The 110743-nt window shown below is 44.0% G+C and overlaps 2 protein-coding genes and 1 pseudogene across 5 annotated transcripts; all 3 read left to right on the top strand.

The window, feature by feature from the left end:
* Window positions 1-2878: 2878 nt before the first annotated feature.
* Window positions 2879-63513, top strand: MLXIP (MLX interacting protein). 4 transcript variants are annotated; one of them, XM_060785978.2, is made up of 17 exons: window positions 2879-3478; window positions 25126-25232; window positions 25554-25639; window positions 25828-25917; window positions 26732-26773; window positions 27086-27254; window positions 36140-36223; window positions 36857-36951; window positions 44478-45135; window positions 50995-51113; window positions 51215-51395; window positions 52708-52832; window positions 53035-53142; window positions 54104-54234; window positions 55601-55724; window positions 57589-57718; window positions 59389-63513. In XM_060785978.2, the coding sequence occupies exons 1-17, from the start codon at window positions 2973-2975 to the stop codon at window positions 59508-59510; spliced, it is 2877 nt and encodes a 958-aa protein (XP_060641961.2). In that variant the 5' UTR covers window positions 2879-2972; the 3' UTR covers window positions 59511-63513. The 4 variants fall into 4 exon arrangements, with proteins under 4 accessions (XP_060641961.2, XP_060641959.2, XP_060641962.2 ...); XM_060785976.2 differs by having other exon boundaries at window positions 50992-51113; XM_060785980.2 differs by lacking the exon at window positions 2879-3478 and adding an exon at window positions 19746-19839 and having other exon boundaries at window positions 50992-51113.
* LOC137095029 (U2 spliceosomal RNA) lies at window positions 28164-28269 on the top strand (annotated as a pseudogene).
* An 11154-nt stretch (window positions 63514-74667) lies between the features above and the next one.
* LRRC43 (leucine rich repeat containing 43) lies at window positions 74668-107376 on the top strand. Its single transcript, XM_060785981.2, has 11 exons — window positions 74668-74845; window positions 77518-77628; window positions 77935-78074; window positions 80136-80374; window positions 89248-89426; window positions 92589-92721; window positions 95724-95863; window positions 98278-98466; window positions 102503-102694; window positions 102840-102927; window positions 106983-107376. Exons 1-11 carry the CDS (start codon window positions 74744-74746, stop codon window positions 107114-107116), a joined length of 1647 nt encoding a protein of 548 aa, XP_060641964.2. The 5' UTR covers window positions 74668-74743; the 3' UTR covers window positions 107117-107376.
* The last annotated feature ends 3367 nt before the right edge of the window (window positions 107377-110743 follow it).

The raw sequence follows: 110743 nt of genomic DNA, 5'->3' as shown, positions 1-110743 counted from the left end.
CATCCTGGGGGCGGGGCGATAATCTTGGGGGCGGGCTGTCCTTTTGATGGGCGGAGCGAGCGTCCTGAGTAGCGGGATGTGCTTCCTAGGGGGAGAGTGAGGGCCTTGGGGGTGGGGCTTGTGTCCTGAGGAGCAGGGTGTATTTTTTGAGGGGCGGAACGTCCTATTTAGTTATTTATCGTGTCACGAGCAACCAGACAGTTGTATTACATTTTTCACTATTGGCTGCCACTTCCCGGTAGATGTCAGGTGGTGCAATATCGGCTAGACAGTGTAGTTTCTCCAGTGGTGTAGGGCGCAGACACCCCGTGATAATGCGGCATGTCTCATTAAGAGCCACATCCACTGTTTTAGCGTGGTGAGATGTGTTCCACACTGGGCATGCATACTCAGCAGCAGAGTAGCAAAGATCGTTGTGATCCCCAGGTTGTGCCTGTCAGCTTTCGTATGATATTGTTTCTAGCACCCACTTTTTGCTTGATGTTCTTGTAGGTCAGAGCATGGTCCAGAGTGACTCCCAGGTATTTGGGTGTGCTGCAATGCTCCAGTGGGATTCCTTCCCAGGTAATCCTCAGAGCTCGGGATGCTTGTCTGTTCTTAAGTTGAAAGGCACATGTCTGTGTTTTAGATGGATTAGGGATCAGCTGTATTTCCCTGTAGTAGGCAGTAAGGGCACCTAGAGCTTCGGAGAGCTGCTTTTCAACCATCGCAAATCTCCCTGCTTGAGCAGTAATGGCACGATCATCAGCATAGATGAAGCTCTCTGTCCCTTCTAGCAGTGGCTGGTCATTTGTGTAGATGTTGAACATGGATGGGGCAAGCACACTCCCCTGAGGCAGGCCGTTCTTCTGTTTCCGCCATCTGCTTCTCTGGCCCTGGAACTCAACAAAGAAGCTCCTGTTTTGTGGCAGGTTTCCTATGAGGCAGGTGAGGTGGGAGTCCTTTGTGATATTATACATTTTTCTCAGAAGGAGGCAGTGGTTTACGGTATCATAAGCCACTGACAGGTCTATGAAGACAGCTCCTGTGATCTGCTGCCTTTCAAAGCCATCTTCTATGTGCTGAGTCAGGTACAGCTCTTGCGATGTGCAGCTTTTGCCTTTCCTGAAGCCAGCTTGCTGTGGGATCAGACATGGGTCTATTTTTTCCATAATTCTATGCAAAATGAGTCTCTCCAGAACTTTGTAGAGGTGGCACAACAGGAAGATTGGTCTATAGCTTTTTGGATCATTACGGTCTTTGCCTGGCTTCAAAATGGCTATGACTCTTGCTTTCCTCCAGATTTTGGGGATCTGACAGGATGCAGTGCAGTTGTTCATCAGTTCCAGCAGCCAGCACCCTTGCTTTTGGACTAAAGTTCTTGATTTGTTCCATCCATAGATCGTCCAGGCCAGCTGCTTTGCCATTTTTACATTTATTGAGAGCCATTGTCCAATTCAGTAAATGTAAAGGGTTCATGAAGGTTATTGTTCTCAATCTCTGGTTGTCTGGCTATTGGGTTTTTTTTTTCCTACTTTGGTGGCAGGGTTGGGTTTCCCGTTCTTCAGGAGTTGGTGTGCTATCTGACCTGCCTTTATGTTGGCATGGGTATTAGTTTGTGAGGGGTCGTTGCTCAACTGTCTCAGCAGCCTCCACGCCTTCTGGCTGCTCCTGCCCATGTCCGCCTCTATGATCAGCTTGATCCACTGTTCTTTCTTGGCTTCAGAGATGGAGGACACAATGCTCTGCACTGCCTGAAGGGTTTGCTCACTAAATGGGTCTTTGTTGTGGAGCCTGTAATAGTTTTCCAACAAGGCAGGTGTTTCGGGAGTAATGCCCTGAAGGTAGTTGGTTCTGCAGCCTCTCGGTATGGAGGCCCATGAGCAGGTTTTCACGATTTTAATAAAGTGCTCATATTTCTCAGGGATTGGCGCAACCGATGTGATCATGTCATCTAACATGTCTGAGAATTTAGTCCAATCTGACTTTCTGAAGTTGAATTGTTTAAATCGAGCTTCCTGAGGCCTTATGGTTGGGAACAGTTGGCATACTATAGGTCGGTGCTGTGTGTTTGGATTTGGTGTTGTTGTTGTTCATTCGTTCAGTCATCTCCGACTCTTCGTGACCTCATGGACCAGTCCACGCCAGAGCTCCCTGTTGGCCGTCACCACCCCCAGCTCCTTCAAGGTCAGTCCAGTCACTTCAAGGATGCCATCCATCCATCTTGCCCTTGGTTGGCCTCTCTTCCTTTTTCCTTCTACTTTCCCCAGCATAATTGTCTTCTCTAAGCTTTGCTGTCTCCTCATGATGTGGCCAAAGTACTTCAACTTTGTCTCTAGTATCCTTCCCTCCAATGAGCAGTCGGGCTTTATTTCCTGGAGGATGGACTGGTTGGATCTTCTCGCAGTCCAAGGCACTCTCAGAACTTTTCTCCAACACCAGTGGTCCCACTGATTTAGTGCATTGCTGTACGATGCTGTCGCTCACAAATAAGAGGTCTGGGTTATATCCTCGGTGTCATCTCCCGCTGTTGTAGGATGGTGGGAGCTTACTATCACGAATGAGTGAGAGTTTGTGCAGTTCAGGCCAGGAGAGGACAGCCTCTCCATTTTTGTCCTGAGAACGTCCTGAGAAGCGGGGTGTGCTTACTGGGGGCGGAGTCAGTATCTTGGGGGCGGGACGAGCGTCTTGGGGTAGAGCGACCATCTTGGGTCAGGGCGAGGATCTTGGGGGCGGAGCGTGAGTCCTGGGGAGCAAGCGGCTTGGGGGCGGGGCGAGGGACTTGGGGGCGGGGCGTGCGCCCTGAGGAGCAGCGTGTGCTTTTTTGGGGGGCGGAGCGTGCGCTCTGAGGAGCACAGGGAGCTTCCTGGGGGGCGGGGCCAAGGCGCCACGCGAGGCAGGGGCTGGCCTGGCTGTTCAGACAGAGGCGGCGGTGTTGAGGAGCGGAGGCCTGTGCTGCCAGCGCTCGCTGCCTTCCTCCCCGGTGGTTTGGCATGGCGGCCGAGGTGTCCACGCGGGCGGGCCGGTTCCGCCTGCTCTCGGCCCCTTCGTCCCGCCGGGCGCCGCTGGTGGCGGAGGACTCGTCGTCGTCGTCCTCGGAGAGCAGCGGGGAGGAGCCCGGGAGCTGCCCGGCGGGGCGCGGGCGCGGGCGGCGTGGAGGGGCGCGGCGGTGCAGCCCGGGCGGCGAGGGCAGGCCTGGGCGCCCGGCGCAGATCATCCACTCGGGCCACTTCATGCTCTCCTCGCCGCACAGCGAGCACCCGCCCAAGAAGGGCTACGACTTCGACACGGTCAACGAGCAAACCTGCCAGACCTACCGCTTTGGGGCGGCGGCGGCGGCGGCGGGGGGCGAGGAGGGCGGCGGGGGAGACGGGCCTGGAGGCGGAGGAGCCGGCGGAGGAGGCCCGGGAGGCGGCGGAGGAGGCGGCGGCGGCGGAGGGCGGCTCAGCATTGACGCCTCGCTCACCAAGCTCTTCGAGTGCATGACCCTGGCCTACAGGTGAGGCCAAGGCTTCAGAGCAGGCCTGGCCCAACTTGGGCCCTCCAGGAGTTGGGCACTTCAAAAGGAAAAAGGAAGGGGCCTGAAGCAGCTAGGAATTGTGGGAGTTGAAGTCCCCAAATCCTGGAGGGCCCAAGTTGGGCCAGGCCTGCTTGAGAGACCTTTATTTGAGGGAAAATGTGTTAAAAATGTTGAAACATACCTGCCTTTTCTGAGGGGAAACCCCTCGAAGGAAAGATTCTAGACGTGTCAGATAAGTCAGACATCCAGGGTATACAGACACATTTCTGAGGGGAAATGTGCCCCAAAAGAAAGAGGAAAGTACTTTCCCAAAAGAATCCAAAATCATATTAAGGGTATATATGTTTTGTGAAGGGAAATGTGCCAAAAACATTCCAGAATCTTTGGATAAGGAGGGTGAATAATATGCCTTCTGGGGGGAGACACGCCCCAAAGAAATCTTTGAGGACATCTGCCTTCTTTTCCAAGGGGTAACATGTCCAAAGAAAGAGTCCGGAATATTGAGATATGAAAGGTGTTGATTTTTTTTTTGTTTTCCTGAGGGGAAACACATCCAAAGAAATTGTGATTCTATTTATTTATACCCCGCTTGATCCTTCCAAAGGGGATGGCTTGACAGCAAAGCTTGAGGATACAATTGAAAATGTACAAATATGCAAACGTTAAAAGGGAATTAAAACACAGCACAAAAAAAATCATCCAAAACATAATTGTCTCGAAGTGTGGAACACTAAGGGTGGATATGTTTGGGTTTTTTTAGTGGAAATATGGAAACGTAAACATTTCAGAGTTCATAAGGCATAAGGGTATATGCTTTTAGACACAAAAAGGAAATCAAGTATTTAGATATGAAGGGTGTATATGAAGAGAGATTCCAGGATGGTGAGGTGTAAATGTTACTTTGCAAAAATAATATAGATGTGCTATAGCAATGGTTCTCAACCTGTGGGTCCCCAGATGTTTTGGCATTCAACTCCCAGAAATCCTAACAGCTTGTAAACTGGCTGGGATTTCTGGGAGTTGTGGGCCAAAACACCTGGGGGATCTACAGGTTGAGAACCATCATGCTATAGGTTTTTTTTTGGGGGGGGGGGGGAGGCGCTGAGTTTTTACTGAAGATTCCCAAAGGCATTACAGAGCATACATAGGAAAAAAGCAGGAAGGAAAAAAAAAGAAAGGAAGGCTCCAGATCAATGTCTCTTTCCCTCTTCTTCTCAGCAATGAGTGAAACTTACGGCCAGTTTACACCTCTCTTACCTATCCTGCTTTGCAGAAAACCTACCTACTAATAACACAACATAACACAACTTTTGTTCCTGAGATCAAAATATTAATTCCCAAATTGGTTCTATCATAAAAAAAGACAGGAAAAGGTTTATCAAACTGCAAAAACTTTGCACACAGAAAGGTTTAAAATGGCATATTTTCATGAAGGAAAATTACAAAACAAGTGCCTAGACCAGTAGTTCCCAACCTTTTCTTTTTAACCAGGAACCGCTCTCTAGCATTAGTACCAAAAGGGTTACAAATCCATTTTTGATCAACTTTAGTTTTGGATTGGTTATTTGGGGTGCTGATTCAGAAAATTGCATTGGATAGACCACATCAGCTCTAGTTTTTGATAGAGAGCATATGCCATCCATTAGTTGCCATCTGCTCGTCCACAGAAAACCATATTTAATAAGCCTTGTCACTATAAAAGGGTTTTTCGAGACTAGTAACTCTTGTTAAAACGGTGTAGTAATGGTGAGGTCGTGGACCATATTTTAGTTTTTGTGGACCACTGGTAGTCTACGGACCACAGGTTTGTAACCACTGGCCTAGATTGAAAGCAATAATAGTACTCCTGTCAGCCACAAAAACAGCAACGTTTCTGGAGTAGAACAACTACTTTCAAAGTAAAGACTGCACAATTCAACAGGAAATAACATTTTCAAAGTAAGGAACAGAAAATGGTTTCCAATTTTGTTACATAGTGTAATCAGAATCCATTTTTTTCCAAAACGTCTAGTTGTTTTCTAGTGTCAGTAAAGGGTGAGCACTCACAGTAAGATACACTGTGAGTATTATCAGTCTTTATTGCCTAACAAAGATAGACATGTGTCTTTCAAATGAAAGGATTATTATGATTCCCTAGGTCAGTGGTTCTCAACTTTTGGGTCCCCAGGTGTTTTGGCCTACAACTCCCAGAAATCCCAGCCAGTTTACTAGCTGTTAGGATTTCTGGGAGTTGACGGTTCAAACATCTGGGGACCCACAGGTTGAGAACCACTGCCCAAGATAATTCCCTTGTCTTCACAACAACCCTGGAAGGTAAGGCTCCCGAGCCTTGAAGGATATGGGAGCAAAAAACCATAAGAAGTTGTGAAGGAAAGCCAAGCTGTGGTTCAGTTCCAGAGGGCTATCTTTTGGCATTCTGTTTGGCTCCCCCAGCCTGGCCCTTCAGGATATGAACTGAACTAGGAAACAGAACTTGTGCTTGGTTTCCTTCCTGGCAGTCTGTCTTCTGTGGTTTCTAAAATTCTCCTCTTTATTTTCCTGAAGGTATCAGGAAAACAAGAAAGCAAGGGCTGTTCCACAGGGATTCATACAATAGAGACCATGGGGATGTTTGCATCCTTTAAAATAAGGGTTGGCCCATATGCCCTTTGTCCCAAGATGTATATGTGGCCCTCAATGCTTCCCAGGATCCTGAGTCTGGCCTTTTTTTCTGGTAAAAACAAGTTGTGCATCTATCCAGGTGTAACAGTATCCCTGTAAATAGGTAGCATTGTTTACCAATAAAATATGATTTTTTTCCCCAACAGAAGTGGGTTTCCTGGCACTGTTTTTGTTTTAATTCAGTCATCCATGTGGACCATGGAGAGTCCCAAGGCATAAAATTTATTATGTTATGCTTATTTCTCTCTACAAAGAAGACTCAAAGCAGCTCACATTAAAAGTATTTCAATACAATTTAAAATACAAAAACATTAAAACATCCATGGTACTAATGAATAATAAACAGTTAAAATCCTTTAAAATGTCCTTGCATCTGCCTACATTACCCACCTCTGCTCTAAAAGCCTGCGAAATGAGGATTGTTTGGTGTAATTAATGAATAATTCAAAAGAAAATACTAACAAATGTATTGGGTCTCTCTTAGGCCCCTTCCACACAGCTGAATGAAATCCCACATTGTCTGTTTTGAACTGGAAGATATGGCAGTGTGAACTCAGATAACTCAGCTCAAAGCAGATATTGTGGGATTTTCTTCCTTGATATTCTGAGTTATATGGCTGCCTGGAAGGGCCCTTACAAGGGTTATGAGGGTCTGCTTTGTCCTGTAAGTAGCCAGCTCTTGGTTCTATATGCCTCTGGATTTGCCGAAACAATTAAATGCAACTCTTTGTCAAAAGCTCTATACAGTTAGAAATCTTTCACTAGTTCAACCCAGCAATTTGCTTTTGATGTGCTCAATGTGCGAATTGCAAGAAAAACATAGGTTTCAATTTTCCCAGCACCGTATCATTTCCTTTGTTTGTGTAACAGTGAGAACGTATATGTGACAAAGTGTGAAAAGCGGTTTTGAATGAAAGGCTGATCCTGGGCCAAGGTGAGCAGAATGGCTGGGAATTCCAGTTACAGGCTATATAATATCCCCATAGGTAACTCTGTCTCAATGCTTGTTGATCCCAGCTCTGGAACGTGAGCTGTGGAAAAGTCAGCTGAGATGTAATGATAGACATGAACAGTCTCACAGGATCAAAATGGAGACTTGTGTAGTTCCTGCTTCCTGTTGGCTGGTCGGACATCAACAAGCAAGGTCTGCCACCATATTGCCGTGAGCAAAGGAAACCTCCTTTTTCCAAGACCCCTCTCTTTCAGGGAACTGGGCTGGACTCGAGCCAGTAATCTGAAAGACAGGACCCTTTCCTATGAGGAAATGCAACACTTAGACTCCTGCATGGTATGGAAAAAGTAGATAAATCAGAAGTTTTTCTCCCTATTTCATAATGCTAGAAGGGAGGGTGAGCCAGTGGCGCCAAATGGCGAGAAGTTCAGGGCAGTCAAAAGAAGCATTTCTTCTTACATTGTGGCATTGACTGTAAGATGTATGGATGGCAGCTTATTTGGATGGCTTTAAAAAGAAATGCATCTTGTTCATGAAAGATACAAAGTCTCATGACTGTTACTCATGATAGCAATTTATTAGAGGTGGCAGACAGGAACATGGTGTCGCCCTTTAGTCAAAGTTATGAACTTTCCATTTGTTTGAGTGCTGGACCAGATAGGCCTTTAGTCTGATCTTTAAACCCAAGGGTTGTGCTTTTGTTTAAGGCAAGTTTATTTAAATGATTTATGTAGGGAGCGAATTCCAAAACAGCCTGTTTTAATTACATTGTTTCGCATAGGTTGTGAAGCTGTGGTGTTTTTTGTTTGTGAAGGTGGCTCTTTTTTCAAGGCACGCTAGTATTATTCTGGGGATAAATGGATGATTAACAAATCCAGCCCGCACATTGTTTGTCCTATGCTGTGCACCTGCGAAACATCACCTGCTGAAACAATGAGATCTACAGGACTTTATAATCTCTCTCTTTTGAGATTGCCAAAGATTCCAGAAGCATTGTTGTAACTGCCGCCTAAAGACTAAAGTATGACAACAATGAAGCGAAAGATCAGCTTGAGCTGTGGCTGGTTCAGCGGCGATAACACTGGCACGTTTATATTTCCTTTGTCTCAGAATGCTTTGTGGCAACAGTCTCCCTGCTGTGGATGGAAAACTTCCCAGCTGTTTCATAAAAGAGTTTGTCAATGTTAGTTTTACTCAATTTTGAAGGTGTAGCCCTTGTAATAATTTTCTTTTCTCCTGTTGAAGGGACCAAGGATGGGAAGAAGGTTTCTAGAAGCAAAGTAGTGTCAAGATAGTGCATCATAATGCTATTTTCACATTTCATTTTGCTGGTGAGAGTTAACAGAGGTGATTTTTGGCATCTGTTAGTTTGGGCAACCTCAGCAAACAAGATTCAGAGGCTTAGACTAACTAATGCCTATGTTAACCCCCTTACCTTCCCTCTGATGTACCAACCTGGTATGCGTCTATCTTAAGCAAAGTCTCCTTAACAGATAAGAGCATCGTCAACACGGCTTAAAGGGGTAAAGCACGCAACTGGATCAATGTAGGCGTTTCTATGCTAGTTCATTAACCTGCTCTAGAATAGGTGACAGTGTGCTCCGGATTCTGAACTCCCTTCAGAATCACAAACAATATTAACGCATCCTTCTAAAGACAAGGGACAAAAATAATAGCTGAGGAAAGAAAATCATATTTGTCATTGACTTCACCATTATGATTGACTTAGTATCGTCATCCCTATATACAGTATCTCATAGAGTGACAGTCTAAATTTCAGTAATTGTTTCTACTATGGTGGTCTGAGATTTTGGTACGATTTTGATTGGATCAACAGCTTGTTAGTAAAGGAGACATTCAGTGTTTTTAAGTTAATTCAATTTCATGTGTTCCTTTTGTCCCAAGATGTTATTATTGTTCGACTCTGTGTTGCCATATTTTATACTCTCAAACAGAATGCATTAAGAGATACTTTCTCCTCTCTCTCCTCCACAATTTCACTTCAATTATGTGGATAAAGCCCTGATCCTGAGACTTAAATTTGAGCCCCTAAATGTAAGTCTTACAATAGCTCTGTAGGCTTGTAAATAGCCATCCACTTGTATTAAGTTAAGGATTGTTTGCAGAATGATCAGAGAAAGAAGCTGTCATAAACGACGAACATAAGGAGAATTGGGATGGCGTAGCTAGGGACATTTTTCTGTACGGTAATTATGTTTTGTGTGCTTATATGTATGCTTGCTGCAGGTCTCATGAGTGTAACTTAAGACAGAGCTGATCCTAGTGTTTTCTTTAATGGTGTCATAGTTTGGTGGTGGATCATGGTTCTGTACAGATAAGGATGATAGCCACAGATACACTGTTGGTGAGCATGGTTCAGTCTCTCTCTGGCCAGGGTCAACCTGTCAAATGCTTGGTCTTAAGGCACGCAGCAGACTGACCGTTTTCTGAACTGATTAGCTGTCTCGCCTCTTCATGGCTAAATCTGTCACTAATTAACATAGCAATAACAGCTGATGCCTGTATAGCTCTTCACAAAGCAATAAAGGATAGCAAAACATTTTATTTTTAATTATGAAGATTTAAAAAAAGAAATAATAATGCACAAATGTAGCAGATTTGGTGGAACAGAAAGAAACTTTCATGTACTAATCAGAGGACTTTTTGAGTCCCTCTCAGTGTGTGAATACATTTATCATTTAAGCTTCTAATGAGTTGAGTGCATGATTTCAAGTGTTAGTCTGTTCCATGGTTGGGCACATTGTTTCATTTCTTCTTGATGTTCAGAGTCAGGGATAGTGTTCTGGGATAAACCAGGGCAGAGACTGGAAGCAACACCAAAAGAAGCAAGTTAAGTATAACGAATGCATTTGTATGCTTCTGAAAGATCATTTGTTGAAACACGAGAGAAAATTTGCCCTTTATTCTGCCGTAGACCCCATCTTGGGAGAAAGACAGGATATACATTAAATAAAAAATATGGCAATTAAAACCTGTATATTCCTCAATGCCTTGTAGTCGGTCCTATGCCTTGTACTCTGATTTGGGTCCTATTGCAATCAATTGCACCTAGTTCTTGTTATAGGAATGCAGAGTTCAAGTCAGAGAGGAATATCCTTCCTGTGTATGAATTGGCTACTTGAAAAAGAGCAGCTTGCATAACCCAAGAATCTCAACTTTGTTTATGAAAGCTGCTGTATATCAACTGTCTAGGGCAAGTTTGCTTCTAGCATAGCTTGTGATCTAAATATCACTCCAGAAGTCATTTGTTTTCAAGCTGCCACAAGATTCCATTTTGTGGTTTGACTGCGTTTCATAATTGTGAATGTCTGGGAAGTTTTCTAAACTGGGAAAGGGTGGAGGCTCTGGAGCTGCTGTCGTTCTGGCATATCAATCAAGGGGTGAAAATACAAAAATCTTTTGAGTTTAATGGCATTCTGGTTGTAATATAGTATAATACCGTTCTGTTGTATTTCACACATACACTTTTATCAGCCTTATTGAATGCAGTGTGGCTTATTTCTGAGCCTATCCCAACTTTGCAAACTCTTCTAGGGCCCCTTCCACACAGCTGCATAAAATCCCACATTTTCTGCTTTGAATTGGGATATATGGCAGTGTGGAGTCAGATAACCCAGTTCAAAACAGATATTGTGGGTTATTCTGCCTTGATATTCTGGGCTATATGGTTGTGTGGAAGGGCCCTAAGATGGGGAACTGTTGCAACAGTTACTTGCATTGAATGTTATTAGACATTAAATTTAATTATACTCTTTCTTCATGGAGCATAGAACTGCATGTATGACTTCTCCATTCCATTTTGTCATCACTGCAACCCTGTGAAGTAAGTTGATCTAAGAGATATCCTGAGGTCACCCAAGAAGTGTCATGTGATAAGTAGTGATTTGAACCCAGGCTTTCTGTTTCTAGTCTGATGCCATAGAATACCCTGGTTATTGGTCATTCCTCTTTCTCCAGTCATCTCTATGCAGCCCATCCACTTGGTGATCCCTGTGGCACAGCTCCCATTTGGAGAAGTCATAAAAACAAAAACAGACGGCATTCTGTTCCTCCAGCATCCAACCCCGTTGCCTGCAGGAAGTTATATATGCGTTAAAATAGCCTGCCGTATAGTTTTGCATATTAGTATGATGCAATGTGTTTGGACCTCCTGACTTCCATTTCTAGGAGTGTTTTCAGGGCTTTCCTGCTTGTGAAATGTTTTTTTCCCTGAGCTCTTTGCAGGTAAAGTTTTGTTTTTCCTTCCTTAGTCAGCCTTTGTATATTGTGAAATGTCAGGCACGTCCCCTCCTACAGACACTGAGATAATTCCTATTAGAACCAGGTGTATGTACTACACAAAAAAATACATATCTTCCTTTGTGACTGAAAGTGGAGAATGCTTCTGCTAAGACAGTGCTTGTCATCAATAGTTTTTGCATAAATCAAACGATTTCCAAGCAATGGCTTGGCTTGCCAACTAAATGCTGAAGCCCTGTGATTACAGTTGAAGGTATGACTTCTGATAAGCCTCCGTAGAATTGCGCATATGCACCTGGACACCGTTGCACAACTTCCAAGTCTTCAGTGTTAAATTTCAAAGCGAGATTCTACAACCAGTGCATGAACAAATACAGAAATAGCATGTAGTTACTGCTTTAGAAAGTTGCTTCTGTTCTTGCATAGAATTCCTGAAAGTTCCTGATTGTGTGTAGGAAAAACTGTTTTGTTTCTATATGGCAACAATAAAAGAGTTGCCTTGCGATACGGTACTTCTAGGTTGGATAACCACACCAAAGTAAACATGAGGAGAAAAGATCAGAAGCTTCAGGTCCTGCTGAAAGGCCTCCAGCACCTCTTCAGGTGCAACCACATTGTGCCTTCTTTGTTTGAAAGTAAGATAAGCAGTTGTCTCGGATTAAATTACTTGACAAAATCCACCTTGCTTTATTGTATGAAGGAGCTCTGCAGCGCAATTTGGGTGTTGTCCAGCAGATTTGCTCTGATGGTGCTAAATAACTAACAATAAATAACAGCTAAATAACTGTCATTCAGTGTTCTGTAAGAAACCACAAGTGGAAGGAACACGTTGTGGAGGAAATTGGCCATATCAGTTAAGCCAAACCAGGAGGCAGTTGATAATATGAAAGAGTGGAGGGGAATAAGGATAAAGTCATGTTAATAACTTTTATTTGACCCCCATCTACACTGCCATATAATCAGGTCCATAGCCAGAAAAAAAATGAGGGGGGGGGGGAATGAAACTTTTTTAAGCGAATCATGCAGAGTAGTTCCATAAAACAAAATAATTTAAATAGTATGGTTCATTCTACATTTTATCTAGGTGTAATTAAATCATTTTTCTATTTTAATTACAAAGTTTCAAGTCTTTAAATAACTAGAAATGACTAGTTGAAAACTGTGTCAAAACTTTTTGACAGAAATCAGGTTCCATTGATAAACTTCAGTGGACACTCAAGAGTGCAAGTTCAGTCAGCCTTTCCTGCCCCATTGTGCTGCTTATGTATGTTTTCAAATGCTTAAGAGTTGAAAATGACCTGTATATAGTCATAGCAATGGGAACCCTACTATATGGAAAGGGGGAGGGGGGAGCAAGGAAGGAAAGGCCTAATCCCCCATCAGGAACCTGCCTCCTCCATCATGCTGAGGCCAAGAGCACAGCAGGGGGGCAGAGCAGCCTTAAATAGCCTGCAGCTCCACCCCTGTCAACTTCCCCCACCAAGTCTGGTCTCCTTCATAGAGCCTTCAAATCCCCCACCTTCCATGCCTTAGGCTTTGTCTGCCAGTTATGGCTGGGCCAACTTGGTTGCTTCCATTATATCAGCTATTGCTACAAGTAATGACAGTATGAATAAATTGTCAAAATTTGCTTGAGGTAGTGATTGCAATTCTGGAGGGAAGTTTAATTTTTGCTTCTCATAGACTTAGCATGGGGATTTGGTTAACTGGTTAAAATTCATGAGTAAACCAGGCCTTTTTTAACCTGAAAATTTGGGGGAAGGTGAACCCCCCCCCCCCCCCCGCTTGCTATAGCCCTGCATATAATCCAGCTTGAACTGTATAGTAATGGCCAGTGTGGACTCCTGTAATGCAGATTGAATCATATTGTACTGGATTATATGAGTCAATCTGCATCCTTAAACTGGATTATATAGCGGTGTAGATGGGGCCTTTCGCTACAGAAGTGGTAGAGGGAGGCACAGAATCAGATAAATGCAGTAGGTACAGTCCAGATGTTGGGCTTTTTGGAGACCCATTGGAATCAATAGCAATATGCTTCGTCTCGCTTAAAGTTGCCTGCCATGATCAAACTTTCTTTCCCAGGCAGAAATATTCTGTGATAAACAGATCTCTACAGCAGAACTATACCTAGCAATTTTCTGTCTCCTAAATAAATACCATAGTCCATTGCATTTTCAGGGCATACTGTGGGTGTGGCAGGAGACTGTAAACCTTTTCCCTGCTTGGCTTCCATGAGAGACTATGAGTGAACCCCCCCCCCCTTTTTTTTAAATCCTTAGATATAATTTTTATGTAAGGTTTCCCAAAGATCTGAATGTTATTTCAATTGTTCATACAGGGTAAAAAGGTTGAGAAAGACAGGTCCAAACAATCTGTAAATCAGGCGAGTACTAACTCCACATTCCTTTTAAAATACATAGTTGGAGATCTGTTGTATGCATTTGTGCATAGTTTGCCTGTCAGCATTTCTTGTTCCAGATCCGACTCAGTCTCGAAGCTATCCTGTGGTAAGAGGAAAAAAACACAAATGTTTTATTGTACATATTATTGTTTTTCATCCTGATACTTAATTTTTGCTTTTGGTGTACAATGAATACTTTTTTGAAAGGCACACACCTTTTTGCCCCACCAAAAGACAGTCAGAGAGCTGGATGGTTTACACAATGCACTGTGCTGCTCCGCAAAAGGACAAGGGGAAAATTGGGTTCATAATCTGTTTACATGCCTTTCGCTCAGCAGACAAGCAAATGGCTTTGCTCATTCTGTCAAGTTTGTCAGAGGTATGGGGATTTGCCGCTCTGTCCCATGGCTGCTCTGCTGGCTGCCAGCAATTGCTGGCACCACCGCACTGGCTGCACGCCTTCCTTTCACTGGCACTCGCCACATTTATAGGATAATGAAGTGCCACTTGATAAGGTGAATGGCTCTGATGTGCTAAGTGGAGCACCGCTTGACTTCTCATCACTCCCTTCTGTCCCAGTATCTGAAGAGCGGCTTCAGGTTGATGACGTTTGAGATTCTGAGAACAAACTTGTCATTCCACTTGAAGCCGCCACTTACATTGCCAAGGACAAAAGCACATTCACATTTAATTTCTGCACGACCTAGAAATCTCAGTGAGCCTTTGGGCTGTATTTCCTGAAGCCTCTTCTCCCTGCAACCTGCCTTTTGTATTATTTAAAGGATTCATAGGGCACTCTCCCACATCTGACCCAGGTGGCTGATTTTCACAGAACATAAAGGTAAACTGATTTGGAGATGAAAATAAAATAACCTAGACCATCTTAAAACAGCAGAATACAAAGTAAACTAGTGTTTGCCCATGCTTTAATGTTCGTAGAATCACAAGGGATATACCTACATTCTTTAAACAGGCAAAGGGTACACATGAAATGGTTAGAGCCAGTGAAGTGTAGTGGTTTGAGTGACTAATATCCTGGGAGATAAGAGTTTTGAGTCCTTGGGTGAGTCACACGCTCAGCCTCAGACGAAGGTAATGGCAAACCTAGAAAACTGCTGCATGAACAAGAGCTACAATACTTCTATGTAGGATGCAGGCTGTTCGTGTTTTGGAACAGAATATGAGACCTAAAAGCACCACCTCATCTAGTAGCTTTGCCTCCTTTTCAGTGTTAGTTTTCAAATGTAATTTCCTTTGGCGCCAGTGTGAGGATTGAATGTTTAGATTGCATGCCCTTGACCTTGACTATGCACAAATTCAGTATGTCCAACTGTTCCAAGTTGCAAGGGTTGGGCGCTTTGTGTAATGCTTCAGATGTATTGTGTGTTGAGGCCTTGGCCTTTGTAAGCCGCATCGAGTCCTTCGGGAGATGCTAGCGGGGTACAAATAAAGTTTAATAATAATAATAATAATGCCGCCTGGGCCATTGCTGCTCTAGCACCGTGAGAATACCTTTGTGCTTCTCTTTTTCGAGTGTGTCCCTGACCAGAGAGTGCTCTGGAAGATCAGGAATTGACAAGAGCTGGGTACATGGTTTACAGTCAAAAACAAACTGTATGCATAGTACATTTGTTTCGTTTCCTTTTTTAGAGAGCAGTGTATTAGGAACAACAAGTTACTTTTCCCTTTAAAATGGACTACACCTGAAAAATGTAAAAATTTACTTGAAACAAAAGTGGCCCCGGTTGAATTCCCACAAACCAATGTTTTAGGAATAATGAGAAAATGTTGTTCAAGAGGCTTTCAGAAAGTCATTCAATTGTGTCCTTGCCACCCCAAAAGAGTAGTGTTTCACAAGTAGTCTAGTTACTTCTAACATCTAACTTTCAAGGTCTTCTAAAAGAGTTCTGGATGGTAACCATTCATCTGAATGGTTACCATCTCTTGTTTGTAAATCAGCAACAAGTTTATCTCAAAAGTTGACACCGATGGCTGAATTTGATTTTAAAAGCAGCCCTATTGTTGTTTTTTGTCCTGATGGGAGATATGGGGATGGTGGAAATGATTCCTGGTAAAGCTTCCATGTGGAAAATTATATAGCATGACTGAATATCTACATGTCTTGCTCTTAACAGTCTTCCTGGTAAAACCCAGGTGGGTGGTTCAGTTCTGGTTCTCACCCAAGGAAATCCTTCCAGGAGTGAGGGCAGAGATTAGGCATATAGTTCTCAAGATGACATGGTGTTTTCATCTCGGTCCTTGTGGCAAAAATGTGTTTTACCGTGGACAGCTATCAGTAGGACAACTTATTGCGGAAATGTTCTATGTGTCCTGCTTATGGTGCCAATTCCGCTTCCCATAATGACAACAGGAGAGGTTGAATAAGCAATCTAAAAGCCAAGGATGCCAAAGAGAGGGACAACTTCTCCTCTCCTAGCGGCCCTTAAAGGACCAGGGTCTGTCTCGGCCCTTGCAGGTCTTGTTGACCAACATAGAAGCGGCAGGTGATAGGAGAAGTGCTCCAAGTATGTAAAGCATGTCAAAGCATTCATTCCTTCTCCTTTTCATTTAATGAAAGGGCGGCTGTGTGCCCAGCACAGTACTCTTTCAGGTGCAATAGGTCTGAGCTCTACTGCAAGTGAGAAGTGTTTGCTTTTTTTGTTTTTGTTTTATGAGCTCAGTATACAGTTCAGATAAAGCTGTCCAATGTCACACATTCACTAAGTCTCATTGGCTGGCTTGATATTGTTCATTTTCAATAACACACATTGTCATTTTGGAAGGTTTTTTTGGCTACCCCTCTTGTTTTTGTTCCAGACTGACATTTTAGGCTTTCCGTGATCTAATGCCAAATCTGGCTCTTGTTGGGTTGAATGTTTGTGATATTTCTAACTGAATAGGTGCTTCCTAGGTAAGTTCTTGAACCTTTGGCTGCTTTGAGCAGTAATCAAAGTAGGTTTTTTTCCCTTCTGTGCCCAAAAGAATTTGCATTGTGAACAGACTTGGGGTGAGAGAGGTGAGCTGGTTCTTTGATATGTGATTTTCTGGAACCTCAAATAGACTTTTAGAATAAGATCCTTGTAGTCTTTGGTGTATTTATAGGCTTGTCGTGTTGTGTGGAGAATGTTACATTATCCTCAGTGACAGAAGGTCCAGCTTCAGGTTTCTCCACCTGTTGCATGTAGTAAACAGTTCTATGAAGTCAGGAAATCTTTGCACTCCTTTCCACTCAGGGTCAGAAAGAAGTGAATAAATAATTGAAATGAGGTTGTTTTGAGGAAGTCCACTTAAGCTACTTTGGTCGGTGCCTCCCAATTATTGGAAACCTTATCTCTACAGCTGCTTCATAGCCTTGAAGGCTGGTGTGTAGCTGGGGTCTTCAGAATGCTCAAGGGCTGGGTTAGTTGCCAAATAGCAATTAATACTTGATTTAGAGGGGCTCTCTGACTTGTAAAGCAACTCCGCTGTGGCGCGTTTTAGCTCATCGCTTTATGATTTTAATCCCAGAAAAAAAAAAACAGGAGGAAGACCTTAGAATAGTTGAATAGGTAACTGGATGCTGGCAGGTGACACTTTTCCTCATCACAGCATGACGTCAGGAGACAAGATGCATTTTCTTAGTACCTCCGTTGCTAAAACTTGAGTTGGCTGAGCTTGACACTATTGGCATTTCAGACAAAATCCCTTGAAACTCAAATTTAGTCATGCGACCACATCTTTTCATAGTTCATATTTCAGTCTTTACAAATGAGATTGAATGCTAAACTGGGATTTTGAATGTGAAGTGCAGCATGGCCTATGAAGAGCATGGCTGCAACCCTGTGGTCACTGTATTCATTAGCTGCCGCAAATATAGCAACGTCTGGAAGCTTTAATTAGATCAGGAGCTTGCTACCGGTTGTATCAGCGCCAAAACTCTTTGTCTCACCCCAGTATTAACAAAACAGCTGTTTTACCTCCCCTAATCTCGTCTCCTCTTCACCCTGAAGCTCCAACAAGATTAGGCGAATGGAAAGAGAGAGGAAGGAAAAAGTGCTGGGATTACAATGGTTATTTTTAGAGGTAGCCAGCAAGAAGGGAAATGAAAATAACTTGGGTGGTGAGGGAAAAGGAAAGTTTTGTTCTGAGTTGCCCCTCTGTTTTTCTCATCCCAGATTGAGAGTTGGAGAGGAAATCCTGAAGTATCAAGCATGAAGCAGTAGCTCTCCCTGCTGCCCTAGAGATTTGGGAAAAGACAATGTGGCTCCCATTTTTATAAAGGTTGAGGATGGAACCTCCTCAAATTGTTTAAATTCAAGCATTGCCTAAAATGTCCTATAACTGGGTGTTTTGCACAGCTACATTTTCTTCTGTGAGTGTAGGCTGCAAGCTGGAAAGACATTGGAGAATATGAAGCTATCTGATGCCTGGTCAGACTATTTGTTCCTAAGTCCCAGCATTGTCTGCTCAGGCTGGCAGCGTGTCTCAAGGATGTCAGGGACACAGAGTTTCATGCAATTATGTGCCATCATCCAATCTTTGTTTAAATTGGAGAAGCCAAGGAATGAACCTGAGAGCTTCTGTATGCTCGGCCATTGCGGTACAGCCTTCCTGGTTCAATTCTCACTTCAGCCATATGTTTTAGCCTGCAGCCGGAGGGACAACAGGGAGGGAGGCCATTCTGGCTATTTTTCACTATTTGGGACATGTTGTTCTGCAGCTCAATGGTTCAGCTAATGATCGTTTTTGAAGCAGTTTTCATAGAAGAAACTGCATGTAACTGGCTCAAAGTGAAGTGAAAACCTCTGGCTTCTGAGCTTTTTAAATAGCTGGCTTCTTATGATCTTATATGAAAAACTCTGATTGTTAGGTCTTAAACGTATTAATTTTATTTCACGGTTGGCCTTAATTTTTTCTGAGCTCCCTACTCAGTCACAATCTGAAGAAGGTGAGCGGCAGAGACAGCGAAAGGTATTTCACATTCTGCTTTAATGCCAAAATGAGTAATGTTTGTTATTTACCGCAAGGATTTACGTTGGCTTGCCCTCTGGTGAACTGTATTCTGTCTCTCCCAATGATATGTCAACATCCATTTCCTTGGTTTATATACTCCTTGTTTTTGCCATTTTTCTGTGACAGTCAGGTGTGGCACTTTGTGTGAAGAGGACAAGCATTCAGCTTACTAAAAAAAAGCCCTGTCTTTGTCTCTTTGGTAGTATTCTGAATCCAAGTTAGAGAGGGATTTCCAAATAATTATCTGGTGCTGATGGAGTGAATGATTGTCATAGAATATCGGCAGGTGACTTAAATGTTTTGCCTTCTGTGTACTGCAACTCTAGATGCGTTTGAGAGAACTCATAATTCTGAGTGTTTACTACTAGCTGTAACTAACTCTGCTTCTCTGCATCCCCTCCTCAAAGTCTTACTTTTGCTACAGTGCTTTTTCTCATATACTTCAGGCAGCTGAGAAAAGCAGATTGTGCCTGGACCTTTTAGCTGCGATTGGAGCTTTGCTTTCCAGATGTTTTACAGAGTGAATGCATGTCAGTGGGAGAGTTTGGACTTCATTGAAACTCCCCAGACAGGGGGAAAATAACAATTCTTATTGGCTCAATACAGGAATGTTTTTGTCCTACGCGGCTGCCTTTTTGCTCTGGAGTACAATAAGCTAGCGATCTTATCTGACGCTCTGAATGAACCTTTGTTGGAAGAAATATTGTTGGTTTTGGCTCTAAGACAGTTGAATTCACACATCCATTGGTCCAGAAAAAGATTAGGTTATTTTAAAAAAAAAGATATGAGCAGAAAAGTTCAAAGTGTCTTTTAGACTTTGGTATGGGAGAATAATTGCCTCAATTGGCTTTAGTGTGTCCAGTTAATATTAATTAACTAGGTAATACCAAACCGATGCAATGCCCTTTCCTTTGGTCCAGAGGGGGCAAGGTGCAGATCACACAAAGTGTGGCATAGAAGCACTTGCTTATTGCAAGCTGTGCATTGAGAATGAGCCTTTGGATAGTCTGGGTCACAACCTGGGTGCCGTCCGTTCAGCAAGTTTATGAGTGGCTTCCATCCGGGAACAGCGTAAGTCAGAACATAACAGCCTTTTTCTGCCAAGATTTGTCTGTATCTCTCTGCTAGAATGGAGCTAAATTTGGGCCAAATCTTTTACATGTGAACTTTAGATCTTGCAGAATTGGCCTAGCTGTCTTCCTTCAAGATAATTTTAAATACTGCTTTGCCTCAAATTGAAAATCCCTGCCTAGAGAACACTAATATGCCAAGTGGACAAAAGGTTCCAGTGGTTCCCTGTCTTTGTGTGTATGTGCATGTTTTCATACAAAAGGAATCATTCCTCAAAGCTAGTAGTTTGAATGGGGGAGGTCTAGTTTTCCCTCTATATTTGTCTATTGTCTGACTGTTTGATTTCGCATTGTGTACATGAAAAGACTTTGCTGATCCTTTCTTTACTGTTTGAAAAATGTTTCTCCCAAAATCGTGTATCATTGTCATGGTCTTTCCTTTGCCTTATAGTTTGTTTCTTCTACTTCGTATGAAGTATGCAGAGCAATTGTTATATATGTACACATGTTCAGAGTAAAAGGGTTGCTGTGAGTTTTCCAGTCTGTCTGGCCATGTTCCAGAAGCATTCTCTCCTGGCGTTTCGCCCGCATCTATGGCAGGCATCCTCAGAGGTTGTGAGGTCTGTTGGAAACTTGGCAAGTGGGGTTTATATATCTGTGGAATGATGTGCAGGGTGGGAAAAATAACTTTTCTTTTGGAGGCAAGTCCGAATGTTGCAGTTGGCCATCTTGATTAGTATTGAATGACCTTGCAGCTTCAAAGCTCGGCTGCTTCCTGCCTGGAGGAATCTTTTGTTGGGATGTGCTAGCTGGTTCTGATTGTTTTCTGCCTGTAATTCCCCTGTTTCTGAGTGTTGCTCTTTATTTACTGTCCTGATTTTAGCCTTTTAAATACTGGTAGCCAGCTTTTGTTCATTTTCATGGTTTCCTCCTTTTTGTTGAAATTGTCCACATGCTTGTGGATTTCAATGACTTCTCTGTGTAGGCTGACATGGTAGTTGTTAGAGTGGTCCAGCACTTCTGTGTTCTCCAACAGATGGATATAACCTACCTGGGGACCCTCGGCTGCCAACCAATCATTTGTTTTATGGCAACAGATCAAAATGTTGAAATAGATAGTATGTTCAGGGAATCTCTTTGTCTTCTTGGGGCATGTGCTTGTGTGTTTGGTTTAAAGCAGAAAAAATTGCATTGCTTAAAAAAAACATGATACTGATTGTAAGAAATATAGGATTAAAGGGAAGCTGCTGTTGAGATTTGGTAACTTTAAAAAGAAAATCACCTTAGAAGGTGCAGGTTAATTGAAGTATTGCATGCAACCTCCCTCTTGGATTATTGATTAATTATTATCTGACCCACCATAAACTTGGACTTAGAACTTGATTTCTTCTTTAGAGGATTGGAACTGGTGTTGCTGGTGGAGATATATAGCTATTGTTTGTTAGGAGGAGCCAGTGAGAAAGAATACCTTAGTGTCTCAAGAGACAAATGTGGCAGACTTTTCTCGTTTCTGCCTTTCTTCCCCTTAATGTCCCTGGGTAGTGATGTCTAGGAAAGAAAACTGCTTTTTATGGCCCTTCTATAAAATTGAATGGGGAATGAAAATACTGCTGCGGGAGAGATGAGTAGGAGCTGCGGTAACTTTGCAGGAGAGAAGAAGCAAATACATAGCTAGAGGAATATCTTACTGCCATTATGCCTTTACTCTTGTCCTATAAAAGTCCTTATGCCATTCAATCCAGGGGTGGGAATTTACTCACACCTTCAGGCAAGGTAATTGTCAATGGGTCATTTGTAAGCTTGAGAGTCCACAATATGGCACTGAGTCACCAGAAACCTATTTACAAAGCAGTTTTGCCTTTAAGGGCCAGGAGCTTCACTCCAGATATTTTACAGCCAAACCTGTTTAGATAGAAAGAGAAAACAACTAGATTTTGGAACTGTAATGCAGCCAATTGACTGAAATTGTCCCTGTTGCGATTAGGTTTTGTTGAATTTTAAAAGGGTTAGCAGCCGAGAGATCAGGGAATATTGGAGTGGGCAGGGTTTTATATCAAGACTAAGGTTACCAACAGTGTTCCTTGGCTACCAGCAGAACCCATTGTAGATGCTTGTCATCGCTGCCTTCAGTTTATTATAATACTAGCCGTCCCCTGCCACGCGTTGCTGTGGCCCAGTCTGGTGATCTGGAAAATAAAGTAATGAGAAAGTGTTGGTTTCTAATATATGCAATTTCTTTATGGTTGTGGGTAAACAATATTTCTTGCTGTTTCTTTGCCAGTGTTGATGTGGAGATTGTCTGGTTTGTCTACTCTGGAATATGCAACATATCATTGTCCTTCTTTAGGGGTCCCTTTCAAATCTTTGATACTGCATCTGCCATATACATACATACGTGTGTGTGTGTGTGTGTGTGAATGGCTGGATGGCTCTTTGTCAGGAGGGCTTTGATTGGACTGGATGGCCTTAAGGCAGCATTTCTCAACCTGAGAAGTCAACACACCAAGGGGGGGGGGTCACCAGGGGGTGTCAGAAGGGTCACCAAAGACCACCAGGAAACACAATATTTTCTGTTGGTCATGGGGGTTTTGTGTGGGATGTTTGGCCCAATTCTATCGTTGGTGAGGTTTGGAATGCTCCTTGATTGTAAGTGAACTATAAATCCCAGTAACTACAACTCCCAAATGTCAAGGCCTATTTCCCCCAAACTCCATCTGTGTTTATATTTGGGCATATTGAGTATTCATGCCAAATTTGGTCCAGATCCATCATTGTTTGAGTCCACAGTGCTCTCTAGATGTAGGTGAACTACAGCTCCAAAACTCAAGGTCAATGCCCACCAAACACTTCCAGTGTTTTCTGTTGGTCAGGGGAGTTCTATAATTTTTTGAGTGATGGTCACTTTTTGTGTTGTGAGATGTTTTGTTGCCAAATTTGGTGTGATTTCGTTCCTTCGTTCTTTTGTTTTTAAGGTACTCATTATGCACAGAGCATTTTTATATATATAGATTTCTGGACCAGCTCTCTAATGTGTGCCAGGAGGCTGGGGTTAGCCACTTTCTCAGTCTTTAGACACAGAAAGAGCCTCCTCGAAGACTGAGTAAATACAGTTGGGCGTCCCCTGGGCAATGTGTCTTGTAAACAGATAATCTTTCCAACCCATTTCCAACATTTTATGCAATGCTTTTGACACAAAATCTTTATATATAAAATCTCAGCCTGCGTATGTTTGTGCTCACAGAACTCGAAAAGTAGTCGGTCGATTGACTTGACACAACATAGTATTCCAAAACATGCGTGTTTTTATAGTAAAATTTAATTTTTACACAACGTTGCATTCGAATATACACATGTATTTAGCATAAAGCTGGCAGTCCAGGAATAGGCACAATGGAATCTGTGATGCCCAAAGCACCCATTCACAGCTTAGCTTTCGTTTTACCTCAGCAGTATAACAAATGAAAACTGAGTTCTAGCAACCAATTGCTGTGTAGCTTTCCTTTTGCCTCAGCAGTAAAAGAAATAACAACCTCTCACTAAACAGCTTTCCTTTTACCTCAGCAGTATAAGAAATGTATTGTCGAAGGCTTTCATGGCTGGAATCACTAGGTTCTTGTGGGTTTTTTTCGGGCTATAGGGCCATGTTCTAGAGGCATTTTCTCCTGACGTTTCGCCTGCATCTATGGCAAGCATCCTCAGAGGGAAGCTGATGAGGGAACACAACATACAAACAATCTACAAACCCACCAAGAAAATCCAACAAATGCTACGTTCAGCAAAGGACAAGAGGGATCCTCTCACCTCCGCAGGAGTCTACTGTATACCATGCAGCTGTGGACAAGTCTACATAGGGACCACCAAACGCAGCATTGCCCAAACACGAATCAAGGAACATGAAAGGCACTGCAGACTACTTCAACCAGAGAAATCAGCCATAGCAGAGCACCTGATGAACCAGCCTGGACACAGCATATTATTTGAGAACACAGAAATGTTGGACCACACCAACAACCACCATGTCAGACTACACAGAGAAGCCATTGAAATCCACAAGCATGTGGACAATTTCAACAGAAAGGAAGAGACCATGAAAATGAACAAAATCTGGCTACCAGTATTAAAAAACTCTAAAATTACAACAGCAAAACAACAGAGAGGAAACAACCAGGCACATCTTAACACCTCTCAACAAAAGATTTTCTCAGGCTCAGCCAGGCCTTCAAATGCTAATGAAGGTGGTCAGTTGAAACATTCACACCTAGCTCCAGCAGAGAAGAGCTCTTTGCCCCACCCCAGCCATTCCACAGATATATAAACCCATTGTCCTAATTCCAACAGACCTTACTACCTCTGAGGATGCTTGCCATAGATGCAGGCGAAATGTCAGGAGAAATGCCTCTAGAACATGGCCCTATAGCTCGAAAAAACCCACAAGAACCTAGTATAAGAAATGCCACCCAATCACAGAGCAGCTGTCATTTCACTTCAGCAGTATAAGAAATGAAAGCTTAGCTGTGTTTGGTTGCTATTAGCATACCATTTATTCTGACCAACATGGCATTAAAGTACTAACGACTTCAATTTCCAATACACCTTGCGTTTGCTATGATTGTCAATAAAATAAAGGGGAAATCTTTACAAGTGTGCGGTTTGAATTTAGAAAACAATTGCTTCTCCCAGGGGCACTTATACGTCGCATGCTCCAGAGTCATTAAACCATCTGATCTTTATGTTTATGCAGAAAATGGACAACCCAAAATGTAGTCAAACCACTAGCTTTACAATAAAAATGAATTCTGTTAAAAACCTATTTTTCTTTCCTTTCCTTTCCTTTCACATAGACACAGCAATGCAAGGCAGGGTGTTGAATTGAATGATGTGTTTTTTCGGTGAATCTATGTTGACAGCAATACTTTTACTTACTATCTCATTTATTTCATATCAGACTGGGCCACAGCGAAGGGTGGTCGGGTTTAGCTAGAAAATAATAAAAAGTCTTCCATTGGGTAATTGACAAAAGAGAGAGCCTGTTGCACCCAGCCCTAATAACTTAGTTTGAAACAGCTTCATAGTCGTCCTGATACGAAGTTATGTTAGTATCCAAAAGAAACAGGTTCTGAGTTCAATCACAAGTTCACCACAATCTGTCTGCTGTCTCAGTTAGCTCTGGAGCGGAAGCTCTGGTGTAAGGTGCTGGATTGCTTTCAGCATTGCCAACCCTACCGATCTGCTTACTTTCATAAGTATCTTTATTTTAAAACGATTACTGTTCTGTCCTTTGTTGCAGTGGCAAATTGGTCTCTCCAAAGTGGAAGAATTTCAAGGGCCTCAAGCTTCAATGCAGGGACAAAATCCGGCTCAACAACGCCATCTGGAGGGCCTGGTACATCCAATGTAAGTAGCAAGCACTCTGGCTCTGTTTTTGTGTGTTTGACAGAAAGCATCCATCAATTTGTGACCTGTGTAACATGTTATTTCTTTTACATATTAAGTATTTAAAAGCTGTAATAGGTCAGTGTTGTTACACAAAGAACAAGGAACATTGCATCCACAGGGAGGGCAGAAGTACAAGTGTTATCTACTGGAACCTGTTGTCTGAACTTGGTTAAATGCAGAAGTCTTCCATTCCCCAGCTGTTGTATGCAAGAGCCTTGGGGAAGAAGACCCAGGACAGGGTCTGGTTATGCTCTGAGAGTGCTCTCAATTCTCTTGTAGATCTGGAGAAGCGGAAGAACCCTGTGTGCCATTTTGTGACTCCCTTGGATGGCTCTGTGGAGGTAGATGAGCACCGTCGTCCTGAGGTAGGTCAGACAGAAGCTTCAGTTTGCTTTCATGCTTCCTGTGTCTCCTTGCTTCTTGTGCTATACTATGTGAGTGAATGTGTATGCAAGTATGAATGAGAACTCCGTAGAGGCCAAGTGCAAACTCCCGGTCTTTTTTGTTTCAATCATGTCCCTCCTCCTCCCTCAATTTTTATGATTTGTTTTAGGCTATTGCGACAGAAGGGAAATATTGGAAACGACGGATAGAAATTGTGATCCGAGAGTATCACAAGTGGAGAACGTACTTCAAAAAAAGGGTATGCTTACTTACAGCTGTTCTTTTAAGGTGGAAAAAGTGAATTGCCTTAAGCAAGCATGACAAGGTTTTTTCAATGAAAGAACTGAATTGTGAAAACAGAGAAAATAAGAATCAGCAATTAAATTGCTTTGGTTGAAGTCACATGCTGTGGAATGATGAAGTACAGTAGAGTCTTGCTTATCCAACCTTCGCTCATCCAACGTTCTGCATTATCCAATGCAGTTTGCCTCCCGCCCGGATCCAGCGCAGTTTCAATACATTGCAATGTTGTGGTGCTAAATTCAAATATACAGTAATTACTACATAACGTTACCTTGTATTGAATTGTTTTTTCTTTGTTGTAAAACATGATGTTTTGGTGCTTAATTTGTAAAAATATAACAAAATTTGATGTTTAATAGACTTTTCGTTAATCCCTCCTTGTTATCCAACATTTTTGCTTATCCAGTGTTGTGCCAGTCCGTTTATGTTGGATAAGTGAGACTCTACTGTAGTGGTAACGTTTTCCCCATTTGTGTATTTTTGTGTTACTCATAAAGCTGTGGCTCAAGTGAGTTGGTCAGACAGGATAATCAAATAATAAGATTATAGGTTCCTTTGATTCAAGCCAGTAAAAATTCCTCCTAAAAAGGGAGTTTGGGGCCCTAAACAGTCTTCCCCAACTTGTTGCCTTCCTGATGTTCATTGGACACAAAGTTTATCTCCCATCTCCAGGGTCAGGAAGGCTGGTCTACAGATATGAAAAAAAAACCACATCTTGTTCAAGAACTGCAATGTAATTATGAAAACAATTTTTTCCTTTTCCTTTCCAGTTGCAGAAGCACAAAGATGAAGACCTTTCCAGTTTGGTCCGGGTAGGTGTTGAGTTTTTCTTGGTTTTATTTGTTTAGGGAAAAGTCCCAGTATTGACATATAAAAAAAAATCAAGGCCTGGATCTATCAAGTATTGATAAGGACAAAAAGTTTCTTGGTGATTAAAAGCTAAATACAATTGCAGATTTTTCAGTTTCAGATGCTAACTGTGGCATAGTACAACTAGCAAAGGTAGCCAATAACAATTCTCTCAAATGTGGATGAATTGTTAGGCTTTATGCCTTATGGACTCATTGCTAGTTGTGTTCAACTGCTGGCCCTCTCATTTAATAGTTTCCTTTCCTCTTCTGCAGGATGACGATATGCTGCTCTGGCAGAATGAGAGCTATGGCAGGGAGACTCCGGTCCCAATGGAACTGGACTCTCTCTTTAGCACTGACATGCTCATGTCAGAGTTGCCGGACACCCTCTTCTCCACATTGTCTTCTCACCAGCCAGTCTGGCCAAGTCCCAGAGAGATAGGTAAAATCTTGCCTGTGTCCTTTGTAGAGAAGTTATTTCTAAAGATTGGGTTTGCTGCTTTTTGTGCCTTCCATTTTTAAAAAACAGATGAACTTCCCTCTTTTATTTCAAACTTTGCTTCATGTTGACTACTAGCACTAAGTGAACATGTTTTGAAAGGGCTATGGCTCCCTGCCTTGGTCCCACCTCCCTTGCAGGCATGACTGGTGGGGATGAGAGATGGGGCCTTCTCAGTAGTGGCTCCTTGGCTATGGAACAGTGAAATTAGATCAGCACCCTCTCCCCTGGCCTTCAGAAAAAAATAAAAACTTGGTTATGGGACCAAGCTTTTGGGCAGTGAGCAATACAAGGAATTATCAGGATTATTTGCAATAGATATTGATATTTGGAACAGCCCTGGACTAGGATTGTTGGATTACAGTGTTCCCTCACTACTTTGTGGTTCACTTACTGTGGACTCGCTGCTTCACAGTGTGTGTGTGTGTGTGTGTGTGTGTGTGTGTGTGTGTATATATATATATATATATATATATATATATATATATATATATATAGAGGGAACACAGTACGCCACAACAGCAAGAGGCCCCAGCGACGACCAGGAGGAGCAAGGTAAAGAGGGCGAGGGGGCGGCTCTTCCTCCCTCCTCACCCTCTTTACTTTCCTTTTCCTCCTCATGGTCATTGCCGGGGCTTCTTGCTGCCACTTGGCAGCAAGAGGCCCCAGCAATGGCCAGGAGGAGGAAGGTAAAGAGGGTGAGGGGGTGGCCGGATGGTCGCCACCAGGGGAGGGGAGGGGCGCGTCCCTGTTTCGTGCTTTTTCACTTATGGAATGTAACTCCTGCAATAAGTGAGGGAACAGTGTATGTGATTTTAATGTTTATATGAATATGTTTTTAACTCCCAAGTTATCGCTTCTCGGCCTTTTGGCTAAGATCAAGTGTAGTATCTGTTCTTATCAGTTTAATATCTGATATGTTCTCTATTTGAGAACTTTATATTAACTCCCAAGTTTTAATGTTTAAATGTCGTTGTGTTTTATGATTTAATTGATAGTTGTATGTCACTATTGTTTTATGTTAGGTTTTTATGTATGTGAGGCATTGAATTTTGCCATATATATGTCATATCCCCCCCCCCCCCCCGGTAAGAAAAGCAGTATACAAGTAAATAAATAAATAATCCTAGAAGTCATGAACACGGATAAATTAACACAATTATTGAGACACGAGAGGATGGATTGGCAACCATTTAATGATTATATGATTCAAGAAAATAAAAAGTATAAAAATTTAGACTAATTCAACCTAATTAAAAGGAATTATCTCAGAAAGGTCAGAAGAAAAGGAGAAGCTATGGGTGAAGAAAAAAAAGAAAGGAGATGGAGGGTGGGGTAAAGAGAGATAAGACTAAATCCACCAGGAAGGAGATCGGAGGTCAAGAAACTATCCCCCTTCCCTACCCTGCCTTCCTTAGCCATTCCTACCCCCACTCCTCCCACCCCTTTACCTTTCTTCCTACCCTATATTTTTCCTCTTTGGCTTCAAGAAGCCAGATGTGTGTACCTATTTTTTTGCATCAATGTATCCACTTTTCTTTTAATCAATTGTTTAAAATATTTTGAATAAAATTTATTTCAAAAATTAATTCATTAATAACATTTGAAGCAGCCTCCCCAAACATGTGCAGAATGTCATGGTCACCGCCACACATCTAATAATAATAATAATAATAATAATAATAATTCATTGGCACTTGTACCACAAATACCATCTGCCTGCGACAAAGAACTGGTGGGATCACAAACCTGAAAAAGTTACAGAAAAGGAACAATTCAAACTACTTCCGAGTTCAGACAGACAGAGTTTTGGAGCACAATACTCCTGACCTCACGATCTTGTTAAAAAACAAAGTATGGATCGTTGATGTTGCAATCCCAGGTGGCAGAAGGATTGAAGAAAAACAACTGGAAAAGCTGACACGATATAAGGATTTAAAGATCGAACTGCAAAGACTGGCACAAGTCAGTAAAGGTGGTCCCAGTGGTGATCGGCATACTGGGTGCAGTGCCTAAAGACCTTGGCCTGCACTTAAACACAATCGGTGCTGACAAAATTACCATCTGTCAGCTGCAGATCTGCACGCATTATTCACCGATACATCACACAGTCCTAGACACTTGGGAAGTGTCTGACGTGTGATCCAATACAAAAGCCAGCATAGTGATCTTGTTTGCTGTGGACTCAACTTGCTGTGATTCGAATAACAATAATAATTTTATTTCCTCGTCGTGTCCTCTGTGAAATGCGCACCTATGGGTTTTCCCTCGCGAATGCGCAGAAATCCGGAACATTCTGAAGTTTAATGAATTTTTAAATGATTATTTTGAGAAGTACAAGCTCCGCCCATCTGCCTGCCCCCCCCCCCCCCCAATATATGTGCCGCGCGGTGCAGCTGAGCTCTAGTTCCTTTTTCCGCACTAAACAGGCAGCATCTCGGAACAATCTCTCTCCTCGACTCTGGACTGACTATTTGGACTCCTTCTGACTACCTTCCTTCTCCATTCCTGACCCGGACCGGCTGACAACTCTTTTTCCTTACCCTCAGGCTAGATGTCTTCCCTTTATTTCACAAATAGCCTGGGGGGCCACCCTGCCCAAGGCTGATAGACATTCTAAATGCTTACTTTGTTTGGGAGAATCCCATAATCTCCAATCATGTGAGGTTCGTTTAAGTTTTACTACGAGGGCTCGTAAGGGCAGGGACGCCCGTTTAAAAGCTCTGTTTTATGAGCGCACTTTGGCTCTACAAACCCTTCCTACCCCCTCCCAGTCCTCCCCGCTACAAGAGCCCTCCCAGCCTCCCTCCCCACGTGCTGGGGATAGGCGTGAGTCTGAACAGGCAACCGCTTCCACTATGGAGCTGTCGAGAAAAAAACAAAAGCCCTCTAAACAGGCCACGAGGCCGTGGAAATCGAAGGAAAAAACAAACAAACAGAAAAAGGGGTGGCAACTCACTGGCGCGCAGCCCTTGAGCCCTCCCATGCTTGAACCGATGCCTCACTCTTCCAGTTCCACGTTACATCTCCAGGAGCCTCTGCCTACCATGCTCCAAATGGAGGATACCTCCCACCTTCCTCCGCTCGAACTCCTAGCTCCTCAGCTGGAACTAGAAGCCCAGCCTTCTGCCGATCTCTCGATCTCCCCCCCCCCCCCCCCGCCGCTTCCTCCTTCCCAAACCTCACCCCCCCATCTCCAAACCTTCCTCAAATTCTGGTACAGAGGGAAACTCCTTCCCCAATACAGCCCACGCCCACGGCGCAACCTTCCTGTCGCCACCACTGCTCTCCATCCCCTGATTCAGAACCGCCAGCTCCCTCCCTCCCCCCTTCCAAGAGAGTGCAATCTCGCTCCCCCGAGCACTATCACCCTTATGGATACCATGATTATCCTTATCACCTCTACCCCCTCCCCCTCCCTTTCCACCATATTCTTTTTATTACCCCCCCCCCCGACCACTTTAGGGGTTTCAATGCCCCTTATCCACCAGATCCCAAATACCCACAACCCTCCGTGCGCCTCCTACAGCCGCACTCTCTCACCCTCCAGAAGACCAGGTTGAAATGAAAACTCATCTATCCCTTCAGGAACCCACCCCCCAACCCCAACCAGATTCAGAAACCATTGACCTTGAATCCACCGATGACACTCCAGCCATCCAAGACCCCCAACCGGACCCTGACCCCTCACCTAAAAACTTAGAAGAATTCAAAAAAATCTCAGCTCTACTAATAAGACTCTCCAGAGCCCTGAACTTAGCTACTGTTTGAGCAGTCGTTCGAATAATTAGTGCAATGATTGGTTAATGAACACTGAAATGGAACAATGGATGACGAATCTGGAACATGTTTTTGATGACGAGACAACAGTGAATGGGTATTGTAGTAACTGTTTATTAATTGTGTAATGTGTTAGGTTGTTAACTGTTTCTATACTGTAGCACTGAATTTTTGCTGTTCATATTTGTTGTGAACCGCTGTGAGTCGCCTTCGGGCTGAGAACAGTGGTATATAAGTAAGGTAAATAAATAAATAATAAATATTCCTGAACCTACAGATACAGTAGTTGACCCATGCTTTACTTCCACTGAACAACAACAACCTACATCCACTGTGTTGCCCACCTTACCTTATCTATTAAAGGTCCTTAAAAATACTGGAGTTGCACCGGCTATGGTCCCGGCAACCCCCAAAAGGGCAGAAAACCTGTACCGTATTGGTCTATCCTCAGTTTCATGGCTATCTGAAATGCCTAAAGCAAACTCTTATGCTCAACCAAAACCTACTAAAAGAAATCAGGCTTCCCCTTCTGACAAAGAAGGGAAGAAATTGGATTCCATGGCCAAAAATTCTTATTCCTCAGCATGCCTCTTTGCACGCATGGCTCACAATGGAGTGTATGGAACAAAATATCTTCTTATTTAGACCTATTACCTCCAACTGAACAACCACTAGCCATGGCCTTTAAATAAGAAACCCTTCTTTTGGCCTCTTTACAAAATGACCTTTCAAAAAACATTGCTGACACCTCAGGTAAACTTATTGCAGGGTCAGTAGCCCTTCGCCGCCATGCCTGGCTAAGGGCGGCTATCCTTTCTCAATCACAACGCACCCTTATCGAGGACCTCCCCATGGATGAAGCAGGGCTTTTCAATCCTGAAACAGATTTGCAACTAGAACATTCCCATAAAATGAAACAAACAGTATACAAGTATGACCAACAGCCATACTCCTATCAACGCCAGCAATGAGGATCCTACTACTACCGCCCCCAATTCTACAATAGACCCTACAACACCTCATTCTACAGGGGACGACAGAGGCCCTATGCTCCCTCTGCAGCAGCAAGACGACCTCCCCTTCCTTCTAGAGGTCAGTACCGTGGTACCAGACCCTCCAACAACAACAAACGTCATTTTTAGCACACCTCTACCTATCACCACCCTTCCCCCCCCCCCACACACACAACCACTTACATACCTAGACAGACTACACACATTCCTTCCAACATGGCAATCCATAGCCACGGACGCTTGGGTCCTGGATATAATTGAAAGAGGATATGCTATAGAGTTTGACAACTATCCACCAGTTGGTAACATCCTCCTCACCCAACCTTCCCAGACCATCTGGGAAGAGGTAAACTCTCTACTTCAAAAGGGTGCAATTTCTGCTATCCCTTCACATGATGCCAATGATTGTTTCTTTTCTCGCTACTTCCTAGTAGACAAAAGAGATGGTGGGCTATGCCCCATCCTCGATCTACGTAGATTCAACACTTTCATTACACCGTGTAAATTTCGCATGGTAACACTCCCTAACATACTTCCCTTCATCCCAGAGGGATTGTGGTTAGCAACGGTGGACCTACGGGACGCCTACTTCAATCAGACAGTCACACCACAGGTTCCTAACCTTTGCGGTTCAAAACAATCACTTCTCCTTCAATTCTCTCCCGTTTGGCCTATCCATGGCGCCCAGAGTATTCACGAAATGCATGTCAGTCATAGCCGCACACCTCCGCCAGCAAGGCATTATGGTCTTTCCGTATCTGGATGACTGGTTACTATGCTCTTCTTCCAAAACTCAAATGTGCAACGATATTCATTACACTTTATCTCTCTTAAAGGACTTGGGTCTGGTTGTAAACCAGGAAAAATCCCATCTGTCCCCGACACAACGTGTCCAGTTCATAGGAGCCGTATTAGACTCCGCACTCCAGAGGGCCTTCCTCCCAGAAGACCGCTTCCTCAAGCTTCATCAGTCTATCCTAGACCTCCAACGATCCTGACAAACATCGGCTTGGGTTATCCAATCTATTCTTGGCCACATGTCCTCTACCACAAATGTGACCCCCTTTGCCTGCCTAAAGATGAGGCCCCTGCAAAATTGGTTCATCAGATCATTTGACCCCCAGTCACGAATCCTCCAACCACCACACACCGTCCTCCAATCCCTCTCATGGTGGATAAAGTAGTACAGTGTTCAATCAGGGATTCCTTTCAACCAACCCTGTCCTTCCATGTCCCTCACAACCGACGCCTCCAACTCAGGTTGGGGTGCGCACCTCAAGGGATTCAGAGTCAGCGGTCACTGGTCCCCCCAGGACCAACACTTCCACATCAATGCACTCAAGATGATGGCAGTAGAAAAGGCTCTCTGAGCTTTCACCCGCATCATTTCCAATCACATGGTTCAAATTGTAACGTACAACACTTCAGTCAAATACTATATCAACAAACGGGGGAACACGCTCACGGACACTTCTGTCCATCTCGACATGCATCTGGGAATGGTGCATTCAGAGGAATATTCTTCACACAGCCATTCACCTACCGGGGCAGGACAGCACCCTAGCAGATTCCCTAAGCAGATCATCGAAAAACAACCACGAGTGGCACCTGTACCCCAAACAGAGCCCTCACACTCAAGTGGGGCAAACCCAGGATAGATCTCTTTGCATCCCCGGTAAACAATCACTGCCCTTTTTACTGCACGAGGCTCCACCCTCGCGCATCCCCAGGTTGTCTCGGAGGTGCCTTCCTATTCCAATGGACCCCGGGCCTCCTCTACCTCTTCCCACCTCTCCCTCTCCTATCCCCAGTCATAGCCAAGATAATCTAAGACAACACAGATTGCATTCTAATCACACCCTGGTGGCCACGACAACACTGGTTTGCCCCCCCTTCTCCAAATCTCCAACAGAGAATTCCTCCACCTCAACCTGACCCCGGACCTTCTCACAGTAGAGAACGGCCTGGTCCTACACCCAGACCTCCAATCCCTACGCCTGACGGCGTGGAGGATCAGACCACGGTAAACCTATCTGAGGAAGTATCACGCATACTCCTGGCTGCGCATAAGCCAACCACTAAAAAGTCATATAACTATAAGTGGTCCTCCTTCAAATCATTTACACAATCAGTTGGATACAATCCTATCTCTGCACCTATCCCTGTAGTACTGGACTTCCTAGTACATGTCTCTAATAAATGTTTTTCCCTTTCCTCAGTCAAATGCTACTTAGCAATTTCATCCTTTCGGAGAAAGTTTGGCTTGCCGTCCCTCTTTCAAGACCATGTAATTCAATTGTTTCTCAAGGGCTATAAAAACATCCACCCTCCCACCTCCCTTCCTTCCCCTCAATGGAGCCTAGAACTAGTGTTATCCCAGTTATCGAAGCCGCCCTTTGAACCTATGGCCTCTAACAATATATCCCATTTGTCATGGAAGACAGCATTCCTTCTGGCCATCACCTCTGCTAGAAGGTCCAGCGAGCTCACGGCCCTCCGCTCGGACCCCCCTTATATTAGATTCCACGATGACAAGGTCGTTCTTCGTACCGATGTCACTTTTCTCCCTAAAGTACTTTCCCACTTCCATATGTCACAAAACATTATCCTACCAGCCTTTTTTCCCAACCCATCCTCCCCGTTGGATGTAGTTTTACACTCCCTTGATGTTAAAAGGGCACTTTCTTTTTACTTACATAGAACATCTACCTATAGAAAGTCTCCTAAGCTGTTTTTGAAATACAGGAAAGACATGCTAGGCCATCCTGTGTCCTCAGAAGGATTGGCCTCTTGAATTGTCTCAACGATCCGACTAGCCTACCAGTTGGCAGGTAAAGAACTGCCTTCTCACCTTGTGGCACACTCGACACGTTCCGTGTCCACATCCCAAGCATTCCTAAGAGGAGTTCCTCTGGAACAAATCTGCAGAGCAGCTACGTGGTCTACACTTTCCACATTTGCCTCTCACTACAAGTTGGATATACAAGCAAAGAAGGATGTCGCCTTCGGCAGAGCAGTTCTTATTTCCTGCGTGGCATGACCCACCTCCAGGTCAGCAGCTTGCTATTCACCCATAGGTGCGCATTTCACAGAGGACACGACAAGGAAATAGAGGTTGCTTACCTGTAACCGTATTTCTTCAAGTGTCCATCTGTGAAATTCGCACAACCCGCCCGTCCTCCCCTCTGTCATGCCTCTATCCTAGCCGCTGTTTAGCACTGGGGAACTAGAGCTCAGCCTCACCGCGCGGCACATATATTGGGGGGGGGGGGAGATGGGCGGAGCTTGTACTTCTCAAAATAATCATTTAAAAATTCATTAAACTTTAGAATGTTCCGGATTTCTGCGCATGCGCGAGGGAAAAACCATAGGTACGAATTTCACAGATGGACACTTGAAGAAATACGGTTACAGGTAAGCAACCTTACTTTCTTACCCGTCTCTCCTTGTGGCTTGTATCTCCCAGACACGTCTGAAACTGGACGAGGAATATTTAGACAGACTGTTCTTGTATCTTCATGTGTTCTAAAAAGCCTGACAAATTTGGTTCGTGAAAACCCTTGATGAGAGAATACCCAGTCCAAAACAATATTCCTCTCATAGAAATACTCTTTCTTGAAAGGCTTTCTACAGAGTGAACTCCAAAGGGAAAATTGGAATTGGTTGCCCTGTTGCTAAACACATTAGACACTCCACCTTTTTTCAGGAATAACAACTGAGAGTCTGGCGTTGCCATAAGGAGTGTGTATTTGAAAAAAAAAATGATACTCGGGCCTCAATAAATTGTTCAAAGTCCTTTGGCAAACATGGGACCCCTTGTTTTCTTGTGGTGCAAAAGGCTTGGTATAACTACTCTTTTAAAACGTATCCTTTGGAGACTAAATTGTCTTCCTTTGTTCCATCTTTAGACTATCCTGTTATATGAGCCACTTTCTTCCTGCTTTCCACGTCTACAAGAGTTTTCTGTGCTGTAGGGGGACTTGTTTGCTCTCGAGGACTTCAGAATTTCTCATTACTTTCTCTGAACTTTTCTAGCACATTTAGGCAATGCTGACATGATTCAGCCAGGACTGACTCCTCTCCAGCCCAACTGTATGGATACCTTTGAACTTTTTCAAGGTAGGAATTTTTACAGAAACAATACATTCTATTTGCTAGCCTCAATTTCTTCAGATAGCATTTATTCAGCTCTGTACAGTAGTATGTTAGTATGATATTTCACTTCTGTTCAGATGTATTGTTTGACTTCCAGATTGCTCAATAACAGCTGAAAGTGTGATGACATCAGGGAGTCATGGTCCTATTGAGCTCTTTACATAGAGGTCAGGGCTTGTATCACTTCTTGTGTCACAGCCCAGCTCCAGACGTATCAATTTGGGAGAAATAGGCCTTTCTTTGGCCTGAAGATTCCTATATCATCATACTTACTTTGGCTTGAAATCTGTAATGTTATCACCTTTGGAAAGATTCAGTAAGAATGTTTAGAATGATATCTGTTAAGCCACTCAGCTGCTCTGGGTATCACTTTTGGCTCTGGTATTTGTCCAAGATACTAAGTTTGAGAAGGACTTCATTTGTAAAGTAGCACACCCCTTATTTTAGTTCTTATTTAATTTGTGTGCCAGAGGCTCTTGTTCTTTCTGCTTTTAGTTTCTTTGTGTGTCAAAAAAGATATTTTACCAGCAACAAAGCTATCAAATCAGTGGGAGTATCCAGATGAAACTGAAATATTTCCTCTGTTTTTTTAAAAAGAACTTTTCATGTCAAATCGTTCCAGTAACTGCTTCAGTGCCATGACGCCTACTGCCAGTTCTGCCATGGCAGATGCCTGTACTCATTCTTCCCAGGTAAGACTAGGGGACAACAATAGCAAGAACAGTTGGGGGCACTGCTTTGCAGTGGCTCCACTCCCTCCTGGAGGATTGTACCCAGATGGTGATGCTGGGGGACACCTTCTTGGATCCCTAGCCATTGACCTATGGAGTCCTGCAAGATTTGATTCTTTCCCCCATGTTTTTCAACATCTGCATGAGGTCATCTGGAGTTTTAGAGTTTGGTTTCATCTGTATGCAGATGACACAACTCTATTACTCTTTTCCACCTGAATCTAAGGAAGCTCTCCAGATCCTGAACCAGTGCCTGGCAGCTGTGATGGACTGGATGAGAACTAACAAGCTGAAGCTTAATCCAGACAAGACAGAGGTCAGTCATGAGGCCGATCGGGGTATAGAGTGGCAACCTGTGGTCGACAGGGTTACACTAGCCTGAGGTCTGCAGTCTGGGAGTCCTCCTGAACTCAGCACTGAGGCTTGAAGCTCAGATGTCGGTGGTGGCCAGGAGGGCCTTCACACAGTTAAAACTGGTGCGCTAGCTGCAACCGTACCTCGAAAAGTCTGACTTGGCCATGGTGATCTACGCTTTGGTTACATCTAGAATGGACTACTGCAATGCACTTTACATTGAGCTGCCTTTGAAGACGGCTCGGAAACTGCAATTAGTGCAATGGTCAGTTGCCAGGCTACTTACTGGGGCTAGCTATATGGAGCATGCCATGCCCCTATTAAAGCAGCTTCACTGGCTGCAGACAAGTTTGTGACCCCAATTCAAAAGGCAGGTTATAACCTACAAAGTCCTACATGGTTTGGGTCCAGCTGTCTTTGTGACCGCATTCCCCCCATGAACCTGCTCAGACATTTAAGATCTGCCAGGGAGGCCCTTCTCTTGGTCTTGCCTCCATCTCAAGCGCGGCTGGTGGGGGCGAGGGAGAGGTCCTTCTCAGTCCCCCCCCCCCCCCCGGCTTTGGAACGCCCTCCCCAGGGAAATCAGGCAAACCTCCACTCTTCAGTGTTTCCAGAGGGAGTTGAAAACATGGCTTTTCAGGCAGGCTAAGTCGCCAAACAATTAGATGACCATACAAATTGATATTGACTCTGGTACTTTAACATTACTTTAACGTTACTTTTAACTTGTTATGATTATCATGATTATGATTATGATTATTCCTTTTTTTAAGGAAAGGCTTCTGTTAGAGACCCACAGCTAGAGGGGAGATAGACAATATTTAGCTCAGTGACACTAGTGTTTTTCTTCGTGGACTCTGTGAATGCACACATATGGAGTATCTGCGCCTGCGCGGGCTCCAACAGAAAACTTAGCTCTTGTCACAGGCCGGATTCCAGACTCCTGGAAGGAGGCAGAGATAGTTCTCATCAAAAAAGGCAACCTGGATGGATCAGAAAAACAGAACTATAGACCGATCTCTTTATTAAACGTTGATTATAAAATCTTTGCCGCTATCTTAGCGAAAAGACTGAAAAGATTTCTATCAGGCTGGATTGGAGAAGAACAAGCGGGCTTTCTCCCAGGCAGAAGCACAAAAGACAACCTACGAGTCATTATTGATACCATCGAATATTATGATATCAACACTCAAAAAGAAATGGCTCTGCTATCCCTGGACGCCGAGAAAGCCTTCGACAATCTCAGCTGGAAGTTTTTGAAACTCTTGTTAGAAGAAATAGATATTGGCTTCTCGTTTAAAAACGCAATCTTTTCCATTTACTCCGAACAATCGGCCAGACTGCTAATAAATTCCAACTTGTCAGGGAAAACACAGATCTCGAAAGGAACAAGGCAGGGTTGTCCCCTTTCCCCCCCTGCTCTTCATCCTGGCCCTAGAAATCCTCCTAAAAACAGTCAAAGAGGATAAAACAATTAAAGGGATGAAGATCGCAACTCATGAATACAAGACAAGAGCGTACGCAGACGACGTCATCTGCATTATTGAAGATCCGCTTAACAACATTCAGAGATGGACCTCCGTATTAGAAGAGTTCGGCAAGGTCTCAGGATTTAGAATAAATAAAGGCAAGACGTTTCTCCTAACAAAGAACATGGAGCCGGCCAAGCAGGCAGAGTTGAGAAGAATAACAGGATTGGAGACGAGCAAAAAAAAAAAAAATACCTTGGGATCTGGATTACGGCCAGCAACGCCCACCTGTTCAAAAACAACTATGAACCTACCTGGAAGAGAGTTCAAAAAGATATAGCGCAGTGGAAGTTCCTGAAGCTCTCGCTGCTGGGGAAAATTGGACTAATTAAAATGACCATCTTACCAAGACTCCTCTATCTTTTCCAAAACTTACCCATCATAAGAAACATCAAAGTTTTTGATAACTGGAACAAAGATTTAAGAAAATTTATCTGGGACGGGAAAAAACCCAGACTGAAACATCGGGTGATGGTGGACAGAAAGGATAGAGGGGGATTTGGCCTTCCCAGTCTAAAAACTTACTTCGAGGCCTGCGCCCTAATATGGGTAAAGGACTGGGCTTCCCTCAAAAATGAAAAGATGCTAACGCTAGAGGGGTTCAACCTCAGGGTGGGTTGGCATGCGTACCTATGGTACGGCAGGTCAAAACTGGAAGGAAACTTTGGTAACCATTTCGTAAGATCTAGTCTCCTCAAAGTCTGGAATAAGTACAGGAATTATTTCTATTCCAAAACCCCCCAGTGGCTGTCCCCAATCGAGGCGAAACAAAGACGCCTGCTAGGCTGGCAGAGCTGGCCAACCTATAAGGACATTCTGATTAAAGATAAAGAAAACAACAAATGGAGCTTGAAACATCAGGAAGAACTAACTCAGGAGTTTAAAAATCTTACATGGCTACAATACTTTCAGCTCCGAGAAACTTTCAAGCAAGACGAGAAGACCGGGTTCGAGGAAAAACCATCACCCTGGGACATAGTACTGAGTACAGAAAAGAAGCTTATTACCAAACTGTATAACCAACTTCTTACCTGGGAAACTGAAACAGAGGAAATTAAAAATTGCATGATCCAATGGGCCCAGAATGTAGGGCGGCCAATAAATCTACGAGAATGGCAACTAGTATGGAGAAAAAAGCTAAAATACTCTTGTTCCACGGCATTAAAAGAGAACTGGCTAAAGACATTTCACAGATGGTACCTAACACCCTACAAACTCAGCCAAATGTACAAAAATATCAAGATCTCTTGCTGGAAATGTAAAGAACATTCAGGCACATATTTTCATATGTGGTGGTCCTGCCCTGTTGTGAAAAGATACTGGCAAGGCGTACAGGAAGAAGCCCAAAAATTCCTCAAGATCAGATTTCCAAGAAAACCCGAGTATTTTTTACTAGGGCTAACGGACGAAGACTTCATGCTGGACGATAATGAAGACATCCTCTGGATGTATCTATCGACAGCAGCACGAATAGTACTGGCACGATATTGGAAAGAAAACCAGATCCCCACAGTGGAAGAATGGCTAGTTAAAATCTCGGAACTAAGGGATATGGACAAGCTGACCTTCCTGCTGAAATCAAGTACTGGAAAGCCAATTAAACAGACGGATTGGGCGAACTTTGATGAATACGAGACAAAGAAATACGAATCGTAAAGGGGTATGAGCAAACTGCAAGAGACACAGCTAATTAGTGCGTAGAATGAACTAGGTGCAAGTCAAGTCCGGAGTAGACAGTATACCTCCGGCAGAATGTATGGAATTGCTCCGGATGGAAACTAAATGGAAGTCACCGCCCACCACCCCTCCAAATAAGGAGGGACAGTGGGCTCATGTTGCGTGTGTTCGTTGTATTACCCTCTCCTTCCCCCACCCTTTGTCGCCCCTTCCCACCCTCTTTTCCCCTGGAATGTGGATTTTATATATCTGTGCAAACAATGTTTCTATTTTCTATCAATGTTTCTATTTTTTCTAAAACTAATAAAGATTATTATTTAAAAAAAAGAAAACTTCTTCCAGTTGAATCTTTTAAATTTTGGCGGTAATCCCTCCCACTCCTCCCAGGGCATAAAAGCGAGCCCAGGCTGCAGGCACACCCCTCCCCCAGTTCTTTAGCAGGAACCACGCCGCCCTCAACAGGCCTAGAAGCACAGAGGCTGTAAGGGCTACTCAAACAACCAATCTCGATGTCGTATTTGATGGTGTACCAGACAATATCGTCTCCACTTCAGCTATTGTTGCCAACTCCACCCCAACTTTCCCTCACCTCTCAGCCAACTCATCTCATTGATGTCACCCAATTCGGCGACTGCCTGTCCCTCTTCATCCCTGTCTGGGAATCCATCCCCTCCGATGCATGGGTGCTAAAGATTGTGAAAGAAGGCTATGTCTTGGAGTTAGAGGACCTTCCCCCAACAGGACATGTCCTTGATACAGAGTCATCTCCAGAAATCCTCAAAGAGGTAAACACATTATTGTCAAAAGAGGCTATACAACTTCCCCCTCAGAATTGGACATACTGGCCTTCTGCTCCAGGTTCTTCACTATCCTGAGGAGGGGACCTGAACTCTTACATCCTGTCGACAAAGTTCAGAATGGTTACAGTATCGTCAGTCCTTCCCCTCCTTGATCAAGGGACTGGTTCGCATCCATCAATCTCAGAGATGCCTACTTCCACTTGGCGGTTTGACCCGCTCACAGACGCTACCTGTCCTTCAAAATCCTTCACCAAACCTTCACTGTCCTACCCTCTAGCCTCATTACTTCCTCAAGAGTCTTCACCAAATGTATGTCAGTCATGGCAGCCCATCTCCGGAAGCAATGCATCCTACTTTTCCCTTATTTAAATGACTGGCAGATCGTGGCTCACTCCCCGTCGATGCTCAACTCCCACGTCAGCTCCACTCTCCAATTTCGTGATTCCCTCAGTCTCCAGCTCAATGTCGAGAAATCCCATCTGAACCCCACAGCAAAGATAAAGTTAATCAGAGCCTTCTTCAATTCCATCTCCCACTGAAAAGGTATCCTTGCTGTCCAACAGGAGATACATCACTGCAACTCCCATCACAGAGTTCAAGCCCGAGCAATCCGTCTTCCTCGTCACACCCTTCATCAGTCTCACCGTCACACCCTTCGCGAGACCTGAGCTCCAGCCACTCAAAAGACGGTTCTTCAACCCATCTCGACACCACAACTCGAGATTCCTATCAATCCCAAAACCTGTCCTCCTCCTGAACTAGTGGACATCTCAGTGCAACATAGGTGTGGGTGTGCCCTTTCACCCACAACGGCCCTCGGTCACGATAATGACTGACACTTCCACTTTTCCGTGGAGAGCCCACACCAAAGACCTTACCATACAGGACCTTTGGTCGAAACACGAAAGGCTCCATCACATCAATTACCTGGAGCTCCTTGCTATTTTCAAAGCCCTGAGAGCTTTTGCCTGACTGGTCACACACAAGACTGTCCAAATCCTGATAGTCAACACAGTAGCCATGTACTAGATCAACAAATGGGCTACTCCTGAAACGCTCCCTTTCCCTGCAGCAGTGGTGTAGCAACCACTCTATGACCATTTTTGCCATTCATCTCCATAGGACCCTGAACAATCTCACAAACACTCTCAATTGGACAAAAACAATGTCCCACAAGTGGAAACTCGACCAAAGGGAACTCCACACTCTCTTCGATGACTGGGGCTGGCCGGACATTGGTCTCTTAGCCTTTCCCCCAGAATGCACAACTCCCTTGATACAGGGTGTGACTTCCCTACGACCCAGGCCCTGACCCAGGTGTCTCAGAGATATGTTTCTCCTTGACTGGTTGTCAGCCTTCCTCTACTTGTTCCCTCCAATCCCACTTATTCTCAAAGTGGTAGAAAGGTTACAACTCTCCAGCACAAACTGCATCCTGATAGCCCTGACTTGGCCTCTACAGCCATGATGCCTGGATTTATCCTGAGGCGTCCTGCACACCCTACCTCACCTCCTCACCAGGGAGTAGAGCCTCCTCACCAGGGAGCAGAGCCTCCTACTCCATCCAGGTGTTCACTCTCTTCACCTCACAGCCTCCTATTCCATCCAGGTGTTCACTCTCTTCACCTCACAGCCTCCTACTCCATCCAGGTGTTCACTCTTTTCACCTCACAGCCTCCTACTCCATCCAGGTGTTCACTCTTTTCATCTCACAGCCTCCTACTCCATCCAGGTGTTCACTCTCTTCACCTCACAGCATGGAGAGTAGTGACTTAAACTTTCTACAACTCGCTCTCTGCTCCATCCTGAGTGCAGCACACAAGCCAGCAACAACAAAGGTGTATGCCTATAAGCTTGCTCGTTTCCAGGACTTCCTTCAATCCCGAGATCAATCCCTGGTCACGTCGTCAGTACCGATGGTACTGGACTTCTTACTTACCTTGGCGCAATGGAACTTTGCCCTCGCACCTTGCTCTTGCCAGAGAAAGTGCAGTAAATGCAGTAAACTTGCACCTACCAGTCCATCTGCCGACCCTGGGAAACTCATCCTTTCTCACCTCTCTGGTCATCCCTTCGAGCCGCTTGCCATGTTGGACCTCTGCATCCTCTCGTGGAAAGTGGCCTTCCTTGTGGCGATCACCTCAGCCCTCCGCCCATCTGAATTGATGGCACTTTGAGTCATTGCACCTTACCTACTCTTCCATTGGAACCTACATATTTACAAAAGTAGTTCACCCATGTGGGTGTCCCTCTTTGCACTACCACCCTAATGAGACTTTGACACCTTACTATAATTTTTTATACTGATTCACTTTATGTGTTTAGCCTCTCAAGGCACTTGTTGTACAAGGGATGGCCCTACCATTCACAGTTTACTGTTGTTACAAATAAAGTTGTACTGTTTTCACTTAACTGGTGTTGGTTTGCTATATGTCCCACCTACCAAGACTTTAGGTTTCTAGTCTCCATATGTGTGAATTCAGAGTCCATGAAGAAAAAGGTCAGGTTGCTTATCCGTAACCATGTTTCTTCGAGTGGTACTCTGTGAATCCACACAAAACCGCCCTTCCTTCCCTCTTGCAAACCTCCCCCTTTCTCACTGCCTTTGTGGCGAAGGAACTGGGGGGTGTGCAGCTAGGGCTCCCTTTTATGCCCTGGGAGGAGTGGGTTGGATTACCACCAAAATTTAAAAGATTCAGCTGGAAGAGGTTTTCTGTTGGAGCCTGCGCAGGCACAGATACTCCATATGTGTGCATTCACAGAGTACCACTTGAAGAAACATGGTTACAAGTAAGCAACCTGTCTGACTCTGTAAGCTTGCTTTCTAGAAATAATTTCTAGATGAAAAATGAGATCAGGCAACCTTTGATTGTATATCTAAATTTCTAGCCTGCCAGTAGGTGATCACTGGGCAAATCTATATAATTAGATATAGATAAGTCTTCCCAGCGGGCATAGTTCACTGTTCTTTCATGTAACTGGAAACTGCATGATTTCAATTCTTTTATGTACAAATTAGAATCCAGTAACTAGAAATATTACTTCATGTTTATCTTAGGGAATTAGTTGTAGCTGTTGGATACCGTTAGCCCATGTTTAATAAACTCCCTCCTAAATTCCTTTTCAGACTTCGGACCTATCTCCAGGCTCTTTATCCAGCCCTCTTCCCCCGGTCAACCTCAGTGAAGGGCTCATTGCCACTCCAGTGCCTGCTCCCATCATTCCTGGTGTGGTGGACATTGGTGTCGACCAGTGCCTCAACCTGAGGAGTGGGGACTCCTTCCTAGAGCCGCCCGGTTTCAGTTCCACACCTTCGCTGAGTAGCCAGCCTCCATTCCTGCCTCCCTTCCCGGATCTCGTGCCGCTCCTGCAGCCAGGTGTTCCTTCTCTGCCATCCCAACTGCAGCAGGCCTCGCTGCCTCTGAATGCTGGCTTGACCTCCCAGACGCCCATATTTGCTCCTTCAGAGCCCCCCAAGTTTGGGCTCTGCAAGTCTTCCGTGATCACCCACACAGCCTCTGCTACCCTGACGCGGAATGTCCCTGCCACCACCTTCAGCCACAGCCAGGCTGGCCTCCTGGCAACCCAGCAGCCGGGAGGAGTGCCTTGCAACCTGGCCCTTCAGGCTGCAGTCCCCCAACAGCAACCTCTGCTGCAGCCCCACACAAACTTCGTCCTCCCTGTTGCTGGCTCCAGGATGAGGCCCAAGAAGCCGCAAAAGATAGTGCCTGCCCCAAAGCTAGAGACAGTCTCCTTGGTGTTGAAAAATGCCTTCATTGCCCCAGGTGAGTGGTAAAGGCACCCCGTTTTGGTGGGATCGGGATTGTAAATGTGTCTCCTCACAAATGGGCCAGGATTCCTGTACAGAGGTAGTAATGAGGTGTTGGCTTATTTCAAGAAGAAAAAGACATTTTAAAAGTCAATCAACAACAGCAGCAGTTTAGCAAATCAGAAGCTTCTTGAGCCTAACAGTGGACTGAATTAACTCCAGCAAATTCAGGAGCAGAGTCAAGCTTTAAAAGTGACAAAAACTATTGAAAGAACTACATTTCTATATAAGAAGGTTAGGGCCTAGCTATCTATTAGCTATCTCCAGAAAGTAACAGATATGTCCTCTGACACTAGCATCTGAAGATGTTGCTTTAGGTGAGTTCAGTAATCTTGGATGTAAATCTGGTGTGGAGGGGGTCTGAAATGTGAACAGCAGCCTTCTGTGTGAACATATACAATGGGTTAGGTTACATCTAAGTATCCCAGGATCCCCATTAGCCCACCCTCAAGTCATGTTATTCTTCAGCAGCTATCTTTTAGAGGCATCTCCCTTATAACAGGGAGAACTAAATATTTAATTGCTTTATATGCACGCAGGATGTTTAAAGCCTCCTTGGACACATGGAATTAATTGTACAATTTCTCGGATCTGATCAATGTTTGAAGTTATCTCAGTGACACCAACTGGAGGAAAAGGGACAGCAGGTGTGCAGTGGTTCTGTGACACAAACCAATGGTTCTTAGAGGTCTGAGCAATACTTTCTGTAAAAAAATGTCCTTGGCTGTTCAGCTGCATTCACAGGACCTCATCAAGCTGCTTTATACAGATATATAAAGCTAGGCCATGCATAGACCAATTTGTCAGTGGCATTGCTGGTTGAGGCATTCTGAGTGCTGTGGTCCCAAAAAGGTAATCCTTCCAAGTTATGTTTCGGTTGGCTTGGCAGAGGACATTTGTCATCCCTTTTTTAAAACTGCACATACTGGGAATCGAAACTGTGACCTGCATGTAGAGCATAAGCTCTCCCTCTGAACTGAGGGACAGACATACATCCTGGAGCAAATAAATGTAGGGTCTTCAGGAACACCCAGGAGCCATGGCCATTTTATTATTCCTCAGTTCTTCAGAGCTGTTCTGCCACTTGGAGTAGAAAGTGATAGGCTTGCTTCTGATGTCTTCCCAAGTTTAATTATTTAAGGCTTCTGAATGCTTGAGCGGAATAGATGAAGAAAAGGTTAAGATCTTTGCTTCCTCCTTCACAAGATGGTTAGCTTCTCTGCCAGAGCTGTTCCTATATTTTTGTGAGTTTTTCTTATGTAATGTGGAGACATGGAGATGGAAAAAAGATAGTTGACTTTCAGTATTACCAAGGACGAAATATATCTTATGTGATTGAGGAGCAGTGCACACTCCCAGAATGTATGCAATTCCAAGAGTTGCCCATTGGACCTTGTCATTTCTGACAAGATGCATGTGATGGATCTTAAACTACGGGCTTAATGCATCCTAGAATACATTATGTTGAGAGTTCCATAGATCCCTAGTGCAACAGGAGTGATTTGGAGCCATGTTATCAAATCAAATCATTTATTTCGGTCATTGACCAGCACAGGAAATAGTCACATTTTCATACAAACTTGGTATGTTTGGTACATTAAAAATATAAATATAACTACTGAAGCACAATATGGGTGAGGGAGCAGAAGGGAAGGGGAAACAGGGTAAAAACATACAATGCCCAGATCCATCACCAAATTGTAGATTCAGAGAAGAAGATTACTGGACACACAGTTAACTTTTGGGACTAGTCATTCCCTGATGGATTTTGTATGCTGCTGCACAGAACTTTGTAACATTGTAGGTTGTAGCTGAATTAATATCTGCAAGTAGCATGGAGGTATAAAATTGTCCTGAATGTATTGTCGAAGGCTTTCATGGCCGGAATCACTGGATTGTTTTAGGTTTTTCCGGGCTATATGGCCATGTTCTGGAGGCAATTTTTCTCCTGATGTTTCGCCTGCATCTATGGCAAGCATCCTCAGAGGTAGTGAGGTCTGTTGGAAGTAGGAAAAATGGGTCTATATATCTGTGGAATGACCAGGGTGAGACAAAGGACTTTTGTCTGCTGGGGCTAGCTGTGAATGTTTCAGCTGATCACTTGATTAGCATTCAGTGGTTTGGAAGTGCCTGGGGGGAATCTTTCTTTGAGAGGTGATTTGATGTGCCTGATTGTTTACTCTCTGTTGTTTTGCTGTTGTAATTTTTGAGTTTTTTAATACTGGTAGCCAGATTTTGTTCATTTTCATGGTTTCTTCCTTTCTGTTGAAATTGTCCACATGCTTGTGGATTTCAATGGCTTCTCTGTGTAGTCTGACATGGTGGTTGTGAGAGTGGTCCAGCACTTCTGTGTTCTCAAATAATATGCTGTGTCCAGGTTGGTTCATCAGGTGCTCTGCTATGGCTGATTTCTCTGGTTGGAGTAGTTTGCAGTGCCTTTCATGTTCCTTGATGCGTGTCTGGGCGCTGCGTTTGGTGGTCCCTATGTAGACTTGTCCACAGCTGCCTGATGCACGGTAGACTCCTGCAGAGGTGAGAGGATCCCTCTTGTCCTTTGCTGACAGCCTCACAACCACTCTCACAACCACCATGTCAGACTACACAGAGAAGCCATTGAAATCCACAAGCATGTGGACAATTTCAACAGAAAGGAAGAAACCATGAAAATGAACAAAATCTGGCTACTAGTATTAAAAAACTCAAAAATTACAACAGCAAAACAACAGAGGGGAAACAAACAGGCACATAAAATCACTCTCAACAAAAGATTCCCCCCAGGCACTTTCAAGCCACTGAATGCTAATCAAGGTGATCAGCTGAAACATTCACAGCTAGCCCCAGCAGACAAAAGTCCTTTGTCTCACCCTGGTCATTCCACAGATATATAAACCCATTTTTCCTACTTCCAACAGACCTCACTACCTCTGAGGATGCTTGCCATAGATGCAGGCGAAACGTCAGGAGAAAAATTGCCTCCAGAACATGGCCATATAGCCCGGAAAAACCTAAAACAACCCTTGTCCTGAATGGCCTGGGTGCTTGTATAACAGAGGTAAGATAAGCCTGGCACGGATATCCCTGTAGAACGGGCACTGGAGGAGCACATGTTCTATTGTTTCTACATGACCCAAGTCACAGGGGCAGAGTCTCTCTGGGAAAGGGATCTTCCGGTAGCGCCCTTCGAGTACAGCTGATGGGAGAGCGTGGCATCGAGCCAGGGTGAAAGCCCTTCGATGAATGGGAACCTCTAAGTTTGTTAAATATGCCATAGGGGAGGCAAGATATCTGCTGTCTTCATTGATAAGGAAGGTTGGAACCGAGGCCAGATCTAGTTGTCGCTCTGTGTCTGTGATACGTTGTTTAATAAGTGCTTTGGCTTGATTGTAATCCATAGCGAATAGTAGACCTGGAGAAAATCCCAATGAGGAGATTTTGGATGCTACCGCCTGCTTCCATTTGGATTGGAAGTCATCCTTCATGGTTAGTGGGGCAAGACCAAAGGGTGCACGGGATAGTCTGAGCCAGAGGTTGAGTATGGCCACCCACACCCTGGCCTCCACTCTCATAAAGCCCGTCTCTAGTCGCAGGGTGGCATTAGAAACGCATTTAGGGACCTGCAAGGCCGATCTCAGAAACTTTGACTGAACCAGCTCTAATGGGGCAAAGCTGGGGAAGGGGCCCAGCTGAGCACCATACAAGAGTTGGGCTAATGACTTGGCTTCAAACAGCTTGAGCGCTGCCAGTGTGAAGTGGCCCCCTCTTGACTTAAGATATTTAAGAATGGCAATTGAGCTCCCCTGCGCAGTGTTGGATACTTGATCCCCATGAGCTCTTCTGCTACCATTAGATTGGAAAACTACACCTAGATATTTGAAGGATGTAACTTGTTCAATTTTATGGCCATCTATGCTCCAAGAGTAAGTCCTGGGCCTTTTAGCGAAAGCCATGAATTTGGTTTTATTGTAACTAAGTTGGAGCTGATCTGTGTTGCAATGTTGTATTAATGCTCTCAGAGCTCTTTTGAGCCCAATGGGTGTTCTAAAGAGCACAGCAGCAGCATCTGCATAAAGCAGGATGGAGATGTGTCTTCCCGACAGCTTTGGGGGGTGGAAGTCCATATTTTGAAGCTGGTCCACTATGGAGTTTATAAAAGTTGAACAGCAAAGGGGCCAGAATGCAGCCTTGCTTGACACCCTTGCCTGTTTCAACAGCCTCAGTGAGGGGGCCTGTGGGTTGCATCTTACTTTGAGTGTGGTCTTTTCGTGAAGTTGGCGTATTAGGTATAATAGACGGCGATCAATTGTAGAACTCTCTAGTTTTTCCCAGAGTTTAACTTGCGAGATGGAATCAAATGCTGCTTTAAAGTCAATAAAAGCAGCATATAGTGAGGTTATGTTTTGGGAGGAATATTTTTCCACAAGGTGTTGCAACACTAGGCACTGGTCTATGGTGGATCGACCTTCCCTGAATCCAGCTTGCTCCTCAGCTAATATGCTTAATTGTTCCAACCAATCTTGGAGTTTCCATTGGAGATGTCTAGCATATAGCTTGCTGATAGTGTTAAGGAGGCTGATTGGTCGATAGTTCTCAGGATCATCCCTTTCCCCTTTCTTTTTGTAGATGGGAACAATGATTGCAAGCCCCCAATCCTTGGGGATTTGGCCATGGTTGTCAATACATGTAAAAAGTAAGGCTAGGATGGGGGTCCAGAAATCCAGGTTGTTCTTGATGGCCTCTGCTGGGATAAGATCTTCTCCTGGGGCCTTACCTGATCGTAGTTGGGCAACCAGGTTCTTAATTTCTGTAGCTGATACAGGTGGCCATGGTGGAAGGTTCTCTGTGTCGAGGTTGGGACAGTCCCAGTAGAGGTGTCCATATAGAGATTCTGGAAATATGCCTCCCAAATCCCCAGAGGGATGTGGGAATCCACAATAGGTTGATCAGATCTTTGGGCATTTGATGTAATATGCCAGAAAGTGGCTGAGTCTTTCTCTTTGACAGCTTTAATAAGCTGAGCCCAGTTGTTTTTCATGGCTTCCTTTTTTTTATATGCAAGCATCTGCTTGTAATGCCTCTTTTGTTGAAGGAGGTCTTGCGCTGAAGCCATGTTTTATTCAGATCTGTAACCCCTCTGAGGGTGCAATGCTTTTTCACATTCCTGCTGAAGCTTGCTCTGGGATTTTATGTAATTGTGTGCCGACAACAACCACAGCTTTTACCCCGGCTAGGGAGAATTGGGGTTTCACTCATACACTCGCATATATACCACCACCCCTACCTTGACTCTCAACAATGCCCATAGGTCCCTCCAATCCCAATTTCTTCTTTTATACCTGTCCTCCATGCCCTCCCAAGCTTCAGGTGGGAGTTTGGTATATTCACCCAGTTCCATGTTGTCTACTTTTGTTTTACAAAATGCCAACATGTTATTTAGTTGCTGATGCTTTTAATATCAGGAGGGCGGAGGAGGAAGCGGTTTTTGACACTGTCACAAGGGTGAGCCCATCAATACCATGACTGGCTGGCTTTTGCTGCAAAGGAGGAGCTGCAATTGCTCCTAAGGTTGATTCTTAGGGGAAGATGGTACATCTAGCTAAAAAGGATAATTGTGGTACTGCACCATTTGTGGGAACCCAATCAGTTTGCTATCAGACTAGGTTGGACCTGGTTTGTGGTGCATTATGGCATTTTTCTGTGTTCTTTTACAGACTTGTTTGACAACATTAGTACACTTTCTGGGTACATTCTCCTTAGGCCACCATGCTCTGGATCCCTTTCCTCTCTTGGTTCCATCTTCTGCTCTGTTTTTCAGCAGCCTTTCAGGGGCCGTCCAGAACGGTGATTGTATCTCCAGCAGCTATGAAAAGAGATGGTGTTTTGGCCCCCAGAATGTCTCAGCCCAGTGTGGTCATTGCACCATCAGGAATGCCCAGAGTAAGAAGCCCAGCATCTGTCGAGGGGAGGGCAGAGGCGGGTAGCTGGGGCCACCGTGCAAGACTTTGCCGTGCCTTTTTCTCTCTGCCTTCTGTTCCCAGGTGCCTCAAGCTACAGAATTCCACAGCAGTATTCTGCTCAGCCCAGGCCAGCCGCCTCCAAGTCCCCAGGCGGTCTCCGCGGCTGTTCCACATCTTTTTTCTCCCACTTCAATCCAGGAAGTCCTGGTGAAAGGCGAACAGCCCCCTCCCCACAAAACCTGCTGCCAGGTGCCCTCGCCTAGTAAGTGGACGAAGTGTAGCTCCTGGAAGGGAAGCATCCCTTGAAGCTTTTAAAACTTGCATTGAGAAGATGGCCTTAACAATCCTAGGAAGGGTCCTAGTAGGCTACATACTAAACATGATTCTATAGTGTCATGCAGCAGCAAAAAATGCCAACGCAATTCTGGGCTGCCACAGCTGGAATATAGCATCCATATCAAAGGAAACACATTGTGCAGTGGTTTAGTTGGCATGGGATTGGACTAGATTCTTAAGATTCAGGCGCAGATCTTTGCAAAGGCTCAGAGGGCATGCAAAGTCCTCCTGGTTTTGTTTCCCAGTCCTTGTTTTTAGCCCTGGGTTCACCTTGTAATGCTCTGCTTACCTTCTGAATGTCCCACATGAGGCATTAAATGAGTAAAATGTGTTAAAATCCCTCGGTGGTTTTCTTATCTCCTAAACTGTAGTAGTATTGGTGTAAAGTAGACTTTTCAGGGAATTCATTGGCTAGGGGGTCATAATCTTTGTATTTGAAATGTTGATTCTGTACAAATATATGAAAAAATCCCATAATGAAGAGTCACCTCACAATTTGGATTTGATGAGCCAGCAGATATGAGTGTATGAATCTTTCTTATAGCAAGTCAACCTGGTTTTCTCTCCAGCCCAATACTGTTGGTGCCAGCTCTCCAGGGTCAGAACTAGAGTGTGGTTCTTGTCCGCCGTGGTGCCTGCAATCCTTTTGACTGGAGGGTTCAGGGGCCATCTGCAAGAAAGTGCATTCACCCAACAGTAGCTTCCCTCCATGTTTATTGTGCGTGCATTGAGTATCCAAAAGATGCATACTGTTCACAACTGGGGTCTTGAGGCAATGAGCACATTGAAAGGAGAGGCAAAAATAGCTACAGCTCTTGGGCCTCTGACTGAAGATGGAAATTGTAACACATGCATGCTCTGGCACAAGTGGTTTTCAAAACTTTCTGTGCTCAGAAAGTGTCAGTATTATGCATTCACATAGGTATCCTTAAACATTGAAAGGAATTCTGAAACACATTCTCATTCCATGTGACTTTGCAAGCTGAGAATGGAGCCTAGGTGTCTTGAGTTGGTCAAAAGTGTTGAGCAATCAGAAGCATTTTTGGAAGGGAAATCTTCTTAGGCCTTGCTAACTCTCTCATTGACAGATGGAAACAGATATGCCTGTGAGGAACCTTAGATCAGAAAACCTAACAAAACACATTTTGAAGATCAGAACATGAAATCCGTTATCTGCTTGCCCTTTTACTTGTCCCCTCATGAACTGATTGAGCTTTTCTCTCCTTTTTTTCCCAAAGGCCGAGACTGTCAACCCTCGGGGCAAGCCTCGCCATGTACTTCGGAACAGAGCCCCAGCCCTCAATCCCCACAGAACAGCTGCTCAGGGAAAACCACAACTGATCCTCAGGGGGTGGTCTTTAAGGTCTGTGTTTTTAAGGCCTGCCCCTCTGCTGCCTCAAACACCAGGCCGGTTCTGGGGTCTCCCCTCTCTTGTCATTTGCCATGGGGTTGGCATTACCAACTGGCAGAAGGAAAGGGCCTTTCAGTCCCATTGCCTTTCTGATGTTGAATGTGAGGTAGAAATGAGGAAAGTGTTAAAACGAGCCTGGTATTTATTTCCACAGGCACAGAATCACAGGATGAAGCATATTTCAGCAGAACAGAAGCGAAGGTTCAACATCAAGATTGGTTTTAGTACTCTCAACAGCTTGGTGTCAACAAGCTCTAAATCGGTAAGTTGGTTTGTAAGGAACTATTTCCCCTTTCCAACCACACAATTTCCCTTATCCACGTTTCCACGTTTCCCTTATTTACTTAGGACCTCCTGTAGAGGCGACACTGTTCTTAGTATCTCTGTCATTTGCTCCATTGGAATAAATAGGGGTTTGCTACTATCCACACAAAGTCCGGAAACATGGGCCTCACACTGTGTGTGTATTGAAATTTATATATATACTAACTTGGATACCCGCCATTGCCTGGTTTATTTGAAAAAAAGTCTTTTTTTAAAAAATTCTACAAAATGCATAAGGTTGTGGGTGAACTACAACTCACATCATGCCAGGTTAATCCCCTGAAACTCCATTAAAGTTTGTCATGTTGGATAAATTTGCTCTCTATATGCATCATTAGTGGGGTCCCTGAGGTCTCTGGCTGCAAGGTGAACTACAGCTCCCACCATGGTGGGTCAGTTGCCTCAAACCCCTCCATTAGGTTCAGTTGGTCATGGGAGTTCTGTGTGCCAAGGTTGGTCCAGGTGCATTGTTGGTGGGATTCACAGTTTCTTTTGTTGTAGGTGAACTACAACTTCGCAAAATCAAAGTGAATTCCCCCCAAAGTCCTCCAGTATTTTTGTTGGTCATGAGGGTTCTGTGTGCCAAGTTTGGTCCAGATCCATCGTTGGTGGTGTTCAGAGTACTCTTTGATTGCAGATGAACTATAAATTCCAAACTTGGTACACAGAACCCTCATGACCAACCCTTGGGGGGAACGAGTGTGAGTATGGACATATCCACTCAGTGGGTCCTTGTCCTTTTATTTTCGCAATAACCTTGTGAAGTAGCTTGGGCTGGAAGAATGAATAAGTGGCCCACAATCACCCAGGAAGCCAGATCCTCCTAGTTCTAGTCTTGTGCTCTTCTTATTGGCACACAGACCTGCTGAGCTGAGCCTGTGTCCTTTGTGTGTCTACAGCAGATTAGCCATGTCCTCACACTCCAGAAGACAGCGGAGTACATTGCAAAGCTGCAACAGGAGAGATCCCAGATGCAAGAGGAGGCCAAGCGTCTCCGAGAAGAAATCGAGGAGCTGAACGCCACCATCATGTGAGGGGTCAAAGTTTAAATTGACATATCTCACTCTCTTCTATCGTTTTGTAGGCATTGTAGACCCAATAGAAGCTAGTTTGCAGAAAAAGGTGAAATAACAGTAAATAGGAAATCATCAACCATAGCAAAGAAGGAATTTTGACATTTCAGTAGTCATATTTTTGCAGGAACTTGTTCCCAGCACACACTCTGGTTCTTTGGCATATAAACATGATGTCCTAGGTGTTGTTACTTTCCTTATAGACAGGCTGCTTGACCTGTCCTCTCTCTTTAAATGTCATCAAAACTCCTGCATAATCTTAAGTCTTTGAGCCCATTTCTGTCATGAACTTACTACAGGTCAATTTTGTTGTGTCTTTCCCTGGATATAACATTTGAACTGTACCATTTTAGGTGGAAAGGTCTTATGTGATTGAAATCCAGACATATGACAAACCTAGTTTACATCTCAAAATGTTCAGATGCAGTACTTCATGGTACTAGGAAAGTGTTGTCTCTTTTGGTATGGCTTTTAGTTGTGAAATGTTTAATATTGTTCATATTTAATTCATATTTAATTTTGCATATTTGTATATTTTGTGCTAATTTTTTATGTTAAGCCTCTTTGAGTCTCTGTTGGGAGAGATAAAGTGGGGTACTAGTAAATATAATAACAAAAACAGTAATAATAGCAATATAAATTTGTTATATCAACCTGAGCAATCTACCAGTTTTTGAAGCCCCACCATGCATGCCTTCAGGGCTTGCCATCATCATCAACTAGATAGTAGTCATGGGCCTGGTTCCCGTTTCATTTGTCTATTTCATGTTTTCTTACCGTTCCATTCAGATGGCACAGAACGGAAACATCAGTGAAACAAAAAAAGGGGGGGAATGGTAGCCGTTTTTGTCTGGCAGGGCGTATAGCCAAGCGCCGGAAGTTTGTAGGCCTGGCTGTAGATCCTGCCAGGCCCTGGCACTTTGCCGCCCAAGGTCCAAAAATCTTCAGGTTTTTTGGACCTTGGGCTGAAAAGCTCATTCGTATAGGTGCTCGTATTCATAAGCAGCGGACAGAAACAGAAATGGGGCCATACGAATGGGAAAAACAGAAACAGATAGCAATTCCATACGAATGCACAAGACTACTAGACAGGTCAAAATGGAAGCAGTCAGCAGGTTTGTCATAAACTCAGATTAGATTGAGACCCAGCAGACCCAGTGTTTGGTACATGCCATACTCTCTGGAGTCTAGCTGTGTGTTTGTTTTTTGTTTTGTTTTGGTTTTTTTTCTTTTACAGTGGAAAAGTCTCTTTCCTTCTCTTTCTGTCTTTTGCTCATTTGGAAAGAAACATGTTTTGAGTTCTGCTCTTTCCTTGACCTTCAGCTCTTGTCAGCAGCAGCTCCCTGTCACCGGAGTCCCTATCACGCGGCAGAGATTTGATCAGATGCGGAATATGTTTGCAGAATACGTCCGAAACAGGACCTTACAGAATTGGAAGTTTTGGATTGTATCCTTTCCCCCCTGCTGTATATAATCTAGGAAGTCTTCTCCTTCTAAAGTCTACTTCATTGCCTATCTATCATTCTGACTGCTCTAATGGAAATAACATTTCAGCCCTATGTGCCACAAAAATTGATTTAAATTACCTTGGTCTGCCTGAAGGCTCTTGCCCTGTAAGCTCTTAAGAGCTCTGCTCAGTTTGTTCTTTCAGGCAGGAGAGCTTTCATAAGAAAGAAGAGTTTCGGGATTAAGGAGCTGGATGGTGAACTGTGCTGGATTGGTTTTAAGGGTTTTAACTGTTTATTTTTAATACTGTTAATATTGAAATTATTTTTAAATTTTAATTGTGTTTTATTGGTTTTAATTTAAGCTGCTTTGAGTCTTTCTTTTTTTAGAGAGAAAAAGTGGGATATAAATAAAAATATTAATTAAAAAATTAAGAATTTAAATGGGCACGAGGCTATTCAGCCCCAGGAGGTTAAGGTTGTATATCTTGGTCAAGGAAGCAGTTTGCAACATCCAGCCATGGCTTTCTAAAGAGCAGCTAGATGTGTTATGCCCTCTGGGTCAAAGAATGCCATTAAAAGCCTGGCAGGATTTGGTTGCGTCAGTGGAAGAGACAGCTCACCTGAAGCCTTGAAGTTGTTCAGTAGACGAGGCATGATGGCAGGGTTTCTCTAGCTTCAGCCGCGATGGTAACTTCTCACTTCCTGTGATTTCTATTAGAGGCAACTTTGACAGGATGGAGCATTTTGTGCTTTGCTTCACAGCCTCGCATGTGTCATGCATATTTCACCTCCAGGAATTTTACAACATTGGAAAAAACATGATTGAAATAATCCAGAAAATCTATAGTAGTTACTAGACTATCTGTAGAAATTGTATGTATTCTCAGCGGTGTCCTCCTCTTCATATTCATCATGCACAGTTAACAATTCCAATTTAGGAACTCAACATTACATTTATTTGCAAATGCTTTTGTAGTAGGCAGTATTGCTCTCTCTTGAGATGATGTTACAATCCTGAAAGAACCCTCTTCCCCGAACTGTGGTGGAGGCTCCTTTGGAGGTTTTTAAGCAGAGGCTGGATGGCCATCTGTCGGGGTGCTTTGAATGCAATTTTCCTGCTTCTTGGAAGGGGTTGGGCTGGATGACCCATGAGGTCTCTTCCAACTCTATGATTCTACATGGGACAAACATAAATATTTTGGTTAGAAATAATCATCACAGTCCAATTTTATTGCTCCCCAAATTGAGATTCTGATTCCAGGAATCATCAGTAAAAAATCTCTAAGAAAGAATGACAAAAGTGTGGGCGATTAAAGAGCATTGCCCTAGTTATCCCAGTTCTAGGGACCATCCAGAAAATGGTAGAGCAGAGTTTCTCAAACTCTGCTTCTCCAGATGTTTTGGATTTCAGCTCCCACAAATCCGAACAGCTGGTAAGATGGTTGGGATTTCTGGGAGCTGAAGTCCAAAACACCTGGAGGAGCAATGTTTGAGAAACACTGCTTCATTCAGAACCTTGCTATTTGGTATCAGGTCCTGTCTGATCTTAGAAGGTTAGTGTTTGGATGGGACATGACCAATAAATGCCATGCACTGTAAGCCCTATTTTAGAGGAAAGAACTGACAAAACCAGCTCTGAGGGTTCCTTGCCTAAGAAGATCCTCTGAAATTCATCAGTCAACTTGAAGACATGCACAAGGTTGCCACGGCTTGATTTTAAGCTCAATTTTCACAACATACCTACCATTTGTTGTCCCTCAGCTGAATGCACACAGCAGTTCTGATCAGTTTTTTCATGTTGTCTATGCAGAAATGTCAGTCTGTATATTTAGTTTTCTTCCTTAACTCTCAATAACTGTGCAGTTCAGCATTATCATTAACCCCTTGTTTGAAACATTCAATGAAATGGTGTCCACGACCAGCTTAGAGGAGCTGAATCAGACGGCGTTGGCCTGGGTGGACCAGCACTGCTCCCTGCCCATTCTGCGGCCCAGTAAGTAGGAGACAACTCTTGGTGGTTGAAATCCTTTCAGGATATCATAGCACTCAAATATCCTTTTTCCAGATTTGTCTTCCTCTCTTGTATCTACGGAACCCATTCTATGTGTTAGATGTGGAAGAGCACCTATTCTCTGCTGCTGACCTCTCAAAATCCCACTCATGTCCTCCTTCCAAGGGTAGCTTTGGCTTGACATGGTCCACACCTTGCTGTTATGGAGAGTTATAGTAATAGATGATTCAGACAAGAACAATAATAATAATAATAATAATAATAATAATTATTATTATTATTATTATTATTATTATTATTAATTACCTGCCTCTCCTTGTGACTCAAGACCAAAAACCCTTGATATAAAAGGAAAAGGTGTGGAGTGGAAGCAAGATGATTTGTGTAGATGTAGAGATTTGGAGAACCAGCCTTAACAGATACCATTTAATTATTGAGCCTAAGTACATCTATTATGAGCATGTTATGTTCCTAATAGGTACTTAAATTACTGTGAGCAACAGTGAAGTGCAAACATATCATTAAATCAGTCATAGTGCAAACATATAATTGAATGGGGCTGGAATTGGAACATGTCAGTGTTTTATAATAATGTTGGCTAATTTATGGAAATCATCCTTCCCTTAGCATTATTGATTCCAATAAATTATGGTTAATTGCGTCAGGTCCTTGAGCTTATGTGTTCGTCCCTTTCTCCAAATGTGGCCAAACGGATGACTCATCGCTATGGTTTAGGGCAGGGCTGTCAAACTCATTTCCATGGAAAACCACATCAGCCTTATGGTTGCTTTCAAAGGGCTGTTGGATGGAAAATCTGTAGATACAGAGGATTTTCGTTTTTACCCAGTTTGGGTCCCTAGATGTTGTTGAATGACAACTCCCATCCATTTTGATTATGAGCCATGCGGACTAGGGATAACGGGAATTGCAGCTCAACAGCCCATGTGGCTCTGAGGTTGGAAAAGGCTAAAGGACATGTTAGGCATCATATCTATAAGCCTTGTGTCTAAATCCAAACCCCACCCTCCTAACTCAGCAGTACAAACCACAGCCTTCCAGAAGTTACTGTATCTCAACTCCCATTAGCTCTAGTCGTGATAATGTCTACTGACGAGGAATATAGGAGTTTGAGTCTAGCATCTGGAGGAAGGCCACATAAAAGAACGTTGCAGGCTGGATTCAGCCCACAGGCTTTGAGTTTGACGCATGCAATTTAGAATGTAAATCTCACATTAATCCATCAAAATTAAAAAGGCTTCTCATCTCTTATTGCTGGGGGAGAATGTAATCAGGACTTGCCTGGGGGCACTTCTAACATGATAAACCAGAGTTTATTTTTAATATCTGAATGCAGCCATAATGGAGTAGCACTGGAAACGATGACTTTAGGAGAATAGTAATGTGCAACATTCTGTATAATGGATAAAATTAGCTGTATCTTCCTTTATGTTGGAAGTGTCGGTTAGAATTTAATAGAGTACTCTTACGATGGACTTCCTCTGAAATCTATTCCACAGCTCCAAATCTGGTACAGTGTTCTGATTTTTCTTTCCATGGCCTCTCTGTTGGAATTCTGTCGCGCTTTCTGTGACTTCTTTTGAGAATTCAAGTAATTTTAAGTACCGTTGTTTTTGCCTCTTTTGTCACTCCAGTGGTTCTGAGCACGCTTCGTCACTTAAGTATTACCACCTCCATTCTTTCTGACCCATCCCGCTTGCCGGAACAAGCCACCGAGGCCGTGATCAAGTCCAACAAAACTGCTGGGGAAACCTAACCAAAGGCAACGGAGATAACCTCTTCAAATGTCCAAGCCTTATCAGGACTTAGCAACCTCCTTGCGGGCAATTCACCTCTTATTCAGCCCACGTAGGACCTTGGTGTTGAGTGGAGAGATTGGCAAAGGGGGTAAGAGAAGGGGCGGAGGAACGATCAACGGACCCAGCTTTGCTTGAGTCAAAAGGGAAAGCCAACTCAGGTAAACAGGCAGGGCGCTCAACCTGCACCAAGCAATAGAAGCACTCCATCAATGCAACCTCTTGAAATATGCAGTGCTAGTGTTTTGTTTTGTTTTTTCCTGTAACCTAACCTCAGATGCCAAGGGCTTGGAGACACAGGGCAGAGGCACCACAAGGCATGGTGTATTTAAAGGGAAGCTCACTCTTGACTTGAGGAGATGTAATGCGCTTTCTGTTTGATGCTCATATGGACTGTTTTGGTTTCCTACTCTGGCAGTAAAAGCTGAAGGCAAACTTCATCAGACACTGAGGGGAAAGCTCTTCTCCAGTAATTTTTGAAAGGAGGAGGAGCAATGGTAAGAATGCTGCCCCTTTCAAGAAACCTTGTTCTCTCTGCCCCATCCCCAAAACGCCAAATGCATGCAACTCATTAGTTGCACCAAAAGTCGTTCTTTGGATCTTGGCTACTGACTTGATTGGGAACTACATAACCAAAGGGTGAAATCAACAGTTTTGTCGGTAAACACAGCAAATGACTTAACTTTTCTATTTTAAGGGTATATATTATGAATACAGCATCACCATTCTTTCTGTCACATTTGAGTAGCTGGCGCTATTTCTTCTTTCAGCGCTGACCTCTGTCAACCAACACAGTGACAGCTTGGCAGACGCAGGAGTGTGTTTTTAAACCGGGCTCAGTCTGTCCTTGAATCAGCTGGATCAGAATCACAAATAGGTTTGCACAAACATTAAGAAGCCAAGTGACATGGAGATACAAAAAAATTGAGTTTTCTGACCCAAGGCTGTCCTGCCTGCTCACTTGCTGTAGTGGCTCTGTTCAGTGCTGCAAAGCTCCAGCCTGAGATGCAGAACCACAGAAGAGAAGACTGACTTTGTCATGCTAGGAAATGCTTTCTAGAATTATGGTTGGTTTTAGCGATCTAGATAGCCATGCTGTTTGGCTCTCATGCCCCTAGAGCCAGGGGATCACGTCAGTTAGGAGTGAATTTCAGCCAAGGCGACGTTGATGCCAACCTGGACAAGGGCATTTGTGCAGGGGAAGGCAGTGCTTTGGGAGGGAATTCAGTAGCCGCATGCCTCTAGACTGACTTCACAGCTCTTAATGCATCTAGCAATAGGGCTTTCACTCAGTCAAGAAAAACTTCTGTTGGTTTAGCCAGTTGCCTTCATTTGCCTGAGTGAACCAATATCCTGAATGCGGGAAAGGTATTTCCTGCTTTTCAATCATAGGGAAGTCATAGGCATCATCTTGGAAACAGCATTCTCTCCTTTATCTTGGAGAAAATGGAGAAATGCTTCCTGAGATGATGCTTGCCTTTTACAGTTTTTCAAGCGCTGGCATACATTTGTTTGTTCACACATCTGTACACATGTATTGTATGTATGTAATTGAAGGGGGATGTAAATATCCCCCCCCACACACACACACACACCTATACCTGATTAATCATGCTTTATCTCTATTAGTTTAATTTAACCCATAAATTCATCAAACATTACATATCCAAATTTCGTAACAGCTCCACTTAATAGTGCCAATTTGGCACAGATATTATATCCTTTCCTATTTTCGGCTCCATTTCCATTTGATACTTTGAGTGTGTTTAGAATAAAGATGTGTGTGAGAGTCAGCAGATGACTGTCCCAATACTTTGAATCCAACATATTTCCTAACCTTAATTCTTCCAGTTGTCTTTGTGCTTCACTATTTGTTCCAGCCTCCCTTCAAACCCAAACCAGGAGTGTTGTGCCTAGAAAACTGCCAAGGAGCCAGGGCTGTTCTTTCTTCCTCCTAGCTTCCTTGGCTGTCTTTGCAAGAGGAAGAACCAGACTAGCCCAGGGCCAATTCTTGGTTCTTTTTCCAGCACTCCTTCCTGGGGTTCACAGATGGTGGTACTCTCTACCTGATGTTCTCCATACTGTCTTTGGAGATTCAGCTTTCTCGGGTCACCTTGTGCAGGGGTCTTAGCCACCCTGCCTCTGTAACCACAGCTGGGCACATAACAATGCAATCTTTTCTTCTCTTGGGGAAATATTTGGGTGCATGGAAATATTTTAGGAACATAAAAGGATCCATGCTAAATTTCTCTCAAGTCGCATCTCGTTTGTAATTCTAGTCCTGCAGTGACCAACGAGATGCTCTGATGAGGAACTACAAGCCAAGTCTGAGAGCAACAGCACTCCATGTTGCCCAACAACTGGTATTCAGAAAGAAGCTGGCTGGGGTTTCTGGGAGCTGGAGGCCCAAACATCTGGAGGGCCGCAGGTTGTGTAGGGCTAGTCTAGAGCATTCCTTAGTTTAACTGTATTCGGTATCACATTTAGTTCTCCTGGTACACTCGGTGAATTCTGGTTTTAAATAAAAATAGAGCACCTTTATCTGTTTATCTATTTTCTTCATCCTGTGGACAACTGTATACACCACCTCTCCCATGCCCCCCCCCCCCCCGCCACTGATTTTATTCTTCCAAACTGTCTCGACTGAGTGTAACCACCAGAAAGTTGTCCCAAACCCTTTTATTTGCCCTTTCCTTCACTATCTCCAGAGGCAGTTGCCTCTGAATGCCAGTTGCAGCAGAGGACTGTCACATTCACTTCCTGTTTATGGTTGAGCCACAGTGGTTCATGGGAAGTTCAACTAAAGGTGCCTTTGGTCCGATCCAACATGGCTCCTCATAGGTAGATTCATTTAGAATTGTGCTATTCAGTATGTTAATGTAACATTCGGTAGATTTTTTTTAATGCTTAATATTTTTTGTGTTTTACCTGTAGCAGAACTATCTCTCAAGCATAGTTCCTTGATTAAAAGAGAAAGGTAGAGGTCTTCCTTTCTAAGCACTTTTCTAAAGGTGCTTAGAAAATGTTGTGTTAGCTTTCTTTTCAGAAGAAGGAGCTGTCTGTTCAAAGGACAACTTTAAGTCTAGCCATTCTCCTATCACGTATCCGATAGCCTTTAGGAAAGGATTTTCCTCTGTGCCGATGGCCCATGTCTCCCTTACCTGCATTTGGAGGGCAATTTCACTTCAGGGAAAGTCTCTCAGGTTACCAGCACTGACAAAGGAACAAAAACGCTTCCGCAAAGTGCACAAATGCAGTCAGTAATGCACGATATACCTCTACAGCTTGTACTTGTTCATCCGTTTTACTGTGCAGCACTTTTTGGGGCAGGGGTGCTACACAGGCCTATTCAACAAGAGGCCTGCACATCATGACCTTTGTCCTGTCTTAGACTCTTCCTTCCATTGCACAAGACACAGCTCTGGGAGACCTCTTGCCTTGTCACAACCCCATCAGTGGCTCCAGGTTACATCGGCCCTCACCACATTCACTCCTATGGCATCTCCAAAGAGAATTGAATGTATTCCTTTCTCACAAGCAAGTGTCTTTAACCTTGTTCCTATGATAAGGCCTTCCTATTCTGTGTCTCCTCTACAACGTCATCCCTTCAAGCTGCTTCTTGGGTCAAAAGATATAGGCAGCATGTGTCTTTGTTCCTTAAAATGCTGTGAATGCTGTTGCTTTTGGCTGCCCTGGATGTGAAGGGGATGACATTCTCCCAGCCAAAGCTGATCGTATCACACTCATCATAGTAAGCTGTACTTCACAACTCGGCTGTTGTTTTTATCCGCTGAGTAAAGGAGAAAATGGTCAGCAAAAGGCATGGTTCTGTATGGCTTTGTAAAGTTGCCATTCATGTACAGAGGTCATGTTAATGGTGGTTTCGCAGTTGATTACACCGTTTATCTCGATGGCAACCTTAAATATGCATTTTGTTTTAATAAATGATATTGGAATTTCAAATGTGCACACTTCCTCTCTTTCTCTGTTTCTTTATTACTATTTTTGAACAAAATGTTTCTTTTCCAGTTGCAAATGATGACATTTGTACAATAAATGGGCTTTATTTCATCATTTTTTCCCCTCTTTCTGTTTTGGAAATTTGGAGACTTGACAGAGACCCTTGTTGCAGCTTTGTGTGTAAAGATTTCTTTTCAGTTGCATGACAAAAAGGGATCTGTGGTGACCCCTTGGGTTGATCACTTTCAACTGTGCAATCACGTTTTCTTTTTTACAATTACAACCAAAATAAATATTATTTTTGGACTGAAACTGAGCCTGGCGTAGCATGTGCATTTTCAGTGAGGTTGTATCTTGCATTAGAACCTCTCTGAACTTTCAGATCTTGCTACTGAAAACCAAATTGAACATTTCAGCCCAAGGGAAGCCTTTTTAAAAAATAGGAAGCAAAGACTTGTCTATTCTGGGTTGCTGTGAGTTTTCTGGCCTATCTGGCCATGTTCCAGAAGCATTGTCTCCTGACATTTCATCCACATCTATGGCAGGCATCCTCAGAGGTTGTGCAAACTAGGCAAGTGGGGCTTATATATATCCTGTGGAATAATGTCCAGGGAGGGAGAAATAACTTGTCTGTTTGAGGCAAGTGTGAGTGTTGCCATTGGCCAGCTTGATTAGCATTGAATGGCCTTGCAGCTTCAAAGCCTGGCTGTTGCTGTCTGGGGGAATCCTTTGTCGGGAGGTGTTATCTGGCCCTGATTGATTCATGTCTGGAATTCCCCTATTTTTTGAGTGTTGCTCTTTATTTACTGTCCTGATTTTAGAGTTTTTAAAAAAATATTGGTAGCCAGACCTTGTTCATTTTCATGGTTTCCTCCTTTCTGTTGAAATTGTCCATATGTTTGTGGATTTCAGTGACTTCTCTTCATAGTGTGACATGGTGGTTGTTAGAGTGGTCCAGCATTCCTGTGTTCTCCAGTAATATGCTGAGTCCAGGTTGGTTCATCAGGTGCTCTGCTATGGCTGACTTCTCTGTTTGAATTAGTCTGCAGTGCCATTCATGTTCCCAACAGGAAAAAATCAGGGCCAGCTAACACCTCCCAACAAAGGATTCCCCCAGTCAGGAAACAGCCAGGCTTTGAAGTTGCAAGGCCATTCAATGCTAATCAAACTGGCCATTCATGTTCCCAACAGGAAACAATCAGGGCCAGCTAACACCTCCCAACAAAGGATTCCCCCAGTCAGGAAACAGCCAGGCTTTGAAGTTGCAAGGCCATTCAATGCTAATCAAACTGGCCACATTCCCACTTGTCTCCAACACATGGAAGTTTTTTCTCCCATCCTGGACATTCCACAGATATATAAACCCTGCTTGCCTAGTTTGCAACAGACCTCACAACCTCTGAGAATGCCTGCCATAGATGCCTGCGTCAGGAGAGAATGCTTTTGGAACATGGCCAGACAGCCCGGAAAGCTCACAGCAACCCAGTGATTCTGGCCATTTAAGCCTTCAACCCCATTCCTTCAACAAACAACACTCCAAATGTCACTGAAAAAAATCCCAATGCAAATGTGATGCTCATGAATTTTATTTTATCTGTTCTTTAATATGTAGACACAAAATGTCAAGTTGTACTCTTAAAAGTCCTTTTTATATCATTCCCTCCACCACCACCACCACCCCCAAAGTTGGAGTAAACTTTAAAAGCAATAAATACTTGGTATTTCATAGATAGATTAAAATGTATGAAGATCTTTGTTCCTGAGATCCACAAAGTACGTATATAATTGCTGATGCTCAATCCTTCTTATAAGTTGGCATTTCATACTGAATACATTGAATAAATATTAAATATGTCAAAAAACTGAATATAAATATAGAAGAATATAATTTCAATAGACTATAAATATCCCTGTCTTCACATATAAATTTGTATTGGTAATATAATATATATATACTAAATAGAATAAATATCTGATTCCACAGCCATTAGACTCCTAGTGGTGTCTACTCAATGCATGTTTTACTTGGAGCCAATTCTGTTTGATTCATTGGGAATTTTGTGCTTTCTCTGCATAATTCTGATACTTTCTGAAAGCATTGTAAAACATTATTTTCTTTGTGAGCGTGTCCGGAGGTGGGCGAGGAAGACGTGGAAGGCAAGCCTGGGACTCGTAACAACAATGTTGAATTTCCAGGATTTTGGAGATGATGGTCACCAAAGGTGTTTTTTGGCCCTGATTCATAATGTCATCGCTGAGGGGGCTGTTGAAGTCTTCAAATACTCCTTTAAAGAATGGGAAGGTGTTACAGATGTTATGATCGCCATGGGATGTGCAGTTAGGTAGTCCTGGAACTTCTGCTGTGTAGTAACGAGTTTCAGTGGCAATGATGCCTGTGGCCTTTTCCTGTCAAAGGGGGAAGAAGGCATAGGTTTGTTAATACAAAACTGAGTGATAATACGAGGGTGGGTCAAAAAGTAATGCCTCCAACACTCTATTTTATTTCAGCACTCCTGGACTATCTATTTATGATATGATAGAGGTAACCTTACTCTACTGATCCAGTCTTTTCTTTTTCCAATTGACTGATTAGAACCATGAATCTGAAGCTAAAAGAAAGAGTCATCATTGAATTCCTGGCAAAAGAAGGTTGTACACCTAAGGAAATCCACCCTCACTTGAAGAATGTTTATGATTTGCCCCCTTCTGACTTTTACCTGTTTGGACCTCTGAGGTCCCTTCCACACAGCTGAATAAAATCCCACATTTTCTGCTTTGAACTGGAACATATGGCAGATAACCCAGTTCAAAGCAGATATTGTGGGATTTTCTGCCTTGATAGTCTGGGATATAGCTCAATGGAAGGGCCCTGAAAGTCAACCTACGTGGTTTCAGATTCAATGACTTGAATGATGTTAACACAGCTTTAAAATCATGGCCAATGAAGCAAAACCCTGAATTTTTCGAAAATGGTTTTGATGCCTGGGTTCAATGATGGCTCAAATGTGTACAAATTGTGGAAGGCTTTCATGGCCGGAATCGCTGGGTTGTTGTAGGTTTTTCTGGGTTATATGGCCATGTTCTAGAGCAGGGGTCCTCAAACTTTTTAAACCAGGGGCCAGTTCACTGTCCCTCAGACCGTTGGAGGACCAGACTATAGGTTTTTTTTAAAAAAATTAATAAAAAATCCTATGCACATTGCACATATCTTATTTTGCTGTGTGGAAGGGCCCTTGGAGGGGGTTCTTTCTAGTCCTCTTTAAGGCAGTAATTCCAGGAGCAGGGAATGGGAAATCTTCCTATTTCTAGTCTGAACAAAATCTGGCTACCAGTATTTAAAAAAAATCTGAAAATATAACTGTAAATAAAGAACAACACTCAAACACAGGGGAACTCCAGACAAGAAACAATCAGGGCCAGCTAATCGCCTCTCAACAAAGGATTTTCCCTAAAAACTGTCAGGCTATGAAATGGTAATCAAGGTGGCCAATTGAAACATTCATACCTAACCGCCAACAGACAAGAGTTCTTTCTCCCACCCTGGATCTTCCACAATTTTCCTAGTTAAAGTTTTTCCTCTGACATGAAGTCCAGTTGTGTCTGACTCTGGGGTATGGTGCTCATCTTCATTTCTAAGTCAAAGAGTCGGCGTTGTCTGTAGACACCTCCAAGGTCATGTGGTCAGCATGACTGCATGGAACGCCGGGACAGCCTCCCTTGGCTAGCTCATGCTATCCGTCAGGCCCGATGGGCAGCGTGAGCTAGCCAAGGGCAGCTGCTCCGCGTGGCCTACTCATGCGTAAAGTACGCACGAGTAGGCCGCGCGGTGCTGCTCCTCCCTTAGCAGGCTCATGCTATCTGTCAGGCTCGCGAGGTGCTTTATGTGTGAGTAGGCCACGCGGAGCAGCTGCCCTTGGCTGGCTCATGCTGCCCATCGGGCCTGACGGATAGCGTGAGCCTGCCAAGGGAGGACAGCACCGTGAGGCCTACTCGTTCGTAAAGCACCTCGCGAGGTGCTTTACGCGCGAGTAGGCCACGCGGAGTAGCTGCCCTTGGCTGGCTCACGCTGCCCATCGGGCCTGATGGATAGCGTGAGCCAGCCAAGGGAGGGGCACTGTGGGGGGGGGGCGCTCCTCCTCCGCGGGCCGGATAAGTGCCCTTGGCAGGCCAGAAGTGGGAAAACAGAGAATAAACCATCAGGCACATCTAATCACCTCTCAACAAAAGATTCCCCCAGGCACTGCCAAGCCATCAAATGTTAATTAAGGTGGTCAGTTGAAACATTCACACCTAGCTCCAGCAGACAAGAGTCCTTTGTCCCACCCTGGTCATTCCACAGATATATAAACCCATTTCCTACTTCCAACAGACCTCACTACCTCTGAGGATGCTTGCCATAGATGCAGGCGAAACATCAGGAGAAAATGCCTCTAGAACATGGCCATATAACCCGGAAAAACCTACAACAACCTGTGTACAAATTGTTGGTGACTATGCTGAACAGTAGAGGACAGTTCAGGCTAAGATCTGTAGCAACTTTTGCTGTTATAGGTTCATTCATAATGTTTTTATGACCCAGGAGGCAATTTTATTTTCACCCAACCTTGTATATAAAGAGACTATAACCCAGAAAGACCTGTATACAGTCAGATAAAACGACTGCCTGAGAGAGTTACTACTTTCTCCTTGTAGGGTCCTGGGCGGCAAGGGAGGAATCTCAGGCCAACAGTATTGCCTTGAAATGTGTATCTTTGACTGAATGCTTTTTTATTTGAGTGCAATTTCTTTAGGATCATAGAAAGGAAAGAAATAATTTCAGCATACTTACATAGTGTTTGACAAGGTCTTTTCCTAGCTTAGCTAACTCATCAATATGTCCTGAGGTACAGTTGTGTTGAGAACAGGGGTCCGCCGTCACCAAGCCGAGGGCAAAGATCAAGGCAGAGAAACCTGTTTGGGGAGCAAAGAGGCAAATCAGTGCGATGGTTCATCGTGACCAATGAGCCAAATGTGGGCTGGAATCATTGATCCCAGCATACATCGTATCAATGTATGTATCCTTATCTACATAACGTAGATGGTAAGAAACTCTTAGTACTTTGCGTCACAAGATGCCAACAAGAGAGTCCTGATGTGTGTCAGCACTCTCTTGTTGATGTTCACATGCACAACATGTACCCTGTTCTGCATTGGTCACTTCTGATAGTTCCTCTGTAATAACTTAATATCCTTGCTGAATACAGAATTGTCCAAATTCTAATGTTTACATGTGTAGATCCACTTAGGAAGATGGGATTTTGGTCATTTTCCCTTTCTCGTGCTACTGTTTCTCATGCTACTCTCTCCCTTTCTCATGCTACTGTTTTGGAGATACTTCTCAGCAGAAGGTTCCTCCTTGTCCACCACAACCAATCTTCACTTCCAATGTGGAACTCCTATGACATTGAAAGTTGAGGCATAGGCAAAGCTTGCAATCCCATACTAGATTTTGGTTGGGAGAGGACTACAATTGAAAAAGCGCAAGCTTTGCCTGAAACAATTGGGCCTCCAGATGCTGATGAACCTTGGCTCCATGCCTTGCCTTGGCTCCATGCCTTGCTGGTTAAGGCTAATGAGAACAGGAGTTCGATGTCCAAGGGGTAAAGAAAACTACCCCAAAAAAGAAGTAAATGTGAGGACTTCTTTTCTTGATCTCATTCCAAGGTCAAGCATGCAACCAGGTATCAAGACCCAGTTAAATTAGTGACCCAAAAGTCCACATTCATATAGTCTGCTTACTTCCCCGTATTTTTCTATGGTACACTAATTAGAAAAGGCCTACTGTAGCACAGCAGGTTAAGCCGCTGAGCTGCAGAACTTGCTGATCAGAAGCTTGGCAGTTTTGATCCACGGATGTGGTGAGCTCCCACTGTTATCCCCAGCATCTGCGAAATGTTTGAAAACATGCAAATGTGAGTCGATCAGTAGGTACTGCTCCCTCAGGAAGGTAACGGTGCTCCATGAAGTCATGCCGGCCACATGACCTAGGAGGTGTCTACGGACAACGCCGGATCTTTGGTTTAGAAATGGAGATGAGCACCCCCCCTCCCCCCGAGTTGGACTCAACTAGACTTAATGTCAAGGGGAAACCTTTATATTTATCTTACACTCATTTGACTTGGACACATAACATATAAAATGTAATTTAAAATAATATAGAATAAAAGATGTAGCTAATAAGCTATATGCTATCATGCAATGTACTTACCCTTAAGAGCCAGCATGGTACTTGGAGTGGTGAAAACAGCCATTGTCAACTTTCCTGTTGGGCTTCTGTTTTTGTCTTGGGGACTGTGGAAGCTGGCTTATATAGCCCGGGCTCCCTGATCGTATCTCTCCTGCCCGACTACGTGACCTTTGCATGGTTTCTTCCCTTCTGCGGCAAATGCGCAAGTGGGATGTGGGACTGATTTTGATCAATTTCCTCTAATCGCAGATTTGGCCTCCCTGGTGATGTTTATCGGGTGAACCCGGGGACTTCTTTGAATTCAATGGGTGGCTGGACCTCCCCATTGCACGGCTGGCCTGGCAGTGCCCACAACATATCCCTCGCCTCCCACACTCTGGGTGATTCTACACTATGAAACAGATGCAGTTTGACACCACCCGAATTACCATGGCTCAATGCCATAGTTGTCCTACCATGTCTTTAGCTTCTTCTGCCAAAGAGTGTGGATGCCTCCCCAAACGACAACTTCCAGGATTCCATTTAATTCGGTCTGCAGTGTTGCTCTCTCCTCACAGTCTCCTGAGTTCTTGTAAAAGCTAGACTTCCCTGCTTCTTGTGTTCTTATCATATCTTCTTTTGTTCTCTGAAAGCTGGCAAAGAGGAGACCCAATAGTTTCAGAGCTTCCTAAACTCTCAAGGGGGACTTTGGACCCCCATCTTTTGGTCTGAAATGCCCCTCATACACCAGAGGATTGGCAATTCAGCCGCTGAGAGCCAACTTCTGGATCACTTCTGGAGGTGGAATAAAGGGCCCAAAATAAAGTGTCCCCCAGTAATCGAGTTAAACCTTCTGAGTTTTGAGGTCCTTCTGTTGGGAGCAGACTTACGGGAAAAGGCAGAATCAAATTATGATTTTTGAGTGTGTGTCTTCAGAGTATTGGCCAAGCTCCCATGAATCACACCAGACCTTTTGAAAACCATTGCTTGGCCTTGTGTTCATGATTTCTGGGGGCAGATGTCCAGGAAAAACGTCTGAAGGAGCTGGAGAAGAGACGCCTGAGGAGACAGGAGAACCGCATACTTGAAAGGCTGTCCCATTGAGAAGAAGGCAAGCTTGTTTTCTTCTGCTCCAAAGACTAGGAGTAATTGAATCAAATGGCAGGAAACAAGATTCCACTTAAAAAAGCTGTTTGGCAGTGGAATATGCTGCCTTTTTTGGAGATTTTTAAACAAAGACTGGATGGCTATCTGTTTGGAGAGCTTTGGTTGTGTCTTCCTGCCTGGCAAAATGGGGTTAGACTGGATGGCATTTGGGGGACCCTTCCATGTTTATATTCTATTGTATTACTGTTAGCCTTATCTAAAGCACAGCTATTGAATCAATGGTATTGATTTACCATTTAGCAGGTCTCCAGGATTCAAGGTGATGTGTAGTTTATGATCATGTTCTTTTACTCATGGATTCTGCACACATTTACTGTTTGTGCCACAATATATTATTCTAAATAATTGCAAGTCTGTTTTCACCTGAATTTCAGCATGGATCCACCTGAGAAATGAGTCATTGCACCACTATATAATTATTTCAGTCCTCTATACCAGTGCATTTCAGAAATGCAATTGCTTCTCTTGCAGCTGGAACGAGCGACTCACAGTCAATCTGAGATATGAGTTGAGATTTGTGCACAGCACTAGAAAAGGGGGGAAAACAAGAATTACTTTGCAGAAATCTGGTATCTGCTCATGATCTGTGTGCGCAACTAGAAATCTCGGTTTCCATCCCTTCCCCTACACCCGGAAATCATTTCAAATGATTTTTTTTATCTCGCCCCATGATCTGACTCTTTCCATTTGTGTCAAAGGCTTGGCATGGCAACTTTGCCACACAATGGGTTTTATTGATAACAAAAAATCCCAGATCCGTGTCTTGCACGTCCGTGAACTCACAGCCTTTGACAATACATTCTCAGTACCCCTGTTCAGAGGAAAGACCCCCTTGAGATGAGTGGGGCCAGGCATAGGGTTACAGCCTTCGGGGCCTCTGTATTGTGACCCCTTTTGAAGCTAAAAGCATCCTGATGCTCACATCTGCTGCTGAGTGTCATCTTGGCGTCTCCTAGCAACAAGTCCATCTCCTAGCAACACAGGACGCACTCTGCTGGTACACATGGGTTGCTGCTGGTGCTGCCGTTTGCCTTGAACTGCCAAAGCGGAGCCATGGAGGGCATGGGTGCCTCCGCGGCTTTTTGGAAACACATCCGCCAGCTGTGCCTGAATCAATTTCCCTGTGGGATCGGGAGCTGGGTAAGAAAGGGAGTGCTTTGAAGCCTGCTTGTCTTTTCCCCCCATGCGTTTTGCCCAGGAAACACACTTTGGAGCATTCCTATGGCTTTCTAGAGGCCTTTGTGCGATACCATTTGAATGCTACACAGCCCTGCACTATGATTTTGTTGTAACTGTAACTGTCCCTGTTACAGAATGTCCTTGGAAACTGTGTATTTCCAAGGACATTGGAAACAAGGACATTGGTGCACAGTGCGCACAACTTGTGTGCACATGTTGCCACAGGCAAAAAGGTATTGTGGAGGTCAAAATCCATTTGGAGGACTGAAGCCTTTGAATTTTGAAAGATATTCAGTCCTAAAAGAATGATGTATGTTAATCCAACCAAAAAGGAGTCACCACTGAGCATGTCCCCATTCCATGCTATGTGAAAGCTTTATCTGTCTTAGATTGCCAACGTTAAATTCAGGCAGATCATTTCTTTCTCAAAAGGCCCGAGGGTGTTAATAATAATAATAATAATAATAATAATAATAATAATAATACTTTATTTACCTTCCGCCTTCTCTCCCCAAGGGGTGGATCACAACAAAAGATGGCAAATGTTCAATGCCAGATCCAATGCATAAATAGAAACATAAAGCAATCAGTTAATCTAACATAATCAACATTAAACATAAATTACGTATGCAAACAACATATAACATTCATTTAAAATCATTATTAAAATGTAATATAGCCAATGGAGCCAGTGAGATCAACAGAGTCAACTAAGCCAAAACCAACTGAGTCAGAGTATGGTGACAAATTCGGAACAGGACTTGAGTGAGTATAGACTTCTAGTCATCCTCCTCTCCATATGGCAATCTGCAGAAATAAGTTTTAAATTGTTTTTGGAGAGGAGGGAGGGGCCATTTTTATTTCTTTAGGCAGGGAATTCCAGTGGTTGGGGGGGGGGGGGCGATTACGGAAAAGGCCCCATTTCTCATTTATTTATTTATTTGCAGTCCCCCAAAGGGGACTTGGGGGGTTCACAGTGTTGGTAACAATTCAATGCCATTGATTATAAACAGTATAAAACATCAAAATTGACCCTCCCCTGATAAAACATTAAACATTATTGAACACATCACATAAAATATCATCAACCTGTGTCTTCAGGGGAAGTGTGACCCTTTCCAACACAAGTTGTAGCCCCACACTCAGATCCGCCTTTTGACTGACCAGGAGTACCTCTGTATTGTCTGGATTTAATATCTACTTGTTAGCCTTCGTCCAGTCCATCACTGATGATAAGCACCAGTTCAAGGCCAGGACAGCATCCTTGGCATTCAGTGGAAAGAAGTAATAGAGTGTGGTGTCATCTGCATAAATTTGACACCCAACTCCAAAATTCTGGATGATCTCTCCCAGCAGTTTCATATAGATGTTAAACAGCATGGGGGGAGAACTGAACCCTGAAAGACCTCACAGGCCCCCAGCCTGGGAACTGAACAAGAGTCCCCCAGCTCCACCATATGGGATCAGTTCTCCAGTAAGGACTGGAGCCACTGCAAGGCAATGCCCCCAAGCCCCGTCCCAGATTGCTGACCCAGAAGGATACCATGGCCGATGGTATCGAAAGCTGCTGAGATGTCCAAGAGAACCAGCAGGGACACACTCCCCCTGTCTAGCTCTCTTCGTAGATCATCCACCAAGCTGATCAATGTTGTTTCTGATACCATTCGAATGCTACCACCCCACACAGCCCTGCACTATGATTTTGTTGTAACTGTCCCAAAAGAATCTTTAAAATGGTGCATCCCTGTACAAGGGCATTGGTGCACAGTGCGCGCAACTCATGTGCAAATGTTGCCACAGGCAAAAAGATACTGTGAAAATTATAATCCATTTGGAGAACCAAAGCCTTTGAATTTTGAAAGAGATACATTATCCAACCAGAAAGGAATCACTACTGAGCATATCCCCATTCCATGCTATACAGAAGCTTTATCTGTCTTAGATTGCCAACGTTAAGTTCAGGCAGATCATTTCTTTCTCAGAAGGCCTGACAGTGTCCATTACTCCTTAATTAATATCTAGCCCAATTTTAGGTAAAGATAGTGTAGATATTGAAGCTAGAAGTCTATGCATACTGCTCAATCAGAGCAGTTTGGTACCATTTGAACTGCCCTTGCTCTATCTCAGGGCTTTCCAAACATTGTGTGTTGGTGAAACATTTCACAACACAGTTATTCAGTTCTATTAGCAAATGGAAGGTTAAGCTAGCCCCTTGTAAGAGACAGAGACACAGACATCAATTGTCATAACAGAAGGTATAGAGACATAACATTGCTCCTGAAAACCTTCCATTTATAATATTCTAAGATTAGTATGAATCAAAATGTAATAAAATTCAAGCTTGATGGGGAAGGATGCATACTTAAAGCACACTTCTCTAAATGTCCATTACTTCTAGATGTTTTTAATGAGTGTTTAACGAGGGTCACACTTTGCTGTTTTGGCCTGGCCTTCCTTCCACCAAGCAGGCCTTTTTACATCCAGGCCTTCCTGTCTCCGGTGCAGAACAAGTCCCGCTTCCCACCAAGCACGACCAAAACTTTTGGCAGCCATGCCTTCATTCCCATCAAGCCGCCCTTCCGCGGTGGGCCTCCACCGCCGGAGGAAGAGACCACAGAAGCACTGATTGAGTTTCTGAGAAGTCCCGGCTCGCCTTGGGTTCTGCCACGTGACTGCGGTGCCATGGACCAGCAACTGAGAGAGCTAGCAGTGCATTGGCCACATATCATTAAAGACAGCTTCATCCTCTCCTTCTTCAGGTCACTTCGGATCATCAACAAAGATGTGAGTGGAGTCTGGACAAAAAGTTTGAAATTTACACTGTGCAATGACTTGAAAGAAAATCTTTATAAAATGATGTATAGATGGTACCTGACACCAGAAAGGATTGCTAAGATGTATAAAAATAGTTCTAAGGGTATAATTCCATTATGAGCAAACCCAGTCCTGGGGGCTGGATGCGGCCCTTTGGGCTCTTTTCGCAGGCCCTCCTCTCTCTGACTAGCATTTCCTTCCTTCCTTCTCTCTTTCCTTCCTCCTTCCCTCCCTCTTTCTCCTTCCTTCCCTTCCACTCTTCCTCCTTCCTTCCCTTCCACTCTTCTATCATTCCTTCCTTCTTCCCCTCTCATTCCCTCTCCCTCTTTCTCCTTCCTTCATTCATTCTCTCTTTCCTCCCTCCCTTCCGTCCCTCCTCCCTCATTCTCTCCCCCGCCCCATTCCCTTCCACCCTCCTCTCTCTCTTTCCTTCCTCCTTACCTTCTGTCCTTCCATCTTTCTCTCTTTCTTTCTTTCTCTTTCTTTCTATCTTTCTTTCTTCTCTTTTTCCTTCCTCCTTCCCTTCCATCCTTCCCTTCCACGCTTTCATCCTTCTTTCCCTTTTGTCTTTCCTTCCTTCTCTCTTTCCTTCCTTCTTACCTCCCCCGCTCCCTCCCTTCCCTCCCTCTTTCTCATTCCATCCATCCTTCCTATCCATCTTTCCATCCTTCCTTTCCTCTTTCCACTCTCATTCCCTCTCTCCCTCTTTCTCCTTCTTTCCTCCCTCCTTGATTCTCCCTCCCTCTATTCCCTTCCACCCTTTCATCCTTCCTTCTTTCCTTCTATCTTTCCTTCCTCCTTCCCTTCCACGCCTCATCCTTCTCTTCCTCTCTTTCTTCCTCCCTTTTCTTTTTCCTTCCTCCTTCCCTTCATTCCATCCTTCCCTTCCACACTTTCATCCTTCCTTCCTTCTTGCCTTTCCTTCTTTCTCTCTTTCCTTCCTCCTTACCTCCCTCCCTCCCTTACCTCCCTCTTTCTCCTTCCTTCTCTCTTTCCTCCCTTTCTCATTCCTCCCTACCTCCATTCCCTTCCACCTTTTTGTCCTTCCTTCTCTTTTTCCTTTTTCCTTCCTTCTTCCCTTGCTTCCATCCTTCTCTCTTTCTTCCTCCCTTCTCTTTTTCCTTTCTCCTTCCCTTCATTCTTTCCATCCTTTCCTTCCACCCTTTCATCCTTCTTTCCCTTTGTCTTTCCTTCCTTCTCTCGTTCCTTCCTGCTTACCTCCCTCCCTCTCTTACCTCCCTCTTTCTCCTCCCATCCTTCCCTTCCTCCCTTTCGTTCCTTCTCTCTTTCCTTCCTCCTTCTCTTCCTCCCGTCCTTCCTTACCTCCCTCTTTCTCCTCCCATCCTTCTTTCCCTTCCACCCTTTTATCCTTCCTTACCTCTTTCCTCTCATTCCCTCTCTGCCTTTCTCCTTCCTTCCTTCTCTCTTTCTTCCCTCCCTCATTCTCCCTCCCTCCATTCCCTTCCACCCTTTCATTGTCATTGTTTTATATGCTTATGTATTTGTGTATTTTATGTGTGTTGCACTTTGAGTGCTTTTGTGAGCTGCCCCAAGTCCCTTCAGGGAGATGGTGGTGGGATATAAATAAAGCTTTATTTGTTTATTATATAGTGACTGTTGGAAATGTGAGGAAAAGGTGGGCTCTTTTAAAATCATGTGTGGTGGTCATATAAAAAGACCCAGAGATACTGGGCACAAATACAGATGATTTTAGAAGAAAATATTAAAGTCAAATTTGAAATGAAACAAACCTCTTATCTGCTTGGGGTGATAGAAATTGTGGAAGGTTATTGCTATACATGACAATGACAGCAAGAATTCTCTCTGTTCAAAGATGGAAAGAATCAATTATTCCATCACAAGATGATTGGCTTATGTTCAAAGAGAGGGACTGAAGGAAAATTAGTTGGAGGGGCACAATTGTCATTGGGGGTGAAATAAAGCAATTTGGAGCGGCTGCGTATAGTGAGATCTGTGCTGCGGATAGCCAGAACCCAAAACCATGAGCCAAACCTATTAAGCAATGAGTGGCCCAGGTGCTCAGCCAGCCTGTGGATCTGTGCACTTGGCACACATAAGGAAACCCAATCTGATGAAATGATGCTCACCAAGTTGGAGAGACGTCACCAAAGATTTTATTAAAGTCAGCTGAAGTAATGCCAGCCTGTGGTAGTCCGCCAATGAGAGAGTGCCGGCTGCCTTCTATGCAGAAGTGATTTGAAAATATTGGCAGGAAAGCAGATGGAGACATAGAGAGTTTGTAGAAAGTTTTGACTCTTCTATTAAAGATTAGGATTAGGTTGTATAGTTCTCCATGGGGTTGCTGCCAGCTGCTGGGCCCCTCCTGAGTGAGGGTGGCTGCCAGTTATTTCATCGGTGCACGGGTTGGGACAAGGAAGATTTGCTGAACTCTCAGCTGCAGGTCTCTGTGATGTTTAGCTGCAGGGCGGGTGGATCTTTTGGGCTTGATAACAGGGGCAGTGCCCTCATTTTGCACCCCTGCCGGTACTCGAGTATTGTACAATTTGGTATCTTTGCATGCCAGACAGAAGTTTTGAGATAAAATCATGGATTGAGATTATATTTTAGTTTTGTTTGTCTCCTTGAATATGTACATTGAATTGTTTTCTTCCTCTTCTCAGGTGACTGAAATTGATGCGGGCTTATTAAAGTTTCCAAATTTGGAAGAGCTCATCCTGAGCACAAATCAGATCAGCAGAATCGATTCCACTAACCTCCCCCCGACGTTGAAGGTAAACTGATGCATTCAATGGCAACAATTGCCTTTGTGTGTGTAGGAGACTCGCCTTCCACAACCTGGCACCCTCCAGATGGGTTGGATCTTAGCTCCTATCGTCCCTGTGAGTGTATGATTGCACATTGGCATTACAGAAGAGATGTCTGGGTGTGTGCCTTGACCTTTGATCCATGTATGCTGGCATTCAGCATAGGGACTGTATGATGTAACTTCGATAATATCGACATTGCACTGAAGCCATGTGGGATTTGGGCTCGGCCAAAATCCTACATCGGCTCCCTCTTCCCTTTCCCTCTGGCAGGTGCTGGAGCTTTGTGGGAATAAAGTGGATAGCTTGAAGGACCTGTGTGAGCATGCACCGCCATCACTCCAGCACCTTGGCCTGGGCCACAACTGCGAGCTGGGCTCACCCGAGGAGCGATACCTCACGGCCAATTTCTGGTAATAGCAAGCTCTGGAGGAGACAGGAGTAGCCCTGATGTATAGTCAGCCCACCACATTCATTGGGTCTAGGGACATAGGGCCCTCTTGAAATTGGGGTTGGGATGGAAACACTTTTGTAGGAATCTCTAGATCTTCCAGCAGATAGAGACAGACATAGGCAGATGACGACGACAACAACAACAACAATATATTTATTACCCACATCTCCTTGCAGCTTGAGGTGGGATACAACACCAATAAAACACTATTCAAATACAAGATACACAGAGTTAAAATGCAGGTTAAAATTCACACGCTAAAACTGACTGGGTAGGCCTGCCGGAAGAGATGGGTCTTAAGTTGTGTCTTAAATTCCGACAGCTGATTTAACATAAGCAGAAAGGCAGGGGGGCAAAAAAATCTCTGGGAGTGTATTGAGATTTTCCAGTTTTGTTTTGATTCTTGTCAACCAATAATAATAATAATAATAATAATAATAATAATAATAATAATTACAATAAAACACTTTATTTATATTCCGCTTTAGCTCCCCGAGGGGACTCAGAGCAGATTACAAGATATACAGACAGGCAAACATTCAATGCCTTTAATACAGTGAAATAAGAATGACACATCTTTCTTCTTTCTGCTTTAAAATGGCCTGCATCAATAGGAGCATAGTGTCTAGATCTAGGGAAGTAATGCTACCCCTCTATTCCGCCTTGGTTAGACCACACCTGGAATATTGTGTCCAATTCTGGGCACCACAATTGAAGAGAGATGTTGAAAAGCTGGAATGTGTCCAGAGGAGGGCGACTAAAATGATCAAGGGTCAGGAGAACAAGCCCTATGAGGAGCGGCTTAAGGAGCTGGGCATGTTTAGCCTGAAGAAGAGAAGGCTGAGAGGAGATATGATAGCCATGTATAAATATGTGAGAGGAAGTCACAGGGAGGAGGGAGCAAGCTTGTTTTCTGCTTCCCTGGAGACTAGGACGCGGAACAATGGCTTCAAACTACAAGAAAGGAGATTCCATCTGAACATGAGGAAGAACTTCCTGACTGTGAGAGCCATTCAGCAGTGGAACTCTCTGCCCCGGAGTATGGTGGAGGCTCCTCCTTTGGAGGTTTTTAAACAGAGGCTAGATGGCCATCTGTCAGGGGTGCTTGAATGCAATATTCCTGCTTCTTGGCAGGGGGTTGGACTGGATGGCCCATGAGGTCTTTTCCAACTCTATGATTCTATGACACAAATACACAGAAAAAGGTAAAGGCCTCCCCTTTAATCTCCAGTTTCTGGAGGCTGTGCTCAACTCTGGCCTTGGGGAGGTGCTCTTGTTCCATTTCCAAGCCAAGGAGTCTATTTTCCATAGATATCTCCTGGTCATGTTGCCAGCATGTCTGCTTGGGCGTCTTTATAACCTTCTCACCAAAGCAGTACCTAGGTTCGAGTCCGGGGAGAGGCGGATGAGCTCCCTCTATCGGCTCCAGCTCCTCATGCGGGGACATGAGAGAAGCCTCCCACAAGGATGATAAAAACATTAATTCATCCAGGCGTCCCCTGGGCAGCGTCCTTGCAGACGGCCAATTCTCTCAAACCAGAAGCGACTTGCAGTTTCTCAAGTCGCTCCTGACACGACAAAAAAAAGTACCTATTGATCTACTCACATTTGCATGTTTTCAAACTGCTAGGTTGGCAGGAGTTAGGGCTAAGAGCAGGAGGTCACCCCGACCTACGGCTTCGAACAGCCAACCTTCAGGTCAGCAGATTCAACAGTTCAACAGTTTAATCTGTTGCACTACCCACAACCAAGTAGCCAGACATTCAATTTCTGAAAATATTGAGTTAATTTCAACTGACTTGGGGAATAAAACATCCATGGCAATACCAGGGATTCCCTGGGAATGCTTCAGGACGAGGGAGAAGTCACATAGATCCCCAATGAAATGAGAACGAACAGAAACAAAACCCATCCGGATCAGCCATAGAGTGGGTTCCCTAGCAAGCATCCTTGAATCACTGAGCACATCTCTGGAAATGTGAGTCCGTTTGCTCAGAAAGATGTCTCTTCTTGCTTTCAGGCCAAACTTGGTCTCCCTGGACTTAAGCTACAACAATTTCAACAACTTGCTAAGCCTCATTTCCAAGCTGATGACACTGGAGACACTCCGGATCTTGGTGCTGCAGGGGAACCCGCTCTCTCTGCTCCCCGTCTATCGGGGCTTCACCATTGACAGCCTCCCACAGCTCTGCACCCTGGATGACATGACAGTGACTCCAGATGAGAGGCGGTACTTCTTAGGCTTGGCGCATGAACCAGGTGGGGCATCCTTCACTTGAGATGGTGGGCTATAGCAACTGAAATATCCTGAGCTCAAAAGACAACAACTGTTTGCATTGAGCAAAGCTAGAAGGGGGATTGCAATCAAGGCAAAGCTTTCCATATTGAAGGAAAGCAGAAGGGTTTGTTGTGATGGCGTTCTTACACAAAGTCATTCATTTAGGATGTTTAAGTTGAATGTTGCTGGGTGGAGTTCTCTTTACAGTCATTGCTGTATAGAGGAGACTCCAGTCTTTCTCTGTCATGACCCATTTACAGCATATTTAGCCACATTGAATCTCCTTTGGGAGGGAAGAAGCATGATAGAATTATTATTATTATTATTATTATTATTATTACTAGCCGTCCCCTGCCACACATTGCTGTGGCCCACTCTGGTGGTCATGGGGGTTCTGTGTGGGAGGTTTGGCCCAATTCTATCGTTGGGGTTCAGAATGCTCTGTGATTGTAGGTGAACTACAAATCCCAGTAACTACAACTCCCTAATGTCAAGATTCTATTTTCCCCACACTCCACCAGTGTTCACATTTGGGCATATTGAGTATTCGTGTAGAGTTTGGTTGAGATCTATCATTGTTTGAGTCCACAGTGCTCTCTGGATGTAGGTGCACTACAACTCCAAAACCAAAGGACACTGCCCACCAAACCCTTCCAGTATTTTCTGTTGGTAATGGGAGAACTGTGTGCCAAGTTTGATTCAATTCTTTCATTGGTGGGGTTCAGAATGTTCTTTGATTGTAGGTGAACTATAAATCCCAGCAACTACAACTCCCAAATGACAAAATCAGTTTTTTTTTTGAGTGAAGGACATACCTTGGGTTGTTAGGTGTCTTGTGTCCAAATTTGGTGTTAATTTGTCCAGTGGTTTCTGAGTTCTGTTAATCCCACAAACGAACATTACATTTTTATTTATATAGACTAGCTGTACCCGCCATGCTTTGCTGTGGCCAACCTTCCCTCTTTCTCTCCTTCCTTCACTCCTTTCTTCCTTTCCATCTTTCCTTCTCTTCTTCCTTCCTTCTCTATCTCTTTCCTTCCTTCCCCCTTTTTCTTTCTCTTCTGCCATCTCTTTTTTCTTCCTTCTCTCTTTCCTTCTTTCCATCCCTCCCTCTTTCTCTACAACTTCCCTCCTTCCTTCGCTCCCTCTTTCCTTCCTTCTTTCCCTTTTTTCTTTCCTTCTCTCCTTCCTTCTCTAACTTTTCTTCCTTCCCCTTTTTTCTTTCCCTCCCTCTTTCTCTCCTTTCTACCTTCTCTACCTCTATCCTTCCTTCCTTCCTTCTCTCGTTGCTTCCATGCTCCCTTCTCCCTTTCCTTCTTTCTTTCCATCCCTCTTTCTTTTCTTTTCTTTTCTTTTCTTTCTTTCTTTCTTTCTTTCTTTCTTTCTTTCTTCCTTCTCCCCTTTCCTCCCTCTTTTTTCCCTTTTTTCTGTATTGGGGCTTTTAAAGTCCCCTCTGCTGTGTTTTTCAGTGTTTTTATGAGTGAAGGACATACATTGGGTTGTTAGGTGTTGTGAAGAAGACCGTTTTAATGCCACCGAATGCCACCAAATGTGGAGGTGCGAGTGGTAAAACACCCACTGCCACCTAATCTATGAGGGAAGCCAGGCAACGATCAATATCAACCTAGGAGCTATTTTATAAAGGGACTGTTAATTACAGAAGGCTTTATTTATTTGATAGCGTAGCATTTACTTTCCTGGCTTGACTTTACTATTGCAGGCTGTTCAATTTAGGAGAAACTGTATCAGGCAAGGCTTGAGGAGAACAGTAACAAGTTTATTTTAACAGGAGTATAACATGTTTAACTGTTTCTTCAAAAGAGGCACAAATCTTGATGGTTACATTGGAAAGGTTTCATGAGTAATCTCAGGCACAGACTTCAAAACGTTTCACAGCAGGCACAGCAGGCTTAAACCCAGCCAAACCTTGATTCTTAATTTAGAATCAACAACCCCCTGTAGCTCTCTCACTACCGGGTCCTTCTCTGCAACTACTTTGGTCACCAATTGATTCCCTGAATCCCCACCTTGAGATTCAGTCTTTCCTATAGCACACCGGCTACAGAGACATTCCCTGAATCTCCACCCAGAGACTCAGTCCTCTCAGTAGCTCACTGGCGTACTGACTGACTTTTAAAAACAACTGCCTCGTGAAGTGGCAGTTGGCTCCGCCCCTGTTGCTATGGCAACTCAGCTAACGCCAAGCCACCATCTCCAACAAAACATAATCTCCCATACTTACCATCCCTAAACTACTGTCCAAACTACACATAACCAAAGGAATAAAACTTACACATCATCACAGGTGTCTTGTGTCCAAATTTGATGTCAATTCCCCCAGTGGTTTTTGAGTTCTGTTAATCCCACAAACGAACATAACATTTTTATTTATATAGATTACTACCATCATTATTATTACTACACTATGTAAGAAAATTTGAAAAAAATCTGTTCCTGGTTTGTCAGTGTTATTTCCTGTTTCATTGTGCAGTACTTACTTTGCAAGCAGTTGTTATCCTCCAGAAACTTCATTTTTGTGGCTGTTGGAAAAACTATAGTAAAATGTGCTGTAGTAGATGTGGTTTAATAAACTTTTTCCATGTTTTTATGATCAAACCAATTAGGAAATGACATTAATAATCCAGGAACAAGAATTGTGTTACATAGTGTTATTATTATTTTATACTCCCCCTTTCTCCCAGCATTGGATTCAAGGTTTTTTACAACATTTCAAAACACAGTGCAATGCAACAACTGTTAACACGAAAGTTAAAGCAGAATCAAACCAGATTTCTACTTTAAAAACTAATATAATAATATACTGCAATTATATTCTGCTCTATCTCCCCAAAGGGACTCAGAGTGGATTACAGAATACATACATGGCAAACATTCAATGCCGTTATACAATTAACAAAGACATGCAGTACATAGACAGAGGCAAGGCTTCCCTCTTTTTCATCTCCAGCATCTGGAGGTTGTGCTCGACTTGCCCATAGGGAGGTGCTGTTGTTCCATTTTCCATGTCGAGGAGCCTGTTGTCTGTGGACACCTTCCTGATTGAATTGCATGACGTCAGGAGTGCCTTTTACCTCCCTGCCAAAGTGGTACCTATTTATCTACTCACATTGCTCTTTTCAAACTGCTAGGTAAGCAGAAGCTAAGGCTGACAGCGGGAGCTCACCCTGATCTTCAGCTTGAACTGCCAACCTCCCTGTCAGCAAGATTTTCTGTAGCTGGCGGTTTAACCCACTGTGCTAACCACGGCCCCATTTTTTTTCATGTCATGAGTGAGAAACTGCAAGTCGTTTCTGGTGTGAGATAATTGGCCGTCTGCAAGGACATTACCCAGAGGACGCCTAGATGTTTTACCATCCTGTGGGAGGTTTCTCTCATGTCCCTTCATGGAAGCTGGAGCTGACAGACGGAAGCTCACTCCATTCCCCGGATTCAAAATGCCAGCCTTTCGGTCAGCAGTCCTGCTGGCACAAGGGTTTAACCCATTGCGCCACCGGGGGCTTCTACCACAGCCCCATATAGATGGAAAATAATGTTTTTTAAATTTCACATTTCAAACGGTAAAAAATAAAAACAACATACCCTTATTAAAAGCCCCATCTGCTGCAATGTGTTAAAAACCAATTGCGTTCCTAAATAGAAAGGTGTTTGCCTGCCAGTGGAAAGACAGCTAGGACTGAGAGAACCCATCCTGTTAGTATATGCCTTTAGCTACCATGGTTCCATCTGTGAATTCCCACCATTTAGTTTCATGAGATATTTAGAATTATTTACCTGATGGCAGTCATGTTTCACCAAACTACAAATCCCAGTGTTCCATAGGAGGGGGGCATGGCAACAAAAGCAAAATCAAAGTGCTATAGCAATAGTGTATGCATACCAGGCATCTGTTTTAATTCCATTATGAAATGCCTTAAACCAGTCTTTCTCAACCTTCCTAATGCTGCAACCCCTTAATACAGTTCCTCACATTGTAGTGACCCCCAACCATAAAATTATTTTCGTTGCTACTTCATAACTGTAATTTTGCTACTGTTATGAATCATCATGTAAATATCTGATATGCAGGATGTATTTTTATTCACTGGACTAAATTTGGCACAAATACCCGGGTACACCCAAATTTGAATACTGGTGGGGATGGGAGGTGGGGCCTGATTTTGTCATTGGGGAGTTGTAGTTGCTGGGATTTATAGTTAACCTACATTCAAAGAGCATTCTGAACTCCACCAACGATGGAATTGAACCAAACTTGTCACACGACCAACAGAAAGTACTGGAAGGTTTTTGGTGGACATTGACCTAGAGTTTTGGAGTTGTCGTTTACCTACATCCAGAAAACACTGAGGACTCAAACAATGATGGATCTGGACCAAACTTGGCATGAATATTCAATATGCCCAAATGTGAACACTGGTGGATTTGGGGGGAAATAGACCTTGACATTTGGGAGGTGTCGTTTCTGGGATTTATAGTTTACTTACAAGTAAAGAGCATTCTGAACCACACAAACGGTAGAATTGGGCCAAACTTCCCACACAGAACCCCCATGACCAAAAGAAAATACTGTTGTTTCCTGATGGTCTTTGGCTACCCCTCTGACCCCCTCTTGCACCCCCCCCCCCAGGTGTCCTGACCCCCAGGTTGAGAAAAATGCTGCCTTAAACTATTTTGATGGCTTAAATAGCTTCACCGACAAGAGCATCAGAGCCTGGGGACAGTTCCTGTTTTCTGGACTAAAACTCCCAGAATCCTCCAGGGCCATGCTGGATAATGGATTCTGGGAATTCTAGTCCCTCCTGAGTGAATCCTGGCTCTTGTGAAAAACATGTTGAGAACCAAGAAGGAAATAACAGATATTTATTTATCGTGTCAGAAGCAAGTTGAGGGTACAGTTAAAATGCATTTTAAAACACAAACAAAGTTTTAAACAACTTGGCATTATGCTAAATGTCCTTTGACCAGTAGCTGGCCACTTGGAGTGCCTCTGATGTCGCTGTGAGAAGATCTTCCATTGTGTATGTGCAGGTTGCAGTGTAGTAGGTGGTCTGTGGAAATAACAGATGAGACAATCCTCTAAGGGGAAATGTGAGTGGAAGGTTGATAACCAGTTCCTTGAATTCAGAGATGCAGGGGAGATGACTTACAATCTCCACCTTGTTCTTTCTATCAGAGTGTTCGTATTATCAAAAGATGTGATCTGAACGGCTGATGCTGGGCAAAGTAGGTACTGCCCACACAAAAGAAAAGGAGTTCTCCCCGAAATTGGAGAAATTCTGAATTCTACAGAAGGACCTCAAAGGGGAACATTGGGAAGAAGTGGCTGGTTGCCCAGGAGCCCAATGAGGACATGCTCAAAGACCGGGGGGAAATGTCCGAGAAGAAAACTAGTGAGCAATGAAACGAAAGGGATCCTGAACAGGGGGCATGACACAATCCCACCTTTGGTTGTTGGTCTAACTTTCCTGGAACATCATCCCTGCTGCCCAGAGTCCCCTGGAGTGACCCCTAATGATCAAACCGATCAAGCCTTATCTCTAACCAGCCACGCTTAGAGAATGTGGGCGCTTTCACACCATGCAATTATACCACTCTGATTCCACTTAACCACCATATCTGCATCCTATGGATTTGTAGTTTGGAGAGGCTTTAGTGTGCTCTGGTAGAGAATTTTGAGCCTCTTTCTTTAAGCTACAGACCTTTGGATTCCAGAGGAAGGAACTGGGGCAGTTGAAGTGGAATCATAGCACTATAACTGTGTGGCATGAAAGAGTTTGAAAAGCATGCAAAGTGCACCACAACTGGAAGAATTCATTGTCATTTTCTACTTTAATTCACTGTCCTTGACACAACTCGGAAACATGGCTTGTTTGGATTATTATCATTAATGTCATTATTTTTATTATTTATCGTATTTGTATCCTGCTTTCTCTCTCTCTCAAGGAGACTCATAGCGGATGGCAACCCTTTGAATTCCCCAGCTGCATCAATATGTCTCATTTCCGATTGCCTTTCATTTTACTGTTACTGTCTTTTCCAATAAGTGACATTGTATTGTGAAGTATGATAGCCTCTGTTTAGTCATTTTGGCTTCTAGGGAAGTATTCACGGACGTTTTCTACTTTAATTTGATGCCCTTGGCATAGATCAAAAACATTACTTCTTTGGATGAGGATGATGATTTATAGTTTTTGTTTCCCATTTTCTCTCTGTCAAGAAGACCTAAAGCGGTTGACAACTCTCCACATTCTCCAGCTTTCTTGAGTATATCACTATAACATAATCTCTCTGTATTGTCAAAGGCTTTCATGGCTGGAATCACTGGGTTGTTGTGAGTTTTCTGGGCTGTATGGGTATGTTCTAGAAGCATTCTCTCCTGACATTTTGCCTGCATCTGTGCCAGGCATCCTCAGAGGTTGTGAGGTATGTTGGAAACTAGGAAAATGGGCTTTATATATTTGTGGAATGATGTCCAGGGTGGGAGAAAGTATTTATTATTATTGATTTACAGTATTTATATTCTGCCCTTCTCACCCCGCAGGGGACTCAGGGCAGATTACAATGTACACATATATGGCAAACATTCAATGCCAAAGACACACACAACAGATATAGACAGACAGTCAGAGGCTATTTAACATTTTCTGGCCACCAGAGGAGCTGTCGCTTTCATCGCCCATCTGCGACACTGATGAAGTACTTCTGCATTGCCCGTATGCTTTGCTGGAATCTTTTTTATAGCCTCGTAAATTAGTTAAATTAGCCTCCCCACACATAGGTGGTACCTAATTTCCCACTTGGCAGATGCAACTGTCTTTCGGGTTGCAAAGGTCGACAACAAGCTACACAATTGGCCGGAAGCTCACTCCGACAAGGCTGGCTTCGAACACATGACCTTTTGGTCAGAAGTGATCTTAATGCAGCTGACACTCAAGCCAGCTGTGCCACAGTCCTGGTGTGCCAAGTACCAGTATTTAAAAAAAAAACACAAACTCCAAAATCATAACAGTAAATAAAGTACAACACTCAAAACAGGGGAATTCCAGACAAAAAACATCAGGCCAGCTAATCAACTCTCAACTAAGGATTCCCCCAGGCAATAAGAAGCCAGACCTTGAAACTGCTAGGCTATTAAGTGCTAATCAAGGTGGCCAATTGCAGCATTCACACCTACCTCAAACAGATAAGAGTTCTTTCTCCCTCCCTGGACATTCCACAGATATATAAATCCCATAATCTCTCTGTTTTCTTATTGCCTTTAATTTTACTGTTAACATCTTTTCCAATATGTGACATCATATTGTGTCCAAAGTACGATAGCCTCCATTTAGCATGTCCAAAGTATGATAGCCTCCATTTAGCGTGTCCAAAGTATGATAGCCTCTATAATTTTGCTTCTAGGCTTGATTTACTCAAGCTTTAATTTATTAATCTTTTTTTATGGTCCTTCCTAGCTTTAGAACTCTAGATTTAAGGTAGAAATCATAGAATCCTAGAGCTAGAAGAGACCTCGTGGGCCGTCCAATCCAACCCCATTGTGCCAAGAAGCAGAAAAATTGCATTCAAAGCTCCCCCGACAGATGGCCTCTGCTTAAAAACCTCCAAAGAAGGAGCCTCTGCCACACTCCAGGGCAGAGAGAGAGCTCCGCTGCTGAACAGCTTAGAAGTTCCTCCTAATGTTAAGGTGGAATCTACTTTCCTGTAGTTTGAAGCCATTGTTCTGTGTCCTAGTCTCCAGGGCAGCAGAAAACAATGACTTCCCCTCACATTTTGATCCATGGCCCTCATCATGTCTCCTCTCAGCCTTCTCTTCTGCAGGCTAAACATGCCCAGTTCTTGAAGCCTCTCCTCATAGGGCTTGTTCTCCAGACCCTTGATCCTTTGAGTTGCCCTCCTCTGGACCCATTCCAGCTTAGAGTCAACAACTCCCTTCAATTGTGGTGCCCAGAATGGGACACAGTGTGATTCCAGTTGTGGTCTGACAAAGGCAGAATAGAGGGGGGAACATGACTTTCCCTGGATCTAGGCACTCAACTCCTATTCATGCAGGCCAAAATCCCATTGGCTTTTTTATCTGCCGCACTGCATTGTTGGCTCATGTTCACCTTCTTCCCCACAAGGACTCCAAGATCTTTTTCACACATACTCCTGTTGAGTCAGGCGACCCCCATTCTGTATCTTTGCATTTCCTTTTTTCTGCCTAAGTGGAGTATCTTGCATTTGTCACTGTTAAACTTCCTTTTGTTAGCTTTGGCCAATCATCTCTCTACTCTTTTAAGATCGCTTTGAATTCTGCTCTTGTCTTCTGGAGTATTGGCTCTCCCTCCCAATTTGGTCCTGTCTGCAAACTTGATGATCATGCATTCTCATCCTTCATCTAAGTCATTAATAAAGATGTTGAACAGAACCGGGCCCAGGACGGAACCCTGCTGATGGCACTCCACTTGCCACTTCTTTCCAGGATGAAGAAGAAGCATTGGGGAGGATTGCTCTCTGGGTTCGTTCGCTTAACTAATTACAGATCCACCTAACCGTAGTTTTGCTTAGCCCACACGGGAGTACTTTGTTTGCCAGAAGGTCATGGGGGACCTTGTCAAAGGAAGGCCTCCCTGAAATCCAGAGGTGCTCCATCCACGGCGTTCCCTGCATCTACCCAGCTTGTAACTCTATTGAAAAAAGAGATCAGATTTGCCTGGCATGACTTGTTTAAATAACTCTCTGAAGCCATGTAACCATTCCCCCGATATCCAACGCAAGCTGTAAACCTGCCTAGAGGCTTCGCAATGGATGTTAAAACAATTATTGGACCCTTTCTCTCTCTCTTGCCCTTTTGCAGAGCTCCTGAGGCGCCACACGAAAATTATTGTCTCTGTTGGCAGAATCCGAGGCGTTCCTTATCCAGTAATTCCTGAAGAAGTCGAAAGTGGGCCTGAAACGCCAATCATCACTTATAGCTACTATGTGACGTACGAGTTTGCCAAAGGGGAAAGGACCCAGGAGAAGGAATCTGTCAAGGTTAGGAATCCTTTGCTTGAGAAACATGCGTGTCAAACAAGGAAACTGAAAGATCTAGGTTCAAATCTCTACTCAGCCATGGAAACCTACCGGGTGACTTTGGCCAAGTTCCACTCTTTCAGCCACAGAGAAAAGCAATGACAAATCTGCAAATCATTGATAGTACTTCCCCAGTCTTCTATGGGATCCTGGAATTGGTCAGTCCTCTGCTAGGAAGCTCTAGTGCTGGAATTCAAAATAAAATCCTCTAGGTACTGTATTTATTCCGTTCTTAGATGCACTTCTTTCTCTAGATCAGTGGTTCTCCACCTTCCTAATGCCACGACCCCTTATGTTGTGACCCAACCATAACATTATTTTTGTTGCTACTTCATAACTGTAATTTTGCTACTGTTATGAATCGTAATGTAAATCTCTGATATGCAGGATGTATTTTCATTCAATGGATCAAATTTGGCACAAATACCTGATACGCCCAAACTTTGAATACTGGTGGGGTTTTGAGGGGACTGACCCCAGAGGTTGCTAGTTATGGTTCACCCACATCAACAGAGCAACTGATGTATCTGACCCAATCTGGGCACACAGATCCAACTTGGCCAACTATGAATACAGGCAGGGTTTGAGGGGTGATTGACCTTAGCATGTGGGAGTTGTAGTTCACGCGCATCCAAAGAGCACTGAACCCAGCTGATGATGGATCTGGACCAAACTTGACACACAGACCCAGCATGGCCAACTGTGAATACTGGTGAGATTTGGGGAGGATTGAGCCACGATTTTGGGAGTTGTAGTTCACCCACATCCTTATGCATTTTCTAATGGGAGCATTTATAAAAAACAAAAGGAAAGACTGCCTTTTTTCTAATAAATAGCGTTACGAATTACCTTAGCTGCTTCTGCTCCTCCTCCTGATGCTAGTGGGCTACCCTCAGTCCCATGTCATGCGGGTGCTTTCCCCCCTGCCTTGAAGGGGAATGAGCCTCCCTCCAACCTCACGATCTCTCCCTCACCTGCACATGTGCACCATACGGCCATGTGTTGAGCACATCGGCTCTCCCTTCCCCCGCTTGGAGTCGCAGAAACAGCCCTCCCCTTGGCTGAGAGGCCAGCCAATCCCAGCAGAGGAGGGTTTTTGGTGGGAAGATTCACCATCTGTTTCCAAAAAGGAAGAGGAGGACAGGTGGAGAGATCTTCAGCCTTCTCTGCCAAAGTGGTTCCTAAGACCATCAGAAAAATGTGTTTTCTGATGGTCTTTGGTGATCCCTCTGAAACCCCCCTCGCAACCCCCCCACGGGTCCTGACCCAGGTTGAGGAACACTGCTTTAGATGAACGTCTCTAAAAATGGGGTGCATCTTAGAATCACAGGTGTATCTTATATATATTTTGGTGGTGCTGCTGAAATTAAAGTGCTTCTTACAATTGATAGTATCTTACAATTGAAGTGATACAGTCTTTTGGATTTCAGTTCCCAGAAACCTCAGCCAATGGTTCCGGATTCTGAGAGTTGAAGTCTAAAACCTGTGAAGAACCAACGGTTGAGGCTTGCTTTGCTAGAACTCTCTAGCCAAGACTATGGCACCAAACCATAAGGACCAGGACTCCACTAATCGGAAGCAAAGCCATCAAAGTGGTACGAAATGGCTATAATTGAGAAATATGGACACATCGCAGGAGTACAGAGTAGACGACATTTTCATTGCACCAGATTGTTGGTTGTTGGTCTCTGAAATAGAAATGCTGCTCAAACTTAGTTGTAAACTGTAGCTTGGAAAAGGCCTCACAGTTCCTTCTTGACTGAAGGGAGGCCAAGGTCACTCTCAATTCTCCCTTGCGACGTTTTTTCCAGAGGGGTTTCCCAGGTGGCCTTAGGCAGCAGGGCATTCTCGCTGAACCGTTTCTTCCAAAGCCACAAAAGATAAGAGACAGGATGCAGGTCAGATAAGACATGACCAAAGACTTATGAAAAGAAGAGTTACCATAGTTGCCAAACACCCTTGGAGCTGCCCCCAGTTTGGGAAGGCCTTCTCTTGGTCACACCGCCTTCACAGCAGCAGTTAGGAGGGACATGGAAAAGACTTCTTGGTGGCCCATCTCTGTGCTCTTCTTTATTTTGGAAGGCCTTTGACAGAAGAGTTTCCAAAGAGGTGTGCTTCTGTTTTTATTTTGTCCTGGCATATATACCTGCCGTATCACGGGTGTCCGTTCATTCTTTCTTTCTCTTTCCCACACCTCATCCCTTTCCTTTCTCTTCCACCCTTCCACCCTTTTTCTTTCCTCCCCCTCCTTTCCTTCCCCTCTTCCTTCCCAATTCCTTTGCTTTCTTCCTTTCCTTCCCCTCCCCCTTTCATGTCTCCATGGTAGCTTGGCTCTCTTTGGGGCTCTTTCCTTCCTTCCCTACTCTCCCACCACACATCACCCTTTTTTCCCAGCGACATCACAAAGGGCCACTTCACCTAGTAACAGCCAGCCCAGTGACATTACAGAGGGCCACTTCCCCCATGACTGCCAATCCAAGCAAAAATATGAAGAAGGAGGCAAGCAACGTGTGGAAAGAAAATGCCCATAAATCCTGTAGAGTTTGCCTTCCCTAATTCTTCTAATATTTTATAGCTTTAGTATACTCAGGAATTGAAGTTTTGTCTCTTTTGTAGTAAGTCTATACTTTCTTGTGCATTCTCTGTTTTTACAGAGGGGCACTTCACCTAGCAACAGCCAATTCAGTGACAACACACTTCACCTCACAGCATACTTTGACTTGTGTGTGTGTGTTTTCAATCAGGCCTGCACAACCTGTGGGCCTCCAACTCCCAGAAGCTCTAGCCAGCTGTTCCAATGGCCAGGAATTCTGGGAGCTGAAGTCCAAAACACCTGGAGGGCCACAGGTTGTGCAGGCCTGTTTTAAAACATCTATATATACAAAAGTCAAAATATACCTGTCTGTCCCGTAAAGGCTGCTGCGAGGTGAAGTGTGATACCATTTTTAACTATGCACTCCTAACAGAATTGTTTTAATACATATTTATAGTATATATTTCACCGAATTCTTGCTTTCAATTTAAAAAATAATAATAAAAACTGACATCTTGCATGCCACCTTGGTAGGACAAAGGCAGGCCGTCCGTAGGATGAATGATTGATTTGGTGCCTTTTCATCTCAGGTGGTGTTATCCCAGCGCACGCCCTCAACTTTGCTGAAGACGAAGAGCTCCCCGGTGCTGATGAAGCAAACCAGCAGCTGGCAGCCCCAGTCTCTGGAGGTGCTGTCGAAAACGGAGATGCCTGCTCAAGCTGGTGGGGGCTTGATATCTGGATGTCTCTGCTTTGATCTGAATGTCTCCCACTTTGGGGCTGGATCTGCACTGCCATATAATCCAGTAGCTGATCCCAGATAGTCTACTTTGAACTGGGTGTGAGTCTACATTGCTATATAATCCAGTTCAAAGCAGATCATTTGGTATCAGAAACTGTATTATATGGCAGGATAGATTCAGCCTGAGTCTCCTTTGGTAAATAAAAGGCAGCGTATAAATACATGATAATAATAATAATAATAATAATAATAATAATAATATTATGTTGTTGAAGGCTTCCACGACTGGAAGCACTGGGTTGCTGTGAGTTTTCCGGGCTGTATGACCATGTTCCAGAAGCATTCTCTCCTGACATTTCATCCACATCTATGGCAGGCATCCTCAGAGGTTGTGTGATGTGTTGGAAATTAGGCAAGTGGAGTTTATAGATCTGTGGAATAATGTCCAGGGTGGGAGAAAGAACTCTTGTCTGTTGGAGGCAAGTTTGAACAAATGACTCCCCCAGGCAGGAAGCAGTCAGGCTTTGAAGCTGCAAGGCTACTCAATGCTAATCAAGCTGGCAACATTCACACTTGTCTCCAACAAGCAAGAATTCTTTCTCCCATCCTGGACATTATTCCACAGGTATATAAACCCCTCTTGCCTAGTTTCCAACAGACCTCACAAACTCTGAGGAAGCCTGCCATAGCTGTGGGAGAAAGGTCAGGAGAGAATGCTTCTGGAACATGGCCTGACCAGAAAACTCACAGCAACCCAATAATAATAATAATAATAATAATAATAATAATAAATCAGAGTTTGTGAGTTTTCTTGCTGGGTTGATTTAGTCACTCTTCTTGTAAGAATGATCCTGCTAGTGATGGTGCTCCATCAGGTGAGATTGTGGCAGGCTCCATGTTCGTGCTGCCACACTGGTGAATTATTCAGAGGGGATCCGGTAGCCCTAAGAAGTCACAGGATAGGCCTTTTGGGACGTCTGCATAGATCTTCTGAATCACAAGTCACCAGCTCAGAGAAGGGTGAGTTTAAAGCACTCCATCTGCTTTGAGGGGAAACTCCAACCATGTTGTTAAGTGGTCAGCGTGTTACGAGAGCAATACAGAAGACACCCCCCCCCCCCCGAGGACCTTAGGCATTTCCTAGGTCCTCCAGCACAACTGTATTGTATTTTTGGACTAGAATCATAGAATCATAGAATCAAAGAGTTGGAAGAGACCTCATGGGCCATCCAGTCCAACCCCCTGCCAATAAGCAGGAATATTGCATTCAAATCACCCCTGACAGATGGCCATCCAGCCTCTGTTTAAAAGCTTCCAAAGAAGGAGCCTCCACCACACAGAGAGTTCCACTGCTGAACGGCTCTCACAGTCAGGAAGTTCTTCCTCATGTTCAGATGGAATCTCCTCTCTTGTAGTTTGAAGCCATTGTTCCATGTCCTACTCTCCAGGGAAGCAGAAAACAAGCTTGCTCCCTCCTCCCTGTGGCTTCCTCTCACATATTTATACATGAACTAGAAGTCTTGCATATCAGCAAGGCTCCCTACTATCCAGGATGTTGCTTATCTCCATGAAATCCAGGAATGTATTTCTTGCAGATATGGGGGTCCTATTTATTATTGTTATTATTATTATTATTATTATTAACAACAACAACAACAACAACAACAACAACAACAACAACATAACAATAACCCACCTCTCCTTGCAGCTCGGACAAGGCACAACATAGTTAAAATACATCATAAAGTTAGCCTGTAGACGATAAGGTAGAGAGAAGACATGATAGCTATGTTTAAATACAAAAGGATGTTATAAGGAAGAGGGAGCAGACTTGTTTTCTGCTGCCTTAGAGACTAGGACTCAGTGGAAGAATGGATTCAAATGACAGAAAAGGAGATTCCACCTGAACATTAGGAATAACTTCCTGATCGTAAGAAAAGCTGTTCAGCAGTGAAACCCTCTGATTTGGAGTCTGGTGAAAGCTCCTTCCTTGGAGGCTTTCAAACAGAGGCTGGAAGGCCATCTGTCAGGAATGCTTTGATTGTGTGGCAGAATGGGGTTGAAATGAACAGCCCTTGGGGTCTTGTCCAACTCTATTATTCTATGATTCTACTAAAATGCATTTCATAAAAAGCACATATTAAAACATATTCCTACACATATTAAAATAATAATAATAATAATAATAATAATAATAATAATAATAAATAACACACTTTGTTTATATTCTGCCCTTCACCCTAGGGGACTCAGCGGATTACAGCATTTACATACATATATGCCTTTACAATCATATATGATGAGACACACAAACACAAACAAAGGCAGGGGCTTCGCCTTTCATTTCCGGCTTCTGGGGCAGTGCTCATCTCTGGCTCTGGTGAGGTGCTTTTTCCATTTTCAAGCCGAGGAGCATGTGTTGTCACCTCCTGGTTGTGTGGCCGGCAAGATTGCTTTTTGCCTTTTCCCGCCAAAGCAGTACCTATTTATCTACTCACATTGCATGCTTTCAAACTGCTAGGTTGGCTAGATTGGATTTGAACTGCCAACTTTCAGGTCAGCAGTTCAGCCAACCTTCAGGTCAGCAATTCAGCAGCACAAAGGTTTAACTCATTGCACCACCGCAGTTGCGCCATGGAATAAAAATTAAAGCACAATAAAGTGAGAATCTGAATTTAACATTCAGATTATTGTAGTATAGTTGCAGCTCGCAATTCGTGAGCTGAACATTCAAACTGGTTCTTGAATCAATTGCTAATCTGTCTTTTCGTATCATTATCCTGGATTGTTGGTCAATCCTGTGGAAACAATAGCCAATATAATCAGTGCTCTTTCATTGTTACGTATGTTTATTCTTCTGGTCCTTCACATGATCAGTGTGTGAAGGGGTCTTGTGAAAGATCCTGGCAAATTCATTTTCTCTCTTCTGTTCCGAAGAAGTGTTTTCCTTCAATCCCTTCCTTTTCTTTCCTCTTCCTCCCAGCAAATGTTCATTGCACCCCCCGAAAGCCCTGGGCAGAGACCATCAAGTGTGAATATAGGAAAGAGCATGTCACCAGAGACCTGATTGCTTTGAAGGCCTATCTTCTCACTGGGACCAATGTGGCCATTGTAGAGGAAAAGGTTTGAAAAGGCAGAGTTTTATTACTTGGGGTGCATGTTCACTGTAGAATTAATGCAGTTTGATGCCACTTTGAACTGTGAAGGCTCGATGCTGTAGAATTATAGGCTTTGTCATTTGGTGAGGCACCAGCCCACTTGGACAGACACTGGTGATATGAAACTTTTGCTTTCAAAACATATGTGGGGATATAGGAGAAATGTATACTCAGATTGAAATCCATTATTTCATTGCATAATAATCACACTGTTTTCCCTTTTATCCATAAAAAAAAGGGTGTGACTGTTACGGAGGAAAAAAATTGCCTTTGATTCTCCAGTTTCTGTTGTTTTTAAATAAAATGCCTAACCCAGTGGTTTTGAACCTGTGAGTCCCCAGATATTTTGGCCTTCAACTCCCAGAAATCCTAACAGCTGGTAAACTGACTGGGATTTCTGGGAGTTATAGGCCAAAATACCTGGAGACCCACAATTTAAGAACCACTAGCCTAATCCCAGGAGCCCCCGGTGGCACAGTGGGTTAAACCCCTGTGCCAGCAGGACTGAAGACTGACAGGTTGCAGGTTCAAATCCAGGGAAAGCGCAGATGAGCTCCAGCTCCCCATGCGGGGACATGAGAGAAGCCTCCCACAAGGATGATAAAACATCAAAACATCCAGGCGTCCCCTGGGCAACGTCCTTGCAGATGGCCAATTCTTTCACACCAGAAGCAACTTGCAGTTTCTCAAGTCGCTCCTGACACGACCCCCCAAAAAAAAAAAAAACCCTAAAAGGGGAAGAGGAGAGATGATCCATCCTCAAACAAACAGCTCTATGTTTTGGTTGCTGTGAGTTTTCTGGGCTGTCTGGCCATATTCCAGGAGCATTCTCTCCTGACGTTTCACCCACATCTATGGCAGGCATCCTCAGAGGTTGTGAGGTCTGTGGGAAACTAGGCAAGTGGGTTTTATATATCTGTGGAATGTCCAGGATGGGAGAAAAAACTCTTGCCTGTTGGAGGCAAGAGGGAAATTTGCCATTGGCCAGCTTGATTAGAATTGAATGGCCTTGCAACTTCAAAGCCTATCTGCTTCCTGATTGGGGGAATCCTTTGTTGGGAGGTGGTATCTGGCCCTGATTGTTTCCTGTCTGGAACATGAAAGGCACTGCAGACTAATTCAAACAGAGAAGTCAGCCATAGCAGATCACCTGATGAACCAACCTGGACACAGCATATTATTGGAGAACACAGGAAAGCTGGAGCACTCTAACAACCACCATGTCAGACTATGCAAAGAAGCTATTGAACTCCACAAGCATGTGGACAATTCCAACAGAAAGGAGGAGACCATGAAAATGTACAAAATCTGGCTACCAATATTTTAAAAACTCTAAAATCAGGACAGTAAATAAAGAGCAACACTCAAAAAATAGGGGAATTCCAGGCAAGAATCTATCAGGACCAGATAACACCTCCCAACAAAGGATTCTCCCAGGCAGCAACAGCCAGGCTTTGAAACTGCAAAGCCATTCAATGCTAATCAAGCTGGTCAATGGCAATACTCACACTTGCCTCAGACATGAGTTCTTTCTCCCTCCCTGAGCATTATTCCACAGGGATATGTGTGTGTGTGTGTGTGTGGCCATTCAAACAAACAGCTCTATGTTTGGGTTGCTGTGAGTTTTCTAGGCTGTCTGGCCATGTTCCAGGAGCATTCTCTCCTGACATTTCGTCCCATCTGTGGCAGGCATTCTCATAGGTTGTGAGTTCTGTTGGAGACTAGGCAACTAGTTCATATATATATATCTGTGATATTATTCCACAGATATATATATATATATATATGAACCCCTCTTGCCTAGTTTTTAACAGACGTCACAACCTCTGAGAATGCCTGCCATAGATGTGGGCAAAACGTCAGGAGAGAATGCTTCTGGAACATGGCCAGACAGCTCAGAAAACTCACAGCAACCCAGTGATTCTGGCCATGAAAGCCTTTGACAACACAGCTCTATTTTTTTTTTTTTTGAGCTGCAGGTCCTTTGGGACTGATTCTCCCTTCCTCCTTTCTCTTACAGACTACAAAACAGGTCTCTGTAGCTCCACTCTTCTCTCCTTCCTCCAAAACTTTAAGGCAGTTTACAAACCCTAATCAGGGATGTGGCTATCATGCAAGGAAAATAAAAAAAAATACAATTTTGGGCACCCAAAAAATGAGAGTGTGACTATTATGCAGTGGCGAACATTATGCAGTGAAATCCGGGTATATTCTTATTTTAGTAGGAAGAGGGCGGAGCATTCCAAGAGCAGAGGGAGATTTGGGATTTTAAACCCAAAGACACACGCTAACATGTACAGTGGGTTTTTTTTTTTAATTTCCATTTTGACTAGGCTTTCAGCGTGTTGTAGCTTCAGGAATTCTCTTTTCTTTCATCAGATTGTGTCCTGGCCTATTGTCGTCACTCCCGACGAAAGCCAAAACAAGAAAGGGAAGGGGAAAGCAGAGAAAAAGAAAGCAGAGAAGGAGAAAGCTGGCAAAGGAGAGAAAGGGAAAAAGGAGAAAGGAAAAGCGGAGAAAGGAAAAACGGAGAAAGGAAAAACGGAGAAAGGAAAAGACGCTGGAAAGGTGATCATGATTAGACACCTGGGTACATCTCCCAGCAAGTGGCAGAATGGAGCCACTCTTCTGTGCAACTGAGACAGTTTCATGGACTTGTAGGCGATGCCAGTGTCCCGTGACACTCCTACACCAGCTTCTCCCCATTTGCAAAGCCTGTGCTTCAGGGTGCCCCTCCTGGATTCACCTGTTGTGTAATTATATCCAGGAAAGCTACAAGTCAGCTTGCTGACCGCTGCTGGGTTCATCACGCTGAACAAAGCACAGATCAAAGGAATTTGTTTAGTTGCTCCTGTCACAAATGGGGAACCATCAGGCATTGATAGCTAGCCTTGGTAAACCAAAACATCTGCTGAATGCTGGTTTGTGGTGATGTCTGAACCTACCTCACTCTAACTCGTACCTAATTTATCAGAAATTGGATTCTTAATTGTTCACCTGTAGATATATAAAAGTCAAAGTATGTATGTGTGTGTGTTGGTACCACAATGGCTCTTCCACAGCTTGATGGATCTGGACCAAACTTGGCACACATACCTTTCCTTGTTCAATGTAAAATGGTTATGTGGTTTCAACAACAAAGTCTGCCCTGTTTGGGGCAAGGGCAGTGCGCAGATACAACCACAAGATGGCAGTAGAGTGATAGAAGGGATTGTCTACTGGCCTCTAGGTCTCTATGGGTGCAGTGCTCAAATGCAAGCTAAAGTGGGCAGTATGTAGATAGAAAGGATTAGCGATTGCAATGTTTTGTCGAAGGCTTTCATGGCTGGAATCGCTAGGTTCTTGTGGGTATTTTTCGGGCTATAGAGCCATGTTCTAGAGGCATTTCTCCTGACGTTTCGCTTGCATCTATGGCAAGCATCCTCAGAGGTAGTGAGGTCTGTTGGAATTAGGACAATGGGTTTATATATCTGTGGAATGCCTGAGGTGGGGCAAGGAGCTCTTCCCTGCTGCAGTTAGGTGTGGATGTTTCAGCTGATCACCTTCATTAGCATTTGAAGGCCTGGCTGAGCCTGGGAAAATCTCTTGCTGGGAGGTGTTAATCTGTGCCTGGTTGTTTCCTCTCTGTTGTTTTGCTGTTGTAATTTTAGAGTTTTTTTCTCATCCTTCCTAATGCCACGACCCCTTAATACAGTTCCTCATGTTGTGGTGACCCCCAACCATAAAATTATTTTTGTTGCTACTTCATAACTGTAATTTTGCTAGCCTTATGAATCGTAATGTAAATAGCGGATATGTAGGATGTATTTTAATTCACTGGACCAAACTTGGCACAAATACCTGATATGTCCAAATTTCAACACTTGTGGGGTTGTGTGTGTGTGTGTGTGGCGGGGGGGGGGAGGATTGAGTTTTAACTTTTGGAGTTGTAGTTCACCTATATCCAGAGAGCACTGTGAACTCAAACAATGATGGATCTGGACCAAACTTGGCACAAATACTCAATATGCCCAAATGTGAACACTGGTGGAGTTTGGAGAAACTAGACCTTGCCATTTGGAAGTTATAGTTGCTGGAATTTATAATTAACCTACAGTTAATTATATAAATGAAGAGCATTCTGAACCCACCCCCACCCCCAAACAAAAGATTTGGGCCCAACTTCCCACACAGAACCCCATGCCTTTGTCACGATGCCAGGGCTCTGCCGATACAGAGGCAGAGATGAACCAAACAAACTCCCAGTTTGTGCTAAACAATTTAATTAAAGCAGCACTTACTGTCTGGCTTTTTTAATAATCCAAAATATAAAACATAAAGATAGCACTCAGCCACAGATTATAAAGCAAAAACTAATAGCAAAAGTTACAGGGTCCAGTCCAGTGGTCAAATGCTGAGAGTTCAATAAGCAAAGTCCTAGGAATCAAGAGTCTATATTGTAGTCAAAAGCCAGTCCAAAGATCTAAGGTTCTAGGGTTCCAAAGGTTCAAGAGACAGGTCAGAACACCAAAAATCCAGAAACCTGGGGAAAAACCAGCAGCATCTACCACCAAATAAGACAAATACTTTTCTCCCAAAGATCAGGCCCAAGGCTAACTCATTATATTCAGAAACACCCAGCTGCAACCTATCTCTTGCATACCTCCACCCTTAATTGCTTTCACCCATGAACTCTTACTTATAGATTACTCAACCCTTTAGAACTAAGACTTACATTAACTGTGCTGTCGCACGCTGGGCCTGTGCATTAGACTGTACACAGGACATAAATTCTTTGTGCCCAACAGGACGCCGGGGCTGCCTCAAATCAAAGGCCCTTAGATTCCCCCAAACAGAGTCTTTAGAATGCTTAAAGTAAATCCAACAAAGTTCTTTATTGATGAAACAAACAGGTACTTTAAAGCTTTCTTAACTGTCTATAGGCTAGTCTAAAGGCAGGCAACTGTTCCTTCACTGTTGGGAAAATCCTCGACCTCTACCTGGGCAATCTGTCTTCTCTTCTGTTGGCGTGGGACCCCTACACCCGGTCCAATCTGCTTTATGGTTGCCGCGAAGGGCCCTTACCAAACAGAGACTTTGCAGAACTTCCAGGAGGAGGAAGATGTTCACTTCCCAGTGATGGCTGGCTGAAGTCCCTCAGCCAAGCTGTGGCTGTATGTCTCCCGGCCAAGCTGTAGGGCTGTATAACCCCGGCCAAGCTGTAAAAGACGAAGCTTTTCTACAGGAGCCACTTTGTTCTATGTCCTGTGTGAAAGGCTTCTCTGTGAGAACTAACTCAAAATGGCTTTTTTCCCTCCAAAACTCAAAAAGGGGTGGGATCAGGGAACCTAACTATAACTGGCAGGTGGCTTACCCTATAAATGCAAATTATAACAGGAAACCCCCTGCTACAAATCCCAAGCATGGGATTGCACACAAACATGCAAACACAGCAAATAAATCTGGAGCTCCTGGAACAGCTGTTCCAGAACATTAACCCTTCCATCACCAACTGCTAGGCCTGCCACCACCAACCACCATCAACTGCAGAACATGATACATGACAGCCTTGAAGGGAGTTACTGGCGCAGGCCTCCCTCCTGCCTCGCATTCTCTCCCTTGCCCACACATGCACACCATGCTGCCATTCACCGAGCATGCCTGCTCTCCCCTCCCCACTTGGAGTCTCAGAAACAGCCCTCCCCTTGGCTGAGAGGCTGGTCAATCCCAGCAGAAGAGGGCTTTTGATTCGAAGATTTGCCATCTATTTCTAAAAAGGAAGAGAAGGAGAGGCGGAGAGATCTTCAGCCTTCTCTGTCAAAGACCATCAGAAATATATGTTTTCTGGTGGTCTTTGGCAACCCCTCTGAAACTCCCTCACGACCCCACCAGGGGTCTCGACACCCAGGGTGAGAAATGCTGAGATATTGGAATGCAAAATAGACACACTATGAGACCTCAAAGGTCATAGCTAGGACATCCATACCACAAGGAAGCAAGCAATTTAATTAAGATTTATTGTTTGGAAGGTGTGTGTGTGTGTGTGTGCTTGAAACTAAGAGACTCTCACTTGAAAGGAAAGAATGGATGAAGAGAGAAAAGGGAAAGGGGGAAAGGTATGAGGGAAGGAAAGGAAAGAAAAGGAAAGAAAAGGAAAAAAGGAAAGGAAAAAAGGAAAGGAAAAAAGGAAAGGAAGAAAGGAAAGGAACGGAAGAAAGGAAAGGAAGAAAGGGGAAGGGAAAGGGAAAGGTGAAAGGGGAAGGAAAGGAAGGAAGGAAGGAAGGAAGGAGGGGGGAAGGAAGGGGGGAAGGAAAAGAAAGGGGGAAAGGAAGAAAGGGAGGGATAAAAAAGAAGAAGGGAAGAGACAGGAAGGAGGAAAGGACGGTGCATGAGGGGAAAACAAGGGAAGAAGGAAAGAAAGGAGGAAAAGAGAGAGGGAGAAGCTGTTTGAGGGAAATGGAGGAAGGAAAGGGTCCTAAAGAAAAAGAAGGGAAGAGGAAGAAAAAAGAGGGGGAAGTGTATGAGGCAAATGGAAAAAGGAAAGCGCCACAAAGACAATCCAAACCTGGGCAGCAATAGCTAAGATTGAAAATATGAACCCTTACATTGCTCATCATCCCTATAGGGTGGGAACAAGAAGAAGAAGAAATCTCCTTCGCCAGAGCTACGAAGTGACCCCCCCATCTTGAAAACCTTGGGTTCTGGCCACGTCAACCTCGACTCCCTTCTCGCCGGAGAATCGCTGGTGGATGTCGTGTGCAACTTTGGTATCTTGATCACAGACTTAAATGCTCGTCCCCCCTCTGTGAAAGAAAAGGTACCTGGCAATGGAGGAAGCCGTATTGTGGGAGAACAGGCCTGGGACACAATCCGAAAACCCACTGTGCTGGTGTCTTTCCCTTTTGCATTTTGTACCCACATTGCCCCACCTTCTCTAAGACACAACCTTGTCCCTTCTGTAGGATAGTAAAAAGGGCGGCAAAAAGGACAAGAAATCAAAAAGTGGGACAGAGGTTGCAGCAGGCCGGAAAACCCCACCACCTGCGAAAGGTAATGACGAGAGTGTATAAATAATATTTATTTGTTTATTTATTGTGTCAGAAGTGAATTGAGAATACAGTTATCATGTATAGAAAAGCCACAAACAAAGTTTAAAACTTGGCATTGTACAAAATGTCATTTGACCAGAAGCTGACCACTTGGAGTGCCTCTGGTGTTGCTGTGAGAATGTCCTCCATTGTGCATGTGGCAGGGCTCAGACTGCATTGCAGTCAGTGGTCTGTGGTTTGCTCTTCTCCACACTTGCATGTTGTGGACTCCACTTCATGGCCCCATTTCTTAAGACTGGCTCTGCATCTCGTGGTTCCAGAGCGCAGTCTGTTTAGCACCTTTCAAGTCTTCTGTGCGCCCAGCAGGGAGTTTTTCATTCGGTCTCAGCCACTGATTGAGGTTCCAGGTTTTAGCCTGCCACTTTTGGATTCTTGCTTGCTGAGATGCTCCTGCAAGTATCTCTGTAGATTTTAGGACACTATTTCTTGATGTAAGACATTGGCTTTCTGGTTGAAATCCGAACATATGATGGGCCAGAGATGTCCATTACTTGGTCCTTTCATTACAGGCTGCTTCTCCATGGATATCAGGTGGTGCAATACCAGCTAAACATTATAATTTCTCCAGCAGTGTAAAATGTAGACATCCCGTGATAATGCAGCATGTCTCATTAAGAGCCACATCCACTGTTTTAATGTGGTGAAATGTATATCATGCTGGGCATGTGTATTCAGCGGCATAGTAGCAAAGCGCAAGGGCTGGTGTCTTGTTGTGATCCCCAGGTTGTGCCAGTCATCTTTCATATGAGATTATTTCTAGCACCCACTTTTGGCTTGATAATCAAGCTGTGCATCTTGCGAGTTAGAGCATGGTCCATAGTAACTCCCAGGTATTTTGGTGTGCTGCAATGCTCCAGTGGGATTCCTTCCCAGGTCACCCTCAGAACTCGATATGCTTATCTGTTCTTAAGATGAAAAGCACACGTCTGCATTTTAGATGGATTAGGAATTGGCTGGTTTTCCCTGTAATAGGCAGTATGAGCACCTAAAGCTTCGGAGAGCTTCTGTTCAAACATTTCAAAGATCCCCGCTTGAGCGGTGATGGCAGGATCGTCAACATAGATGAAACTCTCTTTCCCTTCTGGCAGTGGCTGGTCATTTGTGTAAATGTTGAACATTGATGGAGCAGGCAAGCTCCCCTGAGGCAAGCTGTTCTCCTGTTTTTGTCATCTGCTTCTCTGACCCTGGAACTCAACAAAAAAGCTCCTGTTTGGAGCAGATTTTCTGTGAAGCAAGTGAGGTGGTTGTCCTTTGTGATATTTTTTTTTCAGGAGGAAGCAATGATTTATAGTGTCATAAGCTGCTGACAGGGCTATGAAGACAGATAACAACAACAACAACAACAACAACAACAACAACAACAACAACAAAAAGAATGCAACAACAACACATTTTATTTGTTACCCGCCTCTCCTAATGGCTTGAGGTGGGATACAACAAAGTCAAAGCATATTAATATAAAGTACATACAAGTTGTTGCCAACAACAAAGTACTAGGTCTTCAGTATCTCTGTCCAGGGGGAGAGGGCTCCCAAGTCGATCTTCTTGGATTTGTCTCACATTTCCATCACAGCAAAAAATAAATAAATAATTGATCTCTTGCCATGAGCAGCCAATTGGTCATTGAAGATGTTAAGCTTGCAATACGTAAAATCCTGATGGGACATTTCTTCTGAACAGCCATGCTGTAAATCCATCTTTGCATCTATCTCCCAATCTCTCATTCAAATCTTATTTGGACCCTGCCACCAAAGGCTGAGGTTTGCATAACTCTCCAAGTGGTGTCTGTGCAGGTACAGCTGTATCAGGAGCTCCAATTTTGTTTGCTTTGCATTAAATGTTTGTTTGCAATCCTAGGCTTGGGATTTTGCAGCAGGGTGGCTTCCTGTTATAGTTTGCAATCATAGGGCAAGCCACCTGTCAATTATAGTTAGGTTCCCTGGTCCCGCCCCTTTTTGGGTTTTTGGAGGGAATAGGAGCCTTTTTGAGTTCAGTCCACACAGAGAAACTTTCGCACAGGACATAATACCAAGCTCCTGTAGAAAGCTTCGTCTTCTACGGCTTGGCCGGGGTTATACAGCCCACAGCTTGGCCGAGGATCATACACCCTTACAGCTCCTTTGCGAAGGGACTTCAGTCAGCCATCACTGAAACCTGAACTCCTTTTCCCCTGGAGGTCTACAAAGCTCTGCTTGGTAAGGGTTGCTCGCGGAAGCCAGACGCAGTTGGTACCGGGTGCAGGGGCTCCATGCCAACAGAGGCAAAGACAGACTGCCCAGATTAGAAGTTAAGGATTTCCCCATTAGTTAGTATACAGTTATGAAGATAGTGCTTGTTCCCTGTGGACAAGATTGAAAGAGCCAATAGACTGTTAAAAAAGCCTTGAAATACTTGTTTGTTTTCATTAATAAAGAACTTTGTTGGACTTACTTTAAGTTTCTACAGAACTTTGTGTAAGGAAATCCAAGGGCCTTTAATATGAGGCAGCCCCGGTGTCCCGTTGGGCACACAGAATTTATGTCCTGTCTACAGTCTTATGCACAGGCCCAGCGTGCGACAGCAGTGTCAGCTATTTGTTCAGTTGCCCTGATATAGGTATGGAAACAATACTGATTTTAATCATGGTGTCTCACCTCTAGGCTTCTATGGTTTCAATTACAGTATTTACCTGGTGACCAGGTGTCCCTTGGTTGGCAGTCATGATCCCTTTTGTTTGCAGGGAAACCAGCACAGGATAAACCCTCTTTTATCCATGTCAATATGGGTGTGTTTGAGATGGGGGCAGATGAGAGAAATACCATATTTCATCACATAATAGTTGCACTTTTTCCTTTTCATCAAAAAAGGGATGTGTGAGTATTATGCAAAGAAAAAAAAGATGTCGGATTTTTTAAAAAAACGCCTTAACCCTGAAAGGGGAGAAGGATATGAGATGATCCACTTTCAAAGAAACATCTCAATTCCTGTTTGTTTGTATTTTTTAAACTGTAGAGCCATTTGAGACTGATTTTTCCTTCCAGCCTTCTTTTTTCACAAGCAAGGCAAACTACGAAATGGAGGCCACTGAAACTCCACTCTTCTCTCTTCCCTCCTTCTTCCAAGGCCTTAAGGCAGTTTACAAAACCTGAAATGGAATTCTTTGGAGAAATGAGGAAGGAAGGAGGATCCAAGTTGCAGATACATTCATTTTGGGTTTCTTAAACTGCCTTAAAGCATCGGAGGAAGAGAAAAGAATGGAGCTTCAGGAATCTCTATTCTTAGTTCTTAAATTGCCTTGCCCTCGGAGAAAGAAGGGAAAATCAGCCTCAAACAGCTCTGCGATTATTATGTGAGGAAAACAAAGAATACATTTTTTGAATTTTTGCAGGTTTTTTGTATTTTTTGCAGACCAGTATGCCGTGGTGAATATCATGCGATGCAATACGGTAAATGTTCTTCATTCAGTGGGCCATGTGAGGCACAGATATAATGAAGTGCAGCTGCAAAACTCTGTTAAGTGTTGTTATTAATTTTTTTTTTGCAATGAATCATTTCACAGAAGAATGCTATATTTATTTGCCCATGCTGTGTGAAAAGAACTGGGAAATGATGTGATTGAAATAGCCCTCAGCACACTGTGAATTTAAAAGGGGGGGGGGGGGGGCTCCGTTGATCAAACCAAGAAATAAACATAAGACAAAGGAAATGCAACAGATGTTTGTCACCACTGACCCCGAAAGGGAGCCATATATGAAAGATGTTCCCAAGTGCCATTGGGCTGTACAAGGAGTTTGGTGCCGTAGCGATGATGATGATAATAAATAATAATAATAATAATAATTATTATTATTATTATTATTACCCCCCACCTTGGAGCACAGCATAGCTATTGTTGGACTGTAGGCCCGAATATCCCCAGACAGTATTGCCAATAGCAAGGGAATAGCTGGAGGGTCACAATTCGAAGTCAGGATTGGGGGAACCAACACTACACATTTCGCTCTCTTGTAATTTCAGGAAAGGGAAAGAAGAAGGACTCTCCCGAAGGAGAAAGGAAGACTCCATCGAACCAGCCGGTGCCTCTGAGTGTGGAATTCCAAATGCAGCACATGAAATGGGGTGCCGATTCCCAAATCCTCATGAAGTCTTAAACATTGGCATCGCAGCCTGGCGAGCAGGACAGGTTTTCCTTTGGCAAAGGGCGCTGGCATAACAAGGGGCTTCTCAAAACCTTCATTGCTGTGTTTCTTCATCTGTTGGAACTGGAAAGCCAGCTACTTTTGCCTCTTTTTCTGAGTTGGCAGGATGCTGATTTGTTTATTAAATATGTATATCTCTCTCTGCATTTGGGGATAAAATGTCCAGCAATTCTTAAATCCCATGACCTTTTCATTGACAACTGAGAAGGCAAAGCGGGCCGTGTTTCACTCTTGTATTATTATTGTTATTATTATACTAGCTTGGGTACCCGGCATTGCCCGGGTTATTTGAAAAAGTCAATTTTTTAATTGTACAAAATGCATAAGGTTGTGGGTGAACTGCAACTCACATCATGCCAGGTTAACCCCCTGAAACTCCACGAGTACTTAAAGTTTATCATGTTAGGTAAGTTTGCTCTCTAGATAAATCATCAATGGGGTCCGTGTGGTCTCTGGCTGCAGGATGAACTACAGCTTCCACCATGGTGGGTCAGTCCCCTCAAATCCCTCCAGTAGATTCAGTTGGTCATGGGGGTTCTGTGTGCCAGGTTAGGTCGAGGTCCATTATCGGTGGTGGTCACAGTGTCTCTGGTTATAAGTGAACTACAACTTCCAGAAATGAAGGTCAGTTCCCCCCGAACCCCTCCAGTAATTTCAGTTGGTCATGGTGGTTCTGTGTGCCAAGTTTGATTCATCATCGATTCCATCATCGGTGGTGTTCACCGTTTTGCTGGTTGAAGGTGAACTACAACTCCAAAAATCAAGGTCAATCCCTCCCAAACCCTTCCAGTATTCAACTTTGGGCATATCAGGCATGTGTGCATTGTCATTTGTGATCATGGTGTTTTCTGGATGTAGATGAACTGCAAAACCCCCAAATCAAGGTGAATCCCCCCCCCCCCAAGCCCTTCAGTATTTTTCGTTGGTCATGGGGGCTCTGTGTGCCAAATGTGGTCCAGATCCATTGTCGGCGGGGGTCACAGTGCTCTGTCTTGATGCAGGGTGAACTAAAACTTCTATCATGTTGAATCAGTCCCCCAAACCCCTCCAGTATGTTCATTTACTGATCAATTCTGCTCTGTTTGCCATGTGCCATAGAAAAGAGTAGGAAAGGGTTAAGGGAGAGGCAGTGGCCAGGATCATGCAAATTCCACACTAATTGAGAGTAAGGAACACTGGGATATTTGTGGTGGAGGAAACACATGAAATCCAAGATGAAATTATCCCCGAATGAAAGCTTTCACTTGGGTGGTGGGCAGTGTGGTGTTTGTGAAGGACATTGGCAGGGCTCTTGGACATGTTCATGGCGCTCACTATAACCTGCAATGTCATTGGCGGGAGGGCCATTGTTGGTTCCTCATGGGTGAGGAGCTCTAGGTGCTCTTACCGACTACTACAGGGAAAACCAGCTGATCCCTAATCTATCTAAAACACAGACATGTGCTTTTCACCTTAAGAACAGACAAGCATCCCGAGCTCTGAGGAATACCTGGGAAGGAATCCCACTGGAGCATTGCAGCGCACCCAAATACCTGGGAGTCACTCTGGACCATGCTCTGACCTACAAGAAGCACTGCCTGAATATCAAGCAAAAAGTGGGCGCTAGAAACAATATCATATGAAAGCTGACTGGCACAACCTGTGGATCACAACCAGACACAATGAAGACATCTGCCCTTGCGCTATGCTACTCTGCTGCTGAGTATGCATGCTCAGTTTGGAACACATCTCACCACGCTAAAACGGTGGATGTGGCTCTTAATGAGACATGCCGCATTATCACGGGGTGTCTGCGCCCTACACCACTGGAGAAACTACACTGTCTAGCCGGTATTGCACCACCTGACATCTACCGGGAAGTGGCAGCCAATAGTGAAAGGACCAAGGCAGAGACATCTCCAGCTCATCCCTTGTTTGGGTATCAGCCAGCACGTCAACGACTTAAATCAAGAAATAGTTTTCTAAGATCTACAGAGACACTCGCTGGAACACCTCAGCAAGCAAGAGTCCAAATGAGAGACTCCCCCCCCCCCCCCCCGGGCACACAGAAAACTGGGAGACTTGGAGGGCGCTGAACAGACTGGACTCTGGCAGCACAAGATGCAGAGCCAATCTTAAGAAATGGGGCTACAAAGTGGAGTCCATGGCATGCGAGTGTGGAGAAGAGCAAACCACAGACCACCTGCTGCAATGCAACCTGAGCCCTGCCACATGCACAATGGAGGACATCCTTGCGGCAACATCGGAGGCACTCCAAGTGGCCAGCTACTGGTCAAAGGACATTTAATCAACTACCAAGCTTGCAAACTCTGTGGTTTGTCTGTCTGTCTGTTTGTTTGTTTGTTTTGTTTTGTTGAAAATGTAATACAACTGTCTGGTTGCTCCTGACACGATAAATAAATGGATGGGGATCACAGCTGCTTGTGGAAGTGGGAGCCTGTCTGTGAAAGTGGGCACCCCAGCCATACACATACATATTTTCACTTTTATTATGTGTATAGATAGATAGATAATTAATTTGGCATGATTTCCTTTTTGGTTTGGGGAGCTGCGTTTGGACATATTAATGTTGACATGAATAGCCCTCTTCCATCTCTATGATTCCATATCTATCATCTCTCTTTCTCTCTGTCAACCATATCATATCTGTTGCTATCTAGCTACAGCTAGATGGTCATCTGTTTGAAGGGCTTGGATTGTGTCTTCCTATGTTTTGGGGCCCCATCCAACTCTCATATTCTACTATTTGAAGAACAATGCCCCCCATGCCCCACTCTCTTTCTTCCCTTCTCTGGAATACAATACTTGAAAAAAGTTTCAAAGCCAGGACCGCACAATGAAGCAGGAAATAAGGCTTTCAAACCAGGAGCAGAACATTTTTCAAGTATTGTGACATAGTGCCATTGTTATTGTTCATTCGTTCAGTCACTCTTCGTGACCTCATGGACCAACCCACGCCAGAGCTCCCTGTCGGCCGTCACCACCCCCAGCTCCTTCAGGGTCAAGCCAGTCCCTTCAAGGATCCCATCCATCCATCTTGCCCTTGGTCGGCCCCTCTTCCTTCCATTTCCCCCAGCATCATTGTCTTCTCTAAGCTTTCCTGTCTTCTCATTATGTGGCCGAAGTACTTCAACTTTGTCTCTACTATCCTTCCCTCCAATGAGCAGTCGGGCTTTATTTCTTGAAGGATGGACTGGTTGGATCTTCTCGCTATCCAAGGCACTCTCAGAACTTTCCTCCAGTTCAAAAGCATCTATCTTCCTTCGCTCAGCCTTCCCTAAGGTCCAGCTCTCACATCTGTAGGTGACTACAGGGAATACCATTGCTTTAACTATGTGGATCTTTGTTGCCAGTGTGATGTCTCTACTCTTCACTATTTTATTGAGATTGGACATTGCTCTCCTCCCAAGAAGTAAGTGTCTCCTGATTTCCTGGCTGCAGTCTGCGTCTGCAGTAATCTTTGCACCTAGAAATACAAAGTCTGTCACAGCCTCCACGTTTTCTCCCTCTATTTCCCAGTTGTCAATCATTCTTGTTGCCATAATCTTGGTTTTTTTATGTTTAACTGCAACCCAGCTT

The sequence above is a fragment of the Anolis sagrei genome, chromosome X (assembly GCF_037176765.1).
Source record: "Anolis sagrei isolate rAnoSag1 chromosome X, rAnoSag1.mat, whole genome shotgun sequence".
Lineage (NCBI taxonomy): Eukaryota > Metazoa > Chordata > Lepidosauria > Squamata > Dactyloidae > Anolis > Anolis sagrei.
The sequence above is the reverse complement of the archived record's forward strand: the minus strand, read 5'-3'. Positions and strand labels throughout refer to the sequence as shown.

Excerpts from the sequence above, each read along its gene's own strand:
- MLXIP (XM_060785976.2), top strand. The coding sequence starts at position 2,973 with ATGGCGGCCGAGGTGTCCACGCGGGCGGGCCGGTTCCGCCTGCTCTCG. Across the intron at positions 3,479-25,125 it reads TGCATGACCCTGGCCTACAG|TGGCAAATTGGTCTCTCCAA; the intron begins GTGAGGCCAAGG and ends CCTTTGTTGCAG. Across the intron at positions 36,952-44,477 it reads CCTGTACTCATTCTTCCCAG|ACTTCGGACCTATCTCCAGG; the intron begins GTAAGACTAGGG and ends ATTCCTTTTCAG.
- LRRC43 (XM_060785981.2), top strand. The coding sequence starts at position 74,744 with ATGGACCAGCAACTGAGAGAGCTAGCAGTGCATTGGCCACATATCATT. Across the intron at positions 77,629-77,934 it reads ACCTCCCCCCGACGTTGAAG|GTGCTGGAGCTTTGTGGGAA; the intron begins GTAAACTGATGC and ends TCCCTCTGGCAG. Across the intron at positions 102,928-106,982 it reads AACCCCACCACCTGCGAAAG|GAAAGGGAAAGAAGAAGGAC; the intron begins GTAATGACGAGA and ends TTGTAATTTCAG.